Source organism: Adiantum capillus-veneris, chromosome 19 (genome assembly GCF_014529385.1).
Source record: "Adiantum capillus-veneris isolate H3 chromosome 19, ASM1452938v2, whole genome shotgun sequence".
In the NCBI taxonomy this organism is placed as follows: Eukaryota; Viridiplantae; Streptophyta; class Polypodiopsida; order Polypodiales; family Pteridaceae; genus Adiantum; species Adiantum capillus-veneris.
The window spans coordinates 94,758,888-94,903,066 of NC_140949.1; the positions used below are offsets into that span (position 1 = coordinate 94,758,888).

The window sequence follows — 144,179 nt, forward strand, 5'->3', positions numbered from 1 at the left end:
TTCTTCTTCCAAGTACTCGCAAGTGGAAGTTTCTCACATGGAGGATCCCATGATTGTTGCTTGACTACTCCTTTATGGCAGCCTTACTTTGAACGTCATAAGCTTGTGTGTGTGTTTAGCACTATTTATGATACGTATGCACACAACTTTCTTCCCTACAAGTTGGTCAAAAAGCTTAAACTTACATAGACTCCAAGCTCACACCGCTATGTTGTGTCCCTCATGGCCAGACAAGGAGGTTTGGGATACTAAGGTTAAATATCGTGCTGTGGAAAATGAATGACATCTCATGCAATTAGATTTTCAAGTCATGAACATGAGTCGTGAGATGTGGTCCTTGATAGAGCATGGATACACAATTTAGGTCCTTCTTTAGCTAAGATATATGAGCATAATTCCCTTCAATTCTTTGACAATGAGAAAGTGTGGAGGAAAGTTTATGAGGGTCCCTCTTGCTCCTATCGTTGAGTGTTTCCAATTACCTCCACACACAAGTACTTCTCGTACTTGACGGATGTCAAATTTACTAACATCACTGTATAAAACATATTCCACATGTGGAGAATATGAGTCTCTAGGACTGACACCGCTGCTTATTTCTTAATTGAGTTTCATGAAAAAGTACCTTCATCTATGCTATGAGCATAAACTAAGTCATGGACATTGGCAAGCACGAAATACTCTAATCATGGAAATGCAAGTTCGTATAAGTTTTTGCCAATGCATGCATATTAGCCCTAGTGTTTAGCAAAGGAATATCTACAACGACATGCAAATTCATGCATTTGATAGATTATGAAACTTTCAAGTCTCAACAAGTGTAGTCTTATCCATAGAGATACTCTCCCGCTTACCCTTCATAGTTCCCTCATGCTCACACTCAGTTTGGCATCCATTCTTATGAGACACAATAGTTTCCTTCCTCTCCCCCCCCCCCCCCCCTCTCATGTTTTTAAGTTTAGGGGGCTAATCATTGAGGGCATATCCCTAACTTATATGCTTATGTAGCCTTTCAAAAAAAAAAACCTCACTTGCACTTACATGGTACGGTAAGTTTCCCATGGTCGATCCCCCATGCCACCATCAGCTATATTGACTCCAAGAGTTGCTACACCAATTATTGATATTCCCTGATTAGACCTCCTCTTTTTGGGGTAAGATGGTATGACTCTATAGGATACCTTGATTAACTGTCTTATAAGGGATGTTGATTTCAGAGCTTCAAATCCTATCATTCGATAAGCAAGAGGGTTGCCCCATATGATGAATCTTCTTGTAAACCCTACCTCACGATTGAATCACTTTGAGAATTATTCAAGTGTAAACGACTCTCATTAGCCTCTGCATTGTAACCTTGGTTCTCCTCCCAAATTTGAACTTGAAAGAGAACATGAAAATTCCAAATTTCAACTAGTAGCTTCTCTTGAAAACCTTTAGATATCCTTATGACTCAAGTTGAGGAAGAAGCACTCCCACAACCAAAAAGGACCAAAGCTAAGAGGAAAAAGAGAAGTCTACAAACCCTAATAGGGCAACAGTCTCCCTAGCAAAGCCTTCAAAAACATTAAGAAATAAGGTTTCCTAAATTTACAAGCCTCGTGCCTCTCCTTGATTAGTAAAGGTTTGATTGACCCACCAAGAGCTCTTTGTCTGAAGCAATCGATTAATGATACGGGAATGATACTAACCTATTGCAAGACTTCATTTGCCTACACGAAATGAAAATCAAGGGTGATACTTTGCTAGTCAACATCAAAAAAACAAATGCTAATAATAAATGATTTTTTATTGATCACCTACAGGAAAAGGGGGGGGGGGGGGGGGGGGGGGGGGGTGTTGCTATTGGTATCACCCTCACATATGAAAGTTATGTGTCCAATGTGCACAAATCTCCCAAGGGAATTATTCCTAATCTAGGGGCATAAACTAAGGCAAAAGTGTAGTTGAAAGAAGGATGATGATTACATAATATATTTCTCATCTTGAGAGCTCAATTTTTCATGCAAATCCTCCCCCAAAGAGCTCATTGCCTCAGAGAAAAACTTAGGCAGGAAGAGCTCCTACAAGCTAGCAGTGCCCTTGCTTGGACAAGACACTTTTGGGCTGGGAAAATGAATCATCCTACTAAGAAAATGTTTAACGTTCTTAAAGAGGAGAAAATAAAGGATTTTGTCTCTTTTTTCAAGGATAAAAATGGTATAACTGCTGAGGACCACAACTCAAAATCTTGGTATTGCTCATGAGTTCTTTACTCATACTTTGTTTGTTCTACACTAAAGAAATTAGGGCATTCTCAATTGTATACCTTGATAAGTTCAAGATAGCCTGAATTTACGAATTATAAGAGGGGATAAAACACTCATAAAACTCCAAAAGCAAGGGACACAAGAAAACCGCAAAAAAATAACTAAATTACTTTATTTTGTACTAAACAAGAGCAGACAAAAAAACCATTATTTACTTAAAAATGTTTTCAAAAAAGGCATACGCAAGTTGTAGAGCAAAAATAGTTCATGTCAGAAGGAAGACTATTGCTCCAAATATAGTGCAACTCCTTGATCAACCTATTTCTAAAGGGGAGATCACAGAAAGCATACATAGATTCAAACCAAGAAAAACAACATGGCAATGAATTTTTTTTTCAATATGAGGAGCTTTTGGTGCCTTGAATTCTATTAGTCTGACAAGAGGATATTAGAGTGGGAGATCTTCCTACCAACATTAGCACTTGGGTTATAAAGCTCGATCACAAAAATGGGGGAAAAGGAGGATCTTTCCAACTGGAGGCCTATAACGTGTTTGACTTCAATATACAAAATGTTTTTCCTTTTCCTAGCTAGGAGGCTCAACCCTTTGATGGACTCTTTCATCTTGAAGGAGAAAAAGGGTTTTATTGAAGGTAGGTTCGGTCTCGAAGCGATCATCACTCTCTATGGAGGTACGGACCATGCACAAGAAGTAGGCAAGATTTTGTGCTCTTCAAGATTGATTTTGATAAGGCTTATGACATAATGGAATGGATTTTATTTCACAATCTTTGCATGATATGGGGCTTGGAAAAAGTTTGGTAAGATTTGTGCATATCTTATGGGAATGCCTTTGCAAAGGTTTCTATCAATGGTGGTGTCTTAGAAGATCAATCAATCAGGTCTAGCCCCTTTATTGTATGCCATAGCCTTTGATGCTTTGGGTTGTTCAGTACAACATTGTTTACAAGGCGGCAACATCAAGAGCATTCAGATTCTAGGCTTTGACAATAATTTGTGTCTTCAGTTGTTTGTAGATGATATCAATTCTCTAATAAAAAATGTTGATGTGCACATTGAAAGTTTTTTATCATGCTTGCAAAATATTTTTTCTATCTAGTGGCTTTATCATCAATCACCACAAAGCTGGTTACAAGGTCTCTATTGGAGTTTTTCCGAGAATGATCTAGGAAACAAGATGCAAATAGCTACCAAATGAGCAAATCTTTAGGCTCTTAGGGATCCTTGTGGCTTTCAAGATTTCCCTTGGGCAAAGATGGGACTGGGTCCTTGATAAATTCAAAAGGAAAAATTTTAAGTTGCAACATTATCGACCTTCACTTCCTTCAAGAGTATTTGTCCTAACAATTATTTGCTATCAGCTCTAGTCCTTTTTTGTTGTGTTGGAAGCCAGCTAAATACCAAATCAATAAGGTGATCATTATTTTTTGGGGGGGGAGATGCAAACCACCCTAGAATACCTAAGGTAGCTTGGACACTTGATGCCTCCCTAAGAGTACGTGTCTTGGTAATTCTCAACATTGAGGAGATGGCTACCAAGGTGGCACCCAAATGGCTCTACAAGTCTCTAACATCCAATGATTAATGGGCCCTTCTCATAAAGAGAAACACCCTTTTTATTGTAGGCTTAGAAGTCTTGGATGGAGCTTCTAAATGGATCTACAAGTCTCTAACATCTAATGATTATTGGGCCCTTCTCAGCAAGAGAAACACCCTTCTGTAATATGTGTAGGCTTACAAGTCTTGGATGGAGCTTCTTCGAGAAATTATCACAACTCCAATCATGGTGAAACCTATGTGTTCTTCCCTCATATGCACAATGTGGGACTCTTGGACACAGTGGAGACTCAATGGAGGCCACATATTGAGATCAACAATGATTATAACTTTTTTCTGTAGGACTATGATTTGGCCATTTTGCAACCTATGGAACTGTACTTTAGGCAGTGATCATGTACATGAGGGATAGTTATCAGATAATTGTGCCTCACCCATGGTCATGTGTGTAGACAAAGTCAAGCATAGTGCAATTATGCACACCATTTTGCAACTATGCCAATTTCGGCATAGTTGCAATTCATAACCTGCTTGAGCATTAATAAATAGCAAGCCTAAATTTAAATTGCTCTCGTGTTGCAACTCTTGCAAGAGCTATGTGGCTTCACGTAGCTTGATGGTGTGCAGCTATGTGTTGCGCAATGGGTCCCCGCCATGACTACTACTAGTTATTATTAAGGCGCCCCATTTACCCCTACACGTGCTGGTGACTTGGGGTGACTATGCAATCGCATGACCTCTCATTCTGCTCGCAGCTGGCAATAAACATGGTTAGCTCATTTATTTGGAATTGATAACTATATTGTGTATGACCACTCCTTTAGACAAAAGAACCCATATCTCTTTCAAAGAGGGAGTAAGACTCTACAAGGATATATTCATGGAAAATCACATACGAAATAAGTAACATTTTTAATATCTCTATTGCTTGTGCTCACATTGTTGTGAGCGAGGCTGCAAGGCTCAAGGACAATATCCATAGTACTTCAAGAGAATATTGCAAGGGCCTACCTTTGGGAGGTCGAGCAGGAGATGCATGCTCAACTCTCTCAGCTAGGAAATTTTGATAAAGTAAACTCAACCAAAATAATAAATGGAAGGTTAGCTACTCAACAAGAAATGGAAGGTTAGTTGGACTCCCAATCAGTGGGCTTACATATTCAAATGCATATGGGCTTTTCTCACTGCTATCAAACACAGCCCTCCACAATGGTTACTTTTGCATCAAGGAAATAGGATAGGTTAGATAGCCAATAGAGATAGTATTGGTGATGGTACTTGTCCTAGGTGTCTATCAACAGAGGAAAACTATCCACCATTTGTTTTACTTTTGTCCTCGCAATTTTGCAAAACCCTTAATCACAAGAAGTTCTCAAAGGAAGAAATTTTCTAGTGAATGTAGAGGATTAGATATACCAATGTTGAATGTTTGGAGAAGCATATACCTTTGGCATGTCTGATGCAATAGAAATGAAGCCATCTTTGGAGCTACTAACAACTGGCGCCTTGTGTATTTGTTCATACATGATCTCGAAAAAGCATCTGAGCAGTTTCTCAACCTTATGCTAGTGTCTCATCTGAATCTCACAAGGACATATAAAGATCACTAAGATGGCAAAAAAGTACACAGCCATGTGTGCTATTTACTCGTCAAAAAGGCTCAGAGCCTTAGACGGGGCCCGAGAGAGAGAGAGAGAGAGAGAGAGATTTGCTTGGCTTGTGCGTCAACCCAAACAACACAATGGGGGAAGACTTGAGACCAACCAACCAACCAACCTTCACCTTGTCATGTCAAATTTAAAAGATGATATGATATTGGCGCTCTCTCCTCCATGGCTCCATTTGCTATGCTTTGGAGCTCCCTGCTCGGATTCATCTTCACCCTCACCGCCACATCCCAAGACCCTGCCTCCTCTGCCCTCATTCCCCCAGACGGAAATACGTGGGTTCCTCTCTCCCTCTCTCTCTCTCTCTCTCTCTCTCTCACACACACACAAACACAATTTGGGTGTAGTGTGCTCTCACGCACTATACACAACACAAGAATTTGGGTGTAGCTCAGTACGCGCACTTTCACACACACTACACCCAAATTGTGTGTGTGTGTGTGTGTGTGTGTGTGTGTGTGAGAGAGAGAGAGAGAGAGATGCATGTGATTAACAAGATAATCCCATCATGATTGAGGCGTGTTGTGCATCAGGCCAAGCCTCTCCTTTGTGGGCAGGGGTGTACAAATCTACGAATGCTCAGCTCAGAGTGCAAATGGGTCGTACTCATATCAGTCGCAAGGTGCAGAGGCTGAGCTGTTTGTATACATTTCTGATGGAAAGTTGCAATCCCACGAAAGATGCGGTCGCCACTACTTTCTTACTCACCCAGACGGCGAGGGCGGCAAGCCCACATTTGCTTTGCTAGCCTCTCCATCAGCAGATAACAGCTCCATACCGACCAGCACAGCCACATGTAAGTATGGCAAGACCTTAAAGAGATGGTAACATACGCTAGCATGTGTATGTGTGGGAGCACATGACAAGGATCCTACCCAGAAAAAGGTGCTATATACAGAATTAGCCTATATACAGGTTGATTGGGCGGTAGTGATTTGTAGGACTCTGGCGTATGGGTTAAGGTGGAGCCTAGAGGGCTCTAGGGCACCAGCTCCATGTAGGCTCATCCTATGTATAGCCCCTTTCCTTTGAGCTCCCCTTACGGTGGGACCTTTGTCTTGATAGTGTTTGCACGACAAAATTGTTCAAGGGTGTGCCCTCATAAACACAGTAAAAGTTTTACATTTTTTTTTTAACTTCTTGTCATGCTGATGCCTCTTGTGCATGCAGTCAAACTTATCGCAATTGTTGCTGCTGCCAACCCAAAGAACATCCCAAGTTTGCTTCTCAGGGCTACTTCACATAGTGGAAATGGAGCATTGAGCATGGTGTCATATGTGCAGAGGGTGAACACTGTCGGCGGAGTGGCAACCCCCAGCCAATGCAAGCAGCAAGGAGCAATGTTGAGGGTGCCTTATAGAGCCCAATACCGCTTCTGGTCACAAGCTCAAGTCCCCCTGGCAAGCATCCCAGCCAGCATCATGGTTCCGAAGGGTCATACTCTCTTGACATCATTTTTCGGGCTTGGTTTTCAAATATACAGGCAAGTGTTAGAAGCTCACCAACACTGTTAGATTTCATTTAGTGAAGGTGCGACATTTACCCTTTAAAAAAAAAAATGCTAGAAATACAAGATAATGATTACAAAGAATCTAGAAGTCTGGGAACCATCCGTCCCTTCACTTACATAGCTATCACACTCAGGGTCACTCCCAACACTATGGGTACCTACCTATATGTGCATTCAACGTAAAACCCTCGCACTTTTCGAAAGTGCAAATGAAATGATTGGTAACTTGGTAGTCATGAAGTCCTTTAATTTCACATTCATACTCACATCCACATACAACCATAAATGCATTATGCCAGCTTCTATGTCCAATGGCGAAAGCAGCACTAGCATAGTTTTTTCATGTGGCAAATGCATATGCGTTTTAAAGTATGGAAAAAAGTATGCCTGAGATCCCCAGGAAATTGTGTTCGAACAATACCATACGAGCCCCAAAAAAACAATTGCGAATTATGAGTGATACATTGCTTGCAGCTCAAAAGTTTGATACTCACTGCTTTGAAACCTTGCACATATCATTAGCTATTGACTAACGTTAAAACCATGTCACATGAAAATGTGTTTTGTCCCTTTGAAATGAGACGAAACACGAAACACTCCAAACGTTTCAAAACAAACTTGAAATAGGGGGGCAAAATGCATTTCTCAAGGTTTTTTTTTTTAATGGTTTAATTTCAAAATTCAAAATTAGCCATATAGTGTATGATGCACAACATACAATACAACAAAATGATGCATTCAAGTATGTTTGATCATATCATACGCATAATATATGGCAAATAAGTATGAAACCATGGCGAATTTTACCATACGATCATGATAAAAACTATGAGCAGTAGTATGATAGATCAAGTCTCTAACAAAGAGGTAATGTTTAACCGCCAGGTATGATGGTTCAAAGTGGACATTGTCCAATGTTTCTGCCACCTTATCCTCTCTACCTGGGACACCAGCTATGGGCAAACACTACTTTTTGAAAGGACCGAATGGACAACCTCAGCCCACTTGGGAGTTCCTCTCCCCTCGTGGCCTTGTCTCTGCAAAGCTCATCCAGAAAGCCTCAAAGACACCCAATGACATACCTTGGTTCTTACTACTAGTAACAAACTCTATAGGCAAACAGTAAGAAGTTTCATCACTCACAACATCGACAAGCATACATACATAATTGTGGAAAAAAGGAAAAAGAAAAATATATAAAACTAGTATGGCTCTTTTAATAGGACAGCATAGGTACAAACATTACATTGTTTTTACTAAAGATTTTCCAATCTGCTCTTGCAGGAGCCTTGCCTCTATGGTGACTTACGTGCAGAGGTCGTCGACAGTTGGAGGCATGGCTCCAACATCAGGCACAGCAGCAAAGTTGGGAGACATTTTTCAATCTCCATACAGTGCAATATACAGCTTTTATGGAACCTAACCCAAAAAAGGCCCAACACAACTCCATTTATTGTTATGAACCAATTGAACCTTTCGAAGATGTTAATAAAACCTTTCAATGGATCTCATGAAAGAACCCATTATCTCTTCACTATTCATTCATGTATTGTCTGTGCTCCTGATCTTAATAAAGAAATAGACAAGGTTGAAAATGGGTTGTTTCCGTCTCCAATACAAATAGCATCTCTAAAAACGCCATGATGGCCATGAGATCAAAAAAAGTTACAACTGATGACATCTCTCATCCTAAAGTGTCAGAAAGGTGAAGCATCATTGGAGCTAAATCCCTGGTTAGAATATTAAAGAAGAAGCTCCAACACCAGTTACAACTATTACCATGAGAAATCTTCTTAAAAATTACCCTGACAATCATAAAGTAATCTGATACCTGAGACGATTTCTCAATTTATTGTGATGTATAGGGACCTCAGAAGCATGATGAGACAACAGTAACCTTGAAACTAGACAATAATTGGGTCACAAACCCAATCTTCAGAGCTTTCATATAAGTATTTGAAGGAATGCCTACTTTTATCAGGCATTGGAGCCTCATCAAAGCAGTAGATGACATGCTTCAAATAACCGCATCGTCATACCTATTTCCTTTCTCATTTTGGCTGCAAAAGAAATCCTTCTATCATTTTTATCTCTGCACAGCGGACTACATCTCCGCTAGCGAGAGGGTGCATTGTACAACAGGAAAGGGGGATGAGATGTCTCCCATGATAAACAAAAAAATTTGCAGCAGCTTAATCTTGAAATAGGAGGGCAGAAGAGCCACACGAGGCCTGTAGTGCCAGTGGATACCATGATCCACCATAAAAGAAGGTCCAGGCCACCACAATGCCTGGCGCTGTCTCTCAGCCCTGTCGGAGCTTCCCCTGTATGCTATCTTTCTGTTGTGAGGAAAACGATCCTGGGCAAGGGACACTGAGCCCACATCGCATGGCAAGGGGACTCAGAATAGCAAGGGCTATATAAGTGTAGGTTGAGTGGAGAAGCGATATGCAATTAGCCTTACCCTCTCATTGGTATCATTGTGAGCTTCCTTTTCACATTCCCTTGGAGCTTTGGGCGCTCAAATGTGCCCTAGGGGCCACTCCCACATAAGGAGTACCCAAGGGAGGATTTGAAAGGCTGAGTTCAGCACTGGGCCAGTACGGCCGAACCAAGAAGCATACAGGGTATCGGTTCTAGGTTTTGAAGGATTCCAGACCTTGTGGAGGTCTCAAGAACCAAGTATACACAAGGCTTAAAGGGAAGTATACACACAAGATGCCGCAACATGGTAATTTTGATACTATATCAGAATTCAATTCTTGAAATCAAAGCTGGCAACGCTCAAACTTCAAAATTCAAGACAAACGAGCAAAATTTGTGACTAAATCAACAAGTTTGTAAGAGGATAAACCGTGCATGCGCTGAATGCACACTCTGTAGCTGCTACAATTAATTCCAGATTGTATCTACAAGTACAACCGACTGTTGCTACATTTGCTAAAGGTGCACACACGGCATGCACGTACGGTGAACATAGAACTCCACACAAGAAAGCTTTTTCTGTGCTTCTGTAACAATGCATGACACACTCTCAAGGACATCATCTGCTAGTGTCATGTGCACATTGCACTTGAGCCAGGTGGACAAGCTACTACAGGATCTAGCCTGGCACTTTGTGAGCCTCTAGAAGGACGTGCATGATCACGCAAGCCATAGCTGCATACCCTCACTTGCACGCTACAGTCACTTAAGCATAAAGACATATGAACAGTCTCTTAAGTCATTTATTAATAAGTGACTTTGACACATCATTTATAAAAAGTAGGTAGGGTAAATGGCTAAAAAAGATATTAAAGATTCACTTGGCCTCCAATCTTGGATATAAGAACCCGAAACCCGCAGGGGCATCCAACGGCCCTAGCACCTCAGCAGCTAGCATTTCCCATCGCCAGCACCCCAACACCATCAGCGTTTTGCATCAGATTAGCCCAGCATTTTGCATTAGTTCAGCTCAGCATTTGCATCGGATCAGTCCAGCGTTTTTGCATTAGATCAGCATAGCGTTTTGCATCCGATCAGTCCTACCATTTTGCAGATTCTCAACGTCAGCATCAAATCCAACCTATCGTTTTTGCATGATGTATCAGCAAGAAGTATTCAGCATCAGCGTTCAACATTTAGCCGTTGTATCAGCATTGTGCAACTAATCTAAGGGAAGTGCTTACATTGGCAATAGAGCAAGGCGGCCCTTGAGGGTGGTTGGGACCCGACATGCGGTGTCATCTCTCTCTCTCTCTCCACTACCTACATTCAGTTCAGTTTTGTATCAGTTTTGTTTCATTTGTCTTTCCGATAGACGGATGACATACACACCATGTACATTTGATTTGTCTCATAGGCCGATTTCGGCCTGACATAGACGTTAAAAATCTTTCTTTCTTTCTTTTCTCTCTCTCTCTCTCTCTCTCTCTCTCTCTCTCTCTCTCTCTCTAGCTTTGTACCACCTTTATTTCACTCATTGTTTCAGCCCACCCATTGTACCTCTCATCCCCTTGACCCTTTTTTAGTTGTACTCAAACATTGTACTAGATTCACCACTTGTAACTTTTTTGGTCTCATAGGTCACTTTGGCCTTTTGTAGACGTTAATATATCATTTCATCTCTCTCTATCTCTCTCTCTCTCTCTCTCAAGAGCCCCAGACGAAGCTCTAGCTCTTTGACACTTTGGTGGCTTCTGCATTGCTCTATGGAGCTGAGATATGGGGACCTTCATTGGATCACCACGGGAGGCCGGGTCGCACTGATGGATGGGGGAACATGGAGAAACCTCTCCTCTCTATGATCTCGCGGCTCATTAGAGCCAAGGCATCAGTACCACGGGCCATTATCCGAGCAGAGCTAGAGACGCTCACCAGATCAGTCTCCTTCATAAACCGCACATGGGAACTTCCTAGAGACAGATATGCTCGCATTGCACTTGAGTCCTCTCGACAGTTAGCCACGCAAGGAGATACAGCATGCTGGTATGGGGAGATGGCATCATGGTTTCAGGCGCATCGGTTCAGCATAGACAGGCTGCCACCATTCCAGTACTCATTGGATGCACCATCTCTCACTCTTACACAGTCCGAGATCACCAGGCTCATCCGCCAAGACCTGACCCAGCTAGACACTAGGAGGACATGGATACAGCCAGCACAGGAATTGGGCACAAAGATGGCTTTCTATAGAGACCATCTTCTCCAGCTTACGGAGGATGGTTTTGTGACGAGACTTAGATACATGGACACCCACTTGTCTCATGGGATACGATGTGCTATTGACCAGTTACGCACATCTTCTCACTAGCTGCGGATTGAGACTGGGAGATACAGCGGAGTACCAGCAGAGGCCAGGACATGCCCCTTGTGTGACATGGAGCCTGAGATAGAGTTGCACTACACATGCCGCTGCCCCGTCTACTACGAGATACGGGGCTGCTTTCATTGCTTGTTCAGTGAGGGTTTTGGACCACTCTCAAGAGTCATGGGATACGAGGATCAGAGATGCCTGGGTTTGTTCTTGCTCGAGTTGCGCAGACACAGAGATAGCCTGATGAGTGGCGAGGCTAGCCAGTCTCAAAGACAAATCACAGACTTCTTAGAGCAGACACGGGACAGCCGCAGGAGTCACTCCCACAGCAGAGCTCCCTCTCGTCTCACACCAGAGGCACACTGATCGACCGAACGATTGAGCTGGGCACATCCAAGCACCCACGACTACGGAACATCGACGAAGGCTACGTCAGAAGATTCGGAGCACTCTGGCGAGGCATGCACGACGCCCGGTCATACTACTAACCATGGAGGAGATAGATGAGATCCGCCAACGACTAATGCTAGATCTCCTGTGATTCAGCTATCCCAGCAAGCCGCCCATTTTTGCTTAGTTCACATCGACCAGTCTAGGATCCCATAGTACATGTCTTTGTTTTGTTATGTTGTTATTTTGTTACTCTGACTTTGTATCAGATCCACCACATTGTAACTTTCTGGTCTCATAGGTCACTTTGGCCTTTTGAAGACGTTAATATAACATTCCAACATTTATTTCTCTCTCTCTCTCTCTCTCTCTCTCTCTCTCTCTCTCTCTCTCTCTCTCTCTCTCTCTCTCTCTCTCTCTCTCTATCTATCTATCTATTTATCTATCTATATTTTATATATATATATATATATATATATATATATATATATATATATATATATATATATATATATATATATATCTGTATATATATATATATATATATATATATATATATATATATATATATATATATATATATATATATATATATATATATATATATATATACAGATATATATATATATATATATATGTATATATATATATATATATATATATATATACATATACATATATATATATATATATATAAAAGAGATGCCTCGGTTGTTTTTGCTAGAGCTACGCAGACACGGGGAAAGACTCTTGAGGAGACCAGGTAGTGGAAGACATTCATAGAGGGAGATCACTGACTTCTTTAGAGCACGGACTCGGCAGCCGGATGAGTGTGCTTCACATCAGAATTCGGAGCCGACTTCTACCAGAGGTATATTAGGACAGAGCCACTAAGCTCAGGAGAGCTAGACGCCCACATCTACGAGGGTGACCACGACATTGACGGAGGCTCCACCAGAGAATCAAGACTATTCTAGCACGACATGAAGAAGCCCAGTACGATTATTTACAGAGGCGGACATTGACGAAGCTCTTCAGCGAACGACTGATGCAATACTTTCTCGGACAATGCCCGATGCCGGGCATCCTCGTGCATGGATGATGATGATGATGATTTTCAAGATGCAGATTTGAGTCTTCTAGTTTTAGTCTTTCACTTTACTTCATTTTAATTTTGTACCCAGACATTGGATTAGATCCACAAGGATTGTATCACTTTGGTCTCACAGGTCATTTTGGCCTTTTGAAGACGTTCAATATAACATTTCATCTCTCTCTCTCTCTCTCTCTCTCTCTCTCTCTCTCTCTCTCTCTCTCTCTCTCTCTCTCTCTCTCTCTCTCTGTGTGCTGCTCTGCTGCGCACTCGCTCCCCCGCCACGGTTCCACCTGCTCGCGTTGCCCTGCTGCTCTGCTGGCGCTTCAGCTTTACACCCCTTGCCGCCCCCTGCTCCCGCTGTCCACCGCACGGGCTCCGCGCTACTACCCCTGCTGCCACTCCCGCCCTGCTGCCCTGCGCCCCTGCTCCCGCCTCTCCTCCCCCCCCCCCCCCCCTACTGACGCGCTTTCCCCCCCCCCCCTTGCTGTCCGAGCGTAGAGAGAGAATGGAAGTAAAGAAACACGCGTAGAGAGAGAAGCAGAAAAGCGTAGAGAGAAAGAGAGAAAAAATGGTGCGTAGAGAGAGAAAGAGAGCAGAGAGAGAAAATTTCAAGCGTAGAGAGAGAGAGAGAGGTGAGAAGCGTACAGAGAGAAAGTTTGCGAGCGTAGAGAGAGAAAGAGGGTTAGTTCAAGAAAAAAAAGGAGACTTAGCCGCGTAGAGAGAGAAAAAAAAAATCATCTTGTGCCTCTCTTCTTCACTCTTATATCCCTCTCCATCTCCTGTGGCGGCCCTTCGATCATGAGGAAGCAGAATGGAAAAGATGAACCGGTGGAGGATGCAATCCAAAAATGCAAAGAAGAGCTAAACGAGTCCATCAACATGATCAACCGCCACCTCCTAGGTACTATCAACATACTCGACGCGCGCGTGACAGCACAGGAAAGGATGATACATACACTCGAGGATCGCGTGAAGGCCCAAGACTAGGATATCGCATCTACTCAAGAAAGATTTTGTAGAAGTAAGATCGCAGAATGTCCTCAAAGAGGGAGAGCTTCAACCCTTAGTAATTGAAGAGCTTAACACGATTAAGAAACAAGTGCGGGCCATCAAAGAAGGTGGGGAGAAACAAAAAGAAATGACGACCTCGTGGGTGGATGTTATCACAAAGACCCAGCAAAAAGCAGAAAAGGCCGAAAAATGGATCGAGATTGTCAAGAAAGGGAAAGGCAAGGAAATAACCCCCACCCCCACACCAACCATTATCAACTTGACACTAGAAGAGGAGCAAAGGAGTCGTGTGCGGGCCTTACACATAAGGATATGTGGCCTCAAAGACCAAGATAATGTGGATGAAGAGGTGAAAGAACTCATGACTCTGGTGGGGGTCAATGAGCAGACGCATACGAGAGCCTGGAGAGTGGGCATTAAGAAAAGCGGGAGCAATGGAAAAACCTCGAAAGAAAGGGCACTCATTCTCGACTTCCCTCCATGGAAGCCAACAAGGACTTCCTGAAGAAGAAACCGACTCTAAAGAAAACTGAGATTGAGAGGCGGAAGTGAAAAAAATAGACCCGGTGGCCTCTACACCAAAACTATGCACAATGGCCTCATCATGGGGAATACGCAATAGGGGCACCACCTAGCAAGATATGCGGCTAGGACGCATACATATACACAATGAAACATGCCATGGAAAACAATTTCAAGATCCACACCTAAATGTGGAATGGGGTGGTCGGAGAATAAGGTGAGAGGAGTGGTGAATGAGTGAGAATGGGCTTGCTACTCGTGCATGTTAGTAAGGAAGATAATGAGGTAGGGGAAACTTGCGAGAATGCTCACTCATCATACAAGAGGTGGCGAATCCGCACACCTCAACATGGAAGTAGCAAGATGATAGGAATATGAGAGAGAGAGAGAAATGAAATGAAATGAAATGTTATATTAACGTCTTCAAAAGGCCAAAATGACCTATGAGACCAATCAGTTACAAAATAGTGAATCTAATACCATGTCTGGGTACAAAAGAACTAGAAGTGGAACAAAATACTACTACTACTACTACAATCTAAAACTACGTGGGTGTAGCAGCTGATACAATAGGTACCCGGTAAACTGGATGTAACAGTGTGAGAAACAAAGATGGAAGAAATGGTGAGGATCCATCCTCATCTGCACTCTGGATGTCGAGAGAGTATGGCTCGAATCTTCTGTTGTAGTCTCCGTCGATGCTGTGTAGCTCCTCTCCTCAGTCGCGGTCGTCTGTATCTCTGTAGCTCCAATGCTCGGTCGATGAGAGTGCCAGTAGTGGTCGAATGAGTGTGGGACGAGCTCTGCAGTGGTGGCTGCTCCTCTGGCTGTCCCATATCTAGTGAAAAGAAATCTGTAATGTGTCTCTGGGACTGCCTCTCTCTAGCTCTCCCCAGTAAAGTGTCTCTATACCTGTGTAACTCAAGTAGATATAGTCCAAGACATCTCTGATCCTCATAACTCATGACCCTAGATAGAGGACCAAAACCCTCTCTGAATAAGCAGTGGAAACGCCCCCGTATCTCATAGAACACTGTGCAATGACATATGTAGTGCAACTCTGTCTCTGGCTCTCTCTGGCATAATCGGCATATCCTGCTGTCTGCTGGTATCCCTCTGAATCTACCGGTCTCAATCTCGAGCTGATGTGAGGATGTGCGTATCTGACCAATGGCACAACGCAAACCATGAGACATATGTGTGTCCATGTAGCTGGGTCGAATCACAAACCCATCTCCTGTGAGGTGGAGAAGATGCTCTCTATAGAAAGCCATCTTTGTGCTCAACTCCTGAGGCGGCTCTATCCATGTCCTCCTAGTGTCGAGCTGGATCAGGTCCTGACGAATGAGTCTAGTGATCTCCACCTGTGTAAGAGACAGCGAGGGTGCCTGAAGAGAATACTGGAAAGGGGGCAACCTGTCCATGGTGAAGCCATGCGTCTGAAACCATGAAGTCATCTGTGCATACCAGCATGAAGTGTCCCCCTGTAGAGCTAACTGTCTGGAAGACTCAAGGGCCAATCTAGCATATCTGTCTCTAGTAGTATCCCATAGGCTGTGCACAAAGGACACTGATCTGGTAAGCGCCTCAATCTCCATGGGGGGGGCAGCTAGCTCTGCTCGAATGATCGCGTGAGGTACGGAGGCCTTGGCTCTAATCAATCGGGAGATCATAGATACCAAGGGCCTCTCCATACCTCTCCAACCATCCTGGCCTACAGAAGGTCCCCATACCTGTACCCCATACATCATAGCTGAGGCTACTAAAGTATCAAAGAGCCATAACTTTGTCCGAGGTTCCTGGAACTGAACCTGCGAACACATCCTCTCCAAGCCTCCCAAGGCCGCATAAGCTCTGGTCAGTCTAGTCTTTGCTGCTCTCCCCAAAGAAAACCTCGGCCCAGTGAAGACTATCCCAAGGTAAGTGTATGCATCTGTATACTCCACAATCTCTTGACCATACGTGAAGGTCGGTGCCGATCTCCTGATCCACTGCGGTGTGGTGTTAAACACCATGACCTTGGTTTTACCAAGGTTTACAGACAATCCACTATCCTCTGCAAAACTGTGTAATGCATCCAACTGTCGCTGCATACCCTCTGGTGAGTCAGAGATCAAGACAATATCATCAGCATATAACAACAATGGGATCCACGTCCCTGCCAGCAGAGAGAGAGAGTGTGTATGGTGGCAAATCCGCCCACCTTTACATAAGCAGAAAAAAAAAGGCAAGGAACAAGCATATACCATACTCACAATGAGATGTATCCAAAGCGACACAAAGTATGGCACCAAGATGGAGTGTGTTGATTGCTTGCAAAAGATGAATACAATAGGTAGCGTATGGCAGGATAATGAGAAGGGGACAAGATCGTAGGAAGCATAATGGAGAGATGGGAGTTGATGGCGAGAAATATCATGAGTGCGTCCACCATTCTTCTTCTTGAAATTGTGCCTTCAACCCTTAATTACAAGTGGTGTGGAGGTGTGGTGCTCATCTTTTGTGCATGGTGATGGTGATGATGATGGTGTTGTGATTATGTGATTAGGGTTCATGCTACAAGCATGTAGCACAAGAGTGTGTATGGATAGGTGTGTGTGTGTGTGTGTGTGTGTATGTGTGTGTGTTTGTGTGTGTGTTTTTAGTGAGCTCTCATGGCTTCCTTATATAGGGAAGGAGAGAAGGTTTTAGCATATTTCTAATTGAGGTGAGTGTCCCACTCTGGTGACTAGGAAAATGGGGTGCATGTGACTGTGGCTCCCATCTTGTCTCCTCATTATTTAAAATACCAGAGTCAATAGAGAGAGAAGAAGAGAGAATGTGAGTAGGATGTAGAGGATAGGAGATATTTACAATAGTCTAGCTTTGGCTAGACATAAGCTTATTAGGGAGAGAAGAGAGAGGTAAGAAAATTATAAGAGAGGTTGTCGAAGGTGGATACTTGTTGATGAGGATGGATCCTCCAAAAATGATGATAGAATCACTCTAGACTTGCCAAGACCTCATTAAAAGAGCCTTGTCTCTTGTAATCATGCTTGAAGACTTACAGAACCATAGCCATTCTAGAGGGAAGAAAACTAGGGATGGCCTGTATCACCATTACATGAGAAAACTGGGGTCCACTACAAAAATCATAGCTCCACATTCATATCTCCAAAAATTTTGAAAAAATTTGAACTAAAAGTTGAGATCACGAGCTACATCTTTCATGTTGAACGCTTCTTCAGATTCGGGGTTCTTCTTTACTTAAAAAATTCAGCCAAATAATGTATTATTTGTGGCTGCAAAAGTCTTTTGGTGGTCCCCTATGAGTGGACTTCTCTCTTGCCTTCCAGTGTAAGCTCTTTCATGTGTATGAAAACATGACCTAGAGTTTTCAAAAGAGTGGCAATCATTTAGATGGAGGTATTATTGAAATTTGAAAGTGGGGTTGAGGTTTGAAAATGAAAACTAGTGAATAAAATATTTGGTAGGGTGGAATAATATACATACATGAAAAATATATTAGAAAATACTAAAATATATAATGTAATTTAGAATATATATATTTAATATTAAAGGTCAAAAGAGAGATCAACAAAGAAAGCTTACTTATTTATGCTACATCGTGATTGATTAGCATAAGTCTTATTTATTTAATAAAGGCTAAAACGTTTGTGAAAAAGGAAGAAAAAATCAAAAGTAACTTATATAATAGAAAATATTTTGGTAAAAGGGCAAAAATATATGGGAGGTTCCCATGCATGGAAAAGCTTGCCTCATTAGCCCTCCCCCTAAGGCTAGAGGTATTCATGCGTCTAGCGCTGTACTTGATCCTTCTTCAATTGAGGTGGAGGAGTCTCCCTCCTCATGGATTTCCATCATAGGTGCTTGATCAAACTTCAAAAAGTACTGCCTCAACCTCCATCCATTGACACGTGTTTTGTGGAGCCTACCATCTGCATCCATCAATCGGTAACTGCCATTGGCGTAGCGCTTTCTAATGACAAATGGCCCCTCTCATCTGGGTGAAAACTTTTTATCCTTCTTAGTGTCAAACCTGTTATCATACCGTAGGACCAACATACCTTTCTTGAGACCTTTTGCCCTAAGTCCCTTGTTGAAGGTAAGTCGACGTTGCTCTGCCTGTGCTGCATAATAGTTGATAGCATCTTCTCTGTCTAGTTGAAGCCTCTCTAGATCAAGAATGTGGTTGTGGAGATGAGCATTAAGACGTTCCACCTGCCCAACTAGCACCCTGAGACTAGCCAATTGTACTTCAATGGGTAAAATGGCTTCCCTACCAAACACCAAGTGATATGGTGTGAACCCAAGGGATGTGCGAAATGAAGTGCGATAAGCCCAAAGTGCAGCCATAAGATGCTTGTCCCAATCACTTTTGTGATTGTTTACATATTTAGTGATGATCTTGCAGATCATACCATTTACCTTTTCCACCAAACCATTGCATTGTGGGTAGTAGGGAGTTGAGTGTCGTCGTGAGATACCTAACTTCTCCATTAGCTCTCCTACAAGGTCTCCTCTAAAACCTGGTCCCCTGTCAGAAATTATTTCAAGAGGAGTGCCAAAACGGCAACAAATGTTTTCAAATACGAACTTAGCCACTTCCTTAGCTGTAATCCGGGTGGTGGAAACTGCTTCAGCCCACCTGGTCATGTAGTCCACACCCATGATGATATAAAATTTACTTGATTGGCTCCTTGGCAAAGGCCCAATAGCATCAATTCCCCATTTCTCAAACGGTCCATATGAGATTATAGGAGTCTGTGGCTCATATGTGAGCCTCCTATCCCCTTGTGGCTCATATGTGAGCCTCCTATCCCCTGCCTTTTGACATTCCTTGTATGTTTTACACCAATGATGCACATCCCTATGTAGACTAGGCCATACAAACCCGGCTTGTAGAATCTTTCTACTAGTGATGTCAAGTGCAAAGTGTCCTCCGCAAACACCATCATGGCAACTTGAAATGATTTCAGTGATCTCTCTAGAGAGAGGTACCCGCCTAAGAATTTGATCCTTACCCTTGCAGTAGAGGTCGTCATTGATAAGGCGGTATTTTGTTGCCTTGCGCACAAGCCACTGCTTTTGGCCCTTAGTAAGATCCTTAGAACACTCTCTAGTGTCCAAGAAACTCATGATGTCAGGCATAGCATCGCTACCTTGGAAGAGAGGCAGCTTCAACTTCATAGCACCCACCACTGAAACATCTTGCAACTTCTCTCTAGCTAGAGCATCTTCTTCTTGATTTTCTGCTCGAGGGACATGATGTAATTGTACAACTTGAAATTTCCCTAAAAGTTCCTTGACTTTGCGCAAATGGCCTAGCAAGCTATGATTTTTACAAGCCCAAGTTCCTTGTATTTGTTTTATTAAAAGCATGGAATCACCAAATACATTTAACCGTTGAATGCTCTGTGTCACACACCACTCTAACCCAAGAGTTAAGGCTGCATATTCCGTCTCATTGTTAGAGTGAGAATCCAAGAGATTCCCAATGGAGAAAACTTTATCCCCTTGCTCGTTGAAGATGACAATGCCTGCTGCAGCTTTGTCCACTTTCCTCTTGTAGGCTCCATCAAAGAAAAGAGAGTGAGCCTCCTCTACCTTAGGGACTTCCAGTACGGGTGTAATATCTTGATCATTTGGCTTTATCTTTAGCTTCTTTTCATAGTGGCGATGAGTGAAAATACCTCCTAGACTGGCCCTTGTGGAGTTCTCCACTTGCATTGTGTAGTCAAACTCTTGCAACCTTGTGAGCCATTTGGAAATCCTAGAAGAAACATCTATGTGCTGCATTACATAAGGAAATACTTCTTCCATTGTTAAGATTATGAATGGTCTAGACAATAAATAAGAGCGAAATTTGGTGGTAGCAAACATTAATGCAAGCACCATGTGCTCCACTGCCGTGTATCCCTTTTCTAATGGAGTCATCATTCGACTAGAGAAGTAGATAGGACGCATGAAAGAAGTTTGAGGATCCTTTTGCATCAATACAGCCCTAAGTGTGTCATTGCCCACACTAGGGTTTACATAAAATAGCTCGTCCCACTTTGGAGGTGCTATGGTGGGAAGTGAAGCTAGAATTTGTTTTACCTCATTGAATTGTTGTTCATTTTCTTCACTCCAAGTGAAAATCTCTTGATGGGTAACTTGTTGTAAAGGGAGAACCACTTGGGAGAGCAAGTGAATGAACCTACTCAAATACCTCACCTTTTGAAGAAAAGAGACCAACTGCTTTGTTGTGGTAGGAGAGGTCAAAGCCACCAAGGCTTGAACCTTGCTTGGGTCAGCTTCAATGCCATTGGCCGAGATCACATGACCAAGAAGAGTAACCTTGCTTTCACCAATGTGGCATTTCTCCACATTGAGTTGGCCCTCCAAAGCTTGTAGCCTAGCTAGACCTTCATAAACTTTCTCCAAATGAAGAGAGCGAGAGCTATAGATACAAAAGTCATCAATAAAAACACGGATTGATTTTCCAAAGAATGGCTGAAAAACAAATGTCACATATCATTGAAAAGTGGCTGGAGCATTAGTGAGACCAAAAGGCATAACTCTATAAGCAAAACATCCCCATGGTGTGATGAAGGTTGTCTTCTTTTGATCTTCTTCAGCGATGCTAATTTGAAAGTAGCCTGAGTAGCCATCACATAACGTGTAGTGCTCATGTCCTGCTACCTCATTGAGTATTTCGTCTTGAAAAGGAAGAGGAAAATGGTCCCTCTTTGTGGCTGCATTAAGAGGCTTGTAATCAACACAAACCCTCCACTTACCATTCTTCTTTGGTGTGACTACCACTGGAGAAACCCACTCTGAGTCTTCAACAGGATAGATAAAACCGGCTTCTAGCAATTTCCTCACCTCTTTGAGTAGGGCGTCTTGTTGAATTACTCCTAGCCGCCTGAGCTTCTGCACTACAGGTTTACTTCCCTCCTTGAGCTTAATGTGATGTTGAACGATGGCAGTGATTTTATCATATTCATCAATGAACAATGTGGTAAAATTACTTAGCATCAAAATATAATCTTCACGCTCCTTCCCACACAACTCACTAGAGAGCATTTGATGTAGCTTACGTGCTTCTATCAAAGGTTGTATACCTGGTGTCTTCCCTTGGTTTGTTGATGAGAAATCAGGTTGCTCCATCTTCTTAGGGTCCTTGAGAATGATCCCCATCACCTCAATGCTACTGTCACTTTCTTCACTCACTCTTGACTCCTCCTCTGAAGTGGTTGAAGAGTCACCACTAGAAAACTTATCCATAGAGGTTTCTAGATCCATGTCGCATTGCCGACCTATCTTCATGTCGTAAAGTATTGGCCTCCCTTTTGCATCCTTCATTTGGATTATGCCGGTGTCCCAGTCCTGCTTAGCTCTCATAGCCATAAGCCAAGGCCTCCCTAGAATGATAGGATAGCCCTCCCCTTTGTGCGGCATGACAAAGATGTCCACATCTACCTCGGTGTTGAATGCCTTTATCCTAACTGCATTTATAACACCAACACATTGAACTTTTACATTATTTGCCATTTTGGCTCGGCATGGTGCCGGCCGACTCACCTCTAAACCCAAACGGTGCATCATTTTTTCACTCATGACGCATATTTGTGCGTCACCATCGATGTAGATATTGGAGATGTGTTGCCCTTTGATGTAAGCATCCATCACTGGTAGTATGTCATCTAGATTCCTCCCAAAGATAGCAGCAGCTATCTTTGACTTTGGTCGTCTAGTGCTAACCATCTTTGTCCATTGTCTCCTCACCCTAGGTGCTAGGTGGAGTAACTAGGGCAAGGTGATTTTTGGGCCCTGCACAAAAACATCTTGAACCAAATCATATGGTTTAGAACATTCACCCAAAGAGAAATCTACAATGTTAATTTTACGTCGTGACTTGGACGGCTTTTTGCTAGATTCTCTTTTAGTCTTCATCTTTTCTTCCTTTTGGGAAGATTCACCATGCCTAGCACGTTTTACCCCTATGGCATCTACTCCTTTAACTTTGGTCTTATCCTCCTCCACTTTCTCCTTTTCTTTACCTTCAAGACTGGTGACGCTTACTGTTTGATTGCCAACTGGTGGTGGGGGTAAGGGTGGAATGAGAGGTTGTGGTGGTGGTGGTGGTTGTGGTTGAATGGGTGGTTGTAGGATTTGCACGGGTGGTGCTTGTTGTGGTACCCTCGGTGGTGGTGGTCTTGCTCTCGGTGGTGAAACCTGGTTTTGCCTGGCTCCTCTGTTGAAATTTTGCCTCCTTGGGTGTGGATAGTAGTACATGCCATGACCATCCTCCCCACAATTGTAGCAATGGTATTCTTGGTTTTGCCTTCGTTGTCCTCTCCCTTGCTCTTGGTTGCGATTGTGTGCATGCCCTTGTATCAAATGGACTGAGAGATTCTCAAGTTGATTGGTGATTCGGTTGAGCAGGTCTTGCTGATCTTCAATTGGTTCTTGTGGTTGAATCCTCTGGGCGGCTGTTGTAGGTGGTGCTAGAGGTGGTCGGGTCCTAACGGCTTCCTCTTCATCGATATTCCTGGCTTGTAGGCGCAACTTCTTGTCTTTAAGGCGGGCCACTTCAATTGCTAGCTAATACGTAGCAGGAAACCTTTCCTTCACCTTCTCTTTAAGAGTTGGCCATAACCCAACCACAAACCGATCTTTTTTTAGGAAATCAGGTGCCCCCTCATCCTCTCTTAGCGATGCAACCCATCGCTCCCATAAATCTACAAACTTTGACTCATATGATGTGTATTCCAGCATACTGCCCTGCTTCAACTCTGTCAACAATTGCCATAGCTTCTCTGATGTTGTGCCCTCTCCAAAACGCTTGACAAAGGCTGCTCTTAATAAGTCCCACCGTTCTTTGGTTTCTTGTGCCAAGGCATTGTACCATGATCTTGCCTCTACCTTCATTAGAAGTGGGAAGATGCGCAAGCGCGAAGCATCATCATCTCTCGCAGAGATGACACATGCTATTTCCAAGTTGTCTAAAAAGTCTGTAGCATTCTCACCCACCTTACCAGTAAATGTTGGAAATGCTACACTTGCCATTGTGAGAGTGAGAAAATTAACTCGACTTAGATTTTTATTTTATAGAGATTCAATACATGGGTGCTCGGTGGATGAAAAACATACTATACAAGGATAAAAATAACTACATCAAAAGACACTTCATGATTAATCATAGGGAGGATAAAGGATAGAGAAGAGGTGTTTATCTCTTGCAGTCGTTCTCTACCAAACATGGTTGTAATGATCTGCTGATAAAACATCTTGCGGTCCAAGATTACTTTGATTGATTAAATTCGTTGTGGTGCATAAGTTTGGTTCCTTGTAAAAGGTTAATGTGCTGGGTCCATCACATGATAATTCGGAAAGGCTCTCTCCTTTGTGGTGGAAGGTTATAGTCGGAGGTGTAGAGCTCTTGGTAGTCGAGGTCAAATTTATAGTACCACAGGACAAGGTTGTCTTCGTCTTCTAACTCTAGGACTGCCCCTCTAGTAAGCTCTTGGAAAAGCTTGAACTCTCTCTCTTTGAGCAACTTCACTTTCCTGCAAGATAGAGTGCCATCTAGTGTATACACAGGTGTGATGAGATAGGTGGTGAGTCTTACCACTTGTATTAATCCACGTTGGATGGATACATAGCAAGCTGTAAAGTCGTCATCATAGCCTTGATCCACAAGCAACACCCCTTGAAGGTGGAGGGTCTTGTCTTTCCGCCAAGCAAAACCAGTGTCAAAGACCTTGTCGATGACAAGCTCCGCCACTTCACTCGGTAGAGGACGTAGAATCCATACTGATGTTTCTAGTTCCTAGCTCATGAGATGAGAGTGAGGTATAGAAAGACTTTGGAGGATTTACCCTTTTGTTTTGGAGACGGGGTGATTGTCGGCGCTGGAAAACCCTTGAATCTTTTGGTGCAAGGGAGAGGGAGGGACCACGTGTTCGTAGTAGCTTCCTCAAGTTGTGAAGGCTTGTTGTGGACGTAGGTGGAATAGGTGGCAAAGATGTGGACGTAGATGTAGAAAAGCCTGGCGCTACTTGAAAGCCTACTGATGTGAGAACGCCTGTGTGGATGTCGAGGGAGAAAATGATGGCCTTTTCTTCACTTTGGGTTGCACTCATGTCGAAGCTGCGGTTTTTGGCTACAATGTGAGCATGATGCAGCTTGTACCTTTCTTTTACGCTTGTGGGGATGATGAGAAATGTAAACAATTTGAGTAGGGAAAGAGGGTCTTACCACCTCTTCTATGCTAACAATACAACACCCTGGCAAGAGTGTCTTGATAACTTGAGTCAAACCTTCTTGAAGCTCCTCCTCTTCAGTGGTCCAATTAGAGAATTCAAGAAGCCACTCGTCCATGAAGAGAAGTAAACATGTCAGCCTTGTAAACTGAAGCTTTCAAGAGCCCTCCTCAGTGGGGGCACCAAATGAGAGGCAGAAGTGAAAAAAATAGACCCGGTGGCCTCTACACTAAGACTATGCACAATGGCCTCATCATGGGGAATACGCAATAGGGGCACCACCTAGCAAGATATGCGGCTAGGACGTATACATATACACAATGAAACATGCCATGGAAAACAATTTCAAGATCCACACCTAAATGTGGAATGGGATGGTCGGAGAATAAGGTGAGAGGAGTGGTGAATGAGTGAGAATGGGCTTGCTACTCGTGCATGTTAGTAAGGAAGATAATGAGGTAGGGAAAACTTGCGAGTATGCTCACTTATCATACAAGAGGTGGCGAATCCGCACACCTCAAGATGGAAGTAGCAAGAGATAGGAATATGAGAGGGAGAGAGAGAGTGTGTGTGTGTGTATGGTGGCGAATCCGCCCACCTTTACATAAGCAGAAAAAAAAAAAGCAAGGAACAAGCATATACCATACTCACAATGAGATGTATCCAAAGCGACACAAAGTATGGCACCAAGATGGAGTGTGTTGATTGCTTGCAAAAGATGAATACAATAGGTAGCGTATGGCAGGATAATGAGAAGGGGACAAGATCGTAGGAAGCATAATGGAGAGATGGGAGTTGATGGCGAGAAATATCATGAGTGCGTCCACCCTTCTTCTTCTTGAAATTGTGCCTTCAACCCTTAATTACAAGTGGTGTGGAGGTGTGGTGCTCATCTTTTGTGCATGGTGATGGTGATGATGATGGTGTTGTGATTATGTGATTAGGGTTCATGCTACAAGCATGTAGCACAAGAGTGTGTATGGATAGGTGTGTGTGTGTGTGTGTGTTTGTGTGTGTGTGTTTTTAGTGAGCTCTCATGGCCTCCTTATATAGGGAAGGAGGGAAGGTTTTAGCAATATTTCTAATTGAGGTGAGTGTCCCACTCTGGTGACTAGGAAAATGGGGTGCATGTGACTGTGGCTCCCATCTTGTCTCCTCATTATTTAAAATACCAGAGTCAATAGAGAGAGAAGAAGAGAGAATGTGGGTAGGATGTAGAGGATAGGAGATATTTACAATAGTCTAGCTTTGGCTAGACATAAGCTTATTAGGGAGAGAAGAGAGAGGTAAGAAAATTATAAGAGAGGTTGTCGAAGGTGGATACTTGTTGATGAGGATGGATCCTCCAAAAATGGTGATAGAATCACTCTAGACTTGCCAAGACCTCATTAAAAGAGCCTTGTCTCTTGTAATCATGCTTGAAGACTTACAGAACCATAGCCATTCTAGAGGGAAGAAAACTAGGGATGGCCTGTATCACCATTACATGAGAAAACTGGGGTCCACTACAAAAATCATAGCTCCACATTCATAACTCCAAAAATTCTGAAAAAATTTGAACTAAAAGTTGAGATCACGAGCTACATCTTTCATGTTGAACGCTTCTTCAGATTCGGGGTTCTTCTTTACTTAAAAAATTCAGCCAAATAATCTATTATTTGTGGCTGCAAAAGTCTTTTGGTGGTCCCCTTTGAGTGGACTTCTCTCTTGCCTTCAAGTGTAAGCTCTTTCATGTGTATGAAAACATGACCTAGAGTTTTCAAAAGAGTGGCAATCATTTAGATGGAGGTATTATTGAAATTTGAAAGTGGGGTTGAGGTTTGAAAATGAAAACTAGTGAATAAAATATTTGGTAGGGTGGAATAATATACATACATGAAAAATATATTAGAAAATACTAAAATATATAATGTAATTTAGAATATATATATTTAATATTTAAGGTCAAAAGAGAGATCAACAAAGAAAGCTTACTTATTTATGCTACATCGTGATTGATTAGCATAAGTCTTATTTATTTAATAAAGGCTAAAACGTTTGTGAAAAAGGAAGAAAAAACCAAAAGTAACTTATATAATTGGAAATATTTTGGTAAAAGGGCAAAAATATATGGGAGGTTCCCATGCATGGAAAAGCTTGTCTCAAGATCTTTCTTGGAGATGACCTCACCCTCTTGCAGATTGCTCATATGCAAGAAGTAATGCCGGAAATTAAAGCAGCAAGGGAAAAGGGGAAGATTGCTTTTTACAGGGATGGAAAGGTGGTGATATTGGAGCGATGCCTCGCATGACGGTGCGAGACCTATGGGACCACACTAAAGATGGCAACCTGGAATTGTAATGGGTCACTCCGCCTTGATGTAGGGGCCTTTGAGGATAGCTTTACAGGGAGATACATCGTTTTCTACTGTGAGACACATCAAGCACCTGGACAATCCATGCCACAGGTGAGCGGATATAGATGGGAGACGGCATGCAAACAGGAGACCAGATCGGAGCATCGAGGACGGGGCTAGGGGAGAGTGGCAGTTCTATTCACCGAGGAACTGCAGCCACTGATATATATAGCACGCGAGGATGGACAGGCTAGGTACATGTGGGTGAGGCTCAGGGCAGAGACGGGCAGATACCTCTACTTAGCTATTTGTTACTTTCCTCCTAATACGTCAGTATATGCATCACCTAAAGGACAATCCCCCTTTGCTATTTTGGATAATGATATATGGGAGTTTTCCAAGGATGGTGACCTTATCATACTAGGAGATTTTAATGCTAGGACTGCCCACCACCAGACAATATTTTATGATACTTCCGAAGAAATGCTTAGGGAGCTGGACGTCATAGAGATGGATCTATCCAGACTATCACAGGATGAGGAATACACTGAATATGGCAGATACTTGATAGATATGGGAACCACACACAAATTGGCCATTACAAAGATTTTCGACAGCTGGAGGTGGAGGTTTTACTTGCTTTCCACACCGACATGGTGCCAGCACAGTGGATTATATTATGGCCCAGCCAGGTCTCATTCCATTCTTTCAAGATTTCATGGTGGGCATTAGGCCAGTTGGAGTAGCAGTTGATCATGCTATCGTGTCTTTCACCCTGACCTTCCAGTTCAGCACAGCTCCATTAGGAGAGGTCCCCACACACACTCGGTATACCTTCCTGAGGGAGACAGATTCTGTGTATATGGATGAGATATACAGGCAGCTATGCACCCAAGAGCGGAACGACCACTAGATGAACTCACTCAGATACTGACAGAGGTGCTCCATGATGCAGCATCAGAGGCATACCCCCACAGCCAGCCCAACACGGAGGCGATCTAGGAGCATGCCCCAGAACAGTTGGTATGATGAGGAGTGCATAGAGATGAGGATCAAACTACAGAGGGAAGTGCTCATGGGTATTACCACACAGACAGTCACGAATTATCTTTCGCCGCCTAGTGCGACGAAAGAAAAGACGAAAGAAAAGGGCCCATCTATCTCAGCTAGAGCGGGATCTATATCAGCTATTTATAAGTCAGGACTCAAGAGAAGCATGGAGGCTATTCCACGAGCATTCACCACCACCAGCGGTCACCTCCACTGAGACATGGGGGGAATATGCCACATCCCTCTACACAGCCTCAGGGCAACCGCCTCTGCCGAACCCACTAGAGACATGCCCGGAGACATGTTCTTTCTTTACTGCCGAGAGGGTAAGGAAAGCCATTGACAGGATGAAGACAAGGAGGGTACATGATCATGATGGTCTGGTAGCAGAGCACTTCATCCATGCCAAAGATATGCTTACAGATCTCCTAGCTATGATGTTTAATCGAGACATGTATGAAAGCTTCCCGAAGACTTGGAGTTTGTCTACGATTGTGCCTATTTTCAAGTCAAGAGATCCCATGATTCCGGCGAATTATCGCACCATCATGGTTGGTCACACATAAGCTAGGTTGTATGCATCCGTTCTTGAGCAGGAGCTGAGTAGATGGGCAGAGCGAGAGGGCATAAGGGCACAAGGGCAAGCAGGTTTCAGGAGAGGTTTCTCCACTCTTGACCAGATTCTGACACTCATAGCTATTATTGAGGAGGGTAGACACCATGGCAAGAGGATCTATTGTAGCTTTGTGGATTTCCTCAAAGCTTTTGAAACAGTGCCAAGAGCCAGACTTATACGCAGACTACAGGACATGGGTGTGCCTATAGAGCTGATATGGGGGATTCTGGCTCTATACAGAGCAATGATGGGACGGGTACGCACCATGAGGGAATGTCTGACATGGTCCACTCCACTATTGGAGTAAAGCAGGGATGGCCCCTATCCCTGACTCTTTTTGGGATGTATGTGGATGAGTTTTCGGACTATGTAGAGCGTCAAGGGGACAAGGGGACACAGCTAGCAGGGACATGGATTCCGTTGTTACTATACGCTGATGATATTGTGCTGATTTCTGACTCTCCAGAGGGAATGCAGCATCATTTGGATGCTCTACAAACATTTGCTCGTGACAGTGGATTGTCTGTCAATCTGGGGAAAACCAAGGTTATGGTGTTTCACACCACACCACAGTGGGTCAGGAGGTCGGCACCCACATTTATGTATGGCCACGAGACCGTGGAGTACACAGATGCATATACTTATCTTGGAGTAGTCTTCGGTGGACCGGTGTTTTCACTAAGGAGAGCATCAGAGACTAGACTGACAAGAGCATATGCAGCTTTGGGCGGACTGGAGAGGATGTGTTCGTAGGTTCAGTTTCAGGAACCACGAACAAAGCTTTGGCTTTTTGACACTCTGGTGACTCTAGCTATGCTCTATGGAGTTCAAGTATGGGGACCCTCAGTAGACCACGAGGTCTGGCAACACAGATGGATGGAGATGTATGGAGAGGCCTCTGGTCTCTATGATCGCTCAGATGATTCGGGCTAAGGCCTCAGTACCACATGAGATTATCCGAGCCGAGCTAGCCGCACCCCCCCCCCCCCTCGTGGTGGAGGCATTGACAAGATCATTATCCTTTATGTACGGTCTATGGGATCTCCCCAGGGACAGATACGCCCAGCTTGCCATGGAGTCATCTCGACAACTAGCTCTACAAGGCGATACAGCATGTTGGTGTGGACAAATGACAACATGGTTTCAGTCGCATGGTCTCAACATGGATAGATTACCTCCCCTCCAATACTCCCTGTATGCACCCTCCCTGTCTGACACACGAACAGAGATCACCAGACTCATACGTCAGGATCTGATTCAGCTAAATACCAAGAGCACATGGATACAGCCGACACAAGAGTTGGGCACAAAGATGGCCTTCTAAAGAGAGCATCTTCTCCAACTCACGGAGGACAGCTTTGTAACTAGGCCTGCATACATGGATACACACTTATCTCATGGGATAAGATGCGCTATTGGACAAATACGCACATCCTCACATCAGCTCCAGATCGAGACCGGCCGATTTCGAGGGGTATCGTAGCAAGAGCCAGGATATGCCACCTATGTAACTTAGAGCCAGAGACAGAGCTGCACTACACATGTCACTGTCCAACATACTATGAGATATGCGGTCGCTTCCACTGTCTGTTCAAAGAAGGGTTCGGACCTTTTTCTAGAGTCATGAGATACAAGGATCAGAGGTGTCTCGGATTGTTCCTGCTAGAGCTACGTAGACTTAGGGAGAGCTTGCTGAGGACATCAGGGGAAAGACCAGCCTCGAGACGAGTCACAGACTTCTTTACACTAGCCAGAGGAAAGCCAACGGAGCAGTCATTACAGCAGATCTCAGAGCCTACTTATACTAGAGGTACACTGCTTGACCGGGCCACTAAGCTTGACAGATCCAGACGTCCACGACCTCGGGGGGTCTCCCACTACCGACGAAGGCTGCAACAGAAGATACAGATCACTCTAGCTCGACATGCAAGACGCCCAACCAGAGTACTGACCATGGAGGAGGTCGATGAGATCCGACAGCGACCGATGAGAGATTTCATCTAAACCCACAACCCCCCCCCCCCCCCCCTATTTCCCTTCTCCATAGTCCTTTAGTGTCTTAGTGTTAGTTCTTTGTAACTTTCTAATTTCCGTACTCAGACATGGTATCAGATTCACCAATTGTATCTTTTTTGGTCTCATAGGTCATTTTGGCCTCTTGAAGACGTTAATATAACATTTCATTTCATCATCTCTCTCTCTCTCTCTCTCTCTCTCTCTCTCTCTCTCTCTCTCTCTCTCTCTCTCTCTCTCTCTCTCTCTCTCTCTCTCTCTCGTTTGTTCATTGTGTTCAGTTCAGTTTCTCTTCAAGTGAACTAATGTAACCTTGTGTTGGTGCCAAGTACGAGATCTGAATTAAAAATCCTAAACCTTTCCACTGCATCTGACAGCTAGATTACGGTAAATCTTTTTTTCTAGCATGGCATAAGATCTTCCTGAAGAACATGCATTTCATTTCGAGCACCAATCACTTGATCATAAACAGATACAAGATCCTCCCCACGTGTCTATGAGGCACATGTTACAGATCAGCCCCAGCGTTCTTCAAGGACTTGTTCCCCGAGCCGGTTTCTTTATTCTTCTCGTGAGTATTGGTATCATGTTGTGTATTGGATATCGATTGCATAAAATGAGTAGTGGGTATGTTCTCTTCAACACAAGTCCAAAGGAAAGTTTTGGTGAAGATTATAAGAAAGCAAGTTACAACACTGGGAGTACATGTGCTCTTCCGTGTCTGTATGCAGTTTGGCATATTGTATTGGATTGTACCTATAGGTTTGATCTTGGCAGATGAGAGGAGTAGCGAACATTTGGTTTGATCTCAAGGAGCCTGCTTGAGTAGCTAGGTTCTTTTTTGGACCTTGACGGCTTCTTTGGCAAACATGATCCTCAAGTGACGACCTTTCAGGTCTTCCTATTCTTAGCAATCCGAGTTTACCGGGTGTGATTCTCTTTGAGTCTCGAGTTCCATGAGATTCAGGTCTTGCTATTCAATTGTAGAGGAAGCAGTTTTCCTCCAGACTGTCTCACATTTCTTTCTGATGGTACTCATTCTCTTTTCCCATAACTCAAGGGGAGGGGGGGCTTCCTATCTTGGGGGGAGTTCTCAGCTTTAGCTTTGGAACTTTCAGTGACAATGTTTTTTTTGTTCCAACCTGGGGTTGAGTCAGTTTGTTACCTCAGAGCAAATTTTTTGAGAATACTTCTCTTTCAGAGGGGGCTTCTAGGTTATTATCTTCAATTGACTTTCAGTGCTCCATTCAACGGAGTACCATCAACGGTGTCTACTAGTCTTTGGTTTCCTTGCCCACTTCTTGCGGCTTTAAATGGTGAGCTTCAGCCCACAATGCAGTTAGTATCTTGTCGGATTTTCTTTAGCCATTTCGGTGGTTGCTTTGTCTTTCGGATTTGTGGTGTGACAGTTGCTCTTTCCAATGCATCCAAGCAGTAGTTCCTATGCCTCGTCTTCCAGATTGATCCCTGGAGATTGTACCATTCAGGGCACACCTATCCTTAGACTGGCATGTTGTTTTGTACAAGTGGATAGTAGTCCTTCTTGGACTAGGAACCCGTTACAGCTAGTAGGCATTCCTCAAAGAGGGGAGACAATCTTCTTAGCTCTCCCAGATTTGGTTACATGTTCCACATGTACATTTGCTTTGAAATTCACCTACCTTGGGTGATCCAGTTACACAGGTAGAGACTGTTGGAGAGTTATGATTGTTTTCCATGGTTCGGGTGTTCTCCCTTTAGAGGGGGATATGGAGCCAGCTTGGGAGTGAGTTTCCGGGACTACTTTGTTACAATTCTTGCGGTTCCATATGCAGCGGATAAGATTGACACTTTATTTGGTGGCTTTCTATAGCACCTTGTTCTTCTCTTGCAGAGCTTGGGTGCACGGTCTCTTGATCTTGCCGTGTTAGCTGCAATCTCAGTATTGATGAGTGTTCCTTTTTGCTGGATGTTTATTCCCAATTCACTCTGAGAGTGGGGTGATATTCTCTCGGGCAATGTTCCCAATAAATGAAGCTCACTAGCAGTTTCACTCTCAATTCCGATGAAGTTCCTTAAGAGACAGTTTGCGGTTCATCATTATATATAATGATTGGTGCAGTTCTTTGGTTCTTCGTCATTAGAAAGTTGATTTCTCAGTAGCCTCGATTGTCCTATTCTTTGAACTTCCAGTAGCATCTTGGAGATTTTGGCATGTGGTATATGACCGGAGGTGCAAATTTCCAACTCTTTCCTCGAGGGTGCAATACTTTAGAGTTGAGAATGATCCAGATACAAGTAGTTTATGCCTTTACCCTCAGTTTTGATGCATTCTCTTGGAGCAGTCAGCAACAGTACCTTCTGCAAATGTTGGTAGTGCGACTTGTGAGTCGGTTGAGTTGAGGAGATTCTTGATAGAGCTGGATTTACTTTCAACAGACAGCATTTTACTTCTCGAACGTCTTTCGGACGTAATGGTTGGATGATACTATGGCGCCTTGTATTGTTCAACCTTGGAGTTCTATAGCAGATATCCTCGTCCACGAAACCCTCTCTCTACAATTGCACATTGCTCAATCCAGTTTCTTGGTCCAACTTCCTTTCTAGGAGTTGAGAGGGTGTTAGAGTTCAGGCATCTCTCTAAATTCCTATAGTCGGTCCCAGTTTCTCCCAAGGACAGGTGTTAGGGAGTGAGGGCTATTTTGTGGTTGTGCCCGGCCAGTGTGAGGTAGGCTTCTTATGTCACATTAAGTTAAGCCATGTTTAGCTCGGGTTTTGGCTTGGTTCTATGGCAACTTAGGCTCCTGTAGTGTCACAAACGAGAGCGCATAGCAATATAGAATATACTTGGATAAATAGAATTTATCACTTAATACTGAAGCCAAAGGATATAGAGAGAAATAAATAGAGAGAGAGATATAGAGTGAGAAGATCGACACAGTACTGGGGACCAGAAGATGGGTTGGTCCCCCCTCTCGTAATAGTATCTTTATTACTAAGGAGAAGTTTATACAAGCACTAAAATGTATTACCACGTTCGTTCTAGAATAAGACTTGATGGTTCCCGGAAGCCTCAGCTTCCTATTCCTAGGGGAAAACCCTATTCCAAGGAACTTCCATTCTGTAACAGACTTGGACACTCTAAGTCAAGAATCAATCGCGACAGCACCAAATAACCACTTCAAAACAATTCACAGATCACAATAGATTTTCACTGGCCCGGCGGAGTTCCATGTCTAGAGATATTGGCCCCAAAGACTGGCGCCCCTTTCGGTATTTCTTTTTTGTATTAATCAGTTTGAAGTACAAGAGAGTGGCTCGGGTTTCACTCTCAGACTCTGCGTCCAGATGCTCTGAGAAGTGAGGCCCTCACCATCAATTTAAAAGTTACAAGGGATGCCCAAAGGCAGAGCCCCAAAAGCTTAAAAGCAAAAGGAGATTCTCTCTCTCTATCTCAAGAGAGGGCAAATTAAAGCAATTCAACTCTCTCTCTATCTCCAAATCCTTGCGTAGCAAAAAGCCAGCAGATTTGCGTCGCTAAGAAAAAACACAAAATTTTCTTCTTCTTTTTTTTTCCCGCCTCCGCGATGTCCGGAAATTAGGGTTTGCAGGAATTTTAGGGTTTCTGGGAGAAATTAGGGTTTCTGCTGTCCGTAGCCACGTCATCACTTTGTGACATACCCCCCTCTTGAAAGCATTGTAATCGACCGCGATTACGCCTGCAAAACCAACAAAATCCATAAACCGTCTTAGCAGACACTAACTGTTAGTACCTACGTACTAGGAACACACATCTAGCACATGTACAAAATGGACAGTCACATCACAAGACATCACATGACATTCAACATTCATTCGAATCTTAGACCATGATTTATCGGCAATGTAGCTAGCAATCACATCTAGGTCCAATCGGGACCTCATCGATGTCCGATTGACTAACCCCTATTGCAACCATGTCTATTCGAGATCAATCAGACCAAAATGCTGCAGTCATTTCGGCTATCAGTTCCTGCACCCAAAAAGAAGTCAAGAACAAATCAGTATCATTATCAGGAATTCCATTTCATAAAGTCATCCAGCAGAATACTGTCAGCTCTCAGTATCCCTGAAGCTCAAAGAGACATCAATGACTTTAGTATCAAAATCAAGGCATCTGTTGACAAAGGAGCGGAGTAACTCCCCTCTTGTGCATCCCACTGCACCAGATCTTCGGCCAAGCTGAATTTCTGGGTTCCGTTTGGAGTAGACTATGCTAAACCAAAACATCGAGGTAAAGTTTCACGATCCAAGGAGTATCTGCTAGGTCCTCCTCCTCCATCCACTTCGCATCAAATGCAGGAAAGTTCTTGAACTTAACCAAGAACCGCCTCCAGACTTTACCTTTAGTCTTCATATCCTTATGTGCCAAAATGTGTTCGAGAACAAGGATCTCCTCGTTTTCTTCCACTTCGGGTTGCTCATCAGGCTCCCCATCATCAGGTCACCTTTAAAAGGTTTCAAGAGACTCACATAAAATGCATTCTGAATCAGAGTAGAATCCGTACGTACGTACGGTACCTTTCCGTACGGTACAACCGTACGGTACAATACGGCATAAAAAAAAAATTGGGCGTTTTTTGCTCGGACAAATTCCGCTAGGGAGCGCTTCCAGTTAAGCTTATTAGTGTGAAGGGGGGAAGCCTTAGGCTTTTTTAATCGACCACTGTAGCAAAAGAGTCTCTGTTCTGTTACAGAGAAGTCTGCAGAGCAGTGCACAGAGTCCTGCAGAGCCGAGCTATGCGCGTGAAAAGGTACTGCTTCTGCCACCATGCACTCCGTACTCTTCTCTCGCACTCCGTACTCCTCATGTGCGTGCACTCTTTTGCATTTGCAATGTGCAGGATTCATTATGCCGCGTAAAACCAACCCCAACTGGTCGCTCCACACCAATGTTTTGAGGATCATCACGACCACTTCTCAGCAAGGTTCTGGTACACGCTTATGGCAATGCAAGTATTGTGGGGACCAATACACCAGCACTATTACGCGAGTCAAAAAGCACTTGACAGGAATCGGGTGCACTGATCAGATTGGTGCATGTGAGAAAATACCACCACCTTTGAGGGAGCAGCTTATTCAAGAGTATTTTCCTGTTGGTGCTCCTGCTTTGAGAGGTGCTCCCAGCACACAGGATGCTTTACATGATGCTTTTTTTGGAGAGCTGGAGTCTTTAGGTGCGGAGACAGAGGTTGGAGGAGGTTCGGCCTCCATGCAACCCCTACTTTCAGGAAGAGAGCACGTGTTGGTGGTGAAGGTGAGGATTCCTTGCCACGTGAAAAAGGTACATCTGAAACACCAACGCAGACCACTTTGCCTAGTCGCATCTCTTCTCAGGCTTGGGTGAAAGAGCGTCAGAGGGTGGCAGAGATGGAGATATGTCGCACTCTTATTGAGTGCAACATATCTTTCAATGTTTTGCGCACAGATCAGTGGAAAAGAATGGTAAAAGCCATTGCACAGGTGGGGCCTACTGAGACATGGACAGGTCTTGATTACACAAAGATGCGCACCACTATGTTAGATGAACAAAAGGCCTTAATTGACAAGGCGCTTACGCCTGTGAAAGCTGGATGGAAGGAGTTTGGATGCACCATTATCTCAGATGGTTGGGCAGACATACGCAGACGACACATAATCAATATTCTTGTGTCTTCTGCTTTGGGCACCTATTTCTTGCGTGCTGTGGATGCAGGAAAACTAGGGGAAAAGATCACGGCTGAGTTTATTTTTGGTCACATCAAAACAGCCATAGAGGAGGTTGGCAAGGAGAATGTTGTGCAGGTGGTGACAGATAATGCAGCTAATTGCAAGGTAATGGGATTTATGGTGGAGCAACATTTTCCTGGCATAGTGTGGACTCCATGTGCTGCACATTGTTTGGATTTGCTCATGGAGGATATTGGCAAACTTTCATGGGTGCAGCCCATAGTTGCAGATGTAGTCAAGGTCACCACATTCTTTCGCAAGAAACATCAGGCTCTTGCTATCTTCCGCAGCCATAGCACTTTGGATATGGTTCGACCTTCAAAAACCAGGTTTGCCTACATTTACTTGGTTTTACAGAGGCTCTACAAACTTAGAGATCCACTACTACAGACAGTGGTGGATCCAAAATGGCGAGGCATGTCAAGATCGCAAGATGAATCTACAAAATACTTGCAGAGGTGGATCCTTGATGAGAGCTTTTGGCAGGAAGTGCACGCTCTTTCAGTGGCACTCAAGCCAGTCTACGTCCTCCTTCGATTGACGGATATGGAGGGATCGACCTTGGGACTAGTCTATCATCTGTTTATGCAGATGAAAGACCACGTTTCCAAATGCGATCTGTTGACTATTGATCGGTAAGGGTTCCTCATGTTCTAATGGTTGTAACTATTTTAACCATCAAGTCTAAGTTATAACAGTTAACTTGTATTGACAAGTTGTTTTGATATTTCAGCCGATTAGATTTATTGGGATGTGTTGAGAGCCGCTGGACTTTCATGAGCCGTCCCATACATGCGATGGCTGCCATGCTTCATCCTCTCTACAGGTCGCCAGAGCTATGGAGTGATACCTTGCTTAGCACAAAACAATCAGAGTATGTTGGGCTCATGTTTTCAGAGGATGATCAGCTTGGGATAGACAAGGAATTCACCAACTACATGAATGGCATTGGCGCTTCTTTCACGAGAGCAGTTTCTTTGAGGAAGGAAGCCACAAAGTATCCTTTGACGTGGTGGCACTCGTATGGGAGAGTTGGTCTTCCCAACCTCTCACGCATTGCTCTTCGTATCCTTTCCCAGGTTAGGAAACTGCCATCCATGATTACATTGTATATATCATTTTAAACTTCTAACTTCATCTTTATATTACTTGACACTTGTCACTCTCTTGCTGATGATTGCGCTCTTGCTTGATCACTGAGCAGGATTGCTCGGCTGGAGCATGTGAGCGGAATTGGAGTGCTTACTCTCTCATACACACGAAGATTCGAAATCGCCTTAGCACTTCTCAGTTGGAGAAGTTGGTGTATTGCAGAGCCAACATGAGGCTCGTGCGGAGTTACCATTCTTTGGGGCAACCCAAACAGGTAATTACCTTGATGTTGGCCACTGTAAACTCAACCTGCAAGCATATGCCATAAATAAGTCAGTTTAACTTTATTTTACTCTTCAACAGGTTGATGCGACAGAGCTAAAAATGGTAGATGATCCTAGACCAGAGGAGGTGGACCGACAGATTAGAGACGAGCAGGAGCAGATTCTCAGAGAGTTGCATAGAGAGCTCGAGAGCGTGGATCGTCGTGTGACTAGATCACGTGCACGAGCTCTTAGCCTTCCTCTACGCACGGTGGGAGGAGATCCAGACACTGTGAGACGAGAGAGTATTCGCAGGGGGAAGCTTCCTATTCGCTCCATTCGCAGGCGAGCGAATGAAGCTGTCCGGCTCATCCATGCGGAGATTGCTGATATGCCTGAGGAGGCTTGTGGTGCATAGGTGCTTGTACCAGAGTTGACATATGCTGAGCATGACCCTGAGTTTGATGAGGAGGGCAATGTCCTTGATGATGGGGGCTTGCTCTCTACCGACGATTCATCTTCCGCATCTGACACAGACTTTTGAGGCCGCACGTCTTAGTGCACACTGGTGACTTCATGCTTTGGAGGACAGGCTGCAGCAGACTTTTATTGTTATTATGGCATTGTAGTATTTCACAGTACTTTGTTTTGGATCTTGATTCAGTTTGTATGGTATATGCCCACTTTTGGCTAATGCCATGGACATGATGTTTGAACTTTGTAGTTGTTATTTGGTCTTATGATTTATGGTCATTGGTTTTCTCATTGAGTATTGAATCTTGAGTCATTAAGTTTTTTGATCAATATGTTCATTTTAAGCATTGCATTGTTAATGAGGCTGAATTTTGAAAGGTCTGTGAACTTAAATTTAGTGTAATTGTCTTTTTTTACAAATGGTATGTACCTATCACGTACCTAAAGGTTGGTTCAGTACGGAAGTACGTTCCGTACATACCTAAACCGTACCGTACACTACGTACCTTTCCACCTTGTTCTGAATCCTCCAAGTATCTGGCAATTTCAATCGGAAGGAGACATCATTTATCTTTTTAGTTATCTGGAAAGGTCCGTAGTATCGCATACTAAGCTTTGGAAAAAAGCCTCTCCTTTCCCTTTTTCTTTCGTAGGCGTGCCTTCTCAAAACGTAAGAGCACCCAATCATCCTCCTTCAATTTCAAATCGTGACGATGGCGATCCGCTGCCTTTTTCTGTCGTTCTTGAGACTTCTGCAAAGTCTCGCGAACCTTGGCAAAAGCCGTATCCAGATCTCGCGTATATTCATCCGCTTCAAAGATCTTATCTTTCGTTCTCAGGAAGGATGGAACCTTCGCAGCACTTTCCACAATCCCAAATGGCGTCTTCCCCGCCGAAGAGTGTATCGTGTTATTGTAGGCAAATTCCACCAAAGGTAAGTTCTTTTCCCATTGAGTCTTCTGATCCGAGATACAAGACTTCAATAAATCTAAAACCACTGAATTTGCAATCTCTGATTACCCGTCAGTCTGCAAGTGGAACGATGACGAGAACTGCAACTGCGCGCCAATGTTCTCCCAAATTGCCTTCCAAAACAAACTCATAAATCAGGGGTCTCTGTCGGAGACAATCGTCTCAGACGTGCCATGTAATTGGAAAAATCATCGTGATCATTCTGTGTTCTCAGGAGATCAAAAATGAAATCCATTGCAATACTTTCCCAGGGATGGGTGGGTATGGGTAAAGGCTGTAACAATCCATGTGCCTTATGCTTGTCAAACTTGACCTTCTGGCATACTGCGCACAAACTCTTCCACATCCTTTTTGAGTCTCGACCAAAAGAAGTATCTCTCTACCCCTTTCATGGTGATAGCAATGCCGCGGTGACCCGTAAAAGGTGGACAGTGGCATTCAGTCATAACCTTTTCCCGCAACAACTGTGCAACGTACAACATAGTCTTTCTCATCAAGTAGCCTTCCCGAAGGGAGTATTCAGCTACTGTCTCCCCATCCCGTATCCGTGTGAAAATATCTGCAAAATTTGTATCTGTGGCATACTGATTGACCGTATCCTCGAAGCTCCTATGATGTATCGCGGAAATAGCCAAAACCAACGGCTTCCGAGACAAAGCATCTGCCACCACATTCTTTTGTCCCTGCACATGGACAATCTGGAAGTGAAACTGTGACAAGCTGTTCGCCCACCGCATCTGCTTTTCCGAAAGCTGCTTCTGTGTGACAAGAAGTAGCACAAACTTTGATGGTCTATAAAGACAGTAAAATCCGCTCCGAGTAGGTAATGCCGCCACTGAGTAAGAGCATGAGTAACCACCAAAAGCTCTTTCTCATATATCTGTGCTGTCATCTCCGGCCTAGAGAACAATCGGCTCTCATAAGCAATGACATGGCCTTCTTGCATCAAGACCGCACCCAGACTACGACCACGAGCATCACAATATACTTCAAATGACTTCTGCAAGTCCGGCAAAGTCAAAACTGGTCCCGTAGTCAATTTCTCTTTCAATGTCTGAAAGGCGGTCACCTCTATGGATCCCCACGAGAAAGGGACTCCTTTCTGTGTCAAGATATAGAACACATTCTTCAAATCGGGCCAATCACAGATAGTCTCTATCTTGGCCGGATCCATTTGCACTCTTGTTGCTGAGACAATGTGTCCCAAAAAGTGTATCTCTGGTAGGAAAAATTCAGTTTTCTTTGCATTAATCACTAACTTGTGATCTCGTAATGCCTGAAAGACCTAAAGCAGATGATCTCTGTGTTCTGCCTCATTCTTGGAAAAAACAATGATGTCGTCAAAGAAAGTGCCAACAAATAGCCTGTACTCTCGAAAAATCTTGACCATCATCCGGTTAAATGTCGTAGGAGCATTGGTTAAGCCAAAAGGCATCACCAAAAACTCAAATAACCCAAAAGTCGTCCGAAAAGCTATCTTGTAGACATCTCTCGGCGCTATCCTGATCTGATGATATCCACTCTTCAAGTCAATCTTGCTAAAGCACGAGGATCCCTATAACCTGTCAAGTATATCATCGATCCTAAGAATCGGAAATCTGCTCTTGATGGTGATTTTGTTGAGAGCTCTATAATCGATGCACATTCTCTAAGATCCGTCTTTCTTAAAAACCAACAACACTGGAGAGCAATACGGTGAAGTACTAGGCTGGACAAGACCCTTTTCCAAGAGGTCTTTCACTTGGTTCATAATCTCTTCATTTTGTACTCGGCTCACACTGTAAGGTGGCCGGTTCGGTGGCGTGCTTCCAGGTATCAGATCAATGGTTTGATCTTCAGGCGCTCTGAAAAGCAATCGGCATGAGTGTGGAGAAAAATCTTGGCGTTCTTTTGATCAGGTGAAAACATATTCAACCTTTATCCATCGTTCAATTCTCTCCCAAAAGAATGAGTAAGAAACTGAAGTTCATCAAGTACAATCTCTAAGCCCTTCATTTATCAAAGTCACTTTCTCGGCCCGGTAGTCAACCACGGCGTAGTTCTTGTGGTACCAAGGGATCCTGAGTAGAACGTCACTCACGTGCCCTGAACACCCCTATCATTGCAAACGAAGTTTGCCAATGCTCGGTGTAATGGCAACATCCCGTCCGGGTGCCAGTCGAACTACCTCCGCCTGTGGCGTCAGTCTGTCGGGCATAATTCCAAATCGAGCCGCCGATTCCAAGTGAAAAGAAGTTGGCCTTGGCTCCTTCAAAAGAGCTCCCTGATCCTTCACTTTGCCCCAAAAGCGGCAAAGTTTGTACTTTCATTCATTAGATTCGGTGCAGGTCCCACGCCATGTGGTACCAGTTCTGCTTTTCTATTTGCCTTTTCTGCCACGTTCCTCAGTTGCTCTCGAACTCTCAGGCTTGTCGTCGTCTTGTTCATTCGGTGCCTTGTTAGGGCACTTCGCGGAGATATGTCCACGTTCCCCGCATCCAAAGCACTTCCCCTCCATGATGAAGCGAGCTCTCTCCTCAGGAGTAAACTTGGATCGTGCATCCTTCTTTTCTGGGTTGCTCTTTCTCTTTCTACTTTCATTCACTGAAGTCTATTCGGCTCGTTGTGTCATGACCTCATCGGTGGGGTAGGTCAGACTGCCAGAGTGAATGGCAAAGCCCCGCTTCGCATGACTCATCAACTCCTGAATAGAAGCTGACTTCTGTTCCAAGCAATGATCTCAGATCTCTGTAGGTAGACCAAAGGTAAACCGCTCAATCTGTTCTCTGAACGAGATCTTCTTGAATGAAGAGGCGGGTAGAAAAGAGCTCCAGAATCTCACACAGTAAGTATTTACTGTATCGCTCTTGGTCATCCGAAGATGGTTCCAAGCAGCTCGTATATCTCGTTCAGACTCTTGCGTCAACCAAGAAGAAATAAAAATATTTTTAAATTTCAGCCATTTAACTGACGCAGTCTTGATTAAAAGAAGCATGGACCACCAAGTACGAGCATTCCCCTTAAGGTAAGAGGTAGCTCTCTGAATCTTGGAGTGCTCTGAATAGCGTCCTCTCGCGAAAGCAATGTCAAACTGCTGTATAAAAGACAAAGCCTTCGAAGCATCTGAGTATCCTGAAAAAGTATCAAACTTGATCGAGTGGCCACCTTCCTTAAACTCTCGGACTTTCTTGCTTTTATCTTCGAGAAAGTTATACTAGTTGGCTTTGTAAAAATTCTTCTTGTTCGCATAGAAGTTTCCATCATCAGAATCTGAGCTGTCTGTAGACGAGTCCTCAATAGAACTGTCAGTCTCTGGGCGAGATTAAGTCTTCTTTGCCTTTTTCTTGCCCTTTCCGAAGCTTTGTTTCTTGCTTCGCTTTTTACCTTTTCTGTCTTCTTCACTCAAATCTGAAGAGCTAGAAGAACTATCAGAAGAAGAAGAGGAAGAAGAAGAACTGGGTACTCCTTCAAATCGAACACGCTTCTTCTGTTTCTTTGCCTTGTCAAATGTCGACTAACGACCCAAATATCCCGGGAAGTCAGTGTTTTTCTTCTGCTTTTTGCCGTGCTTTTTGGCTTTCTTTTGCATGTCAAAAAGCTGAGCAATCCGTTCATCAACCACGTTCTCCAATTCCTTCTCCATATATTTCTTGTGAGCAGAAGGTTTCTTGAGAGCGGGTTTCGGGACTGGTGTTGTGGTTCTCTGCCACTCCGTCTGCACCTCCTCCGAAGAGGTCTGGCTCATATATTTTGCCAATTTCGGATCCTTCGCAAAACTGAGCATCATCTTTGTTGCATCGCTGATCAATTGACGACGCTTCATCTCTCTTTGCTCCGCCTGAGTAGGCCGAGGCGGGCCATACTCTCTGTCAGAATCTTCGTTGTGATCCCTGTTCGCATCTCCAGATGCAGAGGGAGTCGACTGATCGTTGCGTGAAGCCATAGGTGCTGCGAAAAAAAATTTGGGGATCGGATTTCCCGTAGAAGAGAAATCGGCCGTGCTCTGATACCACTGTAACAAACTTGGACACTCCAAGTCAAGAATCAATCGCGATAGCACCAAATAACCACTTCAAAACAATTCACAGATCACAATAGATTTGCACTGGCCCGGCGAAGTTCCGTGCCTAGAGATACTGGCCCCAAAGACTGGCGCCCCTTTCGGTATTTCTTTTTGTATTAATCAGTTCGAAGTACAAGAGAGTGGCTCAGGTTTCACTCTCAGACTCTACGTCCAGATGCTCTGAGAAGTGAGGGCCTCACCACCAATTTAAAGGTTACAAGGGATGCCCAAAAGCAGAGCCCCAAAAGCTTAAAAGCAAAAGCAGATTCTCTCTCTCTATATCAAGAGAGGGCAAATTAAAGCAATTCAACTCTCTCTCTATCTCCAAATCCTTGCGTAGCAAAAGTCAGTAGATTTGCGTCGCTAAAAAAAAACATAAAATTTTTTTATTTTTATTTTTCCACCTCTGTGATATCTAGAAATTAGGGTTTTTGGCAGAAATTAGGGTTTTTGTTGTCCGTAGCCTTGTCCGTAGCCACGTCATCACTTTGTGACACGTTCCTTATTCCAAATCCTCGAGAATCAAGGTTCTCGCCTCTGGATCTCACCTTCCAGACTCAGGGCATGGCATCCTTGCAACTCTTTTCCGACTCTGTTTCCAGAGTCTTCTTCCCGCAGAAGAACTCCGCTTTCTCGGACGCGAAGTCCTTACTTGGAAATCTCTACTTTCAGATCACGACTCGAGAGGCTACCTCTCTCCAATCTGTGGATCTACTTCCCAAACTTGGGTATGAAACCCTTGGGCTGATCTGGCTCTAGTCCCTTAGAGCGCTTTCTCCTGCAGAGGCTCATGCCTTCCTCTGCTCCTACTCCCTCATTAAGAGGAAGTACACCTGCAAACAAATACTTAGAGATCATAACATGAAAATCGTTACCTTCAAAGTCTCGACACTCGAAACGTAACTCGGTTTATAACTCCCTCATTAAGAGGAAGTACACATGCAAACAAATACTTAGAGATCATAACATGAAAATCGTTACCTTCAAAGTCTCGACGCTCGAAACGTAACTCGGTTTTCAAAAAAGCAATTCCCCGGAAGAGATCTCTACATAGAAAATCCTCTCTTCCAATCCTACACACAAAAGAGGTGTATTCTCGTAAATCAGCCCCGTCTACGACGTTTATGGGCTGAAAACAGAGGAAAACAGCAGCTTGTCGCGATGGAAACACGCTCCGTAGGCACTTCTTCGCGAGGGAACTCGCGCATTGGGTCCTGGCGACATCTGGTACACTTGGGGCAGCCATGGGCATCACCGGCAATGTCTTTTTTTGCAGCTGAAATCTGTATCAGCATCTTCTTCTTGCAAAACTTGGTCTTCCCTATGGGAGAGGGCGTGTGATGCGGCAAAGATAGCAGAACATTGGCTGCTCGCGTAGAGATTATGGCCATTTTTTGGTTTTTTTTTTTTTAAATAACTCGTTTGCCAGAAAAAGAGAGAAAAATCGTTGGCTGGTTTTTACTGCTTTATTTAATCATAGGCTGCCCACTTATTAAGTGGGCGGCCAGTCACCTTTAAAAATGGTTTGAACCTGCCCAAAAACTCAATAAAACCTTATAAGTTAAAAACAATGCTTTCACAGCATTTCCTAGGCGTCCCTGGATGCAATCACATGGACAGTTGCAATGCAGACATAGACTTCCTCGCGGGAAAGCATTTGCTTTCCCGAAAAGCAATCCCACTTTCTCAGAAAGCATCTGTTTTTCCTCAAAGTTTCCTCTGAACCCATCTTCATTCAAGTGCTTGCTTTTCCTTGTGCACAATTCTAACAGAATTCGGAATTTCCTCTCGAGTATGGATGATGCACCCGTCACCCACCTTGTGATGCATCAGCAATACCCATCACCTAGTCCTTTCCTACCGAACTTACGGTACAATCTACATAGTTACATGGGACGGCAGGTCGGGACGAGGACGGGGACGGAAACAGAACGGCAAAAGTCAGGAAACGGGGACGGGGGTCGGAATGGCAAAAATAAAAAACAGAGTTTTTTTGGCATTTTTTGACCTACACACATGCCATACACATAGAGCATCACTTTGACCACAAATTTACACTAAATAGACCAAAGAACATGAGTCATATAGATGCAAATGTGCTAATAAAACATCGAGAAATGAGGACCCAAAAGGTGGCTTTTATAGCCATTGGGGTGCTTCAAAGTTCAAACATATGGTTGTTGGAGAGGAACCAGCCACTAGAAACAGTCAGTTTTTCAAATTTTAAAAAAAGTTCCCTGCCGTCCCCGGGACATTTTGACTGCGTTCCCACTTGGCAGGCCATTTGTCGTCCGCCCCCACCCGTCCCCACCCATCCCCGTCCCGGAACCGGCTGTCCCCCATCCCTAAGCCCCGTCCCCTTCGTCCCCTGTAACTATGGCTCTATGTCACCCATCCTATGATGCATCAGAGATGTGGGTCGGATACTTCCTCCCGTTGCTCCCTGTCACCCATCCGATGTGACGCATTAGAAGTACCCGTTCCTGGTGGCCTTACAAATATTCCTTTTCACAGTGCTCCTATCATTACTCTGAATGACGTACTAGGAATACTCTATACTCAGATGTCTCCAGTGAGAAAAACCCTCTCACTTAAAATTCCAATAATCCATTTAGAATTATTTTTCCTTGGTGTTCCAAGCGAGAAAACCCTCTCACTCATAAATCCAATAATTCATTTAGAATTATTTTTCTGTCAAATAAGGTCAATTTCGCAACATCCCTCTCACTTATAAACAGTTGTCCTCAACTGTAGAGGTCCAACTGACCTGCCCGGAGAGAAACCTTGGAAAAATTCAAAATCTTGCTCAATGGGGAGTTGAGCTGGTCCTTTCTTAGCAGAGAACTTAAAAATTAAATTAAACAAAAATTCAAGAATTCAATACTTAACTTACCGGTTCATGTCCTTCCTCTAGTACCTCGTAGATATCCTTCACCAATCATCAAACTTACGAGCCATGTAAGAACTCGTCATTCGCGTCTTTCCAACACTTCGGAAGTTTCCTCATCCGAGAATCTGTTAACTCACTTTTGCCTTCTCAACCTCAAGAAGAATAATCCTCCTAGAAATCAATCTAGGTATCTGTTCTTGCGCATCATCCTGCGCTCTTAGTCCAGAGGGTATTAAATCTCTTGTGTCCTCTCAGATAGGGAATGCCCAAGTCATAGAGCATTAATCTCAACGTCTTTCTTTCACAAATAGAGTTTGTGATCACCATAAAGAAGGTTCTTGTTCCGGGCCGTCGCTCAACGTAGGCAAACGGGCAGACGGTTCCAATCTGAAGATTCCTTGTGTACGGCGACACTTCTTTCCAATCTTTTTCTCTTGCAAGTTATTAGTACCAGCAGTGTTTTCCCGACGTGCATTAGCGTCTCTTCCATTTTCTGAACATAAGTTCAAACTCAGCCCACTTAAGGGCGAACCCGCTTTAGATCTCAATGATGTTCTCCCATATGTGGTTAAGGTGATTCTTACCATTTTAAAACGGTTGGCAAATTATATTCTTACGAACATAATTGCTCGAATTTATTCCAACAGCGTGTAATGCTACTTGACCTACTCATGGAGAAACATATACTGCAACCAAAAGTTGCTACTGTAATGGTAAAAGCATAGAGCGTACTCAATGATCAACGACCATCAGAAAATCTCTTCTCCGTTAAATTCCTTCTACCGAACACATCTCAAATAGAGATTCTCGTGTCGGAATATCCTTACGCGCAAAAAGGCGCTCAAGAGAGTATAACAAACTCCCGTCTAGTTCCCGAAAATGAAGTTGATTCATCTCATTCCGTTCATCAGAAAAAAATTCAACTGGTAGATGACCCACCTTGGCATAGGTCTGCATCTTCGTGTATTATCCATGTACCCAAAGGTGTACATAATTCTTAAGTTGTGTAAGAGTTTCCGTGAACCTAGGAAATTATCTTCCCTTTGTAAGATCCTTAGAGCGAAGATGCTCACCTGACGATCCCTTGGCTCGATCTTAGAGCAAAACCCGCTCATCAAATAAACTAGGATTTCAATCCTTGGATTCCTCGAGCACAGGCCGTAGCCGTGGCTTGTTCCTTCCCTCGTAAAAAGTGTGTTCATTCACTTGTGCGAAAGCACTACCGTAGCTTCCATTAATTGGTTTAGGCTTCAAGCTTAGCAAAAGCTTTTACTCTGCTTGAAATCTCGGAATGGTTCCTTCATAATGTCCTACCCGCAGTAGCAGGTAATATGTGGCAGAACTACCGAATACCAGATCAAGTATTGACCTTCTAGATGGTTGGCAAACCAATTCATCTCATAGAACAATGTTCCAACTTGATCCTACTCTCATAAATACTCGAGAGTGATTGTCCTGGTTAGACACATGCATATCTCATGCATAAAAGCAATACGCAGTTTATGAGTTTCTCAAAGATTTAACTTTGATCAAAGACCTGCCCTCTCTCTTAAAGTTTGAGGGTCTTCTATTCAAAAACTCAGGAGTTATAATTTCCTTACTCCAAACTTTCTCCACATAGCAACATATCCTTCGAGGAGAGAGAACAAAAATTTGATGTTTTTGTGTTCAATGGTTCCCGTCCCACTGCGGGGATTAAATTCTATGTACACTAAGGTGCACACTTTCAGCTTTTAATGTTGACTCCACCATCTGCTGCAAAGTACTTTGCAGATGCGTCTACAAAATTCGAGCAAAAGTCCTTCGTTGACTTTCTTCATCTTTCTTTCCTCAAAGAGGATCAAGAGTGCAGCTACCTTGGCAAGAGTGAACCACCACTTGCTTTGACTCGCTCGTGTTCCTATTGGGCGTACCGATCCAAACTTCTTGAATGCCTTTCTCAAAGCGTAGAGGAAAAAAATTTGCCGAAAAGTCATGGCTTCTTCCCGTATCTTCCCACAGTCGTCCTCCTTTACAGAGAAAGAGAGGAGACCATGCTTTGATACCACTGTCACAAACGGGAGCGCATAGCAATATAGAATATACTTGGATAAATAGAATTTATCACTTAATACTGAAGCCAGAGGATATAGACAGAAATAAATAGAGAGAGAAATATAGAGAGTGAGAAGATCGACACAATACTGGGGACCAGAAGATGGGTTGGTCCCCCCCGTAATAGTATCTTTATTACAGAGGAGAAGTCTATTCAAGCACTTGAACCGAACGTATTACCACGTTCGTTCTAGAATAAGACTTGATGGTTCCCGGAAGCCTCAGATTCCTATTCCTAGGGGAAAACCCAATTCCAAGGAACTTTCATTCCTTATTCCAAATCCTCGAGAATCAAGGTTCTCGCCTCTGGATCTCACCTTCCAGACTCAGGGCATGGCATCCCTGCAACTGTTTTCCGACTCTATTTCCAGAGTCTTCTTCCCACAGAATAACTCTGCTTTCCCGGACGCAAAGTCCTTACTTGGAAATCTCTACTTTTAGATCACAACTCGAGAGGCTACCTCTCTCCGATCTGTGGATCTACTTCCCAAACTTGGGTACGAAACCCTTGGGCTGATCCGGCTCTAGTTCCTCAGAGCGCTTTCTCCTGCAGAGGCTCATGCCTTCCTTTGCTCCTACTCCCTCACTAAGAGGAAGTACACCTGCAAACAAATACTTAGAGATCATAACATGAAAATCGTTACCTTCAAAGTCTCGACGCTCGAAACGCAACTGGTTTTCGAAAAAGCAATTCCCCGGAAGAGATCTCTACATAGAAAATCCTCTCTTCCAATCCTACACACAAAAGAGGTGTGTTCTCGGGTTCCTTCTCGTAAATCAGCCCCGTCTACGACGTTTATGGGCTGAAAAAAGAGAAAAACAGCAGCTTGTCGCGATGGAAACACGCTCCATCGGCACTTCTGGCGACATCTGGTTGTTAGGTGCAGCGGAATGAATGTTGTATTTTTCTCAAGATTAGTGATCTTTATTGCTCAAGGTTCCTTTTACTTCTTAGGGAAAGAGAGAGCTTTCCGTCTTGTAGAGTGCTGTGGTCACGAACAAAGTGAGTGGATGTTGTGCGTGCAAGTGAATGAGACTGAGAGAAGGAGAGAGAAGAGATACGACACCGAGAGGTTGTAAACATTCGTGCTCATCCATGAGAGAAACGTGATCAACATACAGTATGTCATGCCTAGGAAAAGGGATCACATAACGATGCTGACTAAAATACAGGAAACCTTCACGAATGAAACACTCGAACAATGCGTGCGTATCAATCATGCGAACACATAATACTTTCTGTGATGGATCCTTGGACCAAGGCTCGAGAGCCAAGATCGGTTCGTCCTGAATGATCGAATCGTCCTGTGGGGGTTCTTTGGACCTCGACTCGAAAGCCAAGATCAGATCTTCGTGACTGCTCGAATCTACAACGAGGTTAGCTTCGCTAGTAAAAGCATCCACTAACACATCATCCTTGTGAACAATCACATCATCTTCATGCAACTCATCATGCTTGTGAGAAATCACATCTTGATCATGCAAATCATCATGCTTGTCATTGTCATCCAAATCATTATGCAAATCATTGGCATCCAAATCATCATGCTTATCATTGTGCTTCAAATCATCATGCAAGTCATTGTCAATCAAATCATCATCATGCTTCACACAATCATGCAAATCTTGTGGGTCATGCTTTAGAGAAGAAGAGACTGAGAGAGTCTCCTTTTCCCGAATCTCTTGCATCGGTGCCGGCACTGGAGACAAGAGTCGCAAGAACTCTTGCATGTGTCGGTCTCGCTGTTCTTGTCTTGCCTTTCTTGCTGCTTCTCTTTCTACTTCTCTTGCCTTTCTTTCTACTTCTCTTTCTGCTTTTTCTTCTGCGTGTCTGCGTTTCATTTCTGCCAGTCTTTCCTTAAACATCTGCTTTAACTCCTCCATAGGAGTTAGTGCAATCTTTGTCGTAGATGGGGAAGGGTCGAAAAAACCTCCTGGTGGGGAAAATTCTTCTTCGCCTCTCTCATGCTCATCACCTCCAAGCGAAGTATCCATTCCGCTCCGGGTGACGACCATTCTGCAATCGTGGGTTCTTGTGGGTTCTTGGGGGTCTTGGGTTCTTAAGTTCACGAGGAACTTGGGTTCTTGAGGTTCTTGAGTCTTGAGGGTCTTGGGTTCTTGAGGTTCTTGAGGTTTTCTTTCGCTTGCAAATCGCGTTGGAGAAGGATCTTCTCTTCACCCGAGTTCTACTCTTTTCTGCAGGCGCACCCTTTGGCGGCCTTGCGCTCACACCAAGGTTGCTTTTTCCCACCTCACGTCAATTGGCCGGCCGCTAAGTGCACGGTCCGCTCTCAATGAGCGAAAAGAGACACAAGGGGAGGCTGGACAAGCCCTTCTTTCTTGGGATTTCTGTCACTCTTCAACAAAACACGATTAGGAATCGCCACGCCCAAGTAAACTTGGGTTCGTGCGATCACAACAAGCAAAAAAAAATCTTGTGGTTCTTGTGGTTCTTGTGGTTCTTGTGGTTCTTTCCTTGAGTAATGCAAAGCACTTCCAAAGCTCTAATACCAATGTTAGGTGCAGCAGAATGAATGTTGTATTTTTCTCAAGATTAGTGATCTTTATTGCTCAAGGTTCCTTTTAGTTCTTAGGGAAAGAGAGAGCTTTCCGTCTTGTAGAGTGCTATGGTCACGAACAAAGTGAGTGGATGTTGTGCGTGCAAGTGAATGAGACTGAGAGAAGGAGAGAGAAGAGATACGACACCGAGAGGTTGTAAAACCCTCCTCCGAAGGCCCCACTCTCGTCGGTGAGAGTGGTCTACTTGATGCACAAAAGTGTACAATGCAAATGCAATGGACTGATGCAACTTGGACTATGCCGATGACGACGACGGTGATGATGACGACGACTCGACGGCTGAAATCTATAAGCTTCTAATCTCTGAATTCGGGGACTGTATTGGTGGCTGAAAATGACTGTTTTGGCTGCGTTTTCTTGGGCTAAAGATGGGGAACTTCTGCAATCGATCTGGGATGTATCTGCTACCTTGCTAAAGGCTGAAAATGCTGTGTATCTACGGCAGGTTGGGGCTGAAAGTCAAAACGCTGCAGCAAGGCAAAAACGCTAGCTTGGCTGAAATTGTTGATGTCAAAACGCTGATTCTGCTGATGCTTTCGAAATGCCAAAAACGCTGGGCTTTGGGGGTTGCCTGAAGGGGACACAAACGCCAGGAAATGGAGGTTGTGGGCGATGGCTTGCTGTAGGGGGAAAACGCCAAGGATGGGGTGAGGATGGCGATGGTAATGCTTGGAAAACGCTAGGGGGTGTTGAGGGGGGGGTGCTGAGGGGAAGTTGCCTGCTGAGCGGGAAGCTCCTGCTGCCTCTTCTGTCAGAAAGTGCTAACTTGAGTTTGCTTATATATTAACTTAGCAAAATTGCCCTACCTACTTTTGTTGGAAAGTCTCTTAAAAATAATAAGTGAAAATCCCAATAAATAGGAAAATAGGCTAAATGCACTGGAAAATTCCCCTAACTGATGCTAATGGATTCTGATGGGAATTTCGATGATCATGCTGTGTGCAACCGGAGGATATGCATCTATGCTAAGTGACTGGGCATGCACGGTCTACGAATAGACTCACAAAAGTGCCAGATCCCTGCTAATCTAGACTTGACTGAACTGACTGAACCCTGTTGTGGTGTAGCTTGTCCACGGACACATAGGGTTGGGATGTGTCACGTGACACTGGTACACTTGGGGCAGCCATGGGCATCACCGGCAACATCTTTTTTTGCAGTTGAAATCTGTAGCAGCATCTTCTTCTTGCAAAACCTGGTCTTCCCTATGGGAGAGGGCGTGTCATGCTTTTATAGCTCCTTGGCCACGGCAAAGATAGCAGAGCATTGGCTGCTCGCGTAGAGATCGCGGCCGTTTTTCGGGTTTTTATTTTTTATTTTTATCTTTAATAACTCATCTACCAGAAAAAGAGAGAGAAAAATCGTTGGCTGGCTTTGATTGCTTTATTTAATCATAGGCTGCCCACTTATTAAGTGGGCGGCCGGTCACCTTTAAAAATGGTCTGAATCTGTCCAAAAACTCAATAAAACCTTATAAGTTAAAAACAATGCTTTCACATCACTTCCTAGGCGTCCCTTGATGCAAACACATGCACAGTTGCAATGCAGACATAACTTCTCGCGGGAAAGCATCTGCTTTTCCGAAAAGCAATTCCACTTTCTCAGAAAGCATCTGTTTTTCCTCAAAGTTTCCTCTGAACCCATCTTCATTCAAGCGCTTGCTTTTCCTTGTGCACAATTCTAACACAGTTCGGAATTTCCACTCGACTATGGATATCCCCTTTCCGATGCACCGGTCACCCACCTTGTGACGCATCATGAATACCCATCACCTAGTCCTTTCCTGCCGAACTTACGGTACAATCTCCTTCGCGATGCTCTTTGTCACCCATCCTATGACGCATTAGAGATGTCCGTTCCCAGATGGTCGGATACTGCTTCCCGATGCTCCTTGTCACCCATCCGATGTGACGCATCAGAAGTACCCTTTCCTGGTGGCCTTACGGATATTCCTTTTCACAGTGCTCCTATCATTACTCTGAATGACGCACTAGGATACTCTGTACTCGGATGTCTCCAGTGAGAAAAACCCTCACTTAAAATTCCAATAATCCATTTAGAATTATTTTTTCTTGGTGTTCCAAGCGAGAAAACCCATCCTATGACGCATCAGAGATGTCCGTTCCCACATGGTCGGATACTGCTTCCCGATGCTCCCTGTCACCCATCCGATGTGACGCATCAGAAGTACCCTTTCCTGGTGGCCTTACGGATATTCCTTTTTAGAGTGCTCCTATCATTACTCTGAATGACGCAATAGGAATACTCTGTACTCGGATGTCTCCAGTGAGAAAAACCCTCACGTAAAATTCCAATAATCCATTTAGAATTATTTTTCCTTGGTGTTCCAAGAGAGAAAACCCTCTCACTTATAAATCCAATAATTCGTTTAGAATTATTTTTCTGTCAAATAAAGTCAATTTAGCAACATGTAGGCACAAAGCATTTTTCCCTTACTTCCCAAGTGCTCCCAGTTTCCCTATGACCCTCTCTAGGTTTTCCCCATTTTGTATGCCTTGTCTAGGTCGTGGGGCCTAGAGGAGTGGGTCAGGCAGCCAGGGGCAAGGCCTATATATGGGGCCACGGGGGGTCTCCTCTAGAGCATGCAGATCAGCCCCAGCGGGAGAGCGCCCCCCCTTGGGTGTCCCAGCGGGCAACCATATGAGATCGGCAGCCAATAGGCAGAAGGGAGGAAGTCTAGCATTTTTGCACAGCAGTTCAATCCAGCATTTTTGGGCATCCAACGATGAGCAGAGGAGGGGGAGCCTGGAGGTATGCAGCAAGAGGGGCAGCCAATCAGACATATGATCGCCCTTCCACACCCTTGCTGCAATCTTTCTACCATGCACCCGGAGCGGTGGTGCTAGATTTTATGATCCTCAGGGCTTTCCTACCTTTGCCAAGAGGAGATCTACATCTGCAGTCCTAGTGCTTGCTCGGTGGTTTCCCAGTTGTTTCCAGAGGTCTCATGTGCAGGAGCAGTTGGCAGTGTCAGTAGCAGTCGGAGTTGTGTGTACCTCTGGTCTAGGCATGCCAGATCTATGTTGGACCACCCGTGTCACTTGTATGAGCAGATTATTATCAGCATGGAGAGCCTTTCCCAAATCTCTCTCTTTCTCTCTCTCTCTCTCTCTCTCTCTCTCTCTCTCTCTCTCTCTCTCTCTCTCTCTCTCTCTCATTCTCAGATGTCCTCTCTTTCTTCCTCAGTGATCTCTCTTCTCCACAGGTGCCTTGTTCATGAGTTTGGCATTGAAGGTGTTCTGATCGGAGTCGAGGTGTCCACAAGATCACGAGCCAATTCTTGTCTTCATTACATCTTCTGCTGCCACCTTTGACACCACCCTCCTTGAAATCCTTGGGCTTCTTGCCCTTATCCTCGAGATGGCTCTATATATGTACTTCCTCTTTGAAAAAATCGGCTCATCAGAATCCGAATGTTCTGACGAGGAAGAATTGTCACAAGACGGGCACCACGTGCCAATAGAAAAGAACAGACTGAACAGACTTTTAGCACTTCAATAACAACTGAACTGGAATAGAGAGAGACAACACGCGACACGGAGTGGCAGAATTCCACCCCAGAGAATATTGGCCCCAAATCTTGGCGCCCCTTTCGGTATTTCTTTATATTGCATCAACACAGTACAAGCCGGTACTCCAGACTCTGCACCTTCTCCAGGAAGCATGCCAGAGAATGAGCCCTAACCTCATATTTAAAGGCCCTTGGCCTGAAAAGCAGTTTTTCATGAAAAACCTTTTAACTCAAAATCATCTGGTGCAAAAGCAAAGCCAAAAAGCTACTAGCATAAATCACAGAAATCTGTACAGCCTGCCAAGTCATCATGCCAACGCAATTTTCGGAAATCTGCCACGTCATCAATTGCTCCGCCAGCTTTTCCTGTGTGTGTGTGGGTCCTGCTTTATTTTAATCCTTTATGTCACTTGGGGCCCCATCGGACAGGGTCCCCATAAGTTGGTAGGACTTCTTCTTCTCTTACTTGTTCGTCTTAGGGTTTAGGCCCCTCGGCCAGCATCTGCAAATTGGCTCCATTCTTTAGGGCTTTGACACGTCAGTAGTTTGTTACATCTCCCCTTCTTGAAAGAGAGTAATCGTCCGCGATTACAACATATCTGCAAAACAACTCAAGTTAGCTCAAAAATTTCCGAGGGACATTCCGAGGGACAATCAGTTTGCACTTTTTATTAAGGAGTTAGCTTCTCCTTTCTGCTCTTTTGATCAAGGAGTTAGCTTCTCCTTTCGGCTGTTTTGATCAAGGAGTTAGCTTTTCCTTTCTGCTCTTCTGATCAAGGAGTTAGCTTCTCCTTTCGTCCATATCGGAACTCTTGATATTCCGGCGTAGTAAAATTAGCCATCACACCCAGACCGTACTGATCTTCCACGGGTGTCTTGATGCACTAAAATTACATACCCAGGCAATCTCATCCAATTAGGATATTCAGTAATTGGCACATCACAATGCAACACAAATGCTCACATATGCATGTTACAAGACATAGAAACTGTAACAAACTGCTACGTGTTGACCTACTGAAGAACGGAGCTACCGGCCAAGGGGCCTAAATCCTAAGAAGAACAAGTAGCAGAAGAAGAAGTCCTACCGACTTATGGGGACCCCGTTCGATGGGGCCCCAAGTGACAAAGGATTAAAATAAAGCAGGACATGCACACACACGCAAAAACTGATGATGTGGCAGATTTTTGAAAATTGCGTTGGCATAATGACGTCGCAGACTGTATGGATTTCCGCGTTTTGTGTTGGCTGATGACGTGGCAGGCTATACGGATTTCCGTGATTTACGCTGGCAGCTTTTTGGCTTTGCTTTTGGACCAGATGTTTTTTGAGTTTGAAGGCTTTTCACTATAATTGCTTTTTAGGCCAAGGGCCTTTAAATATGAGGTTAGGGCTCATTCTCTGGCATGCTTCCTGGAGAAGGTGCAGAGTCTAAGTACCGGCTTGTACTGTGTTGATGCAATATAAAGAAATACCGAAAGGGGCGCCAAGGTTTGGGGCCAATACTCTCTGGGGTGGAATTCCGCCACTCTGTGTCACATGTTGTCTCTCTCTCTTTCAGTTCACTTGTTACTTGAAGTGCTTAAAGTTGTTTAGTCTGTTCTTTTCCATTGGCACGTGGTGCCCGTCTTGTGGCAGAAACATAAAGTCGCCAATGAACACTCCTCCCACATAACCTAACAAGGTCCGGGCCAAGAGATATTCAACACTCCTCCCTCATCACTCCTTCCGCATAACCTAAAAAGGTCCGGGCCGGGAGATATAGAGGCCTTTTACAACCAAATGCCCCCCAGACCGCAGCCTACGTCGTTTGGAGGTGCTGAGAGTAACCACTACTCAGACTTCTTAATACTCCTCCTGCATAACCATCCAGGTCCGAGTCGGGAGTCACAACGATAATACTCCCCCCGTAAATAACCACAAGGGTCCGGGCCATGAGTAAAAAAAAAACAGCACTTTTCAATCATTCAGTACTCCCCCCGCAAATAACCACAAGGGTCCGGGCCATGAGTATGAACAAGCATTCTCAAACATAATTTCTCACTACTCCACCCATGAGTAAAATCACCAATTGTTGAAACCAGTATCAAACCAGAATCAAACAATTCAAATCGGCACCAAGACAGGATTAAAACAGATAGTATCCATTTCAAACAAATTCCAAACAGGATCACCAAACAAGTTCTCAAACAGATTTGAAACTTAAAAAGCAATCTCGACATTAGTCGAGCTCGAAAAGTCAATTGACTTTCCATCCTGAAACCTGCATCAAAAATTAGGGTTAGGCTCCTTCCATAAGGTCGTAGACAACCACAGCATGGTCCATCAGCTCTTGGACAGACAGTGTTCGTCTAGCGGCGATGGTAGTCCCAAGACATAACAATCGCACCGGACCTCCAAGGTCATCTGCTCGTGAAGAGACATCTACTGAGAGATGTCGAGAAAATTTCAAGTTATAATCTGCTAGGGCTTTCCATGGCAAGCATTTCAGGATACCCCACTCTGCCAGAAGTTGCACTTTGAAGGAAGATGTCAGAAACCATATAACTTCGGGTAAAAGTTTTCTTGAAAGCTTGCCAAGTCCTTGGAAGTGTGCGGCTTGGTAGCTGTAGACATCAACATCTCGATGGAACTGTCTCTGAGAAAAACAACAGCTCGAAACAAATCTTGGATCCTTCTCTTGCAAGTGATCTTAATGGCTTATGCCCTAAAAGACATGAGCGGTGAAGACGGGAGCGCGCCCGATGCGTGATGAAGGGTGGGAGTGGCTAATAAGTTCGGGGTCGGAGGCGCCAAAGATACCTCAAATAAAATTCCAATAGCTCTGTCTGCTCTTATGCAGGACCGGTATGCTTTCAGAAAAGCACACGCCTGATGCTCTGATACCACTGTCACAAGACGGGCACCACGTGCCAATAGAAAAGAACAGACTGAACACACTTTTAGCACTTCAATAACATCTGAACTGATATAGAGAGAGACGACACGTGACACGGAGTGGCGGAATTCCACCACAGAGAATATTGGCCCCAAACCTTGGCGCCCCTTTCGGTATTTCTTTATATTGCATCAACACGGTACAAGCCGGTACTCCAGACTCTGCACCTTCTCCAGGAAGCATGCCAGAGAATGAGCCCTAACCTCATATTTAAAGGCCCTTGGCCTAAAAAGCAGTTTTTCATGAAAAGCCTTTTAACTCAAAAGCATCTGGTGCAAAAGCAAAGCCAAAAAGCTGCGAGCGTAAATCACGAAAATCCGTGCAACGTGCCACGTCATCAAACATCGCAAAACGCAGAAATCCGTACAGCTTGCCATGTCATCATGCCAACGCAATTTTTGAAAATCTGCCACGTCATCAATTGCTCCGCCAGCTTTTCCTGTGTGTATGTGGGTCCTGCTTTATTTTAATCCTTTATGTCACCGATGGGGCCCCATAAGTTGGTAGGACTTCTTCTTCTGCTACTTGTTCTTCTTAGGGTTTAGGCCCCTCGGCCAGCATCTGCAAATTGGCTCCATTCTTTAGGGCTTTGACACGTCAAAAGTTTGTTACAAGAATCCTTGTCTGAACCATCAAAATACTTTAGAGATCTTCTGCGAGGTCTGCTCTTCTTTGCCTTCTTCTTGCCTTTGCTATGTCTCTGAGTCTTTCTCCTCTTCCTTCTCATTCTATCATTGTCACTAGAATCAGAGGAAAAAGAATTGTCCAAGCTATCAAAAGAGGAGGATGAATTGGAAAAACCCTCGAATCGCATATGTTTCTGTCTTTCAAGCATCTTCAAAAGTAGATTTCCGACCTAAGTAGCCAAGATAGTTTGTTGCTCGACTCTGGTTCCACGGTTGCCTCTTGTTCTTCATGAGTCTACTGACTCGCCGTTCTACTGCTTCATCAAATTCATCCTCTGAGTACACCCTCTAAGCTGGTGTCGGTGGTGTAGTCGTCTTCTTCAAAGCTGACTTCAAAGGTGAGCGGATGGCCGTATGCCATCAAGCTCTTGTTCTTCATGAGTCTACTGACTCGCCGTTCTACTGCTTCATCAAATTCATCCTCTGAGTACACCCTCTAAGCTGGTGTTCGTGGTGTAGTCGTCTTCTTCAAAGCTGACTTCAAAGGTGAGCGGATGGCCGTATGCCATCAAGAATACATCTCGTCAAGTGGGTGCTTGATCAAAAATTTTGCATACTAAGGATTCTTGGAGTATTGAAGCTTCTATTGAGCACAGACATCAACCTGTTGTTGACGCTGCATCTCCAATCTTCCGTATTCATGGTGTAGAGACGGGAAGTGCTCTTTCGAATCTTCAAAAGGTGGTTGACGTCCGTTTGAATCTCCATTATTCTCTCCCGAACCTGAGTGGTCGGGTACCACAGTTTCCTCTTGGCAGGATTCATCGATTGAATCCATGTGTGCTACAAGTAGGTGTCACGTCCACATCTAACCCTATGTGGATGTGGACAAGTTGTTCCTACTTCTAGGGTTTAGGTAGCCTAGGAAGCGTTTTGGCACCCTTGTGAGCTTGTACACAAGCCGTGCATGTCCAGGCACTTAGAGTAGCTGCATACTTTCTAATTGCACAACCCATAGCATGAGCATGTGTCACAAAACGGGAGCGTACATGAGCACTTGAAAATCTGAAAATTAAAATACTTTGCAAATGTGAGAGAAGGGAGAAGATTGACACAGTATTGGGGACCAGAAGATGGGCTGGTCCCCCCCCCCCGTTAAGAGTATTCTTTTATTCAGGGAGAATTCGTATACAAGCACGAGAACCCGAGGAAACCCCTCCGTTCTGTAATCTTAGACCCGAAGGTCGTGCTTTCCCGTAAAGGGCTTGGGCACAAGGCCGTTCCTTCCCGTAAGGGACTTAGGCACGAAGCCGTACTTTCCCGTAAGGGACTTAGGCCTCCCGTGAAGGGCCTTCCCGTAAGACGGGAGATTCCTGCAAAACAAACCACACAAACACGCGACAACAATTCGTATGGCGAATCCACAATAGATACCTGTCGCTCTTGCGCGGGAAAAGTGACTTCCGTGCTTCGTAGTCTCGCGATCTCTTGTGGCAGAATCTTCTCTTGCTGATGTTGGTACCTCCCGTGAGTGAGGGCATGTGGTGCTTTTATAGCTCCCTGGCCACGGCACGAATAACTGCTCGTGTAGAGATCGCGCCCGTTTTCTTTTTTTCTTTCTTTCTTTTTTTTTTTGCGCTGTTCTACCCGAAATAGGGAGAGAGAATTCGCTGGCTGGTTTTGTTGCTTTATCTTCTAAGTGGCTGCCCACTTATTAAGTTGGCGGCCGGCATATTTTAAAATTGATCTAAACCTGCCCAAAAACTCAATAAAACCTTATAAGTTAAAACCAATGCATTTAACAACACTTCCCAGGCGTCCCTGGATGCAACCACATGCACGAATGCAATGCAAACATAGATTCCTCGCAGGAAAGCGTCTGCCTTCCTGCGATTGTTCCTGCTTTTCGTAAAAAGCTTCATTGAACCCATCTTTATTCTTGTGCTTGCGTTCTTACGCGTATTTTCTTACTCAGTTCGGATTTCCTCCTTAGCCTACGGGATGCCCCCTTACTGATGCACCCGTCACCCATCATGTGACGCATCAGGGGCACTCGTAACCCGGCCCTTTCCACCGAACTTACGGAAACTCCTTCGCGATGTTTACCGTCACCCATCAAATGACACATCAGAGTTGTCCGTTCTTGATGGCAATTCCTGTAGCTACAATCTTTTAAATATCCTAAAAAAGAGATTAATCATTAAAAATAAGAAAATAGTCCGATTAGCAACATCCCTCTGGCTTCTAAACAGTTGACCTCAACTGTAGTGCTTGGACATATACCTCGAGTATCTCGGGATAAGCTGCTAATTCCTCCTGCGTCATCCACTGAGCATCTAGATTCGAATAGTTCTTAAACTTAACCAAATACTTCCGTGTTATCTTTCCAGATTTGAGAGACCGCTCCTGATGACTTACTATCTGCTCCGGTTGGAGTATTTCTTCCGTTTCCTCAACCTCAGGAGGTTCCTCAGCACTAGGCTGGCTTGGAGGCGGTCCCACATACAGCCAGAGTAAACTGACATGGAAAGCATTATGGATCTTCCAATTAGGCGGTAGCGCTAATCGGAACGTGACATCATTTACTCGCTCAGTGATCTTCAACGGCCCATAATAACGGGTAGAAAGTTTTACCACCTTCCCCTTATGAGACGCTTGTTTCTTAAGTCTTGCCTTCTCAAACTTGAGTAAGACTAACTGTCCGACTGTTAAGTCTAGATTCCTTCTGTGCTTGTCTGCAGCTTTCTTATGCTTTTCCTGAGAGCGTAGAATAGCTCTCCTAACTTGCCCGTAGGCTGTGTCCAAGTCCCGGACAAATTCATCTGCTGCAAAGATCTTATCCTTAGTTAAAAGGATGGGTGGAAGCAAAGGCTTACCATATAGAATCTCACAAGGTGCTTTCCCCGTCGATGAGTGTATGGTATTGTTATACGCATACTCGACAAGAGGCAAATATTTCTCCCAATCAGATTGCCGGTCTGACACATAAGCTTTTAACATATCCAATACTGTGGAATTGGCTATCTCACTTTGCCCGTCCGTTTGAGGATGGTAGGCAGATGAAAAATTCAGCTTTGTACCAAGATTATCCATCAAGGCACGCCAAAAATTTCCTGTCATGCGAGGATCTCGATCACTCACAATTGACTTAGGCATTCCATGATGCTTAAAGATCTGTGCCAGGAAGACCCTAGCCATATGATCTGCTTTGATCGTTTTCTTGACTGGTATAAAGTGTGCTTGCTTGCTAAACTTGTCCACAATGGTCCAGATCGCGTCATTTCCAGTCTGAGTTCTAGGGAGGTCCATGATGAAGTCCATGGCAATACTTTCCCAAGGTTCATTAGGCACAAGAAAAGGTTGTAGCAACCCAGGCATCTTATGCCGATCATACTTCACTTTTTGGCAAACCAAACATTCCCTGACATACTTATCAATGTCTGCTTTAAGGCCAGGCCAAAAGAAATATCTTTCCATTGCTAAGGTCGTAGGGAGAATACCCCGATGACCCGCATAAGGCGAAGCGTGTGCTTCATCCATGATCTTCTTTCTTAATGGTTCCGCCACACATATGGCCTGATGGTGATAGAGATAACCGTCCCGAATGGAATAGGGAAACTCATTCTCTCCACGATGTAGCTTTCCCCAAATGGTGGAGAAGTCTGGATCATTCGGATACAGATCCGGTAGTGCTTCTAATTCTTGATGATACACCGAAGTGATAGCGTTCACCCTTGGCCGCCTAGACAATGCGTCCGCGACCACATTCTTACTCCCAGCCGTGTGAAGGATCTGGAAGTGAAACATAGACAAAAAGTTTGCCCATCTCATCTGCTTCTCAGATAGTTTCCTTTGCGTAAGAAAATACCGCAAACTCTGGTGATCAGTCTTGATCACAAAATCCGCTCCTAGAAGATAGTGCTTCCAGTTGAATAAGGCGTGAATCACAACCGTGAGTTCCTTTTCGTAGATTGATGCATGCAACTCTGCATCCTTAAGCCATCTGCTTTCGTAGGCCACTGCATGGCCTTCTTGGTTTAACACTGCTCCGATGCAATCGCCTGAAGCATCGCAGTGAACCTCAAATGGTTTTCTTAAGTCAGGCACTATCAAAATAGGTCCATGGCTTAGCAAGTACTTGAGCCGATCAAAAGCTCCTTGTCTCGATCCCCATCTGAAAGGAATCTTCTTCTTTGTCAAGTCATAAAGTGGTCCTGCTACATGAGCAAATCCTCGAACAAACCTTCAATAATACGAACATAACCCCAAGAAACTACGCACATCATGTACCGTAGTGGGAATAGACCAATCTTCTACCACTCGGATCTTGGCAGGATCCATACTCACTTGATTGTGAGAGACTATATGGCCGAGATAGTGTATCTCTGAGAGAAAGAACTCGCTCTTCTTTGCATTCACATGCAACTCATTTCGCAATTCTTGAAACACTAAGTCCAAGTGCTTCCGATGTTCCTCTTCTAACTTAGAGAAGATGAGTATGTCGTCAAAGAATACTCCCGTAAAAGCTCGATACGGGCTGAAAATGCGGTCCATCATGCGATTGAACGTCGCAGGAGCATTTGTCAAGCCGAAAGGCATTACCAAAAATTCATATAGTCCAAAGGTTGTGCGGAAAGCAGTCTTGTGGACATCCTCAGGGGCAATCCGTATCTGGTGATACCCACTCTTTAAGTCTATGCGACTAAAGACACTTGCACCCTGCAACTTATCAAGTATATCATCAATCCGAGGGATCGGAAAGCGATCCTTGATTGTGATCTTGTTTAAAGACCGATAGTCTATGCACATTCGAAACGTGCCATCTTTCTTCTGCACCAGTAGAACTGGAGAGCAGAAGGGTGAAGCACTTGGTCGTACTAACCCTTTCTCTAGAAGCTCGTTGACTTGCTTCAAAATTTCCTCTTGCTGAGCAAGACTCACCCGATAAGGGGGTTGATTGGGAGGCGAGCTACCCGGTATGAAATCTATGCGGTGATCTTCCGGGCGTACCGGAGGGAGTTCATCAGGAAGTGTTTCCGTGAAACAATCCTTGTACTTTTCAATAAATTGAAGACGCTTAATTTCCAAACTAGAGAGAGAGTCCCTACTAGTTTTATCCTTTGCAAAAATCAAGTAAGCAGAAACACACTTCTTCATTTCTTTCTTAATGGAGATATGGCTTACAATTGGGAACTGCCAATCTCCTGCATCAGCTTGAATCTTTATTTTCTTACCCCCATGATCAAAAGTGAGGGTCTTTTCCACATAATCGGGAATAGGTGTCATGTGAAAGTGCCCTGGCATACCCAAGATGATATCACATCCCTCGATGGGTGCCATCAAAAATGATTCGCGGTCCTTGTACTCGCCAATCCGAAGATTGAGCTGTCCTTGCACGGGAGTTGCATTGGTTGTCAACCCCTCAAATGCCGATCCGGATGTAACCGGTGTGCCAAGCTGATCCGGTGTGAGGCACAAACGTTCCGCAGTATCCAGGGAGATGAAGTTATCCGTGGATCTTGGATCATAAAGAATCAGTACTCGTTGGTTGTTCAAAGGCCCCCAGCCCTTCAGAAGTTGACGCTTCCCTTTCTCCATTTCTGTGTTTCCTTGAACATCTGGAATGGAGTTCGAGCTTGGTGGTGCGGGTTCCTTCCTTGCTTTCTCTTGCCTCGTAGAGAATGCTCTTGCCGTTGCTGCTTTAGCGAGCAGTCCGGTTTCATAAGTCCTTTCTCGCCACAGTAGAAGCATCTTCCTTCCTCTCTGAAAGTTTGAAGTTGAGTAGGAGAAAGGTACTTAGTTCGCTTGCCAGTGCCCTCTGGCTTCTTAGAATGATCATCGTCTCCAGATGGAGGATATTTTCTTCCTTGGCCCCCTTGGTCATCGTAGACCCCTCTTTGTCTTGCACGGTAAGTGCTATGCTCCATCTTTCTGGGCATCCCAGTTGAGTGCAAATCCTCAGCAATGATTGCTGACTCCATCATCCTCTGAAGAGTATCATGCGGATACACCTTCATACTCTTTCGAAGCTGCGGTTGGAGACCCGCTTCGAACTTTCGTTTCTTTTCCTCGTCGGCAATCTTCATGAAGGGAGTGACCTTCAGAAGAACCGACCAATACTTGTCCACATAAGTCGTTACTCTTTCATGTTCCTTCTGGGCAAGCCAGTCCCATTCCTTCCGTATGTCCTGCTCGAAGTCAAGCAAAAGAAATTGTTCATAAAATTCAGATTTAAAGCTCTCCCAAGTTCTGGCCTAAACACCTTCCAGAATCTTGGCTAACCACCAATTACTTGCCGTTTCCTTGAGGTGCATCCCCACATGGCGTAATTTGGATTTTTCTGTGAAGAGCCCATTGGTAAAGGCGACTTCAAACTGTCTGATGAAGGACAGTGCTTTGGAGATGTCTCTCCGTCCGTTGTAGGTTTCGAACTTGATGTCCTTGTCGCCTGATTTGAAGACTCTCATGCGATGTTGAGACTTGCGACCTTGCTTCTTGAATCGAGGCTTATCTTTAGGTTGATGTATGGTAGTGGTGGTAGTAGCTGCTTCCTTCTTCTGACGAGATGATCGAGAAGTAGAAGTATAATCAGGAGAGTAAGATGGAGATGAGATAGAGATGTCCTTGCTCTCGTCTAGCAAAGAGAGCGCTTTTTCCTGGCCTTTCCTTGAAGTAGGCCGTTCATTCCGATCCGAAGATCCTTTGTGCACCCCGGCACGTGCTTCTTCTCTTGCCTCCTGTGGTCTCACGCCAACAGTGTTGTCTGGATGCTTGGCTGCATCAGTTCCATTCGTTTTCTTCATTCCGCCCAAAAGCTTTTGGACGTCTGGCAGCAATAAAATTTGTTGCAACTCCGCAAGTTGAGCTTGCACTTGTTGAAGCTCCTCTTCAACGCTTCTCCCTTGGCTCGACATGGTTCTTCCCGTTCTTCCCGGAATCGTCCTACTTTGCAGAGAAAGAGAGGAGTCCAAGCTCTGATACCACTGTCACAAAACGGGAGCGTACACGAGCACTTGAAAATCTGAAAATTAAAATACTTTGCAAGTGTGAGAGAAGGGAGAAGATCGACACAGTATTGGGGACCAGAAGATGGGCTGGTCCACCCCCGTTAAGAGTATTCTTTTATTCAGGGAGAATTTGTATACAAGCACGAGAACCCGAGGAAACCCCTCCGTTCTGTAATCTTAGACCCGAAGGTCATGCTTTCCCGTAAAGGGCTTGGGCACAAGGCCGTTCCTTCCCGTAAGGGACTTAGGCGCGAAGCCGTACTTTCCCGTAAGGGACTTAGGCGTGAAGCCGTACTTCCCGTGAAGGGCCTTCCCGTAAGACGGGAGATTCCTGCAAAACAAACCACACAAACACGCGACAACAATTCGTATGGCGAATCCACAATAGATACCTGTCACTCTTGCGCGGAAAAAGCGACTTCCGTGCTTCGTAGTCTCGCGATCTCTTGCAACAGAATCTTCTCTTGCTGATGTTGGTACCTCCCGTGAGTGAGGGCATGTGGTGCTTTTATAGCTCCCTGGCCACGGCACGAATAACTGCTCGCGTAGAGATCGCGGCCGTTTTTTTTGTTTTGTTTTTTTTTTTTTTGCGCTGTTCTACCCGAAATAGGGAGAGAGAATTCGTTGGCTGGTTTTGTTGCTTTATCTTCTAAGTGGCTGCCCACTTATTAAGTGGACGGCCGGCATATTTTAAAATTGATCTGAACCTGCCCAAAAACTCAATAAAACCTTATAAGTTAAAACCAATGCATTTAACAACACTTCCCAGGCGTCCCTGGATGCAACCACATGCACGAATGCAATGCAAACATAGATTCCTCGCGGGAAAGCGTCTGCCTTCCCGCGATTGTTCCTGCTTTTTGTAAAAAGCTTCATTGAACCCATCTTTATTCTTGTGCTTGCGTTCTTACGCGTATTTTCTTACTCAGTTCGGATTTCCTCCTTAGCCTACGGGATGCCCCCTTACTGATGCACCCGTCACCCATCATGTGACGCATCAGGGGCACTCGTAACCCGGCCCTTTCCACCTAACTTACGGAAACTCCTTCGCGATGTTTACCGTCACCCATCAAATGACACATCAGAGTTGTCCGTTCTTGATGGCAGTTCCTGTAGCTACAATCTTTCAACAGTTCTTAGTGCACACAATAAAATATCCTAAAAAAGAGATTAATCATTAAAAATAAGAAAATAGTCCAATTAGCAACAGCATGTACCACCGCATGACCCAGTTTTGCAGTTGCATATGAACCACCTCTTGTAAGGTCATTTATTTTATAAGTGACTTTATTATTTATCAAAATCGTGGGGGCTGAATGGAGCTTGCTCGACCCAGCATATTTTGGCTAAATAAAAAGGCCCAAGGCGCCAGTAGAGAACAGAAGAGGCATAAGGCACAAGGAGGTTCAACGATTTGCAGACCTCAAGATCTTCAACGTTTTTCTCAAGGAGAACCAGCGTTTTCAGTTTTCAGCCCTTAGCCTCGCGAGAACCCGCAGCATCTGTAGCAGATCCTCGCAATCACGACCCCAACACTCAGATCAGCCTAGTGTTTTCAGTTTTCAGCGTTTTGCAGATTCAGCCCAGATCAACCAACGTTGTCTGTTTTCAGCCCTAAGCAAGTAGCGTTTTTGCATTCTCAGCCCTTGAAGGCCTCAGCGGTATCAGATCAGCCCTTGCCTCGCAGCAATAGCAGATCCATAGCATTGGATTTTAGCATTTTCATATTTCAGCCTTGACATCGTTGTCGTCATCGACATCATCGCGTCAAGTACCACAGCATCTAGAAGCATTGTACGAGACTTTGTGCAATCTAAAGCAAATGCCTCTCTAGAAATAGAGAGGGGGGCCCTTGGAGGGGGGTTTGGGACCCCATCTGGTGTCGTCTCCCCTCTCTCTCTCTCTCTCTCTCTCTCTCTCTCTCTCTCTCTCTCTCTCTCTCTAGCACTCTCATGCACTTTGCACTCACAGTTTTCCACTCTCTTGTTTTGGTCATTGCACATTCTCTCGTTAAGTCAAGGAAGGCTCTTCCTTCCAGTCAGTAGAACGAACCTTGAGCACCCACTAATCACTCATCCTCAGACATACACCATCATTCACTTCCGCTGCACATTACAGTAGGAGGATCAAATCCTTCGTAGAAGAAGAATCTTCTGAGCTCTGAAACCACTATAATAGACTTGGACACTCCAAGCCGAGGATCTAGTGCAATAAACGCGAGAAAACTGAAAGAACTGAACATAACTAAAAGAGAGAGACGACACGACACGACACAACAAAGTTTCGTGTCCAAAGAGATTGGCCCCAAAGACTAGCACCCCTTCTCGGTATTTCTTTATTGTTATGCTTCACAAAGTACAATGTCCGTGGGTCCTCTTCTCTCAACAATGCTCCCAAGAGAATCTATCGAAGAGAAAGCCCTTGGCAATTTATTTGAAGTATCACTCTACAGCTGATTAGATAGACCTACCTACTCGGAATATCAATCAAGTGACTTTTCCATAGTCACAAGGGACGCATCTCAAGGAGTGGAGACGGGGGACAGGGCTCAAACGGATTGTGTAAACAAGAGGGCGGGACAGCAAGTGGGGACGGGAAGCCCAAAAATGGGCGTCCCTTGTTACGCTAACAATTGCAGAATCCCCATACCCATGTACACTGTCACATGCGCACTTCACTTGTGCCACGTGGACACGCTTCTAGCATAGTCCAGCATGAGTCTTAGCTTAGGACTGAGCCTGGCACCTTTGTGAGCCTCTAGCAGGACGTGCATGTCTAGGCCAGTCACACTTGCATAACCTTTTGCACAAGAACAGTCATTTCATCATGCAGGCATTTTACCTCGTGAACCACTTCTTATAAGTCATTTTATTAAAAGTGACTTTTGGAATCCTTTTTTGTAAGTTTTCTGGGAAGCTTGCCCTACCCAACATATAATTCCTATAAATGAAACCCATTGGGCACTCGGTAGAAGCAGCTGAAGCAGGACACAGCAGGGCAAGCACCCGTAGCAAAGCAGGCAGGCACCCACAGGTCCCAGTGTTTTCTAAAGGATCAGCCCAGCATTTTCAGCCTCCAGCAATCAGCGTTTTCAACCACTACCACCAACGCTTTCAATTCCCAGCCTTAGCCTCGCGAGAACCCACATCCTCTGGTTGCATATCCTCGCCAGATACCCATCTAGTACCAGATCAGCCTAGTGTTTTCAGAATTCAGCAAATCAGCCTGGCGTTTTTAGATTCAGCCAGAGCAGCTAGCGTTTTTGCTTTTCAGCCCTAGTCCGACGAAGCAGTTGCAGATCCAAGCCGCAATGCTGCCACAGTGGCAGATCCCCAGCAGAGCATCTAACGTTTTCAGTTTTCAGCCTTGACGTCGTCGTCAACGACACCATCGTTGTCGACATCGTCATCCTCATCGCAGATCCCTATCTTGACGACGACACCTTCGCCATCGTCATCACAGTCCCGGACTTGACGACGACATCATCGTCGTCATCATCATCATAGTCCCGGACTTGATGACGACACCATCGTCGTCATCGTCACAGTCACTATCGTCGTCGTCGTCGACATAGACCAGCAATACCCGTCATCAACATCATCGTCTTCGACACAAAACAATCGCCGACTTCACCGTCTACGACACAGTACCGTCGTCGACTTCATCATCGTCGACAAAGACCCATAGTACCGCATCGTCCACTTCATCGTCTTCGACATAGACCTCATCGTCAACCTCCTCGTCTTCGACATAGAACCTCAGTACCTCAATACCCATTACCCAACATCAGTAGCATCAACATCTTAGCATTTAGTCATTGTAGCAGCATTGTGCAAGAATAAAGAAAGTACTTGCTCTCGCAACACAGCAAGGGGGCCCTTGAGGGTTGGGACCCGACATCCTTGGGTCGTCTCTTTTCTCTCTCTTGTCTCTCTCTTTCTTTTAGTTAGTTCTTTCAAGTGACGTAAAGTGTCCCTTGTGTTTGTGTGCGGAGTACTAGATCCGAGCAAATCCTTATTCTCTTCCATTGCACCTCACATTGGTATCAAAGCTCTGTGCGTGCTTTGGTTTCGCGAACTCAAGGGAAGAACCAAAGTACCCAAGCAGAACCTCAAGAACCCAAGCAAAACCAAGAACCGAGAGAACCTCTCCCAAAAAAAAAATCCTGAAGAATCTTTGAGTCCCGACCATGGACTTACCAGATCCCATCTTCATTGCCATGTCTTTGAAGGAAGATCGACATCGGATACAAGAAAACCCAGATCTTGAGTACCAAGATCTATTAGCCTCTTATGCAGATATGGAAGGAGTCGGAGATAGGATCCCTAGCCTCTTCTGCAGTTGCATTTGCATTCGCATGTAGCGTGCATCCACTTCCGCCAACAAAAAACCCTTGGATATTTCTCCGAGCACCCTTACCTTTCATCTTCACCTGCAATGTTATCACGACAGAACTATTCGAGCGGTAGTGCTTGCATGCAAGCAAAGTCAGCACGAAGGCTGGTATTTTGCGATAGTAGTAAGGCTACCTAGTAGCTCGTATGGTCGGTGTTTACATCGCAGCAGTACCTACATCCGTAGTATCCACCCGTTTGGAGAAATTTTCATTGGAGATGCATCCACAGCATCAAAAGCATTCATCAGTCACAATCAGAAGTACAGTTAGAAGTTCGGCAGTTGTGCCTCCTTTTTAACACGGGGGGATGTCACGTGCGCACTTCACCTGCGACACGTGGACACGCTTCTGCCATAGTCTAGCATGAGTCTTAGCTTAGGACTGAGCTTGGCACCTTTTTGAGCCTCTAGCAGACGTGCATGTCCAGGCCAGTCATACTTTCATACCCTCTCGCACAAGAACAATCAATTCATCATGCAGGCATTCAATGGCGTGAACCACCTCTTAAAAATCATTTATTAAAAGTGACTTTTGGAATTCTTTTTTGTAAGTTTGTTGGGAAGTTTGCACTACCCAACATATAATTCCTATAAATGAACCCATTGGGCACTCAGTAGAAGTAGAAGAAGCAAGACACAGTAGGGCAGGCACCCGCAGCAAAGCAGGCAAGCACCCACAGGTCCCAGCGTTTTCTAAAGGATCAGCCCAGCGTTTTCAGCCTCCAACAATCAACGTTTTCAGCCACTACCACCAGCCTTTTCAGCTCCCACCCTTAGCCTCGCGAGAACCCACATCCTCTGGTTGCAGATCCTCGCCAGATACCCCATCTAGTACCAGATCAGCCTAGTGTTTTCAGAATTCAGCAAATCAGCCTGGCGTTTTCAGATTTCAGCCAGATCAGCCAGCGTTTTTGCATTTCAACCCTAGATCAGTGAAGCAGTTGCAGATCCAAGCCGCAGTGTTGCCACAGTAGCAGATCCCCAGCAGAGCATCTAGCGTTTTCGGTTTTCAGCCTTGACGTCATCGTCATCCACACCATCGTTGTCGTCGACATCGTCATCATCATTGCAGATCCCTATCTTGACGACCACACCTTCGTCATCGTCATTGCAGTCCCAGACTTGACGACGACACCATCGTCGTTGTCGTCGACATAGACCAGCAGTACCCGTTGTCGACATTATCGTCTTCGACACAGAACTGTCGTTGACTTCACCGTCTTCGACACATAACCGTCGTCGACATCATCGTCTTCGACACAGTATCATCGTCGACTTCATCTTCGTCGACAAAGACCCCTAGTACCTCGACGACTTCATCGTCTTCAACATCGACCTCGTTGTCGACCTCCCCGTCTTTGACATAGAACCTCAGTACCTCAGTACCCATTACCCAACATCAGTAGCATCAATACCCATTAGCATCTGCATCTCAACATTTAGTCATTGTGTGCAAGAATAAAGAAAGTACTTGCTCTCACAACAGAGCCACGGGACCCTTGAGGGTTGGGACCCGACATTGTCACGCGACACATCCAACCCTATGTGTCCGTGGACAAGCTACAGCATGATCAGGGTTCAGTCAGTCCAGTCAGTCTAGATTAGAAGTGATATGGCACTTTTGTGAGTCTATTCGTAGACCGTGCATGCCCAGTCACTTAGTGTAGATGCATATCCTCTGGTTGCACACAGCATGATCATAAGCATTCCCATCAAAATCCATCAGAATCCTTCAGGGGAATTTTCTAGTGCATTTAGCCTATTTTACCTATTTTTGACATTTTTCGCTTATTATTTTTAAGTGACTTTTGTTGGAAAGTAGGTAGGGCAAATTGAGTAAGTTTGTATATAAGCAACCCTAGACTAGCACTAAATGGCAGAAGAGGCAGCAGGAGCCCAAGCTCAACAGGCAACTTCTCAAGCAAGAACCCCTTGGCGGCGACTTTCCCTCCAAGCAGAGAACCCCACATGCTAGCGTTTCCTCTTCACATCAGCCTAGCGTTTTCCATCTCCCTCATCGCCAGCAGATCCCCTCGGCCCTAGCGTTAGTAAAAGCCAGATCGCCCTCCTTTTCTAGCCTAGCGTTTTCAGCAGATGAAACCTCAGTATGCAGCGTTTTTCAGCCATGAAGCACCTGCAGTTTCAGCCCTAAAAGAGTAGCAGAATCAGCCCCAAAGAACATCAGTCTTCAGCCTTCAGTAGATGCAGATTTTCAGCCCTAAAAGACCAGCAAAATCAGCGGTTTCCAGAGCGTTTTCGGCAACAGCAGATTTCAGCCCATAGTTTTTGGACAGCAAATAAAAGATTGCAGATTTCAGCCCTTAGGTCGGTGTCACCATCCCCGTCGTCATCGCCGACATAGCCTAGACTTGCATCAGTCTCATGCATACCGTTTGTACCAGATTGTGCAATCATAAGTAGACCACTCTCGCCAACGAGAGTGGGGCCTTCGGAGGAGGGATTTACAACGTCTCTGGTGTTGTATCTCTCTTCTCTCTCTATCTCTCAGTCTCATACACTTGCACGCACAGTGTCCATTCACTTTGTTTGTGATCATAGCATTCTCTCATTAAGAACGGAAGGCTCTCCCTTCCATAAGAACAAAAGGAACCTTGAACACAGTTCGGAGCACTCATCTTGAGCAAAGTGCAAACATTCATTCCGCTGCACCTAACAGACATCCTTGGGTTGTCTCTTTTCTCTCTCTTGTCTCTCTCTTTCTTTCAATTCAGTTCTTTCAAGGGAAGTAAAGTGTCCCTTGTGTTTGTGTGCGGAGTACTAGATCCGAGCAAATCCTTATTCTCTTCCATTGCACCTCACATTGGTATCAGAGCTCTGTGCGTGCTTCGGTTTCGCGAACTCAAGGGAAGAACCAAAGTACCCAAGCAGAACCTCAAGAACCCAAGCAAAACCAAGAACCGAGAGAACCTCTCCCAAAAAAAAAATCCTGAAGAATCTTTGAGTCCCGACCATGGACTTACCAGATCCCATCTTCATTGCCATGTCTTTGAAGGAAGATCGACATCGGATACACGAAAACCCAGATCTTGAATACGAGGATCTACTAGCCTCTTATGCGGATATGGAAGGAGTTGGAGACAGGATCTCTTCTGCATTTGCATTCGCATGTAGTATGCATCCACTTCTGTCGACAAAAAATGCTTGGATTTTTCTCTGAGCACCCTTACCTTTCATCTTCACCCGCCATGTTTTCACGACAATACTGTTCGAGTGGTAGTGCTTGCTTGTAGGCAGAGTCAACACGAAGGCTGGTATTCTGCGACAATAGTAAGGCTACCTAGTGACTCGTATGGTCGGTATTTACATCGTAGTAGTACCTATATCCGTAGTATCCACCCATTTGGAGGAATTTTCATTGGTGATACATCCATAACATCATTAGCATTCATCGGTCAACATCATAAGTACAGTTAGAAGTTCGGCAGCTGTGCCTCACTTTTAGTTGTGCCTCACTTTTAACAGGGGGGATGTCACATGCGCATTTCACTTACGCCACGTGGACATGCTTCTGCCATAGTCTAGCATGGGTCTTAGCTTAGGACTCAGCCTGGCACCTCTGCGAGCCTCTAGCAGGACGTGCATGTCCAGGCCAGTCACACTTGCATACCCTCTCTTGCACAAGAATGGTCATTTCATCATGCAGGCATTTTACCGCGTGAACCACCTCTTATAAGTCATTTTATTAAAAGTGACTTTTGGAATTCTTTTTTTGTAAGTTTCTTGGGAAGCTTGCCCTACCCAGCATATAATTCCTATAAATGAAACCAATTGGGCACTTAGTAGAAGCAGAAGAAGCAGGACACAGCAGGGCAGGCACCCGCTGCAAAGCGGGCAGGCACCCACAGGTCCCAACGTTTTCTCAAGGATCAGTCCAGCGTTTTCAGCCTCCAGCAATCAGCGTTTTCAGCCACTACCACCAGCCTTTTCAGCTCCCAGCCTTAGCCTCGCGAGAACCCACATCCTCTAGTTGCAAATCGTCGTCGGATACCCCATCTAGTATCAGATCAGCCTCGCGTTTTCAGAATTCAGCAGATCAGCCTAGCTTGATCAAAAGCAATTGTCACGAGAGCCTCCAAAATAGGAGAGTTTTGTGAAGCTAGAGGATCTTGTAAAGTTCCATTGGTTGCTTTTGCCGAAGTCAGGGGTGGAATCGAATTGGCCTTAATTGAAAAGGATCGCCCTCTTGTGAGAACAAGAGGAAGACTAAGCTCTAATATCACTGCAACCATCCGTCCACTGAGAGACCAAACGCACAAAATCACTACTAAGAAGACCTGAAAGAACCGAAAAAATCACACTTGCACTTTGTAGATGGCACGAGAGCGGCGGTGCTCCTCTTTAGAAAGTATTGGCCCTCAAATCAAGCGTCCCAGTCGGTATATATTGATTAACAGAATTTACGATTGTGTGATCACGCATTCCCAAATATGTATTCTACAACTAAGCCAAAGCCTTGTAATTAAACGCATGTGCCAAAAAAGTATCAAAGGCTAAAAACAGCCCTTCAAAAGGACTCTACTTTTGATAACTTTCCAAGAAGTCAAAAAGTCAACTGTCCTTTAAAACTATCGCCCAAAAAGCTGTACGGTAACCCGTAAGTTGCGGCGGAAAAAGTGACCTGCTCGGCTATAAGTTGCGTCCCTTGTTGCTGCCACGTCATCAAAATTGTCACACTGTCTTCTTGCTCTGAGCCCTGCTGTCTCCGCTAAAGAGCTGAACTCTGCCTCTTGACACTGATCCATAAATCTTAGCCAACAGGTGGCCAATTATCACTGACTAATAATTACTTGGATCCATGACACCACCCCCCCCCCCCCCCCCCCCCCCCAAACTCGTGGATCTGGATGGTGGTGTCCATGGTGTCCATGGTCCAAGTAGTAGAAAACCAGGCCCTATTGAATAGATGTGCAAGGAAAGGAGCAAGCTGAAATATACATGTATGAAATGCTCACCTTGGGTACCTGTGCACTTAGTTGCCTTCCCATTTTGAGCTTCCATATAGCTTGCTTTACCATGGATGGTGTGAGGTGGCTGATCTGGTATGTCATATTGAGAGGTAGCGTAAGTATGACATATTTTGGAGTCTGTGATAGGAGTAGGGGAGACCTTCTTGCGGTACTTCTTCCAAGCCTCAGAAAAATGTCTGCCTCTAAATATCAAGCACATGTCAAAGCGGCGCTTGACTTCGAAAGCCCACCTCTTTCGCCTATTCACTGACTGGATACGTCTCTGCACCTAACGGGCAGACATTTCCCCAGTGAGCTTTTGACACAAAATGATTACATGGAGAGAGAGAACGGGGATCAAGGGCCTCTAATTCTTTATGGATAATGCCACATTACACTTACATAACCTGATTGGACTGAATAAACAGCTATATGACAACCTACAAGAGCCTGCACAGAAAAATGCCACCTTTAACTGGGAAACAAAGTTTATGTCATACTGCAGCGAGGCTGCAAATTAATGTCGGTATACCCAACTTCAAAACAGCTTATGAATATAGATGAAGATTGTAAAACACCTGTCATACCTGATGGCTTTTGTTATTATCTGAGGGGAGTGTGCATTCTACTGTCTACAGCAGATTTACACACATAATGTGTTCTTTCCTTCCTTCTGTGCTTATCTATGAGACGATCGAAAACTGGCATTGGCAGTTTTTAAGCCATAACTCCCTGAACGAACTTTCCACTGACATTCTGTTTCAGGGTGCAAAATTAGGCATCATTCCCTGTCTATATTTGAGCTCATTGTATATGTCACGCTAATATGTTTCTACCTTGCTAGCTGTGATTGCTAACACAAATCTTGCACTCCAGTAATGATGTGTACTTAATCTACATAAGGCATGCAGACTTGTCATTATGAGTTGTGTCGTCTGAAACGATGAGAGAATCACTGTCCTGCTGGCTGTAAACTCCAGTACAGATAAATTTACCTTTTGTGTAACTTCCTATAATAAACAGTACACTCCACTATAAGTCCCTCCTGGCATTCCTCTACAATTGAATGGCTCAATTCAGGCAACAATGAATCCACATGTTCAAAAATCTTGTTGCTAATCCCATGAACATTTAACTTATGGATCCACATCAAACATGTAAGTTGCAGCCTTCCTGCTTAACCCTATGGCATTGTGCAATAAGGATGAACTCAGCAATGATGACCAATGAGCATTACTAATCTCAAGTGGCAACTTGGAAAGGTAACACTCAGCCTCCATGAGGCGTCCGGCCCTACAAAGAAGATCAACTAGCCCAGCAAAGCGATCAGCAGTCAATTCCATTCTATAGTTGCTGCTTAATAACACAAAGATATCTGCACCAGCATCTACCATCCCAGCATGATTGCATGCAGACAATAACGCTACAAGGGTAACTTCATCTGGCACAACTCCCTCCTCTTGCATTCTTCTAAAAACAAAAAGAGCTTCTTTACCAAGCCCATGCTGGGCATAAGCAGTCACGAATGCTGTCCAAGAGAGCATACTAGGAGAGCTTAACTTATCAAACATCACATGCACATCCTCCAAAGCCCCAGTCTTGGAATAGAAATTGAAAAGAGCATTTTCAACTGGAGAGTTTAAGTTAAAACCTGCTTCAACTATAAGCGCGTGTATTTTTCTACCCTTTTGTAAAGCTACTAAGCCAGCACAAGCATTTAAAAGACTGATGAAAGTGACCTCATTTGCATCATTGCTTCTCATCTGTACAGCTGAGAAAATGTCAAGGGCCTTTTCGCTGACCCCATGCTGAACACAAGCTGTAATGACAGCATTGAAGGCCACAATGTCAAGGGATTGCATCGCCTGGAACACTCTCAATGCATCTTCTAACTCTCCACAATTGGCATACATACTTATCAGGCTACCTCCCACGAGGTCTAAAGAAAGACCCACCTGTGTAAACCGTGAATGTAAGGTCCTACCATCATCCAACTCTTCTGGGCTGCCACAAGCTCCTAAAACACTTAAATAAGTTACTTCATCAGGCTCCACCTTCTCCTCCTGCATTTTCTGGAAAAGCTGTAGGCCCTCCTTCCTATGCCCTTTCAAGATACATGCAGAAATCATCGCACTCCATAAGACTCTGTCTCGCTGGCGCACTGCATTGAACAAAGAGTATGCTTCAGGCAAAGCTCCAACTTTGCCATACATATCAAGCAGAGCACTTGCAATACGAACATCTGCCTCCAGTCCCAAGTAGCCAATCGTCATGTGAATGCACATTCCCTCAGAGAGATAAGAAAGGCTAGCACAAGCATTCAGAACAATAGTAAAGGTAATGTTGTCTGGCTTACAGCCTTCTAAAAGCATTTGCTTGTAAAGCAGCAAACAATCCTCGTGCTGCTCATACTCCTTATAGGCAGTCATCATAGCTGTCCATGAGACTAAGTTCCGTGGCCTAAGGCTACCAAACACAGAAGCTGCATCCTCGACTTCCCCACATTTGCTGTACATAGTGACAAGTGCAGTTCCTATCCCTACATCCTCATCAAAACCACCGAAGAGAACTAAAGCATGAATTAATCTACCAGAGGGTAAGGCCCTAGGACTTGCACAAGCACCTAATACATTCATAAAGGTCGGCTCATTCGGGTCCACACCATCACTTTGCATGTGCCAGAAAAGCAAGACAGCCTCCTCATGTCGACCATGTCCAGCATATACAGCAATCATTGAAGTCCATGCAACGACATTGTGCAAACGCATCTTATCAAACAATATGCATGCATCTTCTAGCGTATTGCATTTGTCATACATGTTAACAAGGGAGGTTTCAACAGCAACATCAGACTGAAGTCCGGATTCAACAACACATGCATGTATCATTCTGCCTTCCAATGAAGAGCCTATGTTTGTGCAAGCTCTCAAAACAGTTAAAAAGGTTACCCTGTTCGCCTCCATACCTGAGTTTTTCATATCTCTGAAGATCTGTAGAGCCCCCCTGTCATGTCCATTCATAACAAAGCATGTGATCAGAGCTGTCCAGGAGACTACATTAGGAGTAACCGTGCTGTCAAATACAGCACAAGCATCCAATAATGCACCACACCGGCCATACATGCTGATAAGAGGATTCGCAAGGTAGTCATCATCTTCAAGCCCGATGCAAGCAGCAATGTTATGAAGGACATAACCTTGTGATAAGGTTGTGACACTGCTGAGCAGAGATGAAAAATGCACGGCGTCCACATAAACCCAGATAGGTTCATGGGTCTTGGCAGACGTGCTTTGCCGAATTTCGACATGGCTAGAAGAGTCTCTGCATATGTGAGTGACGTTTTTCTGTTGTGAGAAGCTGTGTTTCTGATTGGGTACGTGTTGCAATGGAAGTGGGGAAAGTGTGTGCCTTAATGGGCAGATGACGTGCATTTCCTGTTGACGACTCCGAGCACAACCTGTCGTTCATAGTTAACTCTGCAGATTTGCATGCACCCGCGTGGTCGTGATGATTGAATTTGTTTCAACTCTGCACTGTACAGTAAGTATCCTTTTTTGGGTGGCCATAGATGCATATTCGTTACCTTAAAATGAGCTAGTAAGTTGCAGAAATTATCTTGATTTCATTAACTAGAATCTAAGGTAGATTTCATATGCAGTCTGGAATGCAGAGGAGAAGGGGGGAGTGGAGCTCACCTTGGATGGAGAGAGAGAGAGAGAGAGAGAGAGAGAGAGAGAGAGAGAGAGGAGAAGAAGAAGAAGAAGAAGAGAATTTTAACGTCGTAGGAAGTTATTCCAAGAGACCTCAAAGATCTATCCGACGAGAGTTGAACTCAAGACTTGTTATTCAAGAGGGAAATGGCATAACCAATCTACCACACTGGGGTGATAGAAAGGTTATACCATTTTCCTCTTCTTATTAACACACTCACACACCCATACACACACACACGAGAAGAAGAGAATTTTAACGTCGTAGGAAGCTATCCCAAGAGACCTCAAAGATCTATCTGACGAGAGTGGAACTCAAGACCTGTTATTTTTCAAGAGGGAAATGGCATAACCAATGTACCACACTTGGGTGATAGAAAGGTTATACCATTTCCCTCTTCTTATTAACACACTCACACACCCACACGCACACCCGAGAAGTAGAGAATTTTAACGTCGTAGGAAGTTATCCCAAAAGACCTCAAAGATCTATCCGACTAGAGTTGAACTCAAGACCTGTTATTCAAGAGGGAAATGGCATAACCAATCTACCACACTTGGGTGCAGAAAGAGATTTCCAAAGAGAGAGAGAGAGAGAGAGAGAGATTTGTTTTGCTCTGCGATGGCGTAGTGAATGGTGTGCGATGTTTCCTCCTAAGGCCATTGCATGCTTTTTGTGATGCACCATTCCCTGTCACGAGCTATTCGCAGCTTGCAGGAGCCAGGCTATCGCTTAGCAACTTCGTAGGCTCTCCCTTTCGTACCATTCATGCATGTGTAGTTCGGCAACGATTGAAAAGGGCAAGGTTGTGCGAAAATGACGGGGACAAAGAATGGGGTGGATGCCTTATCAGAGTGCACGGTTCTCCACAGTTTATCGAGAAAGCACTAGGCTTCTAGCTGTAGACAACAATCAGCATAAGCTAAAACCAAGTGAAATGAGTGCAACTAGAGATAATATAGTGCTAATAAGAGAGTATAATGAAAATTAGAGATTAATTGAGAGAGATAACTAAATATAAATTATGGCTAATATAGTAGGAAACAAGAAAGCAACACATATTTTATGCCGACAACCAATAGAAACTTTCGATCTTGATTTTTGATAACCCTATTACATTTCCATTGCACACGCCACTAGTTTGTACACCTCAATCTGCAAATCTCAATACCAAAAATCCCCAACCACTCTCGAAAACAACCTGTTTGCCAAGCACAATTCAATGAAGAAGCCATTCAATTTTCTCGCCTTCACTTGCCGAGCTTGCTCAAAACTTCGTCTCAAGATTCTCTCAAACTCTGCTTCATATAGCTCTCGAATCGATGTAGGTGATGAAAAACACAACAGCCAAAAAGCTCCATACAAATTCCCTCATGCTTGCCCCTCCTCAAACAAGAGCACATGGTGATGAAGATGAGAAACCTTTCATCTTCCTCCTTCCTCGATAGCCATTAAAACTCCCCTCAAGCTTTTTTCCTTCCTGTGCTCCAAGAACACCTTCTTCTTCAATTGCCCTTCCCAAAAAATCTCCTCAAATCACTTCTTCTTCTTCTTCCCGTTTGAACAAAACTGCTGAAAGAGAGATCTTCAAGGAAATCCCCTCTCCTCTTCACCTCCAACTCAAAAACTTCTTCCTAGAGCTCCCTTCACCACTCTTCACAAGCTCGTCCTCCCTTCATCCAGATCAAGAGAGCACGAGAGAGAGAGAGAGAGAGAGAGAGAGAGAGAGAGAGAGAGAGAGAGAGAGAGAGAGCTTTGATTTGCTGCCCACTTTCTCCTTCCTTCTTTCGTTGCACTCTAGTCTCCCCCCAATAATCCCTTCTCTCTCTCCGCACGAGAGAGAGAGAGAGAGAGAGAGAGACCTTGCATGTTGTCACACCACTGTGACAATGCATGAGAACTCACTTGATGATGTGGCACATGTGTCATGTCATGGCACTTACAAGGTCAAATAGAAACATTCGCCTCACTTTTGATACTTTTTGAGGCACGGGAATAAAAGCAATAATGTTTTATTGTGATACATGTGAAAGAACTACTACGATTGTTATTGTGTACATACCTATATGGGGAGTCGTAGCCCTGGCTGTGGCGCCATTGTGTTTTTTCTCGCTTTATAACATGCTTAATTTGGTTTGAGAATGTACATTTTTCAAGTGTTTTGTGGTGGCACACTCATCTCGCCTACAAAGTTCGATGCAAGAAAAAACTACCAAAAATAGTAACTAGCAGGTGCAATTCTCACAAATGTGTCTGACTGATCATAACAAGTAAAAAATTGATGCTCAATATGCAATTTAATCTCAAGGGAAGTTTTGGGATTTTTTTCTAGCTTCTTTGGTTTTCTAATGCTAAAAAAAAATCGTTTTTGGGCCTAAAAGGGTATTAAAAAATGGGCCATTTTTTAAGAAAAATACTCCAAAAGTGACATCAAAAATTTCACGAGTTTCTAAGCAAGGGGGCTGCTTGGTTATGACTAAAAAACTTGCAATTTTCTCCCTTTTGTGTATTCACTTCATGGTTGCTCTATCAATGGGTGGTGCAGTCCCACCTCTCTACTATCTTGTATCTGAGCTTGTGAGAGAGTGAATTCAAAATGGTGTGTGGGCTTCAATATGGAAGCTTTTAAATTTTTGCAAAATTATAAAATGTTTGATGTGAAGGTGGAAGCTCGTGATCTCCTTTCAACAATTTGAAGTTACATGTAATTAGAGGTGAGGCTACAAGATTCCATGAAAAAGGTTGGGTTTTGAATGGGAGTTATGCTTTTATGTGACTCTAGTTTTGGTGGTTGAAACTTAAGTGTTTTTCATTGATCTTTTTTAAGTAAAAGTGGTTGTGAGTTTGTGATCCTTTTAGCATAAACTCGCTTACAAAAACATGTAGATTCCAAGCACAAAAGGAAAGAGGGTTTGTGATTTCCTATCACAAATTCTCTTAGTTTTAAGTCTCCTTTAGGAAAAGGGTTGGTGAATTCCATAAAAACTTTTTCACAAAGTGTTTGTGACTCTCATTATGAAAAGGCGGTGGTAATGCATGCGTTACTCTTCACTCAACCGTGCTATCTTATAGCCTCTCCCTAGCGTACACATTGTCCGGCCGTGCCGGTACCCTTGCCCATAGGACCCATGTCCTTAGATTACCCCCCCCCCCCCCCCCCCCCTTGGAGAATCATTTTCGTCCTCGAAAACGAACATAGGAAAACCAACACCTGTCGTCTGACATGATGTCCGGTGCGAAGCTCATGAGAATCCAAAATCTTTTTGGGTTCATGTGAGAATACTTGGCGGTTCGATAAGGTCAACTAACACACCTGTGTCAATGACATTATCATTATGTCCTAGCTGTTTTCGTAAATGGCTAACATGAAAAACAGGATGAACTCGTGAAAGCTCTGGAAGAGCTAACTTATAGGCCACTTGACATATTCGTTTGAGAATGGTAAACGGTCCACAATAGCGTGGTGAAAGTTTAGCAACTTTTCCCGTCTTCAGACTTTCTGAATGCTCAGGAACTTTGAGGAAACCTTGTCTCCTTCTTCAAAAGTAGCAAGACGACGATGCTCATCTGCGTACTTCTTATATCAATCTTGAGCTTGCTTAACATTCTGTCGAGCAACTCGAAGCATGTCAAAATGGTCTCGGAGAAAATCCTTTGCTTGTTGTATCTTCTCCTTAGCCAACCCCACCATAATGGGTGATCTAGGTTGAAATCCATATAAAAGCATAAATGGACTAACCCTGTAGCTACATGCTTTGAACCATTATAAGCAAATTCCAATATAGGTAAGTAGTATTCCCAATTGGTTTGCTTCTTGCTAACGTACGCTCGTAGCATATTCTCTAGCACTCTCTTTTGGTTTGACCATCTGTTTTTAGATGATCAACCGTACTTAGACTAAGTTTAGTTTCCAGCTTTTGAAACACAACTCTCCAGAAGTGATTATCAAACTTTCGATCTCTGTCACTAATGATACTAGCTGGAAGACCGTAGAGTCTATATATATGCTCTACAAATAGCCATGCTAATTCCGGTGTCTTAACCATGGTCTTAGTGGGAATGAATCGACCCATCTTTGTGAGACAGTCTACAATTACCCATATGGCATCATGGCCACGATTTGTAGTAGGTAGTTCTACTACAAAATCTATAGAGATACTCTCCCACTTACCTGTGGAATCTCTAAAGGATGTAAAAGGCCACCTACCTTGAGGCACTCTGCCTTATTAATTTGGCATTGTTGGCAGTTTAGTACGTACTCTTGAACATCATGATGGAAGCCCAGCCAGAAAAATTACCATCGAGCTAAGGCATATGTCTTACGAATCCCTGGATGACCAGCACTTGGAATATCGTGACAAATAAGATTTGGCGCCTAGTGTGTAAGTCCTTTGGCACACATACTCTACCCTTGTGGAGTAAGTAGCCATCATCAATGGAAAAATTTCTTCCATCGCTTAAGCTATTCCTTAGTAGGAGTGGAGCTCTATGTGTTGGAGTTTTTATGTGCACGTGCAGAGACATATTGATTTAGTTGTACAGAGACATGTGAGTGTGAAGGATCCCTTTTTAAAACTGCACTCCACACTATTGTTGTTCTATATATGGGTGAATTTTTTATCACTGGTCCAAATGAGGCACATGTTATTGAATTTAAGGCTGATTTGAATGCTACTTCAAGATGAAAGATTTGGGGCTGTTGCATCATTACTTGGGCATACAATTTAAGCAGTGTGATGGTGGTATTTCCTTGTGTCAGACAAGTTACATAGAGACATTGTTATGTAAATTTGGAATTGAGGATTGCAAACAAGTTTGAAATTGTGTCTTCATGATGCTGATGATCCTGTCGATATCACTCTTTACCAAATTGATGTTGGATACCTTATTTATGTATGCAACACGATGCCGATATTCAATTTGCATTCTCATAGGTCAACACATTTATGCATAGCACAGGGTCTAAGCATTGGTAGGATGTCAAGCGGATCTTTTGCTACTTGAGTGGAACTTTACATCTTGCATTGTTTTATCCTCATATTTACATGCTTTTTTGAACTCAGATTAGGCTCGTTGTCATGACACGTGAGTGGTTTTTGTTTCGCATTGGGCAGTTCATGCATATCATAGTTGAGCAAGAAGCAACCTACTGTGGCCATTTCTAGTTTTGAAATTGAGTACATGGCAATATTGACAACTACGATTGAGTGTGTATGGCTCAGACGCCTTATTAGTGGTTTGAATGTTGGCTAGGACACTGCTGCTATCATTATCCACACTGACAATCAGAGCGTATTGGCATTTGTGAGGAACCAATTTTTCATGCTTGCACAAAGCATTTTGAGGTGCATTACCACTATGTCAAGGAGAGACCTTAACAAGAGAGATCAGCTTGGCTTATGTGCCAACACAGGACAACCTTGCAGCAGATCTTTTCACAAAGGCATTTTCTTGTGAGAAGTTTGAAGATCTCTACAAAGTTTTGGCCTTACTCCCCTTTATGAATTGAACATGTCCTCAAGGCATGGCACTTCCCTATACTCTATGTGCTAGCTCTCATTCATCGCATCACTCCCAGGGGGGGATTTTCTACCATATACATGTGGTAGTGATGTGTGTGAACACACTTAGGACCATCGGGGCATTTTTTCCCTCAGTAGGAGGTTTTTCTCCTTGTGTATTGTATATACGCCCATCACTCTAGGGCTATCTTGTCTTTCCATTGCACACTAAGTAATACCACTCTTTGTTGTGTGCCTTGAGCTTCCTTCATCTTCTCCAAGGTGTGTGTGTTTCCCTGCAACCTTATTTCCAACAGTAATTTGTTAAAACAATTGAAAATCCACCTCCACAATAATTTCCTTTGTGATTTTTAAAAAATTCTTATGAAGGGAGATTGTGAATTGTCATACCAGATTAGGAGCTATGATTTTTACAAACTAGAGGATTGAATATTGTAATGGAAATGGCCTATGAACTTTGAGAATAGCGGAATAAAGAGAACTAGAGTTACGGGAGTAATGAAGGCTTGCTATCCCTTGAAAGCTCCATCGACAGTTATAGTATCTCCCATCTCGAAAGATTCAATGACCAACTTAGTGGCCAACTCCATTGATGTGAAGTTGTGAGTAGAGTCAGGGTCAAACAAGATGAAGTCATCATGCTCCCTTACCTTTGCCCAAGCATAGGAGTGAGGTGATCCTTTGCAATGAAAATCCTCTTTTGGAGCTTCAACCATGGAAGCTCTAGGAGTCTCATTGCGGACATTTCTTTTGGGGCAAGAACAATAGCCATGTCCTTGCTCCCCACACTTAAAACATTTGTGGTCCTTACAAAAAGCTTCTAGCTCTTTAGGAGAGAGTTTGTTTTTACGTTTGTAAACTCCCTTCTCCTTGGACCGATTGTTGGTGTTGTTGTTGTTGGAATTGCCATTCTTGTCTTTGCTTTCCATGAGCTTGGCATTCCTTTTAGCCCCTTGTTGGAAATTGATGCACGAAGCAACCATAGTGTGGTGGATTACTTCAGTGATAGAACCAGGCCGCTGGAGTTGACATACTCGACCATTTCTTCAGGTGATTCCACATAGATTTATTGAGATGTAAATCCCAAAACTTGTCCACATATTTGTGTATAGACTCGTTGGAAAGCAACTTCAAACTCCACCATTTGGTAAGCACTTTGTCCTTTGCATTGCTTGCAAGGAATTGCTTCATGATGGAAACTCGTAGAGTTTTCCACGTCTTTTGGGCCTTGTCATTTCCACAAAGGCTAGCCCACCATTGACGAGGAAATTTTTGGAAGTGCATAGCTACATGGTGTAGCTTGGAGGACTCCGTGAAGCCCTCTTCTCCAAAGGCCACATTAATTTGTTGGATGAAGGCCAATACTTTATTGGTAGCACCAAAGATCCCATCATAGGTGAGAAAAGAGATACTCTTTCCTCCCTCTTTGAATTTCTTGAGCTTTTGAGATCTTCTCCATGCAGGGTAGGATTTGCGATTCCCTCTTCTCTTGTATTCTCTAGGAGAATATCCGTTGCTTTCGTCGGAAGAGGAGGAAGGTGAAGAAGAAGAAAAAGAGGGTGATTTATTTCTTGCCCTTTTCTTCCTTTGTTTCCTCTGTTCCCTTTGGAGTGAGAAGGAGAAGGACTATGGGTTGACCATTCCTCTTGGGAGGAGTTGGCGACCGTCTAGAATGTTGTCTTCGTGGAGCCATATCTTCAGAGGAACTTAGAGATTTTCTTCTTTCTCGTTCTTTAGATTCCTTGTCTCTTATGGGAGAGAGTATTATTTTGTGAGCTCATCAAGAGGCCTCCTAAGCTCTCTTTCCTCTTGGACAAGAAGGGAAATCCCATAAGCACGAAGTTGTTGAGTAACTTTGGCTTGCAAAGTAGGGTTGCCCATAGCTTGCTGCAACCTAGTAAGAAGATAATTAATAAACATGGGGGCATCATCATTAGCACCTTCATGTGCAAAATCAAAGTTATCAATGTTCATTCTACTCTCTTGGTTATTATCATCCATGCTAATTAAACTTACGTATAGATTACTTTGTGCTTTGGTTCCCTCAAAAACCTTAGTCGCTACCCTTCTTTACCCTTGAAAATTAGTTCTCAAGCAGCCACACCCGTGGTTTAGAGTTTTTTGATTGCAAAGACTAGTGGAGAGGATCTAACATTTTCGGTTGATTATGGTTCTTGTTGAGCTTGCTCATAGCTCAATAATGGTTAAAGATAAAGGCAAGCCCTGAGAGACTCCATTATTAAAACTATAGTTCCCAACGGTGTACCTCGAACTAAGTCCTTCTCAACCAAGATAACAGATCCATCTCCCACTTAACAAATTGTAGTGAACAAGTCCAACCTTTCATAGACAACTTAAGGAACTCTCTTCTTAAGCAATAAAAGAGAAACCAATAGCTCTGATACCAATGTAATGAAAATGGCCTATGAACTTTGAGAATAGCGGAATTAAGAGAACTAGAGTGAGCATTTTTATGAGACTACTTTGAGAACATAGAGGGTGAAATTTAATAGCTGTAGAAACATAACCATTAGAATTAATTAACTTGGCATGAACAATACTTTTGCAAGAGAGAAAATTAGAGAACATGACAACAGTTGAGGACCCGATTTATGTGGAGCTGCGGTCCCCCCTCCAATAGTCTTTTGTATTGTAGATTCTCCCATAAAGAGAGACTTGGTACTATAAAATTTTTGTGTTCCTTTGTGACCTAGATGATGCAATGAAGATGGGAAGCTTCATGCATCACAACCATAACATAATCCTTTGTAAAAGCATTAACCATCCCCAGCCTCAGTCCCAAGGCCTCAAACACCTTCAAAGGTAGAGAGAGCTACTGGGGAATGAGGGTAGGGAAGAGGACGAAGAAACATTCGTAGGAGAAAGAATTAGGTCCTCGCTTATCATCACTCTTCTTGCTTAGCATACTTAATAGCATAGTAATGAAGATGGAGAAGATGGCAAGCTCAAGCATTGAAGCATGGTTCTTGGTTGGATTCGCATTCCATAGCCAAAAGTGTTGGTGTAGGCTCTCAACTCTCTCAACAAGCTTGGAGAAAGAGATGGAGCTCTTGCACTTTGCACTTCACACAATGAGAGAGAGAGAGAGAGAGAGAGAGAGAGAGAGAGAGAGAGAGAGAGAGAGAGAGAGAGAGAGAGAGAGAGAGTATACCCCCAAGCTAGCCCCTAGCTTCCTTGGTTGACCTCCCCTTGTAGCTCATGAGAGAATTTGATTGGACCCCTACAAGCTTAGCGAATCACATGATTTTGTTAAATCAAGCAACCATGCTAGCCTTTGGACAAGTGTCCCCATTTCCCCTTTGAGAGAGAGGACTTCATAAATGCATAAACAATTAATTTAATTAGCTAAATTATTATTGGACCCCTTGAGAAGCCAACCAATAGGCTTTAGGCACACCATGAGGGCAACAAGGAGAGGAACTTGACAAGTGTCCTTGCTGCTTCTTTAGACTAAGCTTGCCTTGTGTGAGGGTGTGTGTGTTCTCTCTCATGCTCCTACAATGCAGGCTCGCCCCCCCTTGAGTAGAGATCTTGTTGACTTTTGGGAACACCTTGAACCCCTTAAGCACCTCAAGAACCTTAGTCAGCAAGCACGACAAGCACATGAAGCACCTTAGTCAGCAAGCACGACAAGTACCTCAAGCTTGGGCCAGCTTGGGCCAGCTTCCCACCTCAAGCACAACCCTAACTTGCCTAAGGTCAAAGGAATTTTAACACTAACCTTTGGAGGTCTTTAATGAAGCTAACCCTAAGTTCTTTTAGCTCCATTATCTAGCCTTTCTCTTTGACAGACCATCTCTCATTTGGACCCCTTCAACCTTGGCCCCGTGTTGAGATAGATCCATAAGCACATGTCTATATTCTAATCCTTGCTTCCATTTATTCTCCCAATTAAATGATCAGTTTAATATGAGAAAACCATTTGGGTTGGTTAGATATTAGATTTTTTATGAAAATATAATATATTTATGCATCCCTTTCTACTAAGAAAGAACATTTAAGATAGTTATAATATGATGTGTGTGTGTGGACACACACACACACACACACACACACACGTATTGAGAAGCAACACTTACGTAATCATAAAAAGTCTCTTTCTTACCTCAATTCATCTCTTGATTGAGAAAGAGATTAACTGTTGGTATTTTTGAATCTTGCCTTGCAATGGTGGAGTCTCTTAGATTGGGATGCTCCATAGAAGAAGAAGCCACTCTAAGTTGTAATACCAATGCAAAGAAATTTCAGAGGAATAGAGTACCACCATCACTTTAATCCAATCAAACTAAGAGATTCTGAACATAATCACATAACTATGAGGAAACTTCACACACACACACACACACACACACAGATGACGCTTTTTATATTACAGATAGGAGCATCATTTTTTGGGGTATGACCCAGCTTGTGAATGACAGATCACTAAGTGAGTGTGGTCACATCACTAATATCATGGCCGAACGGTGGCTTAAAAGTGATAAAAAATTTGTCGGTTGTCGATGGCTGATGGTCAATGTTTAGTTGGCCGGTGGTCGGAACTTTAGCCGAATTCAATGGTTGGTGGCCAACATTCAACGGCCAATGGTCAATTTCTAGTCGGACTTGTCTGCCCAAGGGCAACTACACATGGGTGCATGGGAGAGTGCTACTTGAATTTTTCTACACAAGGGTGGCTAAACACGATTGTCTCTCATGAGAAAGAGCAACCCATTTTGGCCTATAAATGGAGGCCTCTTCTACACATAAAACACATTGTTGTGGTGGAGATGTAGCACTAGCAGTCAATCAAAACCGTTGTTTGGCTTCTAATCAATCACAATCTTGGGGTCTTCTCAATGAATTTCGAGGTCTCATAGCCACATACACTCAAGCCCCTCAGTGAGCATAGAGTGGCACTTACCTCAAACATCAGCCATTATCTGTCTACTATCAAGCTCACCCTTCCTTTCCCCAAGCCCTTGACCAAGTAAATGCCCTTTGTTTGCTCTTAATCCCAATCTTGAGGAAAACATTATCAAATAACAACCCATGGTTCCCTCTTTTTTCCTTCATCTTCAACCTTCCTTCTCTTCTCTTCACATCCCTCTCCTTGCACAAAATCCAGAGAGAGAGAGAGAGAGAGAGAGAGAGAGAGAGAGAGAGAGAGAGAGAGAGAGAGAGCACATCCAAGAAGAATAAACTCCCCTCTTTCTCCGCTTCCCCTTCGCAAACACAAGTGATTGATGTCGATGCTCAAGGGGTCCACCTTAAGATGTAATTGTAGCATGTGATTTCATCATCAAAAGGGTTTTCTTTAAATTCAAAAAAGGTACATGTTTATATCGATAGAAGGGGTTTTAAAAATCACTTTTTGAAAAAAAAACCTACAAATTTTAAAAGTAGAGGGGTCATTTAAATCATGACTATATGTATGTGAAGAGGAGTTATTAATCAAAGTCGTGCTGATCAACCATCCCATGATCACTTGCCAACGACAGTTTCTCATTGGCATACCTCATAGACACATGGGGAGCATTTTGTGTCTATTAACGACGATCAGGTGATTGGTGCTTGAAATCAAATGCATGCTTGTGCCATGCAAGAAAAAAGAATTTACTATAATCTAGCTGTCAGATGGAGTAGAAGGATTTAAGGATTTGAGCTCAGATAAAGTATTTTACACAAGCACACATTACTTTACTTTGATTGAAGAGAAATCGAACTAAACAAAGAGAGAGAGAGAGAGAGAGAGAGAGAGAGAGAGAGAGAGAGAGAGAGAGAGAGAGAGAGAGAGAGAGAGAGAGAGAGAGAGAGGACACCGGAGGTTGGGTCCCAACCACCCCCAAGGCCCCCCTTGCTCTATTGCAAGTGCAAGCACTTGCTTTAGAGCACTTGCATAATGTTGATACAATGGCTAAGTGTTGAATGCTGATGCTGAATACTTCTTGTTGATACTTCATGCAAAAAATATAGGGTGGATTTGATACCGATTATAAGAATTTGCAAAATGCCAAGATTGATCTAATGCAAAATGTGATGCTAATCTGGTGCAAAAATATTGGGTTGATCTGATAAAAATGTTGGATTGATCTAATGAAAAAAATGGACTAAATTGATGCAAAACATTGATGATGCTAGGGTGTTGGTGATGGAAATGCTAGGTGTTTAGGTGTAGTGGGGTTTGGATGCCCTTGTGGGTAGTGGGTTCTAATATCTTAAAGACTGATGGCCAAGTGACTCTTTTATATCTAGAGTTCTTCATAGAAACCTCTTTGAACTATTACTTATCTTCTCCGTTCTTTACCTCTTGATTCTTCATTTTGAGATCAATGTAGTCTTTGATTAGATGACCTAGTTGAAAGCAAGCATAAGGTAAGTTCCCCTAAGTGATTCTTTGAAGGTGAAGAAGGTTCCCATTTAAGTATTTAATCGGAACCACTTATTTGAAATCTTGCTTAATGTCAACCTTGATAAGCTACCAAAGATTTCATTTGGGGTTACTACCACCTTGTGCCATCTACCCAAGTTGCCTACTTCACCTCCATTAACTTTGAGTCAAGGGTAGAAATCAATAGGAAGGTTAGGGAAATCTACCAAGATGGGCACCTCATAAGGCTTTTCACCTCTTTGATAAAAGGTCACTTGCCATTTGAAGAAAGTAATGGGAGTATTCCTTATCATCCATTCTCATGGCTAATAACAAGTAGAGCAATGTCAGATTCTTCAAGAAAATAGATAGTAGTTGTTAGGGAGATATTGCACATTGGAAAGGGGGAAAGGGGAGCACACCCGAAACACAAACAAATGCCTCTCTATAGCCCAGGATATACACAGCACCCCAGTCCATTATATTTCACCTTCAAACACAACATTATTTTGCAGGCAAACCACCATTTGCACACAACCATACACAGACACACACACACACTCGTTGCAACACTGCAATTAAGCCCAACCACTCTGCATTATTCAATTCACTGCCTTCCACACACACACAACCTCTCTCTTTTCCTCTTTGCACAACTCGACCTCGGGGGGCAAGGGGGGGGGGGGGGGGGGTGGGGTGGGGGTGTGCACACTTGTTGCAAACACACGCCCAGAAATGCACACACACAAGAAGAGAAGAGAAGGGGAAATCGACACAAAAAACCCCCAACCACTCTGCACTATTTAATTCACTGCCTTCTAGACACACGCAACCTCTCTCTTTCCCTCTTTGCACAACTCGACCTCGGGGGGGGGGGGGGGGGGGGGGGGGGGGGGGGCACACCTACCAACACATGCCTAGAAACACACATACACACAAACAGAGAAGGGGGAACCACAAAAAAACACAGCAATGATGGCTTCAATATGCTCAAAATGACCATATACAATAGCTCCAAGCCGGCACACTCCTTGGCAAGCTCAACACAAACTCTGGCAGCCCTCCTGGCTCTGCATAAGCAACATTCGTCTCAACAACCTCCAATCTGCAAGAACACCATGGTCCCCTTGGCCGCAATGGCAAAAACCAAAACAGCAAAAGCCCTTACAAATTGTGAGAATCCTCTCTTATAGGAGTCACTAAACTTCCCAAAAGAAAATTGTTTTGGGTCCTTTGCTCATGCTATCCAACTTGAGTCCCATTTGGATTTTTCTTGCATTATTACATACAAGTGTCATACCCCATTTTTGGTATATCCTGCATGGCACCACACCTCAGATAATTTCCTTCCCTAAGTGCTTGTGAACTACTTCCTGCATGTCTCAACACTGTCCTCCAGGCCACCATGTGAGAAACCTTTTTGGGAGACCCGACGGCGCCGTTGGTGGTCCCCCACTTTGTCTTCAAAAAAACTTGGGCCTCATTGCCGTGGAAACTGCCCCGAATTGGTCCCCCTGTTAAGTATGGAGCCTGATTTACCCTTGTAATTTTCTGTGGTAAAAGCGCACATTTGTAAGGCCCCCATTATGAGGAGAAGCCATCGTGCGTGAAGGAAAATCACTCACCGGAAACCAAAATTTTCACGCACAAGAATCATGGGCAACTTTAGAGGCCTCGCGGGCGGAGGCCCCCGAGACTTTTTTTTCGTCGGAATTTTCCTTTTCGCCGGAATATTATGGCCGGATGGTGGCCGAAAAGTGGTCCGAAAACAACCGGTTGGTTGGTCGGTGGCTGAATTCAAAAGCGGACTTGTCTTCTCAAGGGCGGCCACACATGGGCGGATTGGAGGGTCCGATTTGGACTTATTCGCACAAGGGCGGCTACACATGCCTGTCTCTCATAAGAGAGGGCAACCCTTTTGGCCTATAAAAGGAGGCCATTTCTACACACATTTCATAGTGTGAAGTTGATGCAACAAGGTGAGTGTGAGGTGGTGAGAGTGAAGCAAGGCGGGAGCTCCATTAAGGGTATAATCCCTTTGTAAACTACTTCTTGTTTTGAAGTACTAAAGCCATTGAGTGGTTGCTTTTCCGTGGACGTAGCCCACATTGGGTGAACCACGTATATCGTGTGTACTCTCTCTCTCTCTCTCTACTCTATAATCTCTTGTGTGTGAAATCTATCTCTCTCCATTAAGTAATCTACTCAAATATCTATTTAGCTACGTTTTATTTCCTAACAACTGGTATCAGAGCAAGGTTTGCTCATAGCTAAATTATCTCAAGGAAAGGATTCCTTGAATTGAGTGGGAGTTATGGCGGAGGAAGGGAAGCTCAAGATTGAGAAGTTCAACGGCAAAAACTACCAACATTCGAAGATGCAGATTGAAGACTATCTCTACCACAAGGACCTCTATTTGCCACTAGGCGGTCTTGCGAAGAAGCCAGCAACAATGGCAGATGAAGCATGGATTGTCCATGATCGAAAGGCACTAGGAACAATCCGGTTAAGCTTGGCGGCAGCAGTGGCCTTCAATGTTTCGGAGATGAAGACCACGGAGGACTTGATGAAGTCACTTGACAACTTCTACGAGAAACCACTGGCATCCAATAAGGTATTTCTTATGAAGCGCTTGTTCAATCTAAAGATGGCAGAGAATGGTTCAGTTGCAGAACACCTAAATGACTTTCACACAAACATAAGTCAACTTCGATCAATGAAAATCAATTTTGATGACTAAGTGCGAGCTCTCCTTATACTATCATCTCTACCGGATAGTTGGGACAGCCTTGTGATGGCTGTAAGTAATTCTATCTCTTGCACAAATACTCTTAAGTTTGATGATGTTGTGGGTGTTCCCCTAAGCGAGGAAATGCGAAGGAGAAGCATAAGAGAATCATCAAGTGCTGCACTATCAGTGGAAACAAGAGGAAGGCCTAAGGAGAGGTTCAAAAATCAAAAGGGTCGTGATCGCTCAAGGCGGAGCAAGTCACGCACAAAGTCAGTTCTTGAATGTTGGAACTGCGGCAAGAAGGGCCACGTCAAGAAGGATTGCTGGTCCACGAAGAAGAAGGAGACAGAGTCTCAAGACAACAAGCCAACATCGGAGGCCAATGTGGTAGGTAAAGTAGAGCACGATGCTCTAATTCTCTCATTAGACAATGTGTCTAATTCCTGGATAGTAGATTCCGGGGCTTCATTCCATGCGACACCACACAAGCGACATTTCCAAGACTACACCAAAGGTAATTTTGGGTATGTATACTTGGGAGATGATGAAGCTTGTGAGATTGTCGGCAAAGGTACAGTTTCTGTCAAAACTGCTAACGGAAATGAATGGAAGCTTAAAATGTTAGGCATGTTCCTTCTCTTCGCAAAAATTTGATCTCTATAGGACAATTGGACGATGAAGGTCACAACATTGCATTCGGAAACAAACGGTGGAAGATCTCAAAGGGATCTTTGGTGGTTGCCAAGGAAGAAAAAGTCGATATACTTTACTTGTGTACTGTTAGCACGCAACCTTCAGCTTGTGCAGCAACTACAGAAGTTGACAGTGCGGTGTGGCACTATTGACTTGGGCATATGGGTGCCAAAGGAATGCAAATCCTTCAAACAAAGAAGCTTCTACCAGGTTTGAAAGAAGTGGACTTAGAGTTCTGTGAAGATTGTGTTTATGGTAAACAAAAGAGGGTAAAATTTCAAAAATCAGGAAATAAAAGAAAAAATAAAAAACTTGAGTTGGTTCATTCTGATGTTTGGGGTCCTGCAAGTACACCATCACTTGGTGGCTCATTGTACTATGTAACATTCATAGACGATGCGAGTAGAAAAACATGGGTTTATGTCATGAAGAATAAATCGGATGTATTTTCCATATTTCAAAGGTGGAAAGCCTTTGTGGAAAATGAAACAGGTACCAAGGTTAAATGCCTCAGATCCGACAATGGAGGCGAATATTGCAGCCAAGCTTTTGAAAGCTTTTGTGCTAGCAATGGAATTTGGAGGCAAAGGACAACCCCAAGGACACCTCAACAAAATGGGATTTCGGAAAGGATGAACAGGACAATCATGGAACGAGCACGAAGCATGCGGCTACATGCAGGCCTACCGCTTGAGCTTTGGGCGGAAGCTGTAAGTACGTCTGTGTACTTAATCAATCGGTCACTCTCAACGGCATTGGATGGGGGAGTTCCAGAAGAGGCATGGACAGGTAAACCGGTGAATTATGCATTTCTCAAAGTGTTTGGGTGTGAGGCTTTCATGCACATAGATAGAAGCCTAAGATCAAAGCTAGATGCAAAGTCCAAAAAGTGTTTCTTCCTTGGCTATGGAGAAGGAGACTTTGGGTATCGCCTATGGAATCCTGAAGATGGTAAAATCTTAAGGAGTAGGGATGTAATTTTTAACGAATAAAATATGTACAAACATTACTTGGAAAGAAAACAAACAAAAGAAATAGGTGATGAGTACATGGAGCTTGAGGACGGTGAAGACTCGAGGACTGCAAACGGTGACAATGTGCAACAACGTCAACTAAATGAGGAGCCTCAACCTATTCCCCGAAGATCTACAAGAGCAAGTAGACCTCCAGAAAGGTTTGTTCCTTCCTTCAACCATCTCTTGATCTCAGATTCTGGAGAGCCGGAATCATACGAAGAAGCTATGCAACATGAATCCAGAGAACAATGGACGAAGAGCATGCAAGTGGAGATGGACTCACTACATCGCAACCAAACATGGGAGTTGGTTGAGTTGCCTAAAGGTAAGCGGGCACTTCAAAACAAATGGGTGTACAAGCTGAAGGAAGAAGAAGGTGGGAAGAAAAGGTACAAGTCTAAGCTTGTGGTAAAAGGTTTTTCTCAAAAGAAAGGTGTTGACTTCAATGAAATATTTTCTCCTGTTGTAAAAATGAACTCAATTAGGCTTGTCTTAAGCCTTGTGGCTGCTCATGATATAAATCTCGAGCAAATGGATGTAAATACGGCATTCCCTCACGGTGACTTAGAGGAGGAAATCTACATGCTTCAACCAAAGGGATATGAAGTAAAAGGTAAGGAGAAAATGGTTTGCAGATTAAAGAAGAGCTTGTATGGTTTAAAGCAAGCATCAAGACAATGGTACTTGAAGTTTGATCGATGGATGTTGGATCATGGATTCACAAGATGCAACTCGGATCACTACGTCTACACGGAGAATTTGGGAGATGGGAAATTCATCATCCTAATGTTGTATGTTGATGACATGTTGATTGCAAGTGCTAACATGTAGGACATCAAAGACCTAAAAGAGGAGCTGTCCAAATATTTTTCAATGAAAGATTTAGGTGCTGCAAAGAGGATACTTGGTATGAAAATATCAAGGGACAGGACGAAGAAGACAATAAAGCTATCTCAAGAAGATTACATCAAGAAGGTACTAGAAAGGTTTGCAATGAAAAATGCAAAACCAGTTTCTACACCTTTGGCTGGTCATTTTAAACTAACGGAGGATATGTGTCCAAAGACACAAGAGGAGATAGCCTATATGTCTAAAGTTCCATATGCTGCAGCGGTAGGTTCTCTAATGTATGCTATGGTCTGGACAAGGCCAGACATTGCACATTCAATGGGAGTTGTGAGTAGGTTCATGGACAACCCAGGTAAAGAGCATTGGCAAGCTATGAAGTGGATACTTAGGTATCTAAAAGGGACAATAACAAATGCTTTGTATTTTGGAGGAACTGATATTTTTCTAGAAGGGTATGCTGATGTAGATATGGCAGGTGACAAAGATACTCGAAGGAGCACTACTGGCTATGTGTTCATGGTTAGAGGCACAGAAGTAAGCTAGGCTTCAAAGCTGCAGAAAGTGGTTTCACTTTCTACCACGGAAGCAAAGTATGTAGCAATGACGCAGGCAAGCAAAGAAATTCTGTGGCTTCACAGATTCTTAGAAGAGCTTGGATTCAAACAAGACAATTGTGTCTTGTACAATGATAGCCAAAGCGCTATCCATCTTGCGAAGAACTCAGCCTTTCATTCAAGGACAAAGCACATTGAGGTGAGATATCACTTCATACGCACTCTTTTGGAAGAGGGACAACTAAAGCTAGGAAAGGTGCATACAAGTGAAAATCCTGCAGACATGTTTACAAAGGTGGTCAGCAAGGGGAAGTTGAGCTTTTGCTCATCTTCAATCGGCATTCAAGGATAAGAAGCCAGAATGGAAAGCAGTCATAGGTTTGGTTTGAAGATCAGTCTCCAAGTGGGAGATTGTTAAGTATGGAGCCTGATTTACCCTTGGAATTTTCTGTGGTAAAAGCGCACATTTGTAAGGCCCCCATTATGAGGAGAACCATCGTGCGTGAAGGGAAAATCACTCACCGGAAACCAAAATTTTCACGGACAAGAATCAGGGGCAACTTTAGAGGCCTCGGGGGCGGAGGCCCCCGAGACTTTTTTTTCGCCAGAATTTTCCTTTTCACCGGAATATTATGGCCGGATGGCGGCCGGAAAGTGGTCGAAAAACAACCGGTCGGTTGGTCGGTGGCCGAATTCAAAAGCGGACTTGTCTTCTCAAGGGCGGCCACACATGGGCGGATTGAAGGGTCCGATTTGGACTTATTCGCACAAGGGCGGCTACACATGGCTGTCTCTCATAAGAGAGGGCAACCCTTTTGGCCTATAAAAGGAGGCCATTTCTACACACATTTCATAGTGTGAAGTTGATGAAACAAGGTGTGTGTGAGGTGGTGAGAGTGAAGCAAGGCGGGAGCTCCATTAAGGGTATAATCCCTTTGTAAACTACTTCTTGTTTTGAAGTACTAAAGCCATTGAGTGGCTGCTTTTCCGTGGACGTAGCCCACATTGGGTGAACCACGTATATCGTGTGTACTCTCTCTCTCTCTCTCTCTACTCTATAATCTCTTGTGTGTGAAATCTATCTCTCTCCATTAAGTAATCTACTCAAATATCTATTTAGCTACGTCTTATTTCCTAACAACTGGTATCAGACCAAGGTTTGCTCGTAGCTAAATTATCTCAAGGAAAGGATTCCTTGAATTGAGTGGGAGTTATGGCGGAGGAAGGGAAGCTCAAGATTGAGAAGTTCAACGGCAAAAACTACCAACATTGGAAGATGTAGATTGAAGACTATCTCTACCAGAAGGACCTCTATTTGCCACTAAGCGGTCTTGCGAAGAAGCCCGCAACAATGGCAGATGAAGCATTGATTGTCCTTGATCAAAAGGCACTGGGAAAAATCCGGTTAAGCTTGGCGGTAGCAGTGGCCTTCAATGTTTCGGAGATGAAGACCAGGGAGGACTTGATGAAGTCACTTGACGACTTCTACGAGAAACCATCGCCATCCAATAAGGTATTTCTTATGAAGCGCTTGGTCAATCTAAAGATGGCAGAGAATGGTTCAGTTGCAGAACACCTAAATGACTTTAACACAAACATAAGTCAACCTTGATCAATGAAAATCAATTTTGATTACTAAGTGCGAGCTCTCCTTATACTATCATCTCTACCGGATAGTTGGGACAGCCTTGTGATGGCTGTAAGTAATTCTATCTCTTGCACAAATACTCTTAAGTTTGATGATGTTGTGGGTGTTCCCCTAAGCGAGGAAATGCGAAGGAGAAGCATAAGAGAATCATCAAGTGCTGCACTATCAGTGGAAACAAGAGGAAGGCCTAAGGAGAGGTTCAAAAACCAAAAGGGTCGTGATCGCTCAAGGCGGAGCAAGTCACGCACAAAGTCAGTTCTTGAATGTTGGAACTGCGGCAAGAAGGGCCACGTCAAGAAGGATTGCTGGTCCAAGAAGAAGAAGGAGACAGAGTCTCAAGACAACAAGCCAACATCGGAGGCCAATGTGGCAGGTAAAGTAGAGCACGATGCTCTAATTCTCTCATTAGACAATGTGTCTAATTCCTGGATAGTAGATTCCGGGGCTTCATTCCATGCGACACCACACAAGCGACATTTCCAAGACTACACCAAAGGTAATTTTGGGTATGTATACTTGGGAGATGATGAAGCTTGTGAGATTGTCGGCCAAGGTACAGTTTCTGTCAAAACTGCTAACGGAAATGAATGGAAGCTTAAAGATGTTAGGCATGTTCCTTCTCTTCGCAAAAATTTGATCTCTACAGGACAATTGGACGATGAAGGTCACAACATTGCATTCAGAAACAAACGGTGGAAGATCTCAAAGGGATCTTTGGTGGTTGCCAAGGGAGAAAAAGTCGATACACTTTACTTGTGTACTGTTAGCACGCAACCTTCAGCTTGTGCAGCAACTACAGAAGTTGACAGTGCGGTGTGGCACTATCGACTTGGGCATATGGGTGCCAAAGGAATGCAAATCCTTCAAACAAAGAAGCTTCTACTAGGTTTGAAAGAAGTGGACTTAGAGTTCTGTGAAGATTGTGTTTATGGTAAACAAAAGAGGATAAAATTTCAAAAATCAGGAAATGAAAGAAAAAATAAAAAACATGAGTTGGTTCATTCTGATGTTTGGGGTCCTGCAAGTACACCATCACTTGGTGGCTCATTGTACTATGTAACATTCATAGACGATGCGAGTAGAAAAACATGGGTTTATTTCATGAAGAATAAATCGGATGTATTTTCCATATTTCAAAGGTGGAAAGCCTTTGTGGAAAATGAAACAGGTAAAGGTTAAATGCCTCAATGACAATGGAGGCAGCCAAGCTTTTGAAAGCTTTTGTGCTAGCAATGGAATTTGGAGGCAAAGGACAACCCCAAGGACACCTCAACAAAATGGGATTTCGGAAAGGATGAACAGGACAATCATGGAACGAGCACGAAGCATGCGGCTACATGCAGGCCTACTGCTTGAGCTTTGGGCGGAAGCTGTAAGTACGTCTGTGTACTTAATCAATCGGTCACCCTCAACGGCATTGGATGGGGGAGTTCCAGAAGAGGCATGGACAGGTAAACCGGTGAATTATGCATTTCTCAAAGTGTTTGGGTGTGAGGCTTTCATGCACATAGATAGAAGCCTAAGATCAAAGATAGATGCAAAGTCCAAAAAGTGTTTCTTCCTTGGCTATGGAGAAGGAGACTTTGGGTATCGCCTATGGAATCCTGAAGATGGTAAAATCTTAAGGAGTAGGGATGTAATTTTTAACAAACAAAATATGTACAAACATTACTTGGAAAGAAAACAAACAAAAGAAACAGGTGATGAGTACATGGAGCTTGAGGACGGTGAAGAGTGAAGAACTGCAAACGGTGACAATGTGCAACAACGTCAACCAAATGAGGAGCCTCAACCTATTCCCCGAAGATCTACAAGAGCAAGTAGACCTCCAGAAAGGTTTGTTCCTTCATTCAACCATCTCTTGATCTCAGATTCTGGAGAGCCGTAATCATACGAAGAAGCTATGCAACATGAATCCAAAGAATAATGGACGAAGAGCATGCAAGTGGAGATGGACTCACTACATCGCAACCAAACATGGGAGTTGGTTGAGTTTCCTAAAGGTAAGCGGGCACTTCAAAACAAATGGGTATACAAGCTGAAGGAAGAAGAAGGTGGGAAGAAAAGGTACAAGTTTAGGCTTGTGGTAAAAGGTTTTTCTCAAAAGAAAGGTATTGACTTCAATGAAATATTTTCTCCTGTTGTAAAAATGAACTCAATTAGGCTTGTCTTAAGCCTTGTGGCTGCTCATGATATAAATCTCGAGCAAATGGATGTAAATACGGCATTCCCTCACGGTTACTTAGAGGAGGAAATCTACATGCTTCAACCAAAGGGGTATGAAGTAAAAGGTAAGGAGAAAATGGTTTTCAGATTAAAGAAGAGCTTGTATGGTTTAAAGCAAGCATCAAGACAATGGTACTTGAAGTTTGATCGATGGATGTTGGATCATGGATTCACAAGATGCAACTCGGATCACTACGTCTACACGGAGAATTTGGGAGATGGGAAATTCATCATCCTAATGTTGTATGTTGATGACATGTTGATTGCAAGTGCTAACATGTAGGACATCAAAGACCTAAAAGAGGAGCTGTCCAAATATTTTTCAATGAAAGATTTAGGTGCTGCAAAGAGGATACTTGGTATGAAAATATCAAGGGACAGGACGAAGAAGACAATAAAGCTATCTCAAGAAGATTACATCAAGAAGGTACTAGAAAGGTTTGCAATGAAAAATGCAAAACCAGTTTCTACACCTTTGGCTGGTCATTTTAAACTAACGGAGGATATGTGTCCAAAGACACAAGAGGAGATAGCCTATATGTCTAAAGTTCCATATGCTGCAGCGGTAGGTTCTCTAATGTATGCTATGGTCTGGACAAGGCTAGACATTGCACATGCAGTGGGAGTTGTGAGTAGGTTCATGGACAACCCAGGTAAAGAGCATTGGCAAGCTGTGAAGTGGATACTTAGGTATCTAAAAGGGACAACAACAAATGCTTTGTATTTTGGAGGAACTGATATTTTTCTAGAAGGGTATGCTGATGTAGATATGGCAGGTGACAAAGATACTCGAAGGAGCACTATTGGCTATGTGTTCACGGTTGGAGGCACAACAGTAATCTGGGCTTCAAAGCTGCAGAAAGTGGTTTCACTTTCTACCACGGAAGCAGAATATGTAGCAATGACGCAGGCAAGCAAAGAAATTCTGTGGCTTCATAGATTCTTAGAAGAGCTTGGATTCAAACAAGACAATTGTGTCTTGTACAATGATAGCCAAAGCGCTATCCATCTTGCGAAGAACTCAGCCTTTCATTCAAGGACAAAGCACATTGAGGTGAGATATCACTTCATACGAACTCTTTTGGAAGAGGGACAACTAAAGCTAGGAAAGGTGCATACAAGTGAAAATCCTGCAGACATGTTTACAAAGGTGGTCAATAAGGAGAAGTTGAGCTTTTGCTCATCTTCAATCGGCATTCAAGGATAAGAAGCCAGAATGGAAAGCAGTCATAGGTTTGGTTTGGAGATCAGTCTCCAAGTGGAAGATTGTTAAGTATGGAGCCTGATTTACACCTGTAATTTTCTGTGGTAAAAGCGCACATTTGTAAGGCCCCCATTATGAGGAGAAGCCATCGTGCGTGAAGGGAAAATCACTCACCGGAAACCAAAATTTTCACGGACAAGAATCAGGGGCAACTTTAGAGGCCTCGGGGGCGGAGGCCCCCAAGACTTTTTTTTCACCGGAATTTTCCTTTTCGCCAGAATATTATGGCCGGATGGCGGCCGGCGGATGGCGGCCGGAAAGTGGTAGGAAAACAACCGGTCGGTTGGTCGGTGGCCAAATTCAAAAGCGGACTTGTCTTCTCAAGGGCGGCCACACATGGGCGGATTGGAGGGTCCGATTTGGACTTATTCGCACAAGGGCGGCTACACATGGCTGTCTCTCATAAGAGAGGGCAGCCCTTTTGGCCTATAAAAGGAGGCCATTTCTACACACATTTCATAGTGTGAAGTTGATGCAACAAGGTGAGTGTGAGGTGGTGAGAGTGAAGCAAGGCGGGAGCTCCATTAAGGGTATAATCCCTTTGTAAACTACTTCTTGTTTTGAAGTACTAAAGCCATTGAGTGGCTGCTTTTCCGTGGACGTAGCCCACATTGGGTGAACCACGTATATCGTGTGTACTCTCTCTCTCTCTCTCTCTCTACTCTATAATCTCTTGTGTGTGAAATCTATCTCTCTCCATTAAGTAATCTACTCAAATATCTATTTAGCTACGTCTTATTTCCTAACAACTGGTATCAGAGCAAGGTTGCTCGTAGCTAAATTATCTCAAGGAAAGGATTCCTTGAATTGAGTGGGAGTTATGGCGGAGGAAGGGAAGCTCAAGATTGAGAAGTTCAACGGCAAAAACTACCAACATTGGAAGATGTAGATTGAAGACTATCTCTACCAGAAGGACCTCTATTTGCCACTAAGCGGTCTTGCGAAGAAGCCCGCAACAATGGTAGATGAAGAATGGATTGTCCTTGATCGAAAGGAACTGGGAAAAATCCGGTTAAGCTTGGCGGTAGCAGTGGCCTTCAATGTTTCGGAGATGAAGACCACGGAGGACTTGATGAAGTCACTTGACGACTTTTACGAGAAACCATCGGCATCCAATAAGGTATTTCTTATGAAGCGCTTGGTCAATCTAAAGATGGCAGAGAATGGTTCAGTTGCAGAACACCTAAATGACTTTAACACAAACATAAGTCAACTTCGATCAATGAAAATCAATTTTGATGACTAAGTGCGAGCTCTCCTTATACTATCATCTCTACCGGATAGTTGGGACAGCCTTGTGATGGCTGTAAGTAATTCTATCTCTTGCACAAATACTCTTAAGTTTGATGATGTTGTGGGTGTTCTCCTAAGCGAGGAAATGCGAAGGAAAAGCATAGGAGAATCATCAAGTGCTACACTATCAGTGGAAACAAGAGGAAGGCTAAGGAGAGGTTCAAAAACCAAAAGGTTCGTGATCGCTCAAGGCGGAGCAAGTCACGCACAAAGTCAGTTCTTGAATGTTGGAATTGCGGCAAGAAGGGCCACGTCAAGAAGGATTGCTGGTCCAAGAAGAAGAAGGAGACAGAGTCTCAAAACAACAAGCCAACATCGGAGGCCAATGTGGCAGGTAAAGTAGAGCACGATGCTCTAATTCTCTCATTAGACAATGTGTCTAATTCCTGGATAGTAGATTCCGGGGCTTCATTCCATGCGACACCACACAAGTGACATTTCCAAGACTACACCAAAGGTAATTTTGGGTATGTATACTTGGGAGATGATGAAGCTTGTGAGATTGTCGGCAAAGGTACAGTTTCTGTCAAAACTGCTAACGGAAATGAATGGAAGCTTAAAATGTTAGGCATGTTCCTTCTCTTCGCAAAAATTTGATCTCTACAGGACAATTGGACGATGAAGGTCACAACATTGCATTCAGAAACAAACGGTGGAAGATCTCAAAGGGGTCTTTGGTGGTTGCCAAGGGAGAAAAAGTCGATACACTTTACTTGTGTACTGTTAGCACGCAACCTTCAGCTTGTGCAGCAACTACAGAAGTTGACAGTGCGGTGTGGCACTATCGACTTGGGCATATGGGTGCCAAAGGAATGCAAATCCTTCAAACAAAGAAGCTTCTACCAGGTTTGAAAGAAGTGGACTTAGAGTTCTGTGAAGATTGTGTTTATGGTAAACAAAAGAGGGTAAAATTTCAAAAATCAGGAAATGAAAGAAAAAATAAAAAACTTGAGTTGGTTCATTCTGATGTTTGGGGTCCTGCAAGTACACCATCACTTGGTGGCTCATTGTACTATGTAACATTCATAGACGATGCGAGTAGAAAAACATGGGTTTATGTCATGAAGAATAAATCGGATGTATTTTCCATATTTCAAAGGTGGAAAGCCTTTGTGGAAAATGAAACAGGTACCAAGGTTAAATGCCTCAGATCTGACAATGGAGGCGAATATTGCAGCCAAGCTTTTGAAAGCTTTTGTGCTAGCAATGGAATTCGGAGGCAAAGGACAACCCCAAGGACACCTCAACAAAATGGGATTTCGGAAAGGATGAACAGGACAATCATGGAACGAGCACGAAGCATGCGGCTACATGCAGGCCTACCGCTTGAGCACGAAGCATGCGGCTACATGCGGCTACATACATGCCGGAAAGTGGTCGAAAAACAACCGGTCGGTTGGTCGGTGGCCGAATTCAAAAGCGGACTTGTCTTCTCAAGGGCGGCCACACATGGGCGGATTGGAGGGTCCGATTTGGACTTATTCGCACAAGGGCGGCTACACATGGCTGTCTCTCATAAGAGAGGGCAGCCCTTTTGGCCTATAAAAGGAGGCCATTTCTACACACATTTCATAGTGTGAAGTTGATACAACAAGGTGAGTGTGAGGTGGTGAGAGTGAAGCAAGGCGGGAGCTCCATTAAGGGTATAATCCCTTTGTAAACTACTTCTTGTTTTGAAGTACTAAAGCCATTGAGTGGCTGCTTTTCCGTGGACATAGCCCACATTGGGTGAACCACGTATATCGTGTGTACTCTCTCTCTCTCTCTCTCTACTCTATAATCTCTTGTGTGTGAAATCTATCTCTCTCCATTAAGTAATCTACTCAAATATCTATTTAGCTACGTCTTATTTCGTAACACCCCCCACATCATCACTGCATGTGCAACCCCAACGGCCGTTGATCGACCCCCACCGCTTGCGCCACCACCTTCGCCACCACCTTCATCAAAATCCTCCGTCGACTATGCCCAACAGCACCAGTGCAGTGCCCTCATGGGATTTGCTATAGCTCAGCATGGGAGAGTCCTCCTCTTTCTTATGCACACCCTAATGGTCTTCACGGTCTTGTATAACTACCCCACACCTCTGGCTGTTGTCCGCACATGTGGGTTATGTCTTAGTGACACGTGGCATGCCCATGTTGAGTGGCCCCTTCAAAAACCTCCAAAGCCTCATAAAAATTTCAAAAAAAGACTTTTTTTTGTCTTGCTTTGAATACCTCCCACTTGATGCTCTGTGATCTCCGATCCCCATCTTGTAAACCCACAGTCAGAGCTCACATTGCCGACTTCAACTCTTGTAGATCTTGCCGCTTTTTGACTATGTTAAGCACTCCAACCTTTCCGACCAAACTGAGAAAAAATATCCGGCATTGCAATATCTTGACCTCTGCAACTCCGTTTGACGAGCTGTTGCTTCTCGTTAGCTCTATATGCTATCCACTACCCTTTAGAACCAGGTTGAGGCCAAAAAATGCATGATGGCACATTTCCCAATGCGACCAAATCGGCTCAGGATCGACCCCTAGCAAAATTTCAACTAATCATAGCTCCCTTGTCTAGGCTCAGATTGATGATCCAAAAAGACCGACACACTCCATATTTCAAGCTCTTCACATTTGTTAAAACCCGCTTTGGCCAGTCGTCGTCACCTGCCCTATCCGTCTAGGATCTGCAATGCACTCCAACTTTAAGCATCCATACTTGCTAACCATAGCTCTGCTTGATGAGCCATTTGGACCAACTCACTCAACACTTCAAGATCTACATATCCAAGAAAAAGAAAAGCCTTGTGAACATCTTTCACCTACCATCCCATTTGGCCCATTTTGGAGCCCTTCTCGCCCAGAAAACCTCATCAGACATACACCATTGCTGCCTCATGTCTGCCCAAGATCTCCACGTTTGTTTCTATCCCTTTCCTTGCACTTGCTAGATCATCCATACCTACTTGTGCCCTTTGCTATGGTCAACACACTTTACTCAACCCCCTTGTTGAACATTTATGTTCAATCACAAAACTGTTTTATTCTTCTACAAACTGCAAACATTGTGAGAAATCCAAAACATATTTACAATCTTATTCCAGCCTAGTGCCAAACCTCAAGGGGGTTGCCCCACCCCCTGCATCACCTCATAGTTTCTACCTGGATCAAAGATTTGGCAGTGATTCTGTCCATCCACATATAATTGCATCCCATCGTGCTTTACCCCAGCACATAGCCAATCATGCTCATAAGCCGCCCATGTCTTACTTTCACCAATCGAAGCATCCACTTGCATCCAAGAAGCTTCAAATGGAGCACCATCGTGCTCACCACCCTGCTCAACGAACACATCATCTCACATACCTAACCTCCCTCCAAACCATATAAAGTGAGGCTCTCCATGCAAGAGACCTCCTCCAAAAAAATTTGCGGTTGATACAAACACTTCTGCACATATGCCTTTTGTTGAATAACCATAGCATAACCTTGATCATCCATCATAATCTCCTCTTTTGGAGGGGCTAACCCTCGCATCACTTGTAGCTTGGTCAAAGACCTATCAACAAGCACCTATGTCTTTTCATCCATAACAACCACTGGCTCATCAAACCCCCAATCAGCCTGATCCTCAAAGCATATCTGGTCCAAAGAACTTGTATCCACCACATCACCAATGCACTTTGTAGACAACAACAACTGCTCCTCCCTCTGGTCAGCATCTCGGCCTTGCTATCCATAAACTCAGCCTCACCCTTCTTCACACAGCTTCGAACCAATCTCACTGCTATAGCACTTTTCACCGCAACCTTCATCAACATCGTCATATACATGGTGCTGCATGTCACCTTTGATTCCATATCTTCCTACACAAGCTTCAACACTTCAATCTGATCCTCTTTCACATTGGCTACCGTCACACTAACAGATAGAAAACAAGGCATATTTACCCTTACCAACACCAGATTATCAGACTTTGTCTCCTCACTGTAGGATGTGGACTCATCCGCTTTATCCTTCTCAATCGTCTCCTAGAAACTCAAGCTTGTATCTTCATAATCATCAACACCATACATCAACTCCGTATCAACATCCTCATCCTCTTGCTGCTTTACAGAAGCTTAACCACCCTCTTGGTTTTGCACAATTTCTTCGTCCACTTCTAGGCACTTTGCATTTGCAACCTGGTTACACTGCTACCTCTTCATGTACTTGCTTCAAGAAAATATCTTTTACCTCTTCAAGATGCTCTTGGAAACACTTGCTATTTCCCTCGCACACATGCCCTCTTCAATGGAATTCTTATCCTCTTTGACAAGCTCATATTTACCAGCACATGCACATCATAAATTGGAAACTTCAAAGGAACAAAATCAATTACAGGCCTTACCACAACATGCTGAACATTTGGAACCATCTTTGACTGATGCATAACACACGGTGCCTTCGTAGCCGACATGTAATCAACATGCTTCAACAATTCTAACTCCAATTTCCACTTCACTTTTTTGCTCTTCACTTTGACAAGATAGACCATATCTTCATAGCTGTCCGCACCAAACTCCACCTTTTCTCCGATCTTTGGATACAAGCACTCAAGAAACTTTGACAACTTTAAGTAGCGGTTGCCTTTAACTCCCGTAGTAGTATCTACCTACTTCCAACACACTTGAAATTGCTCCAAAAAATTTGAAAACTCTTCACTTACATCTTAGCATAGTGTCGTTGGATTTGCTCCAGTCTCCATCGGAGTAATCACCTTTCAAAACCGCTTCAGAAATTGACTCTGCAGCTCCTGACAAAAGACTCGATCCACACTCTTCAAACCACTGAACCATATCTTTGCATGTCTGTGCATCAGCAGTTAACCATCTGCAAATTTTCTTCATCACTCGCCATCCACAATGAGAACATAAAAAGCTGAAAATATGCCAACCATTTGTCCACATCTTCATCACCATTGCAAATCAAAGCCAAACTTTGCCACATGTTTAATCACGAACATATCAGCATGGGAAATCGGTGTGCCCCTCAGTGGGGGCACTAAAAGATGGAAAGAGGGAAACGGGAACACACCCAAAACACAAACAAACGCCTCTCTATAGCCCAGGATGACAACACCCCAATCCACTAGATAACACCTTCAAACACAACACCATTTTTTAGGCAAACCTCGGTTTTCACACAATCATACGCACACACTTGCTGCAACTCTAAGCAAGGCCAAACACTCTTCAATTCACTGCCTTCCACACACACACACACACACACACACACACACACACACACACACACACACACACACACACACACACACACACACACACACACACACACACACACACACACACACACACACACACACACACACACACACACACACACACACACACACACACAAACTCTCTCTTTTCCTCTTTTCACAACTCGACCTCGGGGGGGGGGGGGGGGGCACTTGCCAACGCATGCCCATAAACACACACACACACACACACACACACAAGAAGCCCATAAACACACACACACACACACACACACACACACACACACACACACACACACACACACACACACACACACACACACACAAGCAGAGAAGAGAAGGGGGAATCGACACAAAATGATGGCTTCAGTATGCTCAAAATGACCATGTACAACAGCTCCAAGCCAGCACACTCCTCGGCGAGCTCAACACAAACTTTGGCAGGCATCCTGGCTTTGCATAAGCAAAATTCGGATCAATAGCCTCCAATCTGTAAGAAAACCATGGCCCCCATGGCCCCAATGGCAAAAGCCCTTACAAATTGTATGAACTCTCTCTTATAGGAGTCACTAAACTTCCCAAAAGAAAAACAATTTGGGTCCTCTGCTTGTGCCGTCCAACTTGAGTCCCATTTGGCATGTTCTTGAATTACACACAAGTGTCACACCTCATTTTTGGTATATCCTACATGGCACAAAACCTCAGACAATTCCCTTCCCTAACTGCATGTGAACAACTTCCTGCATGTGTTGGCACTCTGCCCTCCAAGACATCGTGTGAGCAACCCTTATGGGAGCTTCGAGGGCGCCGTCGGTGCTCCCCCACTTTGTCTTGAAAACAACTTGGGACTCATGGCAGTGGGAATTGCACCCCAATCAGGCCCACCACATCATCACTGCTCGCATAACCCCAACAGCCTGTGGACGACCCCCGCTGCATGTGAAACCACCTTCGCCACCTCCTTCAACATAATCCACCATCGGCTACTCCTAGCAGCACCCTCACGAGATCTTCCATAGCTCACCATGGGAGAGGCCTCCCTCTCTCTCATGCACACCCTAATGGCCTTCACGGTCTTGTACAAGTACCCCACGCTTGTGGTTGTCATCCGTGCATTTGGTTAAGTCACAATGACATGTAGCATGCCCACCTTGAGTGGCCCCTCCAAAAATCTCCAAAGTCTCATAAACATTGTAAACTTTTTTTCCCTACTTTGAACACCTCTCACTTGATGCTCTGGGATCCAATCCCCATCTTGTAAAACCACGACTTAAAGTCTTGCAAATCTCTCCGCTTTTGGCTTTGCCAAGCACTCCAACCTTTCTGATGGAAATGGAATAGTGCTAGCTAGGCTGGATGAAAGACAAACATCATGCACACAATGAGTGTGTGTACGCTAGATTATCACTCAAGCGTATTAGGTTCCAAGATAGATTAACTTGGACTCATAAACACAATCTTTAGTAGTTGCTAACCCATCACAAGCTCACCATAAACAAGAGATATGGTGCCTAAGTTAGGCTCATGGGATTTGAGCACATGAACTCAAGTCAAAGGCTTTATTTCTAGCTTCCTAAGCAAGGAGCCCATGTGGGCTTGCTTGTGAAAAATCCCTAATAATAGTAATATGAGCTTGGATTTGGCACAGCTACACACACACACACACACGCACACACACACACACACACACACACACACACACACACACACACACACACACCCCCTAATTTTGGTGGAAAAATGGTGATCTTGAGGAGCTTCTAATGTCGGAATGGGGCAATCGAGGGCTCTATGGAGAGATTCCGAGGAGAGCTTTGGGATGAGATGATTATTTTTTGATGAATGCAAGAAGGGAATGACTAATTGAACGTGCAAGTCACTAAAAAAATTGACACAAAACAACCAAAATGCAAACACATAATTGGATACTAATCCTCTCCCTAATCAAGCCTACCTAGCCATGGAGGGTAGTCGCCTCTTGGGTGTGCCAAGGACATGCCCACACATAGGTAGATTAGGGCTTAATTAGTGAGAGATGCAACTAGTTATGGAGAATGCCGATGGATCGTAACGATAATTATGAAATATTAATCCCTCTAATGGAGATTGTAATCAGTAACACACTAATGCATAATGAAAAACCTAGCTAGCATAACCTAAAGCTCTGATACCACTTGATGAAAATGGGATCGTGCTAGCTAGGGTGGATGAAAGAAAGAAATCATGCACACAATGAGTGTGTTTATTCTAGATTATCAATCAAGAAAATTAGGCTCCATGATAGATTAACTTGGACTCATAAACACGATCTTGAGTAGTTGCTAACCCATCACAAGCTCCCCATAAACAAGAGAGATGTAATGCAAACATGGAATCAAATGTTTATAATTCATGAGACGAGCTTTAAGTAGCTCTACAGCATTGCACCACTACATGTGGGATAGTTCCACATTTTCCCTCGTTGACTCATACTCAAGTGCCTGTAGGAGAAAGCTCACACCTTGCACTTTTTGACCAAAACTAAAAAAAGTTATCCAGCACGTCAACTGGCACCAACTCCATCCTGTAATATCTTGGCCTTCGCAACTCCATTTGACAAGTTTTGCTTCCTGCTAGCTACATACGTTGTCCAGTTCTCTTTACAACTTGGTCAAGGCCCAAAAAATGTATGATGGCACATTTTCCAATGCAACCAAGCTCGACCCTTCGTAAAATTTCAACTGATCATATCTCCCTCAATATGGCTCCAATTGATGATCTGAAAAGACTGACACACTCGATATTTCAAGCTCTTCACATCTATCTGTTGAAACCTGCTTTGATCATGTGTCATCACTTGCACTATCCGTCTAGGTTCTGCAATGCACCACAACTTTACACATCCATATCTTGCTAACCATAGCTCCGTTTGATGAGACGCCTAGACCAACTCATTCAACACTTCAATCCCTACACATTTAGCAAAAAATTGACCCTTGTGAACATCTTTCACCTGCCATTCCATTCGGCCCATTCTGGAGCCCTTCTCACCTAGAAAACCTCATCAGACATACACCACTACTACCTCTTGCCTGCCCAAGATCTCCACATTTTCTTCAGTCCCTTGCCTTGCACCTGATAAATCTTCCATACCTTCTTGTGCCCTCTGCTATGGACAATACACTTTCGTTGCACCAATGTGATAAGAAAATATATTTTTATTTCCAATTGTGTGCCATCCATAGTTTAGAGCTTCTATTGACAATATAGCTCCATGACAAATCCCCATCTCAACTCTGTTATTGGGATGTTTGTGCCAGACCAAATTTCACTGATAACAACACCATCCTATCCAATATTACTTTTCCCATCATCTTTGTTAGGGTTAGGGTCGCTTGTCTGAGAGGTGTTTTTAGTAGCAAGCATCAAATGATCACATTTGTCATCACCCATATGGGAAATATTTGTTTCTCTAGGAGATGAGATTAGGTTACATCAGTTTGTATTTTCTCACAAGTGATTTTAGGGATTATAGATTTTGCTTCAGCTTTTACTCAACATTTTCTCAAATGATAGAGGTAACAAAGTTGAAGGGGAGATTCTTACCTACCATAGATGGATACTTGTTGACTGAAGAAACACCCATTTTTGTAATATTAAATTTTGATGGACAAGCAGAACCTTTTGTATTAGATGAGATATTATTTTTGATGAGAATGTACCTCTCAAGAGTGAGGTATAAAAGCCAAAGTTTTGTAACCCTAAGGGAGACTTTTAATTAATCAATCTTTTGCATCTACTGTGTGTCGTGACTCTGAGAGAGAGAGAGAGAGAGAGAGAGAGAGAGAGAGAGAGAGAGAGAGAGAGAGAGAGAGAGAGAGAGAGAGAGAGAGAGAGAGAGAGAGAGAGAGAGAGAGAGAGAGGCCTTCTATTCTTTGCACCGACTATGGAGTAGCCATTGTGGAGGAAACACCATCAGCGAGTTAGCTACGGTGAGGGCTAGGCACCAATGCCAAATTTGCAAGTTTTTGGTTCTGCCGTGAGGCAAGCTCCCATGAGCTTTTGAGTGAGTTATCTTGCAAACCGTGTGTCTATTTTGAGATTTCTTCATATCAGTAGAATCATGGCAAGAAGAGCTACACATTAGGATCATGCATGTTGAGAATCAATGACCATAATAGACTGTGTGTCTTCACATGCGTTCACTGCACCAAGTGATTATAGGTGGGATATAGGGTCAGAGTCCATAAGGTAGTGACCTCTTGGTAATAAGATGTTTGGATTTGATTTCCTTGAGTAGTGATTGCCATTATAAGGTCAAGTAGGTGCTCAATAGGTGTTTGAAAACCATCTGCTTGTTTCTACGTGCCTACGGGTCACGCTACGTTCTTGGACGACATTTGGTATGTTGGTATAGTTCTCTCTATGCTAGCGTTTGCTCGCGGCATATCTGAAAACATTGGCACTGTTCTTTGGGATGAGAGACCTAAGTAGGTGACCTTAGACTAGTCCTACGAGGTAGAAGTCCTCTGGTTTGTCAGAATCTTTTTATCTTATTTTAGGTAGGATCTGGAAGTTGGAATCTTGAGATCTTAGAAGGTTCTAGGGAGCATGTGACTCGCCTAGATTATTTATTGTAGGTACTATTAGTCGTATTTTAGTGTTGATGGTGTGTGAGTGATTTGTGAGGTGATAAAAGTATTAGCTAGTCCATGTGAGGTAGTAAAACATTTTTCTAATAATAAATGCAACACCCCATATAATGTGTAGGAGTAGTTTTAGAAAGGAGGTGCCGATTATGATCTATAGCTAGTGTTAGCTAGTCCATGTGAGGTAGTGAAACATTTTTCTAATCATAAATGAAACACCCCGCATGATGTGTAGGAGTAGTTTTAGAAAGGAGGAGCTGATTATGATCTATAGCTATTCATCACATATTTATTTGCTTGTGTGCTTGTTTGCGTTTAAAATCTCGAAGAAGTTTGATTTTTAGGGAAAAAAATGCAACAAACAAGATTTTGAGGATATTTGTGCATGACAGAGTGATGCTGAGTATATAAGAAAGCATATGCAAGAGATTTGCTGAGTAAATTTACATATTCTTCAACTCCAGACATTATACGTGTACGATGTCCTGAGGGCTATCAGAAGGCCAAGTTTGACAAAAGTGGCTGCACTAGAGTGTTCAAAAGGGGTGTTTTACCCTCATGGGGTTCACCATTCAGTACCCCTTATATAACGTGCGTTCATGGGGTATTAAAAAAACCCCTCTTTTAACATGTCTAAATGAGTAAAATGACCTCATATTTCACAAAAATTTTCCAAAATTAAATATAATGTATCTCTGTTAAATTGGCTAAAATTTTTGTATTTTAAAACCCCTCCTTTCGAACTCACGTTATACATTAACATGATTGCATAGTGCACCCCCTGAGGTTTTACCCAAGTACACTTTGAGACTTGAGGTTTGACCAACATTTGGTGCTTGAAACACAAAATGCGAGAAACATTAGAGTGAAATTTAGAAAATTGCTTTGTTTAAGCTTCATGGGATATGAAAACTCTTGATAAGGCATAAAATCAAGTAATGAAACTCTAGAGAGCATTTTGGACCAGTTCAGAGTGGAAAAGAGTTCAGAGTGGAAAAGACACTGACTTAACATTATACGCGTATGATGTCTCAAGGACAAATCTAAAGGTGCAATTGATCAACTAACCACATAGGAGGGTTTTACGTTGCTTTGAGCTTATTGGCAAATTTTCACCTCATTGGAGCAATTATTTTTGAATTTCAAAGAGATTTTACAATTTTAGAGAAGGAAAAGGTAAAAAGTGATGATTCTGTGCAAGTTTGGCTTCTAAAATTTATTGTGAGCACATGTGCATGCTGTACACATCTAGGGCACCTGGGGTAGAAAGAGAACTTCATTCTGACGAGCTAGACATCATACACCTACGAAGAGTTAGAGGCCATATTTGGGGTCAAAAGACACATCTGAGTACACCCTTGTGTTCTAGAGAATTTAAGAAGAAAATAGGCAAAACTTCATTTGATTAGGAGCACTTTTGGACATGCAAAGGCCAAGTGAGAGATCAAGGCAAAGTGAATGCATGAATTGATCATATCTAGCACAAAACTACTGAAATTGAGTTTTGAAAAAAATACACATTTGAGTACACCCTTGTGTTCTAGAGCATATAAGAAGAAGATAGACAAATTTCCATTGAATTAGAAGCACTTTTGGGCTTGCAAAGGCCAAGTGATGGATAAAGGAAAAGTGAATGCATGAATTGATCATATCTAGCACAAAAAGAGTTGAAATTGAGTTTTGAAATCTGATGTTGCTTGGTGATGGAGGACCTTTGGAGAAAGTTTCACCTCATCTTGACATAGAAGACATCATACGCGTATGATGTTTGAGGGCCATTTTTTGAGACAAGGGCTGACATCAAAGCTTACAAGAGTGTTTGGTACCACAAAACAAGCCTAGAGACCAAGTTTCATCTAATTTGGATCATCTTTGACTTAGAAAACCTCCCAGATAAGCTGACAACAACTAAGAACGGAATTAGGGGTGATAGACCTGTGTGAATAGAGAATATCAAGGAGAGTCTAAACCTAAAGTTAGGGCCAATTCTGAGCATAGAGACATCATATGCGAATGAAGTCTCTAGGTAGATAGGAGCCATACAGAGGTTTCAACCAGCCCACACGAGAATTCCTTGTGACCCTAGGATGCCATCTGTCTTTTAAAATCAGTGCATAGAGCTCACATAGGGAATCAATTCCTTATATACAATTGTTTGTTTGGGATTAACCCTGTAGTTATACCGATCAACATTGTAGAGTACTAAAGTAGGAATCACTATTTTGACAAAGAATTGCAAAGTCGAAAGTTTTGTCTAAATAGCTGGAACCAAGGAATATGCAAGTGGAGATCATTTTGGAGTAAAAAATACTTTACAAGTTCGAGGGAAGCGATTTGAAAGAAAATCAAAGCAAAGAGCAGCTGCAAACAGACTTCCAAGGTAAGGGGTTTAGGTTGATAGTTGTTTGTTTGGAAGATTTGATGAATTTGAGATCCGGTAGGTGTCTTAAAAAAAAATCGGAGAGTGGGATGAGATCATGCTAGATTAGTGTCAACAAAAGAGAGTGTAAACCAAGCCAAGATAGATTCGTTAGCACCAATCATAGAAGAAGGCAGTGATACTGATACCTCTTTCAACGAATCATATCATTGGATGGCTAACCAAACAACTTGGAGGTTTCCAACAAAAAGGGACTATGGGGGGTAACACCTCCCAGAAAAACTTAAACATACCAAAATATACGATAATCTTCCTAAAGGGAACAAACGCCCATGGAGCCCTAGTGTATGCAAACGTTTAAGGATGTCAATGCATCTGTATTGAAGAACGACTAGTTAGAGAATTGGCAGTTTTCATAGTAAATGATGATGGTGGTAGGTTCTACATAATGAGGAGGAAAACCACTAACTCATTGTCAAAGACCCGAAAAATTACAATCGATATGGAGACAATGTAACAAAAGGGAAGATGGTTATGGAGACCCAAGAATTGCATCCTAAACTCAATCATCATGGAGCCTTCTACATTCATGACAAGAGAGTAGTGAGAGTGGCTACAATTCACGATATTGGGATTTACAAGCACAGGGATGGGAGAGTTATCTCTTACTACCATTGCATGGAACCCCATGTGAATGAATTAAGCAAAGACAAACTCTTGTACTTGTTTTTATATGATTCTGCAACTGGAGCCCATATGGTTTTTGTTGATAAGTATGGATGAGAATACGAGCAATTTACCCAGAAGATGTAGAGAGAGTGATAACGCCAGAATTGTTGGCATAGGCTTTTGAAGAAAAGCATATGCCCATAAAAACCCCTAGCAAATATAAATCCCTTCTCAGATGATTACGACACCACTCCCAATCAAATAGACAGCCATTTCCCAACCCTGAGAACTTACAAACCTCACCACTACCATTTCAAGGATAGCTTGAGCAGTTTGCAACACCAGATCTGAACACAAAAGGGGGTGGATATGAAGCCATGTCAGGGCTAGAAGCACCACTAAAACCATCACTCCATCAGCAATACCAAGATGAGAGCAGAACAAGAACATCAAACCGACCAAGACTGAAGAACGACATTGAGAACAAGAACAAGAGCGAGAAGAAACGGTCTGAGTAGAGGAACGACCAGTTGCTAGACCATTCAAGGATTATGGATTAGGAGCACCCCTAGGTGAGGAACACGTACCATATCCTAGGCCAAAAAGAGCTAATAGAGGAGGAATGGGGGATCCTATGCTTAGATTGATGGATCACGGTAGAATCATACCATCTCAAGTCCAAAAATGGATTAACAAAAAATATTTCAAAAACAAGGATCCAAGGGATCACGTGGCAGCACTTGTGGGAATCATTAGAGTTGAGACAAAGCCCTAAAATTTCCCATGCAGTTTGTAGGATTTGGGTGGAGGATGCTGCCACCTCGTTTGATTCTGTTGAACATAGAGATTTCAAGTCAGTGGAGAAGGTATTTGACGAGTTTATAGAGGAATTCTCTCAAAGAGGGAATGCTCATAATACTGTCTCACAAATCCATAAGTTCAAGCAAAAAGAAGGAGAATCCGTACAAAAAGCTGCCTTAAGATTGAAGAGATACGTCAACTTTTTTTGTGTGGAAGAGGTACCAACACAGTCTCAAGGAGTGTGGAATTCGGACCTTGAGAAGGGTCTGCATATGAAAAAGAGCTCAACTCTAAACGAGTTGACCAAAGAAGCCCTATATCTAGTAGACAACTGTGTTGTCTACAAGGAAGGTGACTATAAAGACTTAGATGCTGATTTATCATCACAGCATAGTGGTTCAAAGTCCACAAAATCAGCACAAAAGAGCGAGGCAGTTGTAAGTCAGGAGCAACTTATTGAAGAAGTGCTTAAAAGGATAAGCCCATTTGCTAAGCCACAAGCTAAGCAACCAAAGTAGTGTGCCATCAAACAAAAATGGACAAACCATGTGAAGAAACAATGTTACTACAACAAGGGATATGTGAGAGAGCAATAGTATGTCCCACCAGTCCAAGAAGGACCTCCTCAAGTACCATCAATGCCTAGGTATACATCAGGACATGTTCCAGGACCAGTAGGGGTTAAACAACCATAACCTATTTTGGGGTAACAACCACCTTTCCCAGGAGCAAGACGAGTAGGCATTAGGTATGCACCCAATGTAGAAGAACCGAAGGAACAAGCCTTAGTGCCTATGTCCGCATATTACGAAGAGGCGAGTGGATATATGGCTAGTTCAACATACTATCCACCCAAAGAGCCAAAAGCACCAGAACCTTGGGGCATGATTGAGAATGTTGGACGACCAACAACAACTCATACTTCAGGAGAAGTCAGATACAATTAGATGAGAGAAATTTATTGTTCATAGCCATTGGTGGCTTAATAGGACAAAGGCCTGCCTATCAACAATGAGCGGCTCCAAGAGCACCTCGACAACCATGAGGACCATGCTACAAGTGTGGTGGTGACCACCTTATGAAAGACTATCCTCATACAAAGGTCATTAGAGTGAATGTATACTGTCTAGATTGTGGCATCAATCATTTGATTAATGATTACTCAAAAAGTCCAAATAAAGTGGTGAAAACAATGTTGAACATATTAGAGGCAATCGCGTCAAGTAGTGGTTCTGAAAATGAAACAGTGATACCTATACAGGTTATCGCAAGTGCAAGCTAAAAAAGAAATAGAAGAACCAATAATTGAGGAACCTAGAATAGATACGCCTAGTTTTGAATGGAAAAGTCAACGCAACACTTCGAAAGCTAAGAAAGTTTGCATGACGGCTAGGAAGGAGCAATGTTGTAGGCAAAGACATTCAGAACAGAAAAACACAGGAATCAGAATGGAACTGGAACAGAACATAGAAACAGACTAATTCCGCCATAACTTCGACCTTCATATTCTGAGAAAGATAGTCATCGACAGTTACATGGTTAGAGAATACTCATCTGTGATAATAAATCTGGTTCATCTTCCACTTCTTCCTTCTGTATGTCTCTCAGATAATCCTCTGGTACATCCAAATCTTCTTGTCCAATCGGGATATGTGTCCTCTTTTGCTTCTTCTAGGGAAACATATGAATTTTGATGACTTTCAGAAAATCAGCCCAACTCCATCAACGTCAATGTAACTGTCTTCTTCTAGAGCGCAAATAACTGCCCATACAGACTTGCCCTATTTTGAACATCTTCCCTTCCGTCTCTTTAGCACTCGCTCCCACAAGAGAAATTTGAATCCCACTACAAGAGGTTGTGTGCTCTTGTGAAGCTGTTAGCGACGGAAATACACTGGGTTTTTATAACCCCTGGCGTCGCTAATAGCGTCGCTACGAGAGCGTCGCTATAAGCGTCACTATATAGAGACGCTCATAGCGACGGTTATAGCGACGTTTACACAGAAGTCTATAGCGACGCTCCAGAGCCATAAATAGCGACGGTTATAGCGACGCCCGATAGAATTTTTTTTTGGTGACAGGGCATTGAATGCCCTGCCACCCATCAACCATATTGTACTTGATTCACTTTTTAAAAAAAGTGCAAGGGTAGATAATAGACCCAAAATAGTCACCCACAAGACGCATTGTTTGCAAAATTGACAAGCGTAAAATTGACAATTGTACACATCATAGGCAAAATGAATTGATTGGCAAATGTAATAATGACAATTGTACAACATCATAGGCATAAAGAATTGATTGGCAAAATGAACTGCGGTGACAAATGTAATAATATACATGGTTCAAAAAGACGTATAAAATCCGTCTCATGATACATAAGCTATGAGAAACCCTAAACTAATGCTATCTAGCTACGGCTAAACTGACGTCGTCTAGTCAGACGTCTCATCGCGTCCAAGCGGCGTATCTGTCGGATTCTGCAAAAAAAGACAATAAGACAGCTTTCAGTAAGTATAAACATATAACGACATTTATAAAACAATACAAAAAATAGAAAAGAGTAAACCCTAATACTAACCATGCCGCCGCGAGAACTGAGAATGTCCATCAGGGGGTTTAAGCCCTTCCTGCCTGCGTACTCACGCTCGTACGGTGTGGGATCACGTCCTGTCATCGACCACTGTCAAAACATACAAAGATTTTGTTATGTTAGAATTAAAAAACTCATAAACCCTAAACTATCGAACATAAAGAGCAATGCGAAAACACTTACAAAATCGGCCTCAAATGATGCCCATCCACCGCTCCCCAAGTGGTGCGAGCTCCTTGCCTCTACTCGCGCTCTGGCTGCATCCTTTTGTTGCTTCCACTTGTCGGGATTCCCGCGCGTTGCTTTCTTCGCATTCTTCCAATCTTCTTTGGCCAGCCAATCTGGCCTGTTCCACCCATGCTTGATTGCTTTTTGCACTTCGGAACGCTTGTTTTTGCAGTATTCGCGCATTCGAATCTTCATCAGGTCTTCATTGAAGCGCTGATCCCGTGTTGGAACAGGAAACTCATCATGAAGTATGCTGATGACTCTGTCTTTTAAATCACTTGGTACTTCACTCCATTTGTTTAGTATGTAGTGTCTAAACAGCTGAGAGCAAAGACCACGCATGCGCGAGATCACCTTCTTGCCGTCATCATCCATGATGATGCCGCCGCTGAAGTAGACGGAGTAAGGCAAGCCCTCTGGCCGGTGACGCGTGAACCTAGGTGTCCCGACAGGGGTCTCTAGTGGCGTGTCGATTGGGGTACGGATGTCAGGTGTCTCCACCGGCGTCTACGCCCCGAAGCGAGGAGTGTCGAGTGGGGTGGCTCCTGGCGGAGTAGGTAGAGGTGTGTAGCTGCTAGGAACAGTCAGCCGCGCAAAACCTGGCGTAGATGGTGATGTTGTGGCTGGGGTGGGGGCGGGCAAAGAAGGGGAGGGTAAAGAGCCTTGTCGAACACGAGGCGGTGTGCAGGCATCGGCGGCGGAATCCCCACAATAACCGCCACCGCCACCACTAGAGCGCCGGTGTCTAGACGAGTGTGAAGATCGTCTCGTCGACGCCGAAGCTTCGGAGCGCGCCGAATGCTCCGAAAGAGAGGGAGATGTGGATGGAGTAGGAACGCGCGATGATGCGCCAGAGCGATGACGCTCCACGTACCACTGTCTCTGCTACGGTGACAAAGAAGAAAGAAACTCCTCATCATCCATACCTGCATTAAACACACGAATATTTAAACTTCATATTGAATGAATAGAGTAGACAATGACGCAAAGACCATTAAATACAATGACGTAATGACGCATATAAATACAATGACGCAATGAATTGAGTGATAGAAGAGGCAAGTCGAAAACTCAGAATTTTCAATCAAAAGATGTGAGCGCGAGTAGAAAAGAGCGTTATACACCATGGAAGGTACTTAGAGAGCCAGAGCTTTTACAACACGGAGCAAAATTGTTCAAATACAATATTTGTGGCTTTAAGAGATCTCTCTCTCATCCTCGCATAACTCAGCATAACTTCCTATATCTATATAGAGCTCTCTGTTTAAACACATATCCTCTGTTTCATTTTGTAGCTCCTCTGTATGCACCCCATATAGAGTAGTAGCATCTTGATGCTCGTCTGGCACCACCGCAGCGGCTTCTGATTGAGCATCTTCTCTGATCTCCTCCATTGATTCCGTTGTGATTGGCACATGGTAGCCTTCATACGTCCTTGCACTACGAGGGGCTACCTCTATGACGTACTACCAGTTTGATGTAGACTTTGTAGGATGAAATATTACCTGCCAGAGCCACATAACTTACATGAGAGCTTTCAAGCACATAACTTGTAAAAGGGGGATGTTAACTATTTACATACTTACTTGTTCACAATGCTCGGGTAGTACGAAAGTGTCTCTTAGGTCAGTCCATTTCTTAGTAGAATCCACCTCAAGAAAACCAGACTCTCCTCTACGCACAGTAGCGTTGCGACCCTCCATGATTATCTTGAACCATTGCACGTCGAACAAGTCGACAAAAAATCCTCTGTAATCGATCCTCAAAATCTCTTGAAGCGTGCCGAAGTAAGTGAGTTCCGCCACCACAGGATCTGTATCAGAGAAACGTCGTCGACTAGACTGTTCAAATTTTTCCATGATTCCACAATCTTGAGTAAAACGCTTTTTGTCGATCCGTTCCACCCTAAATGTCGACCTTTACACCATGCTGCTGTGTATGACTTATACTACAACGAACAAAGATTATGAGTGGCCGTTCAAACGTTTAGAAATAAAGTCACTAGCTAGTCGTACATTGCAAACTTACCTTGGTCGCGCAACCCCGAGAGTACTCCCACTCTTCCTCAGTCACTTCGTCACCGCATTGTTGTGCGCTTTTCAATTGGTTGTGTAACCATCTTAAGCTCATGAATGTTGGTAGGCTCTCCAGAACCGTCGGATAGTGCATCGGTGGTCGTCTTCCCCGTCTCCACTCGATTCGTGCCCTTTGTCGCTCTTGCTTTGCATCCTCATATTGTGAAATCCACTTTTGCATCACTGGATTGTGAAGCATGAAAAATCGGTTGATTTTAGCCTCTAGATCTTCCGTCATCTTCTTCTCAACACCGAGATTGCACATGACAATCCCAGATATGCGCTCATCATCTATGGTTCGCCATAGCGTGTCCCGGGCTTTATCAAATCCGTCTAGCCACTCTCCAATGTACACTAGGGACTCTGATACCAACCAACCTTCTGCCATGCTACCCTCCGGACGTGCCTTTTGACGCACATATCCCTTAAGCTCCTTCTGCTCGTACTATAGAGATAGTCCGTCGCACTTCTCCATGTCTATGTATTCCCCTCTGAAAAAAATGCAGTCATTAGGACAAGCGTGGATAGAATTGTAATCCATCCCCAAGTTTCGCAAAATCTTTCTTGCTTCATCTCGGGAATTTGGCATCACATTGTCAGCTGGTAGTATGTGCTCTTTAAGCAATCTACACAACATAAAAATACGATACAGTCGTGTAAAAATCTATCAGATCATTATACATTTAGAGTTTTATTAAAGTAAACTAATTGTAATAGATCACCTAAAAAGCGCTGTGACGCTAGTGTCACTCCATCCAAACTTTGCCTGCATGTTGAGAAGAACCAGGAGTGCTTTCAATCTAGACATACGTGCTCCATTATACAATGGCATATCGGCTTCACTTTTCATATCATCATAGATAAGCCTTTCTGAATCCATGATCGTCTCGATCATTTCATCAATCTCGGGCTCAAACATTGCCTGGTTGGGAATGTGCTCTGCATGATCATCCCCCGAGCTGTCAGAGGCTACATCTTGTGGCCTCACATATGCTGCTTGACCAAAGCGCCTGCGAACACGTCTATTGGGTTGCAAGATTGCTGCTTGTTGGCCAGCGTCAGAGTCTGACGAGTTATAATTGGCAACAACTCGATCTATAATAGATGGATCGAACTCGCCAAATTCGCGAACGTGCTGCAAAGAAACACGTCTTGTCCGTCGCACAGCATGCTTGCATTGATTACAAGGACATAAGACCCTCTTTGAGAGATAGGTGTTTCGGTTGGATGGTCCCACATCCTCGTCACTACTCATAATGAGGATAAAAATCTTATAACCTGGACAACAAATTTAATATTCTATTGGCATTCTTCATCTTATCTCTCTCTCTCTCTCTCTCTCTCTCTACCTCATATTCTCTAGTCATGTCCAATCCCCGCACACCTCGGTCTAGAGGTGCACGGAGATCAGAACCACCGGGTTATAATCTCGTCTTTATTGGTCAATACCTATATTTGTGGGTACAAGAAATCTACAGACCCACGTCTACATGATACTGCATGTAGTGGACAAAACCCCTTTGCCTCTTCTCTAGGTGTAGCACTTCACAGCATCTTAACATCTTTTCACAGTAGATCTTTTCACTGTTCGTCTAACTCTAAACCCTAAACCGTAAGTAATTCTTGCGTGGACTCGATCTAACGTAAATAAGCGTAAATCTAAATAAACGTAAATCTAACTAAAAATAAACCTAAATGTAATTTAACGTAAGTCTACATCTAACCTAATCTTTAACGTCTTTTGGGATAGTTTCCTACGACGTTAAAACTCTCTTCTTCTTGTGTGTGTGTGTGTGGGTAAACCTAAATAAACCTAAGTCTAATCTAATATAACATAAATCTAAATCTAACGTAAATTATGTTATATTAAAAACAAAGAACTAAACTAACAGGGATTATAAGAACCTTAAAACTAATTTAACACATAATTTTTCACATAACTCGGCAAGAGTTGGCATTCTCATCACTAAAGATGTGAGAGTTAACTTCCGGCGGTGACGCTGCCTCATCTCCATCCACATCTGACGACAGCAATTGGCCGTTTGGACCGTTCTTGCTCTTGTTACTAACTTTGAAGTTGCTGTTGAATGACTAGAGGTTGTCTAGATGGTCATTGTCGGGGATGTAGTGACTCTTGCCGCCCTGAAGATCCACCTTCTTCCCAATCTTCTGAAGGCATTTCACCAGTACTTTTGGATCGACGGAGCCCACCATGAGTGAAGGCAACAATACCCTATATTCCATTGAGGGCTTTCTTCACCCGCTTCATACAGACATCGCAGTCTATGGAGACCTAAATCTAATCTAATATAACGTAAATCTAAATCTAGCGTAAATAAACGTAAATCTAACTAAAAATAAACCTAAATCTAATCTAATTTAACTTAAATAAACCTAAATCTAATTTAACGTAAGTCTACATCTAACCTAATCTTTAACGTCTTTTAGGATAGTTTCCTACGACGTTATAACTCTCTTCTTCTTGTGTGTGTGCGCGTGTGTGGATGTGTGTGCCAATAAAAAGAGATAAATGGTATAGACTTTCTATCACCCATGCCAAGTATGATAGATTGGTTATGCCATTTCCCTCTTGAATAATAGGTCTTGAGTTCAACTCCTCGTCGGCTAGATCTGTAGGTCTTTTAATTTTAATTAGTTTCCTACGACGTTAAATTAGTTTTTCTCTCTTTCTCTCTCAATGTGTGTGCATTTTTTTGTTTATGCATGTTTTCTCTCTCTTTTCCTCTCTCAATGTGTGCGTTTTTTGTTTATGCATGTTCTCTCTCTCTTTTCCTCTTTCAATGTGTGCGTTTTTTGTTTATGCATGCTCTCTCTCTCTCTTTTCCTCTCTCAATGTGTGTGTGCATTCTTTGTTTATGTATGTGTGTGTACGTTTTTGTTTATGTTTGTACTCTTTCTCTCTCTCTCTCTCTCTCTCTCTCTCTCTCTCTCTCTCTCTCTCTCAAAAACACTATGTGTGTGTGTGAGAGAGAGAGAGAGAGAGAGAGAGAGAGAGAGAGAGGGAGAGAGAAAGAGGGGAAGGGAACATGAGAGTGAGGAGAGGGAAGGAGCATACCTGGCTCTCCTTCCTCTCCTCGTGTGTGTGTGTGTGTGTGTGTGTGTGTGTGGAGAAGAGAGAGAGAGAGAGAGAGAGAGAGAGAGAGAGAGAGAGAGAGAGAGAGAGAGAGGGAGAGCGTTACCTGCTCCTTGCTTGAGGACGCCGAAAAACTCAAATCTGAGATCTGAGTTTTTGGGCGCTCTCTGTTATTGTTTTTAGCCCAGCGGCGTCGCTATGAGCGTCGCAAATTTACTTGTAAATTTGCGACGCTCATAGCGATGCCGGGATTTTTTTTTTTTGAGCGTCGCTGTGTGAGCGTCGCTAATATGAATAGCCTCTTGTAGTGTCCGTCCATTCTACATCACACATACACTGTGATCGCCAAGTGTTGTAGGCAAAGACATTCATAACAAACAAACACAGGAATAAAAAATGAACTGGAACAGAACATAGAAACAGACTAATTTCGCCATAACTTCCACCTTCATATTCTGAGAAAGATACTTATCGACAGTTACATAGTTAGAGAATACTAATGGGCAACGCCCTTTCCCATGAACATCCCTTGGAATCCCAAAACTACAAAAGTTGATATTCCGAATTCCACTAATGTAGAACATCCAAAATTCCCTCGGCTTAACAAGCAAGAACAAACTTCCTTAGCAGACAAGATGAAACAAACCAAGGAAAAACTGAGAAAAATAGAAGGAGAATTCAACAAGGAGAAGGAGACCCCTGAGGTAGTGCCAGTGCCAGATATAGTTGGAAAACCCAAAAGTGCAAGTTCAGGAGGATCCATACTAGTTGAAAAGTGAATGAACCTCTAGATGCACTTATGAAAGCTTACTAGGCACTACTTAAGAATAACCAGACTCAGGAACAAAGATGGATGACATGCCCATACGCTGAGTTGGAAAAGCAAAGGTTGGAGACGTGTCACAAGATGATCCAAACAACCCAAGCTTTGTTAGAGACACCAGCAAGAGAACCAAAGGGTTGGATAGAGGTTCCTGCTCCAACACCAGTGGTCCCACCAAGACACAAGCCTGAAAGGATAACTAAGATTCCCACAACTGAATTAGAACCCTCAAAGTTAATAAAAAAACCAAGAGTAGTGATGAATACCATAGATCACGCATCTAATGGTTTCCATCCTATCATACTTGAGATATACAGAGAAGACGATAGCGTAGATGAACTTTGGAAGCAAATACAAGAAACAAACAAAGCAAATGAGCTAAGTTAGAGAGTTAACCAGACTAGTAAAGGGAGGGATGTTTTTGTTCCTCCTATTGAGGAAATTGAGGTAGGATCTCAAATAGATCTGGATATTGGCTCATACTAGGGGGATAGAGGATCTGTAATATCTTTGGAAAACCAACCCCGATCTCTGAGAACCTTACCCTCTTACATGGGAGAGTATGAAGCAAAGTCTAATGTAAAAGCAGTCCCATTACAAAGACTCTCCTCAAAAAAGATAATGGATTTAAAAGGATTGATAGAAATATTGTCTACACCTGTGACTTGCACCATTACGCTAGTTGAGCTTCTTCAAATACAACCAAACATGTGGGCAACAATTGAAAAATTCTCAAAATTTTTTGGTGTAAAGAGTCTGACTTCACATATACAAGAAGAGGTGAGAGAGCTAGAGAAGCATCACTTTGTCATGCCAAAGGTAGGACTGGGCAGGGCCAAGGGCAGCAGGGCCAAGGGCCAGGGCCAAGGGCCAAGATGGACATGCATTTTTCAGAGATTTCATTATAAAACATTTATTATTTTGATGAATTGGGAATATTGTAACTCCTATTTTCCAAATAAACTTTGTAATTGATGAGCCGAGGCTACAAGCTTCCAGATTGTATCAACCTGTCTTTAGTTAGAGCTCCCAGATTATTAGTTTTGACCACCAAAAACCTTGGCTAAGGTATAAAAGACAATTTTTGTAAGTTTTTAATAAGTTTTGGATAATAGAAACACACCGTGAGCTAACGGCGTTCACTCTCTCCTTCTCGCGCTTCATACTCCCTCCCCGTTTCTCACATTGTAGCCGCATCTATTGTGTTGCAACCACAGGTAAGAGCTCTACGCATTGATGTAAGCATTTCACGATATTTTTTTAGCTTTTGGCATCGCCGACCCACACCTAATTTCATCATAAGTAGGATTTTAAGCTATAAAATAAAAAACTAAGTATAGGCAGGATATTGGAGCATCATTGCTAAGCATTTAGATGCATTCTACGTTGAAAACGACTAGAGGTAAAAACCTCAGTGCTGTTAATAATCACGAATTTTGCACTTGACCTAAAGTGAGATTTGAGACCATAAGCATGTGTGCTTAGGTTTTATAAACTTGTCCTAGAAGTTCCGTAATGTTTGGATATCATTTGATGCTGTAACAATGTGATTTGTTTGCCGATGAGCGATTAGCTTTTGGTGATTTCTTTCATTTGAGTGTAGCCTGAGTTAGATGCGAGTTGTTTGTTGTTTTCCAAGATATTGACAACCTCTTGTAGCCTCTATGCACTAGTCGAGTCAGCTTCGTCCCATGGATTGACAATTATATTCGTGGTTCTCGCTATGTCTGCAATAAGATAGGAGTGAGGTTAGACACGGTCCGTCCCACATTTGGCACCATTCTCGTGGATCGAAGAGACCTAAACTAGGGAAAAACACGAGCGTCTTGTGAAGTTATCCTTTAACTTCCTCTAGGATCACCTAGAGTCAAAACTTTCTTTTTAAAAACCGCATAGCTTAATATTGTCGTCTTTTGCTGTGTAGAGGTGGCTTGGAAGTAGGTTGTACTTGCTAAGTAGATTTTAGGATTGTAGGATTAGATTAGGAGTTTGAGAATGATTGATGGACGAGACAAGTCTTAAGATCAAGGCTCAGAAAACCATAAAAAAACAAGAAAATGAGTACGTACACATATACTCACCCTCCACTTGGTCATTTATTTGAATATACTTTCATTTTTACACATTTAGGGATAGCACTGATCACTAGGAACCTCTGAATGTAGTGTAGCTCATAGCTTAAAACTCAAGCGCAGTGAGAACTCGGCCTCCCCTATGTTATTTCTTTCGCACTCTGATGTATATTGAAATTTCTATATTTATGGAAAAGTGAAAATTGTATAATGCTTGCATAGAACCCTGGGTGGAGGGGGATCTTTCATAGAAGCTCTCAATCTTTGAATACACAGCATGAAATGTACTACAACTACTCACTAGAGAAATGCATACTACTTGTATGATCTTAACACTAGTCCTGTAAAAAATTAGCCACTTTTGTGGCTTTTAGAGACTTTTGTAAAATATTTTCCAACACTATGTTAGTTATCTAAATAGAAAATGGTTTTAGGGAATTACGACCAACAGTCAATATGAGCTCATAAAAAATAGTACAGAGCTAAATGAAGGTCTTAAGGTGTCTTTCCATTGCCATTCTCTACAATTATTTGATGCGGATGGACAATATTTTAAGATTTTCTTTTGAAAGTAAATCAAATCATTGCTAAGCATGTCCGAACTTCTTTGAAAAATCTCTCAATAAGTTTGTGATAGATGTACCAAGCTTTTTTAACCCATATAAAAGACTCCCGACCTTTTTTACTTCTCAAAGTTAAGTAGTGAAGTACAGTTTTACGTAAAATTTGCTAATTTTAAAAAAAGTAAATTTTTTATTTTTGAGATTTTCATGTAAATTGTGTATTTAGGTTTTTTTTTCATATCTTGAACTAATAATTAAGAAGTTTCTTGAAATTTTGATGTCATGTAGAAAAGTTATGTTTCATTTACTAAAATCCTGATGGGAGCCATTTTTATGGCTTCAGCCAGTTTTGTGGCTCATTACAAGTCTAGTGTTTAAAGAAAGATATAGAAGATGGAAAAGGTATGAGATGTGGTGATCCTAAGACTATTAGATGTGAATGAGCATTGAGCATACATGTGCTTGTATGGTGAGGAAAGAGATGAGAAGAGGGAGATGCTTGCTTGGTTGAGTTCTATAGTGAGCAATGTCTCACTAACTCCTTATAATTCTAAAGATAAGGAAGAATAGAGCTAGTAGATGAATTAGTGATTGTTCGTCGACCAGCCACTTAGTTGTCACCCTAGCAACCTTCTACTTAACGGACAATGTGGAAATGGAGTAAAATATTACTATGTACAACAACTATACATCCGTAAAACATGACAATAGCTTTACCCCACACCCATCAACTCTATGCAATGTGAAAACTACTTCAAAGCTAGGATCCTCATAAGAGCATTTGTAGGGTTGTCATCTCTTGGTTGGATCTTCTCGTTCATTTGGTCAGTGACCATACTATGTTTGAAGGGTCTATCTACTTTAAATCTAGAGTTCCTAATTAAGTCATCAAGGACAGGATGATGGAAGAATCGTTACTCTTAGTGAACTAGCTCGCACATCTAAGGGCTCTTATCTTGAGTAAGATATGAATGTATATATAATTAAAATTAAAATCACGATAACCAAATTCTTACAATATCATGGCATTATGGTGTTATCTAGGTGCCAATGTTAGAAAAGATTATTTTAAATTTATCATTATATTGTGGGCACTTATGATTTAGAATATGTGAAAATTCAAACCGTCAATTTCAAAAAAAGGTGAATCATACAAAAGGAGATCTTTATCAGTTTTCCTTTCATGGTCATGACAAAGTTGACAGATGGTGCCTATACCAAAAACCATTAAAGAACCAAATCTAGTATCCATTAAGTCAACACTTTATTTATTGTTTTGGAATACAAATAGTTTCCATTTCATTTTTGCATTTACAAGTTTAGATAACAGGAGAACACAAATAATTCTCAATCATTCATAAAGCTCAAAATAATGAGAGACAAAGATGCCAAAAACAATTCAACCAAGTTTACATGTAAAGGTTTCCACAAGTGGATACGTGTGCGCACGCGTGCACACACACATGTGCAACCACAACACACTCACGAAAACATCATAAAAGTTGACTACTAGACAAGTTGCTGAGCTTAGCATTTGAAAAAAAAAACCATAAAGGGTGAGACCAGATTTATATTAAAGAAGAAGCGAAATTACAAAGGACTACCACTTGGGGTATAGTTCAGTCAATAGACACAAAATCTTTAGTGTGAAAAATTACAATCTTAGTGAGGGTTCTATTCAGTCAGGGTAAGCAGGAACTCGTGGAGGTGGGCGACAAGCCGAATACCATTACTGTGTAGCCATTACTGCCATTACTGAGAATTTATACTTTCATTTCTTTTCTTTCAAGTTAAAGCACGTGCTTCTTTAGAGATAGCCACTTTAAGGAATACTCAACCATGTTATATTGGACTTTGCTCGAAAGAAAATAATTGCAACAAACTTTGTATTCATTGAACCATAAAAACTCAATTACGGGGTGAATTTCTATATTCCATGTTAAAATAAAGTCTATAGTAATGAGAAATGTTGATGGTATACACAACCTTTTGATTAATTGAGTTGCCCTAGCATTTTGAGTGGTACTATATTTAATGTTTAAATTTTTGAGGATGGTTCTTGGAGTATAATTTCTCTTTTTTCTATCTACGCTATGTGCACTCCTTAGGTCATATTTTGGTTTGGGGTCTGCAATAGTGACCACTTCTGCCTATTTAAGTGCATTATTCCTCTGTTTTTATGTTAGACTTATGACTATTTGTTTATAAAAAAAAGGGGCCTTAGTCCTTCTTACTATTAGGGGACGAGGACCTACTTATCGTGGGACTCCATATGGGACTCCATTTGCCTTGGAGCCTCCTTGGGAGCATATCACCCTGAGGGGACGGGCTTCGAGGCCTCGCGCTCGTCGGAGAGGCCGCTCTGCTTCTTTCCGCCCGGCTATGACTGACGCTGGAAAAGCGAGACCTGCTTCTACTGGCCCGGCTATGGCTGACGCTGGAAGAGCGAGACATGCTTCTACTGGCCCGGCCATGGCTGTTTCGTCCACTACCCCTACTAGGGCTGCGTTTGGGAGAGAAAGATCTGCTTCGTCTGGATAGGCTAGAGCTGCGCTTGGGCGAGCGAGACCTGCTTCGTCTGGCCGGGTTATAAGGGCTGCGCATGGGAGACCGAGACCTGCGACGTCGACTAGTGGGGCTAGGGCTACGCTTCATGGGAGACCGAGACCTGCGACGTCGACTAGTGGGGCTAGGGTTACGCTTCATGGGAGACCGAGACCTGCGACGTCGACGAGGCGGGGAGCTGGGTCTGACATTAGCCGGTGCAGCGCTGTCTTCAGGGTTGCCGACGTTGCCGGGATGGTCCTGTGGAGGGCGGTACATCTGGGTGAGAATTTTGAAGGCTTGGCGGACGCGACGGCCGGGAGTTGGTTTACCAGTGACTTCCTCGTAGACATCGATAGGATCAAAACCTTCGAGCTCATCTATTTCAGCGTCAAGAACGGCTAAGCAAATTTCAAAGTCATGGAATATTTCTGCGTGGTCTGGACTCGGGCTGCGTGGCGCCATGTTGAATACTGCTCTCTGCCTCCCTCGCTCTCTCTCTCTCTCTCTCTCTCTCTCTCAAACGGTGCAACCCTTTTCCTTCCGCGGCCTCTTCTGTCGATCAAGGGATGCCTTTTGAAAGTTTAATGTAATATCATTTTAGAGCCTCAAACGGTGCGCAACCCTTCCCATACCTTTTGAAAGTTTAATGTGACATCGTTTAAAATTAAGTGCAAGTAAATCTCGCACGCTAGTGCCCTATGTGGCACTAGCAAACGCACTCAAATCTTTGACTTTTTAATGGCAACGGTTGTTGCTACCACATTTATAGCAATGCTCAAAATTTATCATCGCCCTAGTCTTGCTTGGTGAATAGTTGTATATGTATATATAAGGTCATCGGGAACGCAATGCTTGAAACGATTCGAGAGACATGTCATCGAGGAAATTCTAAGCATGAACGACTGGATGGACATGACACTTCCAACAATGAAAATACGAATCATTAATCAATTATTAGATAATGAATTGCAATCATCATACGGTCTATATGATGTCAAGTGGCCAATTTTGCATGAAAGAAAGCACAAAACACCATTAGGCTTGCCAAGTGAAAATCATATATATATTGCAATAAGAAATGAAGTGCATGATTGACATGACAATCGTGTATGGGTGCTTTTTGATTTGCAAGGTATAGAGCGATGCTTATGTGAAGCTATAGGAAAGCAGTGTGAATAGTTAAAACATTTCATCTTGCAATATGGCACAAGATGAAAATTCTCAATATATAGTGCATATAATGCAAAAGTGACATAAAAAAGTATGGTGGAGAATTGGCACTGTTGTGTCTCCAAAAAGTAGATAATGAACCTTGTAGTGTCGTCGAGGTGGAGATGTGGTTGTGTACTCAAAACATCCACTATTGCAAGCATATGCGATTTCTGTGACACACAAAACAAACGTTAACACAAATACAAAAGATGTAGGATATAGACATAATTTAAACAGAAGCAGAGGTTACTCTAGTGTTGACTTTTTTGTTCAGAAGATTTGTCACAATCACTACAATAGAATGGCTCAATCAGTAGGCTATGAATACTGAGCTGGCATATGCCTCATGCTATGTTTGGAGACTTTGGACTCTACACTATAGTATTTAAATAAACAACTCAAATTATCTAAAATAATGATAGCTTTTCATTCTACTAAAACCTATTAAACTAAGGTGGATGTGATAGTGGGACATGCGTGTGATGGCCGACCAAGCTGGTGCGTTGGCATTTAATGAGGTCATGGTCAAAAAGTAGCAGGAGGAGGATGATTTGGATTCAAAGGTCAACAAATGGGTTAAACCCAACATAATTTTTTTAAAAAAAGTGTAACAGAGTTGAGCATGTCCTCACGTTTTGTTGTCCACCATTGCTTCCACCACTATAAACGTGACGTAAAAGATAGGTTGCTCTTCCTCCTGTGCAAATGTGATGTATTTTCTCTGATCATCAAGAGCTAGGAGAGCTTGATATATACCTCCAACTGTTGTAAAAAGGTGCTGTAAGAAGTTCTCCACGTAAGTAGACAATAGACCAAATTAAGTCCTTATTGTTTCCAACACATTGGAAGAGAATAGATTTAGGCAAGGATCAACACAAGAAACACATGTAGAAATTTGCAAGGTTTCAGATCTATGAAGAAGACCAAAAGAATCACAATATGAGACCTCCACACACCATAGAACCAAATGTAGATATTTTGGAAACATATGTTAATCACTAAGTATTCTTGTTCTCCAAAACTTAAGAGGGTATGGTGAAGGATAAAAAGCATATGATTAGAGAGGAGAGGTTGACTCTAAAGACGTGAAGCCCAATGTGAAGCTGATTGAGGCTTCAAAAGCTTGGATTTTCTTGCTAAAAGAATTTTCCATGAATGAAAAGCCACCCACTAATACACCATTAGAGAGAATAATACCCTTTTGATAGTTTCCTTTCATCAATAGGAAATTTCAGAGGTCATTTGGAGGGCCAACTTCTAAGAAAAATAGAATTTTGACTTTCTCTCTGTAGAAAATAGGTGTGGTAAAAGCAAATGTAAACTTGGAATAACCATTCGAAAAGTGTACTTACAAGTAGATTCTTGCCACAGTGTCATAATGGCCGTGATGATTGAAGAATACATCATTTTAGTTGCATTTAATGAACGTCCTAGAATTGAAGGGAGTTTCCTGTACATGGAATGTATGACTAAAGGAAATAGGAGATATCCTTCCAAACCTTCTCTCTCCTTACTCTGTCACTCTTTATGCGCTGACCTTAAAGAAATCCTCCCTTTCTTGCCTTGTTGCACACATGGCTTATTCTTCCACCCCCACAAATGTCCTCCTTAAAAGACCCTTCTATCATCTACACATTGACCTGGATCCCCAATATACGCCATTGTGTAAGCGAGGCAAAACTAACATCAAAGTGACACTAACCATGACAGAGAGATTCAGAGCAGAGGGAGCAAAACACTTAGATATTTGGACAAAAGGCTCACTCTATCCATTGAATCCCATGAAAAATTCTTTCCCAAATCCCACTAACTTATTGACCTTTGCAGGTAATGGAGAGAATGGATTGCTTGGCTACTGTAAAGCTCTAGCCTCTAAACAACACTACAAGAGGCTCTTCATATTAGCGACGCTCACACAGCGACGCTCAAAAAAAAATTTCCCGGCGTCGCTATGAGCGTCGCTATAAGCGTCGCTATGAGCGTCGCAAATTTACAAAGAAATTTGCGACGCTCATAGCGACGCTTATAGCGACGCTCATAGCGACGCCGGCTGGGGTAAAAAAAATAACCGAGCGCGCCCAAAAACTCAGATCTCAGATCTGAGTTTTTCGGCGCCCTCAAGCAAGGAGCAGGTAACGCCTCCCTCACTCTCTCTCTCTCTCTCTCTCTCTCTCTCTCTCTTTTTTCTTTTTCTCCACACACACACACACACACACACACACCACACACACACACACGAGGAGAGGAAGGAGAGCCAGGTATGCTCCTTCCCTCTCCTCATTCTCATGTTCCCTTCCCCTCTTTCTCCCTCCCTCTCTCACACACACACATACACACACACACATAGTGTTTTTGAGAGAGAGAGAGAGAGAGAGAGAGAGAGAGAGAGAGAGTACAAACAAAAACAAAAACGCACACTCACATACATAAACAAAGAATGCACACACACATTGAGAGAGAAAGAGAGAGAGAGAGCATGCATAAACAAAAAACGCACGCATTGAGAGAGGAAAAGAGAGAGAGAACATGCATAAACAAACACTACAAGAGGTTGTGTGCTCTTGTGACGCTGTTAGCGACGGAAATACATTGGGTTTTTATAACCCCCGGCGTCGCTAAAACCGTCGCTACGAGCGTCGCTACGAGAGCGTCGCTATAAGCGTCGCTATAGGCGTCGCTATAGGCGTCGCTATATGCGTCGCTATGAGCGTCGCTATATAGCGACGCATATAGCGACGCCTATAGCGACGCTTATAGCGACGTTTACACAGAAGACTATAGCGACGCTCATAGCGACGCTACAGAGCCATAAATAGCGACGTTTATAGCGACGCCCGAGAGAATATTTTTTTGGTGGCAGGGCATTCGATGCCCTGCCACCCATCAACCATATTGTACTTGATTCACTTTTTAAAAAAGTGCAAAGGTAGATAATAGACCCAAAATAGTCACCCACAAGACGCATTGTTTGCAAAATTGACAATTGTACACATCATAGGCAAAATGAATTGATTGACAAATGTAATAATGACAATTGTACAACATCATAGGCATAAAGAATTGATTGGCAAAAGGAACTGCGGTGACAAATGTAATAATATACATGGTTCAAAAAGACGTATAAAATCCGTCTCATGATACATAAGCTATGAGAAACCCTAAACTAATGCTATCTAGCTACGGCTAAACTGACGTCGTCTAGTCAGACGTCTCATCGCGTCCAAGCGGCGTATCTGTCGGATTCTGCAAAAAAAGACAATAAGACAGCTTTCAGTAAGTATAAACATATAACGACATTTATAAAACAATACAAAAAATAAAAAAGAGTAAACCCTAATACTAACCATGCCGCCGCGAGAACTGAGAATGTCCATCAGGGCGTTTAAGCCCTTCCTGCCTGCGTACTCGTGCTCGTACGGTGTGGGATCACGTCTGTCATCGACCACTGTCAAAACATACAAAGATCTCATTATGTTAGAACTAAAAAACTCATAAACCCTAAACTATCGAACATGCATAAAGAGCAATGTGAAAAGACTTACAAAATCGGCCTCAAATGATGCCCATCCACCGCTCCCCAAGTGGTGCGAGCTCCCTGCCTCTACTCGCGCTCTGGTTGCATCCTTTTGTTGCTTCCACTTGTCGGGATTCTCGCGCGCTGTTCTTCGCATTCTTCCAATCTTCTTTGGCCAGCCAATCTGGCCTATTCCACCCATTCTTGATTGCTTTTTGCACTTCGGAACGCTTGTGTTTGCAGTATTCGCGCATTCGAATCTTCATCAGGTCTTCATTGAAGCGCTGATCCCGTGTTGGAACGGGAAACTCATCATGAAGTATGCTGATGACTCTGTTTTTTAAATCACTTGGTACTTCACTCCATTTGTTTAGTATATAGTGTCTAAACAGCTGAGAGCAAAGACCACGCATGCGCGAGATCACCTTCTTGCCGTCATCATCCATGATGATGCCGCCGCTGATGTCGACGGAGTAAAGGCAAGCCCTCTGGCCGGTGACGCGTGAACCTGGGTGTCCCGGCAGGGGTCTCTAGCGGCGTGTCGATGGGGGTACGGACGTCAGGTGTCTCCACCGGCGTCTGGGCCCCGAAGCGAGGAGTGTCGAGTGGGGTGGCTCCTGGCGGAGTAGGTAGAGGTGTGTAGCTTCTAGGAACAGTCAGCCGTGCAAAACCTGGCGTAGATGGTGATGCTGTGGCTGGTGTGGGGGGCGGGCAAAGAAGGGGAGGGTAAAGAGCCTCGTCGAACACGAGGCGGTGTGGAGGCATCGGTGGCGGAATCCCCACAAAACCGCCACCGCCACCACTAGAGCGCCGATGTCTAGACGAGTGTGAAGCTCGTCTCGTCGACGCCGAAGCTTCGGAGCGCGCCGAATGCTCCGAAAGAGAGGGAGATGCGGATGGTGTAGGAACGCGCGATGATGCGCCAGAGCGATGACGCTCCACGTACCACTGTCTCTGCTGCGGTGACAAAGAAGAAAGAAACTCCTCATCATCCATACCTGCATTAAACACACGAATATTTAAACTTAATATTGAATGAATAGAGTAGACAATGACGCAAAGACCATTAAATACAATGACGTAATGACGCATATAAATACAATGACGCAATGAATCGAGTGAAGAAGAGGCAAGTCGAAAACTCAGAATTTTCAATCAAAAGATGTGAGCGCGAGTAGAAAAGAGCGTTATACACCATGGAAGGTACTTAGAGAGCCAGAGCTTTTACAACACGGATCAAAATTGTTCAAATACAATATTTGTGGCTTTAAGAGATCTCTCTCTCATCCTCGCATAACTCAGCATAACTTCCTATATCTATATAGAGCTCTCCGTTTAAACACATATCCTCTGTTTCATTTTGTAGCTCCTCTGCATGCACCCCATATAGAGTAGTAGCATCTTGATGCTCGTCTGGCACCACCGCAGCGGCTTCTGATTGAGCATCTTCTCTGATCTCCTCCATTGATGTCGTTGTGATTGGCACATGGTAGCCTTCATACGTCCTTGCACTACGAGGGGCTACCTCTATGACGTACCACCAGTTTGATGTAGACTTTGTAGGATGAAATACTACCTGCCAGGAGCCATAACTTACATGAGAGCTTTCAAGCACATAACTTGTAAAAGGGGGATGTTAACTATTTACATACTTACTTGTTCACAATGCTCGGGTAGTACGAAAGTGTCTCTTAGGTCAGTCCATTTCTTAGTAGAATCACCTCAAAGAAAACCTGACTCTCCTCTACGCACAGTAGCGTTGCGACCCTCCATGATTATCTTGAACCATTGCACGTCGAACAAGTCGACAAAAAATCCTCTGTAATCGATCCTCAAAATCTCTTGCAGTGTGCCGAAGTAAGTGAGTTCCGCCACCACAGATCTGCATCAGAGGAACGTCGTCGACTAGACTGTTCAAATTTTGCCATGATTCCACAATCTGAGTAAAACGCTTTTTGTCGATTCGTTCCACCCTAAAATGTCGACCTTTACACCATGCTGCTGTGTATGACTTATACTACAACGAACAAAGATTATGAGTGGCCGTTCAAACGTTTATAAATAAAGTCACTTGCTAGTCGTACATTGCAAACTTATTGGTCGCGCAAACCGAGAGTACTCCCACTCTTCTTCAGTCACTTCGTCACGCATTGTTGTGCGCTTTTCAATTGGTTGTGCAACCTCTTAAGCTCATGAATTAATTGTATTCAGAACCGCTGGATTAGTTCATCTTGTCGTCTTCCCCGTCTCCACTCGATTCGTGCCCTTTGTCGCTCTTGCTTTGCATCCTCATATTGTGAAATCCACTTTTGCATCACTGGATTGTGAAGCATGCAAAATCGGTTGATTTTAGCCTCTAGATCTTCCGTCATCTTCTTCTCAACACCGAGATTGCACATGACAATCCCAGATATGCGCTCATCATCTATGGTTCGCCATAGCGTGTCCGGGATTTATCAAATCCGTCTAGCCACTCTCCAATGTACACTAGGGACTCTGATACCAACCAACCTTCTGCCATGCTACCTCCGGACGTGCCTTTTGACGCACATATCCCTTAAGCGTTTTCATGAAACGCTCTAAGAAGAACATCCATCTGGAATGAACTGTGCCAGCTATTTCCACCTCATCAACTATGTGAACAAGAAGATGCACCTGAATGGTTAGCATTGTAGTAGGAAAATGTTTCTCAAACATGCACACAAGCTTCGCAGCATTTAGTTTGGCGAATGGTATGGAGTCTACGTTGATCTCCTTTTGTGAGATCCATTGCACCAGCTTTGCAAGTTTGTAGATTGTGTTACGGATGTCGAGAGACAAACATCCCTCAATGGCAACCGGTAAAATAAACTGTAAAGTATGTGCAGCAATGATATTAAAGTCCACATTTTATGCAATGATATTAAAGTCCACTATGAACGTACCTGACACATTTTATGCCAATCGTGTGACTTCAAACCGGTAAGCTTTCCTTCTTTAGTGAAACACGTTCGGAGCGAGTGCATTACGCCAGTGGGGGTCCGCAAAGATCGAATGGCCTCTTTTACTTTGCGTTCTTGGGCTCCTGTGAAAATCCATGGTGCTTTAGGGAGTTTTATCGATCCATCAGACGCTGTTTGCGGCCAATATTGCTCCATACGATCCACATTTCTAAGGTCAACTCTGGCTCCCAAAGTATCTTTCTTGCCGGTCAAATGGTCCCATAGTAGATTACCCACATTCTTGAATATGTGCATTGGATCGAGCAAGTGATTGATCATGAGTCGGGGCCAGTATGGTAACTCGTACCATAGAGATAGTCTCTTCATCCCTGGAGGCAATCCGTCATCGCACATCTCCTTCTGCTCTAACCATGCTTGTGCAGACATCCTTGGTGGCTCTCTTCCCAAAAAGCCGTCGCGTAACACATGATTCTCTGGAAGATACGCTTGATGAACCTTCGTAGATTTGCTTCTTCAGTGAGGGTGCCCTACGTGCATTCAGTCTAGGTCCACATGTGACACATGCTCTATATCCGCTTGTTTGAAGCCCTGCATGTATACACATGATAATAGATCAACTATGGGAAAAAAACAATATTTACAGTGTCTGAGTGAGGAGTGTCAATAGATCACCTGAGCATTCTGTTAGCCCGGGATAGTCATGCATGGTCCACATTAGAATGCCTCTGATCAAAGCATTCCGTCGTCCTGTGTGTCGGCTCATATCCACCACCTCTATGCCAATCCACAATTGTTGTAGCTCTTCCAATAGTGGACGAAGATACACATCCATATTCCCACTTTATATCGCCCTGGCACAATCAAGCTTAGCCATAGGTGCCCCTTCTTCGTAGTCAACCACGGGGAATGTTGTAGTTGACGATGACAACGGGCCATACACTGTAAGATGTTGATCTTTGACCAAATGGATTTACGCCATCCATAGCCAGGCCTAAGCGCAAATTTCGAGCTTCCCTGGCAAAATCCGACCATGTTCCATCTATATGTTTCCAGGCTGCGCAATCTGCAGGAATCCGTAGCACACCATCCGAAGATTTATTCTCCTCATGCCATGATGCTAGGGCGGCCATGGACTTACATTCGAAGAAATGCTTGATGCGAGAAGCAAAGGAAAATGTCGCAAAACCTTTTGTGGAATTTTTGTCCCGTGGAGATCTACTCGATATCTTTCGGAATCACATTTCGGACACTTCTCCATGTCTGTGTATTCCCCTCTGAAAAGAATGCAGTCATTAGGACAAGCGTGGATAGAATTGTAATCCATTCCCAAGTTTCGCAAAATCTTTCTTGCTTCATCTCGGGAATCTGGCATCACATTGTCAGCTGGTAGTATGTGCTCTTTCAGCAATCTACACAACATAAAAATATGATACAGTCGTGTAAAAATCTATCAGATCATTATACATTTAGAGTTCTATTAAAGTAAACTAACTGTAATAGATCACCTGAAAAGCGTTGTGACGCTAGTGTCACTCCATCCAAACTTTGCCTGCATGTTGAGAAGAACCAGGAGTGCTTTCAATCTAGACATACGTGCTCCATTATACAATGACGTATCGGCTTCACTTTTCATATCATCATAGATAAGCCTTTCTGAATCCATGATCGTCTCGATCATTTCATCAATCTCGGGCTCAAACATTGCCTCGTTGGGAATGTGCTCTGCATGATCATCCCCCGAGCTGTCAGAGGCTACATCTTGTGGCCTCACATATGCTGCTTGACCAAAGCGCCTGCGAACACGTCTATTGGGTTGCAAGATTGCTGCTTGTTGGCCAGCGTCAGAGTCCGACGAGTTATAATTGGCAACAACTCGATCTATAATAGATGGATCGAACTCGCCAAATTCGCGAACGTGCTGCAAAGAAACACGTCTTGTCCGTCGCACAGCATGCTTGCATTGATTACAAGGACATAAGACCCTCGTTGAGAGATAGGTGTTTCGGTTGGACGGTCCCACATCCTCGTCGCTACTCATAATGAGGATAAAAAACTTATAACCTGGACAACAAATTTAATATTCTATTGGCATTCTTCGTCTTATCTCTCTCTCTCTCTCTCTCTCTCTCTCTCTCTCTCTCTCTCTCTCTCTCTCTCTCTTTACCTCACATTCTCTAGTCATGTCCAATCCCCGCACACCTCGGTCTAGAGGTGCACGGAGATCAGAACCACCGGGTTATAATCTCGTCTTTATTGGTCAATACCTATATTTGTGGGTACAAGAAATCTACACACCCACGTCTACATGATACTGCATGTAGTGGACAAAATCCCTTTGCCTCTTCTCTAGCTGTAGCACTTCACTTCATCTTAACATCTTTTCACAGTAGATCTTTTCACTGTTCGTCTAACTCTAAACCCTAAACCGTAAGTAATTCTTGCGTGGACTCGATCTAACGTAAATAAGCGTAAATCTAAATAAACGTAAATCTAACTAAAAATAAAGCTAAATCTAATTTAACGTAAGTCTAATGACTAGAGGTTGTCTAGATGGTCATTGTGTCGGGGATGTAGTGACTCTTGCCGCCCTGAAGATCCACCTTCTTCCCTATCTTCTGAAGACATTTCACCAGTACTTTTGGATCGACGGAGCCCACCATGAGTGAAGGCAGCAATACCCTATATTCCATTGAGGGCTTTCTTCACCCGCTTCATGCAGGCATCGCAGTCTATGGAGACCTAAATCTAATCTCATATAACGTAAATCTAAATCTAGCTTAAATAAATGTAAATCTAGTTAAAAATAAACCTAAATCTAATTTAATGTAAGTCTACATATAACCTAATCTTTAACGTCTTTTAAGATAGTTTCCTACGACGTTTATAACTCTCTTCTTCTTGTGTGTGTGCGCGTGTGTGGATGTATGTGCCAATAAAAAGAGATAAATGGTATAACCTTTCTATCACCCATGCCAAGTATGATAGATTGATTATGCCATTTCCCTCTTGAATAATAGGTCTTCAGTTCAACTTCTCGTCGGCTAGATCTTTAGGTCTTTTAATTTTAATTAGTTTCCTACGACGTTAAATTAGTTTCTCTCTCTTTCTCTCTCAATGTGTGTGCGTTTTTTTGGATCGTATGCATGTTTTCTCTCTCTTTTCCTCTCTCAATGTGTGCGTTTTTTGTTTATGCATGTTCTCTCTCTCTTTTCCTCTCTCAATGCGTGCGTTTTTTGTTTATGCATGCTCTCTCTCTCTTTTCCTCTCTCAATGCGTGCGTTTTTTGTTTATGCATGCTCTCTCTCTCTTTTTCTCTCTCAATGTGTGTGTGCATTCTTTGTTTATGTATGTGAGTGTGCGTTTTTGTTTTTGTTTGTACTCTCTCTCTCTCTCTCTCTCAAAAACACTATGTGTGTGTGTGTATGTGTGTGTGTGAGAGAGGGAGAGAGAAAGAGGGGAAGGGAACATGAGAATGAGGAGAGGAAAGGAGCATACCTGGCTCTCCTTTCTCTCCTCGTGTGTGTGTGTGTGTGTGTGTGTGTGTGTGGAGAAGAAAAAGAGAGAGAGAGAGAGAGAGAGAGAGAGAGAGAGAGAGTGAGGGAGAGCGTTACCTGCTCCTTGCTTGAGGGCGCCGAAAAACTCAGATCTGAGATCTGAGTTTTTGGGCGCGCTCGGTTATTTTTTTACCCCAGCCGGCGTCGCTATGAGCGTCGCTATAAGCGTCGCTATGAGCATCGCAAATTTACAAAGAAATTTGCGATGCTCATAGCGACGCTTATAGCGACGCCGGGAAATTTTTTTTTGAGCGTCGCTGTGTGAGCGTCGCTAATATGAAGAGCCTCTTGTAGTGAAAAAACGCACACATTGAGAGAGGAAAAGAGAGAGAAAACATGCATACGATCCAAAAAAACGCACACACATTGAGAGAGAAAGAGAGAGAAACTAATTTAACGTCGTAGGAAACTAATTAAAATTAAAAGACCTAAAGATCTAGCCGACGAGGAGTTGAACTGAAGACCTATTATTCAAGAGGGAAATGGCATAATCAATCTATCATACTTGGCATGGGTGATATAAAGGTTATACCATTTATCTCTTTTTATTGGCACATACATCCACACACGCGCACACACACAAGAAGAAGAGAGTTATAACGTCGTAGGAAACTATCTTAAAGGACGTTAAAGATTAGGTTATATGTAGACTTACATTAAATTAGATTTAGATTTATTTTTAACTAGATTTACGTTTATTTAAGCTAGATTTAGATTTACGTTATATGAGATTAGATTTAGGTCTCCATAGACTGCGATGCCTGCATGAAGCGGGTGAAGAAAGCCCTCAATGGAATATAGGGTATTGCTGCCTTCACTCATGGTGGGCTCCGTCGATCCAAAAGTACTGGTGAAATGTCTTCAGAAGATAGGGAAGAAGGTGGATCTTCAGGGCGGCAAGAGTCACTACATCCCCGACACAATGACCATCTAGACAACCTCTAGTCATTAGACTTACGTTAAATTAGATTTAGCTTTATTTTTAGTTAGATTTACGTTTATTTAGATTTACGCTTATTTACGTTAGATCGAGTCCACGCAAGAATTACTTACGGTTTAGGGTTTAGAGTTAGACGAACAGTGAAAAGATCTACTGTGAAAAGATGTTAAGATGAAGTGAAGTGCTACAGCTAGAGAAGAGGCAAAGGGATTTTGTCCACTACATGCAGTATCATGTAGACGTGGGTGTGTAGATTTCTTGTACCCACAAATATAGGTATTGACCAATAAAGACGAGATTATAACCCGGTGGTTCTGATCTCCGTGCACCTCTAGACCGAGGTGTGCGGGGATTGGACATGACTAGAGAATGTGAGGTAGAGAGAGAGAGAGAGAGAGAGAGAGAGAGAGAGAGAGAGAGAGAGAGAGAGAGAGAGATGAGAGACGAAGAATGCCAATAGAATATTAAATTTGTTGTCCAGGTTATAAGTTTTTTATCCTCATTATGAGTAGCGACGAGGATGTGGGACCGTCCAACCGAAACACCTATCTCTCAACGAGGGTCTTATGTCCTTGTAATCAATGCAAGCATGCTGTGCGACGGACAAGACGTGTTTCTTTGCAGCACGTTCGCGAATTTGGCGAGTTCGATCCATCTATTATAGATCGAGTTGTTGCCAATTATAACTCGTCGGACTCTGACGCTGGCCAACAAGCAGCAATCTTGCAACCCAATAGACGTGTTCGCAGGCGCTTTGGTCAAGCAGCATATGTGAGGCCACAAGATGTAGCCTCTGACAGCTCGGGGGATGATCATGCAGAGCACATTCCCAACGAGGCAATGTTTGAGCCCGAGATTGATGAAATGATCGAGACGATCATGGATTCAGAAAGGCTTATCTATGATGATATGAAAAGTGAAGCCGATACGTCATTGTATAATGGAGCACGTATGTCCAGATTGAAAGCACTCCTGGTTCTTCTCAACATGCAGGCAAAGTTTGGATGGAGTGACACTAGCGTCACAACGCTTTTCAGGTGATCTATTACAGTTAGTTTACTTTAATAGAACTCTAAATGTATAATGATCTGATAGATTTTTACACGACTGTATCATATTTTTATGTTGTGTAGATTGCTGAAAGAGCACATACTACCAGCTGACAATGTGATGCCAGATTCCCGAGATGAAGCAAGAAAGATTTTGCGAAACTTGGGAATGGATTACAATTCTATCCACGCTTGTCCTAATGACTGCATTCTTTTCAGAGGGGAATACACAGACATGGAGAAGTGTCCGAAATGTGATTCCGAAAGATATCGAGTAGATCTCCACGGGACAAAAATTCCACAAAAGGTTTTGCGACATTTTCCTTTGCTTCCTCGCATCAAGCATTTCTTCGAATGTAAGTCCATGGCCGCCCTAGCATCATGGCATGAGGAGAATAAATCTTCGGATGGTGTGCTACGAATTCCTACAGATTGCGCAGCCTGGAAACATATAGATGGAACATGGTCGGATTTTGCCAGGGAAGCTCGAAATTTGCGCTTAGGCCTGGCTATGGATGGCGTAAATCCATTTGGTCAAAGATCAACATCTTACAGTGTATGGCCCGTTGTCATCGTCAACTACAACATTCCCCCGTGGTTGACTACGAAGAAGGGGCACCTATGGCTAAGCTTGATTGTGCCAGGGCGATATAAAGTGGGGAATATGGATGTGTATCTTCGTCCACTATTGG

At 43.4% G+C, this 144,179-nt stretch overlaps 5 protein-coding genes across 14 annotated transcripts; 3 read left to right on the forward strand and 2 right to left on the reverse strand.

Annotated features, from left to right (window-relative positions):
* Positions 1–5,621: 5,621 nt before the first annotated feature.
* On the forward strand, positions 5,622–8,520 carry LOC147434489 (uncharacterized). The gene is made up of 5 exons (XM_086490943.1): positions 5,622–5,766; positions 6,025–6,287; positions 6,662–6,974; positions 7,887–8,123; positions 8,286–8,520. The coding sequence occupies exons 1-5, from the start codon at positions 5,657–5,659 to the stop codon at positions 8,422–8,424; spliced, it is 1,062 nt and encodes a 353-aa protein (XP_086347069.1). The 5' UTR covers positions 5,622–5,656; the 3' UTR covers positions 8,425–8,520.
* A 1,686-nt stretch (positions 8,521–10,206) lies between these two features.
* LOC147434490 (pentatricopeptide repeat-containing protein At3g03580-like) lies at positions 10,207–78,290 on the reverse strand. 10 transcript variants are annotated; one of them, XM_086490935.1, is made up of 3 exons: positions 74,686–78,290; positions 10,670–10,748; positions 10,207–10,525 (listed from the first exon to the last, which is right to left on the reverse strand). In XM_086490935.1, the coding sequence occupies exon 1, from the start codon at positions 78,108–78,110 to the stop codon at positions 75,816–75,818; it is 2,295 nt and encodes a 764-aa protein (XP_086347061.1). In that variant the 5' UTR covers positions 78,111–78,290; the 3' UTR covers positions 10,207–10,525; positions 10,670–10,748; positions 74,686–75,815. The 10 variants fall into 10 exon arrangements, with proteins under 10 accessions (XP_086347061.1, XP_086347059.1, XP_086347068.1 ...); XM_086490933.1 differs by having other exon boundaries at positions 10,207–10,566; XM_086490941.1 differs by lacking the exons at positions 10,207–10,525; positions 10,670–10,748 and having other exon boundaries at positions 74,014–74,962; positions 75,082–75,129; positions 75,267–78,290.
* Positions 35,950–37,445, forward strand: LOC147434491 (uncharacterized). The gene is made up of 2 exons (XM_086489636.1): positions 35,950–36,298; positions 36,355–37,445. The coding sequence occupies exons 1-2, from the start codon at positions 35,950–35,952 to the stop codon at positions 37,443–37,445; spliced, it is 1,440 nt and encodes a 479-aa protein (XP_086345762.1).
* LOC147434492 (uncharacterized) lies at positions 37,534–38,251 on the forward strand. Its single transcript, XM_086489963.1, has 2 exons — positions 37,534–37,885; positions 38,011–38,251. The coding sequence occupies exons 1-2, from the start codon at positions 37,583–37,585 to the stop codon at positions 38,224–38,226; spliced, it is 519 nt and encodes a 172-aa protein (XP_086346089.1). The 5' UTR covers positions 37,534–37,582; the 3' UTR covers positions 38,227–38,251.
* Positions 78,291–129,616: 51,326 nt separating the features above from the next.
* On the reverse strand, positions 129,617–130,815 carry LOC147434493 (uncharacterized). The gene has a single exon (XM_086489964.1). It carries the CDS (start codon positions 130,736–130,738, stop codon positions 129,950–129,952), a length of 789 nt encoding a protein of 262 aa, XP_086346090.1. The 5' UTR covers positions 130,739–130,815; the 3' UTR covers positions 129,617–129,949.
* Positions 130,816–144,179: the final 13,364 nt, after the last annotated feature.

What these genes read in the sequence shown, in the direction of transcription:
- LOC147434490 (XM_086490942.1), bottom strand. Translation starts at nt 78,110, where the DNA reads ATGCACGTCATCTGCCCATTAAGGCACACACTTTCCCCACTTCCATTG.
- LOC147434489 (XM_086490943.1), top strand. Translation starts at nt 5,657, where the DNA reads ATGGCTCCATTTGCTATGCTTTGGAGCTCCCTGCTCGGATTCATCTTC. An exon ending in ACCGACCAGCACAGCCACAT is followed by an intron (nt 6,288 to 6,661) that starts GTAAGTATGGCA and finishes TTGTGCATGCAG; the next exon opens with TCAAACTTATCGCAATTGTT. An exon ending in CTTGGTTTTCAAATATACAG is followed by an intron (nt 6,975 to 7,886) that starts GCAAGTGTTAGA and finishes TTTAACCGCCAG; the next exon opens with GTATGATGGTTCAAAGTGGA.
- LOC147434491 (XM_086489636.1), top strand. Translation starts at nt 35,950, where the DNA reads ATGCCGCGTAAAACCAACCCCAACTGGTCGCTCCACACCAATGTTTTG. An exon ending in GGAGACAGAGGTTGGAGGAG is followed by an intron (nt 36,299 to 36,354) that starts GTTCGGCCTCCA and finishes TTGGTGGTGAAG; the next exon opens with GTGAGGATTCCTTGCCACGT.
- LOC147434492 (XM_086489963.1), top strand. Translation starts at nt 37,583, where the DNA reads ATGAGCCGTCCCATACATGCGATGGCTGCCATGCTTCATCCTCTCTAC. An exon ending in CTCTTCGTATCCTTTCCCAG is followed by an intron (nt 37,886 to 38,010) that starts GTTAGGAAACTG and finishes ATCACTGAGCAG; the next exon opens with GATTGCTCGGCTGGAGCATG.
- LOC147434493 (XM_086489964.1), bottom strand. Translation starts at nt 130,738, where the DNA reads ATGGCGCCACGCAGCCCGAGTCCAGACCACGCAGAAATATTCCATGAC.